The sequence below is a fragment of the Ictidomys tridecemlineatus genome, chromosome 2, assembly GCF_052094955.1.
Source record: "Ictidomys tridecemlineatus isolate mIctTri1 chromosome 2, mIctTri1.hap1, whole genome shotgun sequence".
NCBI lineage: Eukaryota > Metazoa > Chordata > Mammalia > Rodentia > Sciuridae > Ictidomys > Ictidomys tridecemlineatus.
The window spans coordinates 33,685,150-33,829,328 of NC_135478.1; the positions used below are offsets into that span (position 1 = coordinate 33,685,150).

A 144,179-nucleotide genomic window follows, 5' to 3' on the forward strand; every position below is an offset into this window, starting at 1 on the left:
TGTGAGTGCCAAATAAACTTTTCCTCCTCTACAGTTGTTCTTGTAAGGTCTTTTGGTCACAACAGTGAAAAAGCTGACTAAAACAGTCTGAGTCCACTCTCCAGATGCTAGTTGAGTAGTGATAGGTCAGCCATACATATCTATATTGCATCTGATCTCAATGTGTCTGATCATTAGGTAGATTTGGAAAGCAATGATGTGGGATAAGATATTCAGGTACCTTCGTTTGAGTTCCTCCAGTAAACACTGAGATAAGGATTTGGGTGCAAAGAGTTTTTATTTGAAAGGTGAAGGAGTAGAGAGTAAGACAAGGGAAAAGAGAGCATAAACGTGCCTGTTACCACGACAGAGGGTGCTTACATGCCAAATTCTCAGTTGTCATCAATTAAGCTTGCCCTTGGAGGATGGCAATGCCCTGGTATCCCCAATTTCCTGCATAAGTGGCAAAATATGCTGTGACGGCTGTACATCCTGGGGCATAGGCATGCAGTCAGATGCATACCAACTGGAATTTGGCTGGTGCACATGGAAATGATAGGAGTGAGGACCAATGTGACTGCCACAAAGCAGTGCACGGATGCCACCCTCACTACCATCCCCAGAGCAACTTTGGAGCTCATTTTTGAGAGATATAAACACATCTTCCCACCCAAGACACTGGTTTGTTTTTGATATAGTGGGATTCAGAGCTGGGCATAGGGGCTGGATGTAAAAAGGACAGATCTCCGCAGCCCCCAAACACCAGGTCCTACTAACCAACTGAGGGAGCTCAGGCTTGCTTTGCTCCTCAGCACCTTGCTTTCCTTTTGTACAGATTAACAGACATCTCTTTCCTTATCCTCTCCAACTTATTATCATGGTCTTCAGATGAGACTTCATAAAATTAAAGAGTAATGCACAAGTAGGAAACCTGACATGGGTGGAGCAAAGGGCCATTGTGGATGGCTTAGATTTGGCTCTACTACTGCACACTAGCTATATGGCCTTGGGCAGGGCTTTAGTTTCATCTGTAAAATGGGAAAAATGGTCATCTGTACTTCGTCAGGAAGGTGAGAATCAGGGAAGGGAGGGGCTTGCAGTGTACAAAGTAAAAGGTGGGATCAGTTGATATAAATTCTTTGTGACTTATACATAGAGATCATGCAGTGCACAGGGGAAGGCAGAAGATCTTGGCCGTGGTAAGTGATGGCCATGTCTGTTTATGTCAGTCTTGTTTGTTCTCACTCCTTTCCTTCAGGTAGCACATTCCCAAGATTTTCTTTGTTCCTCATTTCATATTCTTGTCTTGTCACTGAAGCTGGCTCCTCAGAGAGCCCTGGTAATTGGCAAGGTTGTCTGTGAGGATGAAAGACTCAGAGAGAAGATCCGCACCTTTCAGATATTTTCCTTCACAGGAGAGGTAGACAATCGCAAGGAAGCTGGATTTGTGTGAGTCAACCCCATCCTATCTCCTGTGGGCCATTTTTAAGATCTATTCAACCATCAATGCTATTAGCTCAATGGAGAGCTTGTTAATCCTTAGAACATCTGCCTGATTTCAGATGGCCTTCCATTTTGCCATATCTTCTCTGAAAAAAAAAAAATAACAGAAAAAAAGAAAAGAAAAGAAAGAAAAACGATGAGGTTTTGTTCCCAGCTTCAGAGAGACCCACAATGTAGAGAGACCCACAATGTACTGACTTCAGGCCCTGCTTCTAAGGTCAAATTCAGAGAATTCTGTCATTTACATGCCTGGACACCTACAGAGAAATAAAAGGAATGCATTGATTCTTTTTTTTTTTTTTTAAGTACTGAGCAACATGAAGAACATCTGTCAGTCTCAGAAGAAACAGCTCATGAAGTTGATCAGTTGAGCTGCTCTTAACTGACAAGTGGAAATGTTTTCACTGAGCTTGGGGACAGCCTGAAAAATACAACTACCCAATTTCCTTGGAAATCTAAAACTCGGTCCATCCCTAAACCAAATTACTGGCTTAGGGTACACTTTGTTTTCAGTGTTCCCACTAACTTTTTTCCTGATGCTTTCAGAACTCTGTTACCCATATTACCACAATATATAGGTGACCACACACACAAACACACACACATACACACACAAGTGTGTGTTTGTGTGTGTGTGCGTATTTCTTAAGTGATTCACATCAGCCTCTGATTCTTTCAATGTTGAAGAAGTCCAGCCACAAAAATGGATGGCTTTCCTTTTAACTGTCACCACTCATGAAACCATGGGACTGTGTGTCCACCTTGTGGTCTCAAACACATAATTTTCCTGAGTTGGAAGGTAAAAGTCATGGATCTCAAAGACTGCCCTAGCCACTCTGAGGTCCATTGGGTGTATTCTAGACCATCCATATTACTAGTGTGGGCAGACCTGGGACAAGGAATTCAAGCCATCCTTTTTTCCTGAATTCCGATTGATTTATGTGGATTTGGGAAAGAATGAGGGAAAGCCGCAACTTACCACAAATGTGTGGTCATCGCACTTGCAACTGGTTTGCTTTCTCCAGGGCAAACCCAGCGGAATGGATGAATCAGTGATGCTACTTAAGGAAGCCAGGCTGACAAGAGCTCACGGGCAGTTCCTCTCCTTATACCAGTAGGGCTGTGCTCACCCACTCATGGTTTATGTTGTTGCTCAAGGAAACAAATATGGATCCCTGTCTTGGAAGTTGCTCAGTTTCCCCATCCTGTTCCTGGGAAGCCAGGTTATACATAGCACTGGATGAGTTATTTTTTTCTGGGTGTGGGGTGAGGGAGACATTTGTAAAGCAAACAGATCTCCCTTATCATTCCTTGGCAATTTCCTTGGAAATTCCTTGCCTTTCCAGTCCTCAGAGAAACTAGCTGACGGCCTGTGACGTTTTCATGATGTATATTATTACATTACTCTGTTTCTTTGATGATGGGGAAACAATTTTTAGGAGAGGCAACTCGTCCTTTAAGGGACATTGTATGAGTAACGTGGAGACATAGGCGATAATCACCAAGACTGCAAGGGTTTTGATTTCAACAGCTGTAAAATAAGTGGATGAGGTCATACCTAGGCATCTTCTAGCCCTGACACTCTGAAAGTTCCCTTATCTTCAGGAACCTGAACATTTCATTAAGCAGAATTTTCCATTCCCCAATTGCCAGAGAGATGAGAGACCTTACTATATGAATTGAAAATTTTGATCCAATAAGGAAAACTTACCCACATCCCAGACTGCCTTATTCTCGCTGATGTCAGAACAAGAATTAGTGTAAAAAAAAATCAAGGGGAGGACATAAAAAAGAACAACGCAAACCCGGCAGGTTTTGTACATTAGCGCATAAGAATTTGCCAAAGTGTTCTTGAAAGTTAAATCTTCCATTACATAACTTTTTTTAAAATCACTTTCTTAATAATGTTCCAGTTGAGTTAGCATGTTTTATGATTTTTCCTTGCTTCAGAGATAAGAACATTCTCAAAGATTAGACTAAAATTCCCAGGTATTTTTGAATTTTAAACATGGAGGTTAAGAGAATAATGCCCGGGGAGAAATTTGAGGAAGACACTGTTATTTATATTTTGGAGGCAATGTGGTATGTGCCTCAGATAATGAGATGATGGTTAATTGAAAAAAAACCTTCCACTTCTAAAATAGCTCACCATAAATATGAACATCTGTAAGAGTTTGGAAAATCAAGAAGCAAGCTGGGTACAAGGCTGCAGCCTGCAGTTTGGGTGTTTTCTGTACATACGTTAAGTCTCAATAAGTCCTTTCCACTTACCTTTGGCCTAGTGGGGTAGAACATCCCTTCAAATTGGCAGAAAGATCATTTCCATTTAGTTCTGGTCACAGAGAGGCCCACCAATCTTTATTTTATTTGTTTTTAATGGCTTATGTGCAATTATAGCAACCTAACTTATCATTTGTTTTTGTAAAGCACCAAGGGCACGGTTAACTGATAATCTACCTGTATTCAGGAAGAGGAATTGTTAACCTATGACACACCTCTCAGCCCTTTCCATGTGAAGAAAAAAACTAAATATGTGAGTATTTAGCTTTCTGGAATCTGAGCAAAGAGATGACTATACTTACAACATGCCTCAGAGATTTTTCCTTTACAAGTATTTTCGCTTGACTAATGCAATTAGCCATTAGGAAAATAAGCTTTTTTTTTTTTTTTTTTTTTTTTTTTAGTAAGATACAGTATTATTTTGAAGGAGCAACTTCTTGGAATGGATTATCTAATTTTCTAATTTGTGAAAGCTATTCTAAAAAGAATACACTCATATACTCAAATACACACAAGAAATTTATATAAATCGTAGAGAACTGTCTGAGGAAAAGCTTGGTTGGTTTTCCTGTTCTTTTGGGGAGGAAATGTGTATTCTATTCAGTTATCTTTCTGAGGTAGTACTTATAGAGATCTATTATAGAGTTGGCCTGCAGGGGGCGTTAAATCTTCAGCAAAACTCTTAATCCACTTAGCAGAAGCAAATAATCCTGCTTTCTTCTCACTGGGATGCAGGAGTTCTAGGACCCATATCCTGACTTTCCCATCTCAACCTTTTAGATTAGACCTAACACTTTTTAGTATGCTTAATCTGGGTGTGAGAACAACGGCCCCGGAGTGTGTGTCCTGAGCCTAATATTGCTCTGAGTCACCTTGCTCTGAGAGTCTCCCTAAAGGTCTTGGATTGTCTTACCCCTCTAGTAAGCCTTTAAATAGAGTATTGCTACAGATCAAAACCCTAGGGCTTCCTCGAGGTAGAAATGTGATTTTTGGAGCTCAGAGATAACTTTATATGAGTTGGAGAAAGCTGCATGTCTCAAAATGGCAGAGGATCCTTCTTTCCTACGCAAACCTTATAAAGCATGATTCGTGCTGCTATTTTTAAAGGAAACTATCAAGTAGGAATGAGCAAACCCAAGAGTCTGAGGAACTAGCAAAGTTATGTAGTAAAGTCTATGACTATAAGTTAATATAGTACAGTGGTTCAGAGGTCCATAGATTCTAGAGCTGATTGACCAAATTTCAACATCTGCTTACCTCTGAGCTCTAGAATCCTGAATCATTATCTTAACTTCTGTGTCTTTGATTTCTGACCCGCAAAAGACCATTTCATATATTAATTGTGAGGATTAAGACAATCCAAAAAGTACTTGGTGCACAGTCAGTGTCCCATAGATATTATTTGAAAGCAAATTACTATTATTCCTTAGACTGGACTCAAAATAACTGCCATAAGATTTCAGTTTGTTTCTCATTTCTCTACAGAGGCTCCTTCATCCTAAATACCTCCCTTTTGCTCCTTTTGCAGCTCTTTTTTTTTTTTTGCTTTACATTGTCACCTCATGAGATCCCACCCAAGACTAAAGGATTATCAGTAATGCCATCCTAAAACCAAAAAGAAACCCATAATTCATGATTCCAAGAACCAAATGTGCTTTCTCCTACCTCAGACCCATGATAGGGACTCAATGTCTAGCTGTGGGACAGATGCACAGGTATATATATTTGTTTTTCAAATCTCACAGAACTGTAGAGCTAATGTGGGTGATTTTCTTTTTTACTATATAAATTACACTTCTATAAACCAACTTCAGTAGGAACACAATGAGAAAAACCTAATATTTGGAGACAGAAAGATCTGCTTCTAATTCAAGTTCAAATACTGTCTACCTGAAAAATCATTGAGTCTCGTTCACTTGCTAGTTCTCTTATGTAAATAAGGCAACAGCCACTTTCTCCTCTTTAAGTGAGGGTTTAGAGACGATCATGGTATCAAAATGCCTCATGCCATTGAAGCTATAGGATTATTAAGAATTTCCTCTCTAGCATTGTTATTTCTATATTTCTTACACATTCCTGTCCACCAGAAGGTAATCTCAAGGACAGAATATGTGCCATATCTTTTTCTTATTCATTGTATCTAGTACAGAGTAATTGCACAGCAAGTATTTACATACCTATTTTGAAGGGCAAATGCCAAAAGACATTTCAGCTTAAACACCTGCAGGATGCCATACTTGGATAACCACCTGGGTTTGCTAAAACTCAGTATCTCAAAATCTGATACTCAAGTTGGTCAATAATTCAACTATGTCTCCCTAGTGCACAGTAAGGCTTAATAATACATCCTTCATTGTGATGGTTCTTTAGAATTACAGGGTGGTCTGTTTTTCTTCAAAACAAGTAGAATGACTATACTGGGCTTTTGTTTGTTTTTTTATTTTGGACCAAAAAGTCACTCTGTTTTCCATGGTTCAAAGTTAAGCTTTTATTTGGTTTTAAATTAAAAAAATAAATTTCGTTATTAAATAGTGAGATGGGTCTAACTAATGTTCAGATAGTAGCTTACTCAGGAATATACCACCAGGGGTACAATTAAGGGAATCCATTACCTAAACTAAAATTATTTGTTATGTCATAGTGTTTGTTAAAAGTTCAACAGTGGCATAATTCAAAGAAACTGAAATACAAAGTTTTAGATGTTTACAATGGATGGGAGAATTAAACCACTTATTCTACTGCAATCTCAAACTACTTTCTTTCTCAATGCCAGTCAGTTTGGACATTATACCACAGTGCTAATGTCATCAGGTTCGTCTGCTTTCTTTTGCCTGCTTGGCAGGGATTTCAAGTATTCGAGGTGTCTCCGGGCATCCTCCTGATTTTGCCTCACGTAATACACCACATACGAGATCACCATGGTGAACCAGCCAAACATGGTGACCAGCATGGCATAATCGGTAGTTTTTTTAGGGAGGTTACAAAGGTCAGCATCGTTGGCAGCATTGAGGAATGGTCTTCCGGCGTGTTCGTCCAACACGGAGGTCTTGCAGATCACATTGTGGGCTGTCTCATGATTGGACGCCATGCTCCTCAGAACCTGCTGCAAAGTACAGTCACAGTGCCAGGGGTTGTTGGCGATTCTGGCCCTGGCCTTCAGGTTATTGAAGGCATTTTTATGCACGCTTTGAATCCGATTGTCCGACAAGTCCAGAGTCTGCAAGGTTTCAGCTACTCCTTTGAAGGCGTGCTCATCAATAAACTCGATGCCGTTTTTGGACAGGTTGAGAACTCTCAGTTGATGCAGGTCTTTAAAAATCTCATTGGGGATAGACGTGATCTGATTGGAGTCCAGATACAGTAAGACTGTTTCAGGAGGAAGATCTCTAGGTATTTCCTTGAGATTTGCATTGCTACAGGTGACATTTAAGCCCCCGGAGGAAGAACAAAGACAGCCCTTGGGACACATACTGGCAGAATGGAAGCACAGTATCATAAGAACAAAACTCTGTAGAAGGAGACACATGGAGAGAGAACGGGTTAACCACAGGTCTACCAGATTCATGCTGGAATGTCAGCATAATCACAAGTCCATTCCTCATTGACTCCAACAACTGTGGCAATGGTTCCAGCTCTGTCCACACCTTGATTTCCTCCTTGTGTGGCTCAAAAGGCTGCAGCTAACACGTGCATCTCTTCATTATTCCTGCCCTTGCCTGGGAACCTAAAGGAAAGGGAAGCAGATGCAATTAGTCCTTTTGCAAAGGGAGGAACACTGCAATTAAAAGTGCTCTCAGGCGTCTGGCATTCTACGTGGCCAGGAAGGTTAGTTATGCAGATAATTTCCATTAACGCCACTGGGAATTATCTGTGTAATGGGAATCTCCTGCTCAAATCCCACGAGTTGGGGAGAAGACCGTCAATAAATGACAACATTTTCAAATTCTGTTTCCTTGTGTTCAGCTGGGCAGAATTAGAGCAAACAGTCCCCATTTCTCTGATCCTTACTTCTCTCCTGGACCCCTTCTAAGTTCTACAGCAGTGAAATTGAATCATGTCTTTCGACCTTCCTATAGTAACAGATGCATTAATGCAATTTAGCCCTTAATCTGGGCAGCCATGAGAAATAATACCAATATTTCACAGTTAATGGCCAGAGTCAGGAATAGGTGTCATGGCTTTTGAATAGATGCCCAATTTGGAATATTGTCTCTAAAGAAATTAATTCTTGAATTAAGAAATGAATAAATGCCTTCTAACCCTCACAACAAAATATCCTTGGGGGTAGCCAAACAGGAACTTTCAGAAGAGTTGCTTCCCTTGTGACCTTCTGAGATTATATTATACCTACAAGGATGCTTCTAACTGAATTTCCAAACGATTCTCTTTCTGTCTTCTAAACAACATATCCCCTCCCCAAGGGATCTTCAAATATGACACATACCTACAAAACTTTTTAGTAAAGAAGAGAATTAAGAAATACTAGCCTCTAAAACTTGTCCAGCAGGCTAATTTTTCTTTCCATATTAGCACTAGAAAGAGCCATAGAAATTGCAAAATTAATATAAGCAATACTATCAAGTTTAATTAAAGCAACAAGCAGAGATAAGTATACAAAGTTAACCTTCAAAGCTACCCTCTGATAAAGAGAGGACAGACATAGCTTTGGGACCAGTTAACCAAGACTAGTGGATAGAAATAATATGACTTGCCCAAGGTCAAACAGCTTGTAGGTGTAGAGATAGAACTGCAGCCAAAGTTTTGTTCTGACTCATTAATCTCACTACTCTTTCCACTACCCCCACAGCTCTCTTCCAATCCCATCTGCTCTGTGATGGTACTCAGGATCCAGCAAGCATTGCTTTTTTTTTTTTGTGATTTCTGATTCAATTATGTTGTAGCTTAATCCTATACTCTGTGGATCTTGCTCCAAGTTGAGAATCCCATGGGGCTCTGTTGAGGAGACCCTCTGCATGGTAGAGAAAAATCTATGCATGCTTTCAGAAGTTTCTCTTCCAGGATCTGAGAAATAAGGAAAAAGCATTCACTCCTCTTACAGTAGTGAGCATCAAAAGTCTATCTGCATAAGCAACAAATGACTTTCTGCAAACTTATCCTTTATAAAGATCCCAGATGGATAAATACAGAGGGAAATGACTCCAAATGTTACCAAACTTGCAGAAGAGATGATTAATGTGAGCTGAAAACATAATGAACTGGGTTGTTAATCATGGAAAAATGAGATTAACAGCAGCCAAATGGAGTGGATGTGCTTTTGGAATCCTGTATCACTTAAATGCCAGAAAGTGCGAAAGAAGGACCCCTAGGCTGGCTAAGCCATCCATCAACAGCTCCTATCATTTGCAGTGAAGCGTCCCTCCCTTCCATATTTTCCTCCCAAACTGCATTGCATGACATTTGGGAACTCTCGTAATTATCTAGTTGGGAGAGAGGCAAAATAAACAGATATGGAAGGCAGGGCACTCAGAGAAGAAAGAAGAGCAGAAGGACAAGGCAGGGATGCTAGAAGGAAGACTAGAGACAGACACAAGAGAGAGAGTTAATTTGATAGGAAAAAAAAAAAAGGAGGCTGTGTCAACCAAGCAACTTTCATTAATGGAGCGTGAACCTGACTAAAATCTCTACAAAGGTGGGAAACCTCCTCTAGGAGAGAGTTCATCCCCGCCCCCAGCTTTATTTAAAAGAGTTTTTCTGTATAAACGTTTTCTATTTAATTCAGACTAAAAATTCTATGAAGGCAAGGACTTGTTTGTGCCTCAAAAAAAAAATAAGAGTAAACAGGTTCCGATTAGGAAATATACTGGGTTGTGTACCAGCTTGAATCCTTGTTAGCAAGATGCTCTTGGCTAGGTTGTTCAATCTCTCAAAACCTTATTTTCCTTATCTTTTTACAGAGACTTTAAACAGACTAGTTACAAGGTTGGCTAGAGAATTACATAAGATAATCCACACAAAGCACTCAGCACGGTGCCTGATGAAGTAGAAAGAGCTCAGTGCTTGTCAGTTGTGGTCACTTGTATTATTCCTAGATACATGCCTGACACTTACCATAGTGCTTGGCATACTGTAAGGGCTAAATAAATATCTGTCATATGAATGAAGCAATGCAAGTCTATCTGTGCTTTTTCTCCCATATGGTGACTATTTTTGTTATTATTTTAACATAAACAGTGGCTCATCAAATGTCTACCAGTTTTATACGCCAATGTGGTGGACTTTGGAAGCATTAAGTACAGGCACCTGAGAAACAAAGGGAAGAGTAGAGCTCTTTCTCATCAGACTCCTATAGGCTTTGTCATGGTTTCTCCAGAACGATCATGCCAATGGCCACAGTCACAGACAAGAAATGGTTAGGAGACACGTTGAGTTCTTAGGATCAATCCTTCTTGAGATGGAATCTCTCATGCTTCTGGAGGGCCACTTGGACTCTGGATGAAATGTTTGTTAGATGTGCAAATACAGAGAGTCTCTTGCATTAAAAAATGTTAGACTAAAACCAAGTATTTAATTTTCTACAATGTTTGGTAAAAGAAGAATAAAACCTTCTGAGGTTGGCTCAATTGCTGGGACAAGTGCCTGGTGTTCACCCTCTGCCAGGATAAAAATGACAACAGATGAAGGATGTAGCAAGCTGAGTCCTTGGATGTTGTGATGGTCTGAACATTTGTGTCCCCATATTGAAATCCAATTCCTATTGTAAGGGTGTTTGGAAGATGGAGTTTGGGGAGTTGAATAGGTCCTGGGAGTGGAGCTCTCATGAATGGCATTAGTATCCTTATAAGAGAGAGTCCCTAGAGAAATTCCTTTGCTCCTTCTACCATGTGAAGTCACAGAGAAAAGATGGGACATCTTTGAACTGGAATCTGACCCTCACCAGACACCAATCTGGAACCTTGATCTTGGACTTTTCAGGTTTCAGAGCTATGATAAATAAAATTTTTATTGTTTTAATAGCACAACTAGATAAGGGCAGATGTCCAAGAGATAGATAGCAAGGTTAAAAATGTGGGGTTAAGGTCATCCTCACAGCAGGGATGGAACAGCAACTTCCACTCACTCCACAAGGCTGGACAACTAGTTTCCAAGGAGGTCAGCTTGACGCTGCCTTAAGTTGCTAAACAGATCAATAGCAGCTGCTGGAAAAGGAAGACATGAAGAGATGAATCTTACAGACAAAAACGGTGGGTATTCTTCTGGACTGGTTAGCATCTAGCAGAGAACAATGCTAAACAGGAGCTTGGTAACCTCAAACTCCCTCCCACGCTGCTTTGGATCAAGTTTGTACACAAATACCCAAAGCAGCAAACAAGATGTGCTCCTGGGAAGAGCATTGACTTCCGAACTTCAGAATGAGTGAGTAGATATAAGGAAGGCCCTGAGATCACACTGGTGAAGGAAGAAACAGTAACCACAGTCACTGCCTGCCCCCCAAAAGAACAAGACTCACTAAAGAGACCAGCAAAACTACAGTGTCTTTTCTGCCTTCCAGCTCCTTCTCTGCAATTCTCAATTTACTGGACAACCTCCTCCCTACCCACTCATTCCTTTCAAGTGTGTCAACCAGAAGGCCATATCATTCCTAATTAATGCCCAGGTATGGTCTGTGCCCCCAAAGAGGAGCATTTTATTCCCAAACTCGTGCCTTGCTCACATTTTCCTGCACATAGGTGTCTGAGCTACAGCAGTTAATACTGGGATTGGGTGGCAAGCTTCACATATTATCTCCAGAAGGAAAAAGAAGTACACATAGGGGCTGGGGATGTGGCTCAAGCGGTAGCACGCTCGCCTGGCATGAGCAGGACACTGGTTTCGATCCACAGCACCACATAAAAATAAATTAAAAGATGTTGAAAACTAAAATATAAATATTGAAAAAAATTCTCTCTCTCTCTCTCTCTCTCTTTCTCTCTCTCTCTCTCTCTAAGAAATAAAATAAAAAGAAGTGCACTTAGCAGATTCTTCACTTGGTGAGAAGACAGTTCATTCAGTGGCTTACTAACAATTCTGTCTTGTTTTCTACTTTGTTCTTCTCATTATTAAGGAATACTCAGGACCACGTAGGAATTCTAACTGAAAAGTGTTATTAACCCTTCTGAGGCAACAGAGTGCACCAAATTCAGAAAGATATACCAGATACACCAATTCCTTTCAATTACATTCTGTGCAACTCTACTATTAAATGGGAGGACTTGATTAAAAGGCAAAAAAAAAAAATAGCAAAACAGAAACGCCTTTTGACTCACAACACAGAATTCAAACCAGTGGGGGAAAATATATTTAATTATATAAATTTAAACCCTCTGCATGGCAAAAACTGTGAGGTGATCCAAAGTCAAGGGACAGATGATAAAAAAACAACTGATTTTATTTTTTAATAGATCCCCCCCAAAAAAAACAGGATATAGAAATGACAATATATATATATATATTGTCATTTCTATATGTATATATAAAGTTATATATATACATATATATTTATATATATAACTTTGATGATGTAGATAAAACAAACAATATAAAAAGATCCTTGATCTCATTGACAGTAAAATAAGTTTAAGTTAAAGCATCTATTATTATGTTTAAAATTAGGAAGACGATTTAAAGTCCATGAACATGTGAAGAACAAAGCATTCTCAAACACTTGATGAGCAAATAGATTGGTGTACTCTTTTTATGAGCAATTTCTAAATACCAAAAATTTAAAATTTACAAAGAAGCTTAAATATTTAACTTGAATTGATGTAAAGAAGTCCAAATATGATTCCAAAAAGCAGCTGGAAAAAAATGGCATGTATAATTTGTACAGCACATTTGTACAGCATTTTTTTTAAAAAAAATAGTTTTGTAGTTGTAGATGGGCACAATACCTTTATTTTATTTATTTATTTTTACATGGTGCTGAAGATCGAACCCAGTGCCTCACACGTGCTAGACAAGCACTTCACCACTGAGCCACAACTCCAGCCCCTGTATAATTTTTTTTTAAAAAAAAGAATAAGCAAATATAGGTATATGAAATATGATCACATATGTATAGATCATTTCCAAAAGATTATATCAGAAACTTTTAATAATGTCTAGGCTTGGTGGAACAGTCCTTGTAATCCCAGTGGTTTGGGAGGCTGAAGCAGGAGGATCACAAGTTCAAAGCCAGCCTCAGCCATCTTAGTGAGGCCCTAAGCAAATTAGCGAGACCCTGCCTCAAAAATAAAATATAAGAAGGGGATATGGCTTAGTGGTTAAGCACTTCTTTGTTCAATCCCTAGTTACAACCCCCTTTCCCTGAAAAGAAGAAAGAAACATTTAATAATGGTTAATTCTGAGTGAGTAGTGGAATTGTGGTGCTGCTGAGAAGAAAAAGAATGCATACTCTGTAATTCTATATGATCTCAAATTTTTGTAATCAAGGCGTGTTTCATTTTACTTTATGATAAAAATTTAAAAGATGATAACACAAAAGTACCAGAAATCAGCTGGAAAACTAACCCAAATTTAATGCCTCAGAAAGTAAGGATTCAGCATATGAAAGAGCTGGACAGTGGTGTCCCAGGGAGCAAAGGCAATGAGAAGATGATGAATTTTGAAAAGCAGAGCATGTTTCAAGATACTAAATATATAAATGGATGACATATAAAAATAGAAGCTTGACCCACAACCGGCAGCCTTCAGTCCAAGAAGCCAGCCTCAGCCTCTGTGGCAACCAGCCCAAATTAGCCAAGACTTGATCAATAAATGACAGACTCCCTAAATATGGTTGCTGCTTCCGATTTTGGACCAAGCAGAGAGAGCCAAATGTGTACCCCTAGCCAGTGACATAGGATGCTCTGCTTCAGTTAGCTTGCCTTCAGCCTCCCCAGGTGAACAACCCCCAACTGGGGCTTACCTGAAGCTTCCTTTTATTTTACCGAAAAGCTTCCACTGTTCTCTGCCTGCCTTTCAGTCTTTGCCAGATGCAAGGGATAGTGGCTGACTCCTCAGCTTAGAAACTCTCAATAAAGAATATTTTCTCATTTTCATCTGAGCGGTTTTCACTCATCAAAGCTCAAGTTTGAGTATGTGTTATTCTCAAGACAGTATCTCCAAAAGTTAACTATATACCTAGCATAGAAATCATACACAGATTTAAGTATATGATTAGATTTCCTATAAACTAAGTATAGGCTGCATAACGTATTAATCTGTATAATCCTGACCCTTTCCATCCCCAGGGGGAAAAAAAAATCAGGAAAATCGAGTTGGTGTCTAAATAATTCAGGTGAATGAGTTGCACAGGTGATTTCTTCCACTGCTGCTCTTTGGGATGGTGTTACCTCTCCTTCATTCACATCTTGAGCGCTGAGTCTTGCCTTAAATTTTTGCTCTACATTTCCATCAAGGCATACCTGAAAGTAAAATCACAATTTTACTTTCAGCTTCCTACAGTGACCTCCCCACTCTACCTTCAACCACCTGTTCTTCCCTTCTGATTTCCTGGGAAGTTTTCATTTGCATTCTCTCTTCTACCTCTACTTTGCAAAAGCCTTCCCGTTGCCTCATTCGTCACTCAAACGACCATCTTGTTCTTAAAAAGAGAACAAGCCCTCTTTCTGGACTGCCTCTGGCCAGTTTTGCTCTGCTTTCACTGTCCATCATCAGGTTAAATATAGCATTTGATTTTCATTTGATCTACAAGCTCTTAATGGCCTCCTGTTGTTCATAACAACTCCTTTCCAATCAGCTCTCTCTCCATGTTTCCTTGAGTAGACCAGAAACCTGAGCTCAATAAGCACAGATAGTGAAAAAGTGATAAAGAGGGCACCATGTCCCACAAATATGAAATTTATCAGACACCATCCCAGTGGATGATCCCTACCATGTGGACCAGTTTTTCCTGATTCCAAATACAATTATGAAGATGTGGCCCATGTGTCATTTAGGTGATCCATTAAATAACAGCAGCTGCCATCCTTTAGTCAAGGATATGAACTGAGAAGGTATATAGATGCAGGAGGAATACAGCATCCTTTTATTTAAAGGAAATAGAATTTGGTTGCAGATTCAGAATGGTTCGACACAGGGAGCTGCTGAAATCTACAAACTCTCCCTTCTTTAATATCCTTGCCTTTATGATGTCATTTATCATTTTCTTTCTTAAAGACATTAATTTATCTTCTTTATTAATAGACCCTACGGGCTCCAAGGGCAGGGTCAGTATCTTACTCCTTTTTATGTTTTCACATTGCCTATGGTAAGGATTTAACAAACATTTATCAAAATGAATTAGGATCCATTCTCATTTCATTAAAAAAAAAACAGCTGTAATTTACTTGAAATTTGTTACATGCCAGGTATTATAACTTTCCTATGTTCATATATGAATACACAACCAGTGTACTACATCCAACTCCACATCGTGTACAACCACAAATATGGGATCCTAATTGGAATGGGTTGCATTCCAATTATGTATAATATGTCAAAATACACTCTACTGTCATGTATTTCTAAAAACAACAAATTAAAAAAACATAGTTACAAAAAAAATGATGAGCTCATCTAAAACAGGATGGTGAAACTGAAATTTTGGCTAGGTTCCTAGTGAAATGGATGTTAGTGGGGAATTGAGTTATCAAACGGTGCTTGACTGACACATGTTCTGTGAGTCTAACATCTCCTTCCCTACTTTAAATGTAAAAAGGGTCAAGAGGTAACTATCCTGCCACCTCACCAAGAAATGAGTTTATTACATGACCCCCAGAGCTTGGGGGCAGAGTTTCCTAGAAGAAGAACCAGGTCAACCTGTTATGTAACTGGAGGTGGAGTCAGGTTTTGATGGAGTAAGCCTACACCTCCAGAGTCGTCAATAAGGGATGAGAAACAATTTCCTGTGGGTCTCCAATGAACACTAAGGGCAAAGAGTGTCCCAAAGTTGACAGCATCTTGGTTCCTGTCTCACTGTCTCATGCAACTTCTTGGTAGTGCAGAGGGAACCCAGAAACAACAAACACACAACAAAAACAAAAACAGACCCCTGAAAGGTATGTGCTTCGATTTGGAGAAGTGACCATCAAGAATGCAGCCACTATCAGAATCAGGGAGCCATATCAATGGGGCTGTGCCACGAGAGTCTCAGGTGAGAAGCACCAGGCCCAGAGACCATGCAGCCTCCTATCCCATTCTCCCCCATCCCTGAGTGGTTGCACCAAGATATGCTGACCTGGGGGTGGGGTGAGGCAGAGAGGAGAAATCAAGCAGTCCATGGCTCCCCTTTTCCTTTGAGCTTGAAACAAAAAGAGGTGGAGAATAGTTGAATATTATATAATATCTCAGTGTTTTGGTTAATCTTTTGGACTAGCCATTGAAAAGATCATATTTAATTTTTACTTTGATTTAAATTAACTGAGTTTGTGAATTCCAATAATGGTAGGACAGTCTAAGGTAACATACTAGGCACAGAATTACGGGGCTGAATGAACTCCTCATTCGGGAACTAGAGGAGGACGATCAATGGAACAGAAATGACAGAAACAGTGGAAGAAAAAAGTAAAGTGCATCTTATTCCTGTTACATATAGATCACCCTGCAGAGTCCTCACAGCATAAAAGGGAGCCATTAAGGGCTGTGGGCTGTGGCTCAGTGGTGGCACTTGCCTAGCATGTGTGGGGCACTGGGTTTGATTCTCAGCATCACATAAAATAAATAAATAAAATAAAGGTTCATACATCTAAAATAGTATTTTTTTAAAAAAAAGGGCGAAATTCAGACCCTTCATTGTACAGATGAACAAATGAAGGTTTAAGGAGGTTATGTAACCTGTCTATAATAACAGTTGCTAAGTGACAGAACTAAGATCCTCCCTCTCTCCCTCCCTCTCCTTTTTTTCTTTCTTTGATCACATGACGTTGCCCAGATTGGCCTTAATCTTGTGATCTTCCTGCCTTAGCCTCCTGAGTAGCTGGTATTACAGGCATACATCACCACACTTAGCTCAGAAGCAAGATCTGAAGGCCCTTGTCTAATGTGGCACCATACAGCATTGTACAGCTAAACAGTAGTATTTCTTTTTCTTCTTCTCAACTGACTCTACTGACATAAGGAACAAGGACCAAGATGGATTTTATATTGCACATTGTAAAGAAAGATGTGTGGTGTCAAATGAGGGAGGAAGAAAGGCTGAAGAGCATCTAAATCCAAATTTCTAAGATGAGACATTTGCCCTACATTTGTGAACTACTGTAGATGCTTGTGAGGCAGGTTCTTGCCTATGTTCTTATTTGATGGTCTCTAAATAGCCTTGTCAGATACACATGCTGGACAGCATGCATCCTGTACCCTGGAGGAACTCATAGAACAGAGACTCCTCAAAGTCACACAACTGGCTAGCAGAGGACCAGAGCTGAGATCCCAGATGTTCCCCAGAACAGTTCCTGTCCAATATGCATCAGTTTGAACCTCTTTTACTGCTTACTTTTTTTATATGGAGAGTCTGTTAACACAAGTGCTGAGTTTCAAATGCCAAACAAGCTCTCTGTTGACCTCTTCCTATGGCAGTGCTGGGTGCTAAACCCAATGTCCTCCATGGTAGGCAAGCACTCCACCACTGAACCGCATTCCCCAGCCCCGAGACTCTCAAAATGGCACGAAACCCATTTGTTCCAGATCTCAGTCAGTGTTGGCACTCCTTTTCCTCTTTGAAAACAATTTCACAAAATAAATGTTTAAACACCTGATATGCTGGAAAAAGACAGAGGCTTCTGAACACATTGTCTCCTTCCTAAATGATCTGGTGCTCATAGATTTCCAGGGTGGAAATTTCAAAGTTCTTCCTACCCATGAATTCACTGGAAAAACAAACAAATAGATTTTTTAAAATTTACTTTAAAAAAAAAAACAGCATTCATCTCTCTTTGGGTACTGAGCATAGAAGTAAAGATACCATTATGTCTTGGCGAACATCCATAATTATTATGCAACACACTGCAAATTTATAGGGAGATTAAAAGGGAATTGTCCATGGTGGCTTCTTTTGGATTCTCTATTATTATTTCCTAGCATTTTGTCTATGACATTTACAACAATAAGACCTTTGCAAATTTTTAAAATAAATCTATGTAAGTTTAGTCCTGAATACTCAGCATAGTCCAGGATAGCTTGAAAGTTGCCTGTAAAAAAGCCTTAATTTTGGCAGAATTCAGCTAGACTTCTGTGTCGGATGAGTGAGTGTTATCATTGTTTTTAAAAATATTTATCCTGATTAACCCTGAATTTTTCTTTTTATACTAGATACTGTGATAGTAGTTACCAGCTTGGTGGGAAAGTACAAGATTATGTTTCTTTTTAAATTTTTTTTAAAGAGAGAGAGAGAGAGAGAGAGAGAGAGAGAGAGAGAGAGAGAGAATTTATTAATATTTATTTTTTAGTTCTCGGCGGACACAACATCTTTGTTTGTATGTGGTGTTGAGGATCGAACCCGGGCCGCACCCATGCCAGGCGAGCGCGCTACCGCTTGAGCCACATCCCCAGCCCCATAAGGTTATCTTTCAAAACAAAGGTATAGAAACTGGATTTAATCCTCAACTTCTCAAGGAATGAACTTTATTAATTTAGCAAATTACTTACACTTCTATGCTTTGGTGGCCCTCGTATCAACTCAGTACACCAGTAATAAATCAAAACATCAATAATATCTACCTCAGTAGTCTCATGGCTACAAGGATAAACTGACATAAATATATGTGAGAGGTGTTTCAGAAACTTTCAATGGCCAAAGAGGATGCTCTATCATAAATTCTAGCATTTAGTTGTTTGCCTAAACTGTCAGATAATTTTGTTTACGGAACCTCATATTTCTTTTAAACCAAATCAAGTAGGAAATAATTCTCATATCACCTGTGTAGTGTTCACACCAAAACACATATATCTAACTTGAACCTAGTCAACAGGAAAAGGCCAGACTAATCCAGAATTTGAGGCATTTTCAGATAATAGCCTCTTTGAGAAGCTTAAAAGAAAATGAAACAAAGAAAAACAAAAATATAAGACAAAATTAAATGAAAAGATATCTTCAAAACAGACTACAGAATTTGTAGATTAAAGGAAAAAAGATGTCACAACTAAAGGCATGCAAAAGATGAACTAGATTTTAAAAAGATGGTAAAAATGGACAACGTGGGAAGAACTGGGGAAAGTCAAATGTAGACTGTATGTTAAATGTTATTTGATCAAGTTTAAGTTCTTAGCTTATTTTGATATAGAAGGATAGACACAATCCTTATTCTTAGGAGATACATGCTGAAGTATCAGGGGTACATTGTTATAAAACTTTAACTTTCAAAGTGTTTGGCAAACACAAACTCTTGTCTATAACAAAATGGCGATAGAAGTGGAAAACAATTAACAATTGGTTCAGGAAAAACTGATGGATATGTAGTTCACTGTCACATTTTTTTTTTCAACTTGTCTGAAAGTTTTAATTTTTTTCTAAAGAAAATTTGGGGATAGGGAAGCTGCTCTGTCTTATAAAAAGAACTTCCAGAGGAGAAGAAATCCTCTTTATGGTGAAGCAGGAGATCCTTAGGAATCCTAGTTAGCATATGGATGATCCCTTTATAGTTACACAAAATGGAAACCCCAAGTGCAATAAGCAACAATTCTCTGAAATAGCATTCTATGAACTCCAGGAATAAAATAGAAGGACTATACATTGCTATGTGAGACTTTTGCAGGGTGTACGTGGCTTTAATTGGAGAACACAGAGTACAGTGTGGCTGCTTTGCTAATTGTGTAACCTGTCTATCCCAGTTTTCTCATCTGAACTTGGGGTAAAAAACAACTCCCATATCACAAGGGTGTGGTCAGAATTAATTGAGATAACATGCATGAAACATATAATAACTCTTAGTAAGAGTTACTACCACCGTATGTCATACTACTCCATCATCTTCAAGGTCCTTCTCATCACCATCACCATCATCTCACACTGTCTCCTCTCTGCTATGACAATGTGGAGCCCATAGAGGACAGCCACTCCACTTTGCCCCCAGTCTGCTTGTCCTTTTTCCTATGTTTTCTAAATCGTAATTTTATTTTTCACTTATCATTAACTTTTCCATATTGTTCCAAGGAGGAACTGATGGCCCATGTTCAAAGACTTAGTTACAGAAGAATTATGGAATGGTAAAGAAACTATAGCATGTAATGAACAAAAGGATGAGCAGTTGATTCTGACTGTCCCCTAACATTTTGTGGGCACCTCCTATGTACAAGGCATTAGACCAAACACTTTAGAGATGAAGAAAAATTATGCCCAAGATGGTCATATTTTGAGTCTCCCCATACCTGATTCATATGATGAGATTATGGACATTTGGACTATAATGCATTGAGATGTTGGGGTTGTTGGCATGTGTTCATATTAGAGGATGAATATCAATCTTTGGGGGCTAGAGGGTAGACCAAAAAATGGACCCTAAAATATTTGGATCTGGTCTCCAAAACCTATGAAAGTTACTTTTTATGGAAAAGGAAACTTGGTAGATGTGATTAAGTTAGGCATCTTGAGTGATTCTAGATTATCCAGAAAGGCCATAAATGTAATTTTAAGCATCCTTATAAAAGGAAGACAGAGGGAAATGTAACACGAAAGGCAAGAAGGCAACAAAACTAACAAAACTACTAGAGATTGGAGTGATGTGAGTCCAAATCAAGAAATGCTGGAACCACTAGAAACTGAAAATAGCAAGAAATAGATTCTCCTTTACACTGTTTGGAGAAAATGTGGACGTCCAACAAATGGATTTTTGTCCACTGAAACTGATTTCAGATGTCTGCCCTTGAAACTCTCGGAGATGTGTTTTGTTTCAGCTAATTGGGTTGTGGACATTTTTTAAAGCAATAGTGGTAAACTTACACAGTAAATACAGAATAGAACTTGAGTGTTTCTTCCTGACTCCCCTTTCTATGGGTAATTAAGTACCCAACTTAGCTTGAGTTTCCTGGCAGCCAAAGGAAGAAAACAAAAAAGTCAAATGTCAAAACTTGTGTTATCTTGTACAGCAAAAGATGATTAGCTCTTAACAGAGATACACATTTTTCAAGTTTCAGAATTTTTTAAAAGATCCTGGAAAAGGACTATGACACAACATTAATGGACAATGTTTAAATTTTCTTTGGTCTTAGGCATAAAGTGAAGTCATTGATCTGTGGAAGACTCTCTGAGCCCCAGAAAGATAAATTATTATCTATAGATGATGTTCGTTAGAAATGCGGGACAAAATGAGGACGGGATAAAAAGTGTGGTGGCACAGGATGGTTAACAAGTGAGAGGTTTATTTACAAACAAAGTCACTTGTGATAATGAAAAGTAGCCGGGGACAACTGTGCTAGAGCAGCTATTCTAGCAGAAACTGTCCAAGCCCAATAAGAAGCAGGATGGTCTCATAGACAGCATCCTTAAGAATTAGATGAAAGTCTGGCCAAGCTCATAGGCTGTCACCTGAAAAGAATATGTTGATCCCTGACTGAGAATAAAACAGACATCTGTGCCGGACATGTATCAGTGTAAACTCAAAACTTCTGGACGTGGGGCCAAAATTATCAGAGTCTTCAGGAAATGGGGTTAAATATTCTATTTAGGCCTTAGTCTTTTATTAGATATCTAGGTTGCCTCCTACCTTTTGCTACCATAAATAAGGTAGAATTAAAATAATTCCATATATGGTCCCCATTACTCAAAGAACCACTGGATAACATAATGGACAATGACTTCGTGGAGAGTTGGTTACATCATCCAGTTTGTAAAGAACCTGAGTCAAGAGCATCAAGAGTGAACTGCGCAGAGCTGGGCTGTTCCATGGGAAGGCAGCAACTTGGGGAGGCTGAATTGCCCTCTCCTCATTTTGGCCATTGTGGACCCTGGTGCACGATGATGGGGACCATTTTCATTGTCTCAGTCTTTATGCTTCCTGGTTAGAAAAGAGCAGATCAAAAGACAGGGTCCCCCCCCCTTTTTTTTTTTTGGTCAAAACTTTATATTTAAAAAGGCCTTTTTATTTTACAGATACTGCAACATTTTCTTGGCTATAGTCCACTGTTTTTTCCAAGAAGAGTCACTGGGGGAAAATGATCCCTTTATGTATTTTCATTGAAAAACATAGCTAAGCAAAGATATATGTATAAGGTTGCTTTTTCTTTGAGGCATTGTTTGCTAGAGCAAAAAACAAAAAAGAAAGAAAGAAAGAAAAAGAAAAAGGATTTTAAAAACTAGAATAAATCTACTCACCACAAACAGATTGATTAAATAAATATGGTTACATCAATAAAAAGAATGAGGTCATCTACAAGTCCAGATTATAAAAAAAAAAAGTCAATGACATATCACAGGCAAAATTTTTATGTGCAAAACAGAAAGACACACATACACATATACACACAAGAGCTTTAAAATGTTATGGAAGAATTATGAAAAAAAACTGATAAAAATCTTACCTCTAGAAATGGTTCTGGATGTATAGAGGTGAATTTATATTTTTTATCTTACACCATTTTCTACTGTTGTAATGTTTTTTGCCATGAATGCTATCATATAATTAACTAGACAATAAAGGGGATTGGCCAGTGGGCACTGACTGATAACCTAATCTGTTAAGGGCTATAAAATATTTTACAAAGTATCTGAAACATGGTATTTCTTCCTGATCAGCCCCCCTGGACAGTCATTTAAATAAGCTAAATAAAACTACCTTTACTACAATAAAACTCTCAGCTCTGATAGCAGCCGGCGGGGGTCTGTTTCCTTGAGTATAAGTGAGAATAATACCCATTTCATTGGTTTCTGATATGGTTTTGCTAATACCTGTCTCATAGTAGATGCTTGACCAATATTACTGACTCCAATACACTTGCAAAGGGATCAGAACCGAGTTTGGCTTTTCCAGGGGTTGTATAAAAGGCTAGGTATCTGAAGGTTCTACCAAGTAAATATCCTGAAGTCAATGGATATCAATCTGTTAAAGTTTCTGATAATTTGCATTCAAGTATCAACTAACCCAGAATTTCCCAAATAGATGTGGCCCCCTGCCAAAGCCCCTATCCTCATCTCTTTATTTTTACAGTGTAACCATCCACAGAATAAGACATTTGCTAAATTCAAACCTAACTGAGCAGCATCTAAGACTACCTCTACTACTGGCTATATCCCCTCACTTTACCAAAATGCTCCGTAGGAGTATAAAGTGGTGAGTTTTGCAAATGAGAATTCTAATTGCACTTGATCATTATCAAGCTGCATAGTATTAACATGGAGAAATACCCAACACCAATTACTATATGTGTAGGCAAAGATGAAAAAATTAATAATTCACAGCTATCGCTAAGGGTCATTTTTTTTTGTTTAATTAATGTCCCTTGATTAAAACTCCTCATGCCTATAAGTAAATTAAAACAAATGGGCTATTATCATGTTTGAATTTTATCTTTTGCTATTTCTTCATCTTCAGTCACCATTTTTTTGGTGAAAATACTGTTTAAAAATATAATTCTTAAAGGCCCATAAAATCTTACAAATGGCATTTTTAAAAAGAGGTTTGGAGTTAGACATATTTAAATTTATTTACTTTGTTGTTCAACCACTTACTATTTATTGCTAATAATTTGCTACTCATTAGTCTTGTGATTTTTTTTTTTTTGGAAGGGGTGGGTACCTGGGATTGAACTCAGGGGCACTTGACATTGAGCCACATCCCCAGCCCTATTTGTATTTTTCTTATAGACAGGGTCTCACTGAGTTACTCTGCACCTTGCTTTTGCTGAGTCTGGCTTTGAACTCATGATTCTCTGTCTCAGCCTCCCAGGTGGCTGGGATTACAGGCGTGAGCCACCAGGCCTGGCTTAGTTTTATGATTTTTAATGCATGTTACTTAACATTGGATACTATGTTTTCATCTGTAAAATGAGCACATGATGATACCTGTTTCACATGGTTTGGTAGATTGTTTCCACAAATGGCTTTTAGTTGCTCTTCATTCTGTGTTATCCATGCTTTTTTGGCAAAGGGATCCCAAATCATCCCCCATTGAGAGTTGGAGTCTATTTTTCCCACACTTTGAGTCTAGGCTGGCTTGGGATTTGCTTTGACTATACCCTGAGGTTGAAGGGCCCCTGTGCCAGTTCTGATCTCAGGCCCTTCCAACAGACCTTATGTGCTTCTGCTTTTGCCCTTGGAACTCTGTCCAGTCTCCATGTTAACCAGAGCTGGCTAGCCTGCTGAGAGGTCTGAGACAACATCAAAGAAGCCAGCTGTCTCAACTCAGTGCCAACCACACTCCAACACGAGAAAGCCCAGCCCAGATCCCCAGAGCCAACTCTCTAATCTAGCTGAGAAACACACCAATGAATGAGCCCAGCTAAGCCCAGAACCACCATGCTACTCACAGATTTGTGAATAATAATAAATGATACTAAATTTAGGGGTACTTAAAATATAGCCAAAGCTAATTGATGCACATAAATATTTTAACAAATGAATATATATATATATATATATATATTTATTTTCACAAGGTCTGATCGGTATTTAAACACCTGTACAGTAACAATTAATGAAAGAATATGCTTCTGAAGAAAAGCATACTAAGGAACTCATTCAAAAATGTTATAATTGCTCCATGCTGAAGGATATCAGCCATCCCACTGTCATTAGAAACCAAATTACCTAATTCTATCGGCTGACCATCACAGTCAATAATGTTCCAAGTTGTTATGGTAACCTCTGAGTAGCCCAGAAAAACTGATACACAGATGAAAGATATTTATGCAATTATAAGGTCAGATCTGAACAACAAATTTAAATATTGTTTGCTTATATATTCCTGGTATCCAGCACAGTGTGTTATGTGCAGTCAGTGCCCTCTAGCAGTATAGTCTAGTGGTTAGGAGCAAGGACTCAGACTTTAAGCTGTCTGACTCTAAACCTATTCTCCACAGGGAATATTGCTTTCCTCATCCATAAAATGAGCACAACAGTAGTCCTTACTTCTTCTATTCATACGAAGGATAAAGTGTGATTATTTTGGTAAAGGACTTAGAACAAAACCTGGCGCACAGCCAGTGCACAATAAATGTAAGCTAGTGTTCACTTTTGAATAGTTTTTGTTTTAAACATTACTCATGGAGCTGGGCGTGGTGGTGCATGCCAGTAATCCCAGCAGCTTGGGAGGCTGAGGCAGGAGGATGGCGAGTTCAAAGCCAGCCTCAACAATGGTGAGGTGCTAAGCACCTCAGTGAGACCCTGTCTCTGAATAAAATACAAAATAGGGCTGGGGGTGTGGCTCAGTGGGCGAGTGTCCCTGAGTTCAATCCCCAGTACCCACCCCACAAAAAAAATATTACTCATGGAAACAGGACCCATGTGGTCATTCCAAGTGTCTGTGTGTGCGCTTGCTACTTCTCCCCAGCTCTCAGAAGCTATCCTGCAAACACCCAAGACAAACATCAAAGAGCTGACGACAAAGGAAGCAAAGGTTCCAAAGATCCAATGAAGAATTTAAATGTTATGCCTTGGGAATCCTGAGCATCCAGAACTGAAATATATAACATTTTATTAATTCAAGAATCACTGCAAGCACATGGATAGTATGAGGTTCTCATTGCACGTTTCATCTGCAGAGGACTTCCGTGAAATGGAGCCTGCTATCCATTAGCCAGCCTGAAGTGCAGAGCCCCGGGAGATCTGTTCCCCACTTTACTTAGGCCATGTACCCGCCAGCAAGCCTTGTCCAGAACTGTGGCCTCACACAAATTCTCCCTAAATCACCCAAGCCGATGACCTGAGACTGACGCCTGCTTCCTGATTTCAATTAGAGAGGAATAGAGACATCATTTGCACTCGGCTTCTCCTTCCATCCAGTGTTTTTCCTAATCAGGAATTCAAAATCTGGCTACAGAGTCAGTGAAGTGGATAAAAGGCCTGGAGTTGAGACAGATTGCACAGATAATGTATGAAATGGGAAGCCAGGTAGCCAGGAATCAGCTCATAACCAGAACAGCTATTTTGAATCTCATCATGTTTTCTTTCAGAACCACTGCCCATCAAGCCAAGTAACGTTGCTACCCTGCGACCTGTTGGCAGAAACCCAGTGGTGTGCAAAGCATCCCCAACCTTCATACGATTTGCCCCAGATTTAGGGTTTTCATTTTTATTAAGCACCTTAACCTACATTCTAAAGCCACCTTCCCAAGCATCTCATGGGAGATCATACAAGGTCAACATTTTGCTCATTTATGTTATCCAGTGACATATATTGTTCAAAGAAACTGAGGTCCTCCTTACAGGAGAAGACAAAATGTAACACCAACCAAAACAAGGTCAAACATAGAAAGTGCCCGAGTACAATTTAATTCTCACAGTGGGATCACCAGACAGGCTGCCTCCTGTTTACCTAATTATGCCAGTGAATCAACAAGGCAGCTCCTTTTAGATCAATGGCTTGGATTTGATTTAGAAACATCCTTATTGCTCTATTCTCCAATTGTGTTCTTGTTTTATTGTGGGGGGGGGTAGGTACTGGAGATTGAATTCAGGGACACTATTCAACCACAGAGCTACATCCCCAGCCCTATTTTGTATTTTATTCAGAGACAGGGTCTCACTGAGTTGCTTAGTGACTCACTATTGCTGAGGCTGGCTTTGAATTTATGATCTTCCTGCCTCAGCCTCCCAAGCCTCAGGGATTATAGGCATTCACCAAGGTGCCTGGCTCCAGTTGGGTTCTTTATCTTCTCAGATAGTCTGTGTTTTTCCAACCAAGAGAAATCTTCCTTTCACAGGAAAGAAATCCCTCAAAAAAAAAAAAAACAAAAAAACAAACAAACAAACAAAAAAAACGGAAATCAGAACTGAGATTATGGCCTATCTTTTCCATACCGTGCAGCTCAGCTCAACAAATCCCTACTGGGAAATTCATGAACGCGAGTTGGCTTGATTTTCCACTGGGAACCACCCGGAAAAATTAACAGCTACCCAGGGACTTAACTTTTGTCAACAACAAACCAAATAAAACTTTCCAAGCCCATTTAATTGTCTATATGATGCAGTGAGACTTCTTCTATCTCCTTGCTCAGATGTTAACAGGCCAGTTGAAGTAAATCTGAATTGGTATTCTCTATCCTTTCATTTACTCTATCTCAGTGAACCAACTGGCAGGTAAGATAAGTAAAAATGGTAGGAATCCATCCAGGCTAAAAAGCCATGCAAGTTGAGCAGAAGAAAGAGCTGTTTCCAGAATAAGATAGTGTAAATCCTCATCTTGCCTCCTGTTAAAGGCTTGCCTAACTTTTAAAAAGTAGATCGCCATCATATTAACATGCAGTCATAAATTTCCTTTCCCAAAAGACAGAAATTGTGACCAAATAGCTAGTGTATCAAAGCAATTTTTATATATAGCCAGCTCAAACATGTATTCGGTCAAGTGCTAACAACTCCACTGGTGGTTGTTTTTTTGCATTATATAGTCACAGTTTATGAGCATATGAAGAGAACGAGTCTGGCATGGTCTCCCTGATTCTCTGACTTAGTAACACTCTGTCTAGCCAGGAATATAGCTCACCCGAGTGCTCCCTTCTCTTTCTGTTGCCAACTCAGCAATCCCTAAAGTCACATATGGAAGGATTGGACAGAACAGAGCAAAAAGCATCCATGCATCGGTTGGGCCTGTGGACCATCTGAACATCACATCTGTGGGTGTCCCCAGGGTGACCTGTGGGCTGGTGACAGTGTGGGCTCTGGACATGTTTGCTCAATGAAGGGCTGAGTAGCTGAAAACATGCTGGAGTTTCTCACAAACTTAACACTCTGATGAGGAGAGAGCTGGGCTCCTCCTTCCCCAGGGCAGACTTGGCTATCTCTCATCTGTATGCAGTCCGTGTGGAAATGAAGGAGGAGGAGGAGGAGGAGGAGGAGGAGGAGGAGGAGGAGGGAGAGCTACTAATTGTGAGCTTCTCCTCATGCAATTAGATTTCAAATAACACACAGAGCCTCTCTCACTGGAAAAAAATGGAGAAAGCAGCCTCCAGTTCACAAACACTGACATCGGGCCTGATCCTGAGAATGACATCTCTGCTCACCCCAAATCACCCAGAGATGTCCCTGGTCAGCAGGAGGACAGGCTCTGTGAGGAGATGTTCTTGCTTAGCATGTCAGAAAGGGTCCTGGTGGTCTAAGATACACTGCCAGCAAGCCTGTGGCACCGCCTGTCCCCCCTGCCAAAACAAACACACACAGAGTCAAAATGAGAAGGTGAGATATTTATGGGAGGGTGAGGCAGGGAGAGATGGAATCTGTCCTGGTGGATTTTTTCATTTCCATGTGTCAGCATTTCCCCCTGTGCCTCTACTTTGATTCTGGTTAGAAGGAAAGGTATCATTATCCATCCTTATGGAGATGGAGCAGCTGCAAGGACTCCAGTGCTCAGCTTGTGGGACTCCCTGGAGGCCAGGTGAACGCTGGGGCTGCAGACACTGGCCTCTCTCTAGCTGAAGCAGGGGGTGCTCATTCTGTAATGGAGAAACTGAGGCCTGGGTCATGTAAAGAGGTACATTTTTTTTTTCCTTTCTAAGTAGTAGATTTTTGTATGTTTGGAGATCCCAGCGGATCTGTTCACAGCCAGCCAACAATTTTTGACAGCAGAGGCCGTTCTTGCTGGTCTACAGGCAGCCATGGGGGTTGGTAGGACAGTCATTATTCTCTACCGTGCTGGCAAATATTCCCTGGCTACACTGAACTCTTTCCCTTGGCACAAAGAAGCAACATTACTCTTTCAGTGGTCCCTTATTTAAAATGTGTGCCTGCTCCCCTCTGTAGGGAAGCATTCTCTGCTACCAGAAAACAGCAGATGCCACACTGGCTTGAAAGAGCTACTGGGCATATTTTTTAAACACTTATCCCTTTCATATTAATCTGTTATCTTGAAACTTCCATCTTATGTCTTCCCAGGCATGCATCTCCTTCTGAGATGACCAAGATGGTTGCTTCAACAAGATATCTCTAGAGTACCAAAGCAGGAAAGAATCTGAGAAAGAAAAAAAAAAAAAAACTTTCCAGAGGCTACTTATGAAATATCTCCTTGGTTGGTGGCTCCATCCAGCAGCCACTGTGGGATGGCACAAAGCTGTGGGAGGGCGGGGGAGTTAAGGCTAATTTCTGACTATTTAAACCGGCGGATTATCTCAACCCCTGCTTCTCTTCCCTTTCCATCTGCCTCCTTGGGTCTGCTCATTATCACCAGCACCAGGGGGAAGGCAGAGGAAATGAAGGGAGATGAAATTCAAATGAATCGATTGTGCCACTTGTTAGCAGCTCAGCTCACAAGTATACAAGGGAGTGGGGGGAGGCTGCAGCTCTTCTGTGGGTTTCAAGGCTCCATGCTATTCTTGTCCCCATGCTGCCAGGCAATATCGAGTGGGATGTATGGAAATGATCTGTGGGATGAAAGAAGAAAGGGTGGGGAGCTCTCTCCAGCAGTAGCTTTTTTCAAAGAAAAAGGCAAAGGAATCATATGCTCAGCAGCTTGCCACCCGGAGTAGCCCAAATTTTACGAAGCAAACTCAGGTTTGGAAGCATACTATCCCATCTGAAGTCGAGAAGAGGAATGTGAGGCCATATGTAGAGCAATTATAATGCAAAGGACGCAATGATTGTCATAGCAGCAGGAAAAAGAAAATGATGAGGAGGTCTCCTTAAAAGACAGTGCCAAGGACAGCCAAAGCAGAAGGAAGCAGGATCTGCTCTGAAACACCCAAGGATAATGGAAAGCAACAAAAAATGCATTAAGACCTTCAAGTCCATTGTCAGCAACATGGGTGAATGGCAGGGAGAGGATAGATCCCTGGGCTAGGCAGAATTGCCTTCTTCACTCGGAGTTTATGAGATAGGGAGGAGTTGGACTGTAGCTACCAGTTTCCTAATCTGCTCTGTTTGTGTCAGACACTGTGAGGCACCACCCAGTGACCCCTGCATTGAAGGGCTTGACTTAGCTGCTGGAAGTGCTGGTAGCAGAGAGCTTTCAGGTTTCAGCCCCTTTAGGGATCGCCTGTGGGGAGTGCCACTTTGTTTTTAGAAATAGCCCTTATCCCATGACTGATCAGTGGGGGAGGAAAAAGGTCTGGCTATTGCAACCCAATTCAGGGCACATCTGGAGGGTCATTCTAGATCCTGAGCTGCCTGTGGGGTAGGCCAAGGCTCTTGCTGGGTCTCTCTCTCTCTCTAGTCCTTCCCTCCTATCCACAAACATTAAAACCAAGAGTACTCAATAAACCTTTTGCAGATCAAATCAGAGTATTCTGCCCTGGTGTCTCAATAGTTTGTGATCACAACTTTTTTTGCTCACTCTGTTTGGGATATACAAGCTGTTATTTTTTTTTTTTTCCTAAGATGAAGATTTACTTTTGCATGTGAGGTTGGTGCCTACCTTAAGAAGAGAGGCTAAGTAATGCATCAGAGAAGAAATGCAAATCCAGGAGGTGGAGAACACAGGAGAGAAAAAGGTCACGCATGATCCAAATGGAAACTGAATAAAAATACTAGGTTTTAAATTAAATATTAAAAAAGAAGCAGTGTTGAAGTTATCATAAGGAGCCGATCACTAAGATGTAATGGCTACATATTTCTAAAATATTTATGGCACCCAAATTAGGTCCACAAGTGGAAAAGAAGAAAACATCATGTCACTGGAAAAGAGTTAAAGTAAAGGAAATAGACAAGGAGTTTACTTGGGCAACGTAAGGGATATGATCTGGAAATATCCCATACCAGGACTGGGTCTATTAATGAGCAACTTTTTGGCTAACCCTAAGAACATGGTGTTTTCTTTCTGGGGGAACTGTTGGTAATAGAAACATAGAGAATGTGTGTCATCAGATAAAAGGCACAGCAAGACTGGACTAAGACACTGACAGAGCATATTCTGCACAGAGTCCATTACAGAATCACCAAATGGCATTAGAACAGATGCAGCATTTAGACCCCAGGTCTGAGAGGAATAAACTAGGAAAGCACTCAGTGAATGAAGATGCATGAAGCCAAGATCTTTTTGAATTACAGGGAATTTCCATCAATTGAAGTGACTTAGAGAATTAAGGAATAGCCATAAAATAGAACAGCACAAAGCTGGTGTTATATATATGTACATATATATCCATCACCATACTGACCTTGCCCTGGCTCTTTCAAAAAGGAGATAACACCACCTTACGTTTGAATAGTGCTATAGGGTCTTAGGGTTTATCATGCATGTTTCCAGGGGTGGAGTTCTCATTACAGTGCTTCACAGAATTTTCAGCGTCATTTGTTCTGGAAAACGGAGGACTGCCCTTCCCCACTGTTATGATTTGGCTCTACAGTGTCCCCCAAAGGCTCATGTCCCTGGTGCAGCAATATCCAGAGGTGGGGTTTTGTATAGTGACTGGACTATGAGAGCTCCCACCTCACCAATGGATGAGGGAGGTGGAAATGGCGGAATTTGTGGCCTAGCCTGAGGGAGCAGGTAGTGTACCCTGGAAGGGTTTATCTCATCCCTGGTCTCTTCCTCTTTCTCTCTCTCCTTCCCGCCCTCTATGAAATGAACTGCTTTCCTCAGCCCTTCTGCCATGACATTCCCCTTCCTTCAGGGCCAAAGGACTAGAACCAGCTGACCATGGACTGACCATCTGAAACTGAGAGCCAAAATAATTTTTTCTCCTCTAAGTTGATTCTCCCCATATTTTGTACCAGTGACAAAAACCTAACACACCTACTCTTTTTGAAGTTAGGTGTGGCTTCATCATCACTTTGGTTAGCGAATTCTGAGCAGAACTTAAGTGAGTTTTAAGCCTCCCTTTAGACTCACCCCCTCCTCTCAGTTACTTCCTGGGTCAGTGAGTAACTAGGAAAAGCAGATTCCATCACTGACCCATGCTGCACACAGTACATGAATGAGATCTAAACTTTTGTCCTTTAAGACCTCTGAGATTTGGGGCTTATTTGTTATTACTGCACTATGAGCCCATCCTCACTGTTACAGCTTGAGAGTCTTCCACAGATTAAAGAAATGAAGATTCAGAAAAACGTAAGGCCTTATCCATGGTACATCTGATTACTGTAAATGTTCTAATATGTGTGGAAATAGAGTAACAGAGAGGCTCTCCTGGTGAACTTGGGGTTATGGATGCCATGTAAATAATGAGTTCATTGTTAACCTGTTAAATGTTTGCAGAAAGTCGGTGCTATGGTTTAAATATCTATAGCCTCCAAAACCTATGCTGAAATTCAATTGCCATTATAACAGTGTTGTTATGATGTACCTGTGAGATGTGACTAGGCCACAGGGCTTGGCCCTCATGGGTAAAATTAATGTCATTTAAAAGGAAGACTATGGTCCTCTTTTATCTCTTTGCCCTTCTGCCTTCCACCATCTGATGATGTATCTGGAAGACTATCACTAGAAACCAGAACCTTGATTTTGGATTTCTCAGATCCAAGGATTATGAGCAATAAATTTCTGTTTGTTATAAATTGCCCAGATATTGATATAACAGCACAAAATGAAATACTAAGTCCATTTACTTACTACGATAATTAATAAGTGGGCTAAAACAATGGACCAGAATTGTCAGACAAGAGATAGAAAAAAGTAAGCACCACAGATAGCAAATATCCTGTCAAGGTCAGGATCTAATTTTCAGACTAACCTGCCTAATTCTTAATGCTTCTTCATCCTTTAAATGCCACATAGATCAAGACTGACCTGATTTCATGGGAACCAGGGGGACTGACCGGTTCTGTATGATCTGCTTTCACCCTTGGATCAATAGACACCATCACAAAATGCAAAATCTTTATAGAGAGGGCTAGACTGTTCTAAGCTTTGTTTTTTCAAAAGAGGAAAATGGGGAGCTTTCAAGAAATTGTTTAGATGAAAAATTGTTCATCTAAATTGTTATTTAGATGGTAACTTGAGTCAATCGTCTAAATCGGCTGATTCACTAGCAGAAATGGGACAAATCCACAGTAGACGACTCTGACAGAAGGATCCCATGAAAATCTTAACAAGCCCTGTGGTCTCAGGATCAGACTCTATCAGACATCAAGATGCTCAAGAGCAAAGCTCATAGATCTGGCACCAAGATTTGTCTAGCAAAGTGCTATAAAGTGAGAGCACAGGTGTACTCCTGAGAAGTTCTGCAGATATCACAGTAGAAGTGGGCAGCCCAGTTCTGCATAAACAAGCAAGGCTGGGAGAAATGGAAATCTGTAGGTCCACCGCCAAAGCCAGCCAGGATGGAGAGGTGAAGCAGTCCTGCTTTGAGTAAGTACCATTTTAGGAATGGGGTCAGGAATTGGTTTCATTGCTCCAATAGGTTGTACCCTGAGTCCGCCCAGCCACGATGCTTCCATTTCTATACTGCACCAGGACTTTGAAAATAGCTTTCATTTCTGATGCACTCACTATCCCTTACAGATGAACCTCTGATCCCCTTTTTCATTTCCATAGACCTTTCTGGGGCTTCTGCTTGACTTAAACTGATGGGCCCCCAGGAACTATCCTACTCCAGCTGCACGTCAAATCTCGCTTTGGCAACATCTGGAGATCCCAGTTCCTGCTGCCACAGTGTTCCCTACAGATCAGACAAAAGTGGTGTTAAAATGCCATCCTGTAGAGAGCCAGTGTTTACCATGTTTACTATGTTTCCCATATAGCCTCTGATCTCCCTTTCCCTGGTCCTGCCCTTTCTGAACCTCTACTGTTAAACGGTGTCCTGGAAGTCCCAGCCACTAAACATGGCTAGAATACAAAGGACCTCAGAGTTGAGCTGCCTGGGTGGCACTGGTATAAAAATGGAGACGGGATTGTTTTTGTCTGTTATTCTCACACGCTGCAGAATGCCCAAGCAGAGAAACACAGTGTAAATTAGGAAATCTCAGATCTTGCATTGTTTTGAGCAAACACAAGGGAAGAGTGAAACAGGAACTAGAAAGCTAATTGGAGCAGAGGGAAGAAAAACAGCAATCTTCTGACACTTAATGTGCTGGGGCTGAACTTCCACACACACAGTGGGAAGGGGTAGAGGGATCCTGCTGGGACCATGCCACCCACTATGTGAGGACCTTGAAGCTGTGGGGAGGTCTGGTGGGCTTCAAAGTGAACACCAGCCACCTCCAAAGGGAGCTTGTGGTTTGGGGCTAGGGACTATCTTCCTTGTGGCACTTGGCCAGGAAACATATTATATGGTCTCAATGACAGGACGTCCTGGAAGGAAAAGAAAGAGCTTTTCCCACCAGGAACAAAAGCAAAAGGGAAGGTGGTTTCTCAGTAAACCAGGCCACTTGACAAAAAGCAACCAAAGAAGTTTTCTGGTGCAGGTGACAACATGTGTGTGCCCGGGAGTGGGGGTGGTGGAGGGGAGGGGAGGCAAAGGGGCAAGAGGGTAAATGGAGAGTTTGCTGAGGAGACGGAAGCAATAATGACATGCAAGCCACATGTGGAGAAGCTCTCGGTCCTGGGTTCTGTGTAAGGAGAGCAAAAGGAAGATGAAATGCCCGAGTTGCACTAGAGGAGGGGCTGGCTTCAAAGCTCCTGCTAAGTCCTGTCTGAGAAGGGATTAGGGGTTAACGGTTTAACTTGGCTACAGTGTAAAATGGATCCAGTTAACTACCAAATCTGGTAAACACATTGCATATCCTGACTTATTAAATGAATTATTTTGTTTAAACATTCAATTCAAGAGCCTTTACTTATTTCAGAAATTGCTTGTGTTTATATCCAAGGCCCATCAACAGCTGGTGGCTCCTCCCGCACAGTGATGGACTGTAATGATGATGTAGTGATGAGAACAAGGATTGTGATGGGAGTGGCTGACACTTACTTAGCCCTTACTTTGGACACGGTGCTGTCAACACAGCTCATCCTCCATTGTACTTTCAGAGCTACCCTGAAAACTATCAACCGTTGACATCCCCTTTCACAGATGAGAAAATCAAGGTTCAGAGAAGCTTGCTTAAATTCGTTGGAAAAACTTGGATTTTGACCTAGGTTTGCCAACACCAGAGACTGAGCTCCTAAGTATTATGAACAAATGTTTCCTTCTGAGAAGAAATTGTGGGGTTTATGTCTATTCCTCTCTATCATACTGCAAGGAAGAGGGATTTCGTATGTGCTAATATATTTAATAAGTAAATTTAATTTAACCTTAGTTTTCTAATCAATTTCTCTGTTACAACTACAAGTTTTCCCCCACATAATCTGTACCCACAATTATGTTTGTTAATACAGTTTAGTGTGATTCAAAGAGACTGACATGATGCTAACTATGTTTAAACGTGAAAGAACAATAAAAACGTACAAGAAAATGTCAAAGAAAGCAGAAACTGTAATACTCCTCTTAGCAAATAGCAATGACATTCATTCATCAATAAAACACTTATTTGGAACCTACTATATGCCAGGTACTGAATAAGGAGTGGTGGATGCAGAAATAAATGCAACAGAGAGCCCCTGCCTTCATAAAAGAGACTAGACATCAGATAGGAGGGTGGCCCCCACCTGCTCATGTGACAGAGAATTCCTGTTTCTAAATATTAGCAATAATAAATAAGTGAATGAATAAATAAATAAATATTAGTGACAATAAAGGAGAAGGCTTGAGGCTCACTGACCAGCAGTCTTAGTTCTGCAGTATGATGATGGGCAGATGATCCAACTGTTCTGGGCTTCTGTGAACTCATCTACAGAATGAAAGCAAGACTGTGTGCTCTTTCCTGTGTCTTCTTTAGTCTTCACCTGCTATTTATAAGTCAAACACAGAGAGAAGCTACTTTCTTGTTCTGTGAAAAGATGGCACAGGATACCTAATGCTATCTGACACAGTTCTTAATTTATACTGGGAAAGACTTACCACCATTACATCCCAGTGGCTACTCTGCAACTTGGAGCTGTTTAAGAAATTTGCCAACCCTGCTACTAGCACTGGTGATAACACATCACCAGACTGTCAAAGGGATTGTCTTTTTTTCAGTCTTGGTAGAAACAGAGTGAAAAGGATAATAAATAACTCTTTATGAATTGACATCAAAATCCATCAAGGAGCTATCCGAATAAAAAAGCTCTTAGGTCATTTGTCTCTTTAGTAAAGATGACTCGGAAACTGAGACTATGTAACTTTAAGAGGACGTTGGAGGAATCAGGACAAGTGTTTTCTTTTCCTCTTGGAATGTAAAATAAAACCTGGAAAAACCAGGCTTTTGTTTTTTAAAATGAATGCAGTCAGAAAACGCAAATCCCAGAATTCCAAGTAGTCTGGGTTTTGCTGTTTTATGGCTTCTGTGACCTTCAGTAACTGTTAAAATCCTAACAGCATGAAATGCATGCTTAGGAGAGCTAACTCGGGGCAAATCCTTCTTAGCTGCCCTGGGGACAGGTGATTCATGCTGCACTCTCCCCTAGCCAGGCTTTCCTTTCATTGACTCACCTGAGACCCAGAGATGAGGGGAGGAGGTGAGAGGTGGGGGGCTGGGAAGTGCTCTGTGCATGGGGTGGGCTGTGTAGCTCCTCTCCTCCCCTGGCCTGAGGACCAGCAGCATCAGCTTCGCTTCAGTGACTCTTAGAAGTGCAGAATCTCAGGCTCCAGCCCAGCCCTACTGCACTGATTCACATCTTCCTTTGCAGATTGAAGTAAAAAATGCAAATAAGCTCTACAGAGGATAGGGTGGTGGCTGATGGACAAACTGAAGCTTAGAGATTCCACAGTCTCCTTCATATTTGCTTTCCCCACCTCAACCCCTTGCTCCTTCCTTCATTTGCTCAAGTGACAGATATTTTCTTCTGAGCCTTCTGTGTGCTAGGCACTGTTCCCCACATAGCAGTGATCATGACAGCGTGGGTCCCTGCCCTCATAAAGCTCTATATTCTGGTGGAAGAGGGAAGGGGAGACAGGATACAAACATATAAATAAATAAATATCAGAACACAAGAACTGCAAAGTAGAATAGTGGAGGAGATGGAACCTGTGGTGGTGTGAGAATGGTGGTATTTCAGATAAAAGGGTTACTAGGAGCATCTCTGAAGTGGTAATGTGAGCAGAGAAGTGAGAAAAGTGAGCACACACAGTGTATGGAGACAGTGAGGGGAACAGAAGGAACAGCATGTGCCAAGACCTTGAGGACCCTCCACTTTTTTTGAATAAGAGAGGAATATCCATTGTGACTGAAGCACAGTGGGCAGGCACACCGTGGGAAAGACAGGTTTGGAGAGAGATCAGCAGTGGCTAGGTCATAGAGATCCTCCAAGACCATGAGAGAGGGTTGAGATTTTTATTCTAAACATGATGAGAAACTACTGGGTTTTGGTCAAAGAAGTGAAATAAAATTGATATACATGCTGAAAAGACCACTCCAGTTGCCATCACTTTACCTACAGAAGCTCCTACAGTGACAGAATGTCCTACCTTGAGGATTTTGTACCTCCCTGTTCAGACATTTGGATAACTGAATAAATAACCGAATGAACGAGTGAATGAATGGTTCTAGTTGCCCAGGTGACAGCTATACCCAATGCCAATAATACTACGCTACATTCATTGAGCCAGTTTGTCATCAAATGTGTTTGGATTTGTTTCAGTAATAGTGGGCTTGTGGTCAAACGGAGTCCACCCAAATATTATAGGATCTTCTTAGAGTAATTCCAATTTTCACTTCCTTTTTTTTTTTCCCAATAAGAAACAACAGGAAAGGAACATATTTTTCTCATAGGGAAAAAACTCATAATTCTTCCTCACAGAGAGCCTTTATTTCCTCCTTCCTCTCAAAGGCTTTGTAATAACCTTCAACAGAATATGAATTGGGTATTGGATATCCTCCTAACTCATTTTTATGTCTGGTCCTGTGCATCTACGATTTTATGTCCCCCAATGGTGGTACTTTTCGAATTCCTCTTCCAGGGAAAGCTTCCAATGCCAGGATCATGTTTCTCATATGACTTCAGTAGTCCCTGGCTCCAGGTGTGGACACTCCCCAGGGTGCAAAATCTGATTCCTCTGGCATGGACGCGGACCGAGAACTTTACTACCTCTGCCAGATGTTTACAAGCTTCACCAAGAAGGCTCTTAGATTTTTATACATACCTAAAATGACTTAAAAATCCCGATGCGGCTACTTGCCATATTGGCAGCTCACCTTTGGCTATGAATGTGTTACATGCACACAATATGCTTCTTTGGAATTTTGACATTATCATCCCCATATGACCTAAATATCCTTCAAGTGTCTATTGCATTGGCACCAGGGTGTTCCCAGTATCCCCCAACAACTGGCCCACTGGCCACTCTACTTTGACTCATATAGCCCACGCCTTCCTCACATATACCCTGCCACTCTTCCAGACTGGGCCAGGGCTAGGCTGGAAGAGCTTGTCCCTGGCAGCTGGGTCAGCTACATGGTGGGAAAATGCCTGCTTCACAAAATGCCTCTTGTCCAGCCTTGTGACCACTACCCATCGCTGGCCGGACCTCCCTCAGATTCCCACTTATGGGGAAGTTTATGGCAAGAGCACTGTGCATCACATAGCACCACTGTATTCAATGTTAACCCTCATTTCCTCTCCCTGGAGGAAAACATGGCTTCCTTGATGATTAGTGTATTTTTTAACATAAAATATGACTTGCATAGTACTTCATACATATTATTTTTTTTTTGATTACTCAATGTCCTGGTGACGAAGGAGGAACGTTATTTCCATTTTGCAGACGAGGACATTGATGACTTGCCTTTACATCTAGTGAATGACGAAGCCAGAATGAGAATGCATGCTTTCTCTAGGCTGATATCTACCCTTAGACTAGTGCTGTTCCAGTTTGACAGTGACACATCACCTGACTCCTGCTTTATATTGTGATTTTGAAGCACGAACACCTCCATCTTTTACATCCACCCACGGTGTATCTGCAATGAAGCTTGGACTTTCATTTTCCAAACCATGCTGGGGCAGACACGCAAAGTTTAGAGATGAAATAAACCAAGGGCTGATCTAGGGCTGCCACCTTATATTTGCTAACTATTTCCATTATCTCATAAGAGCAGTGACTTGTTTCACCACCAATAATAGGAAAGGACACATCTTAAAATAGCCGCTAGTTTTCCCTCAAGAAACAAACATTAAAACATTTTATATCATCTTCTCTTAGAAATATAAAATCCAAAAATTCGTTCTATTAACTATGATTTTTATGTGATTATTTGGTACAAGTGTGTTATCTTGTCATCTGTGTGTATATCTATATTGCATATATTCAACTACATACACACACATATATTCAACAATGCAAGAAAAAACAAATATTCCAATTATTTTTTTTTAACAATAAAGTTGTCAAACATCCAGTTTCACACACTGTTTGGCAAAAATGGAAACAACACTTGCTGGGGCTTCTTCACACAGCTTGGAATATTCTCAGCAAACTGAAAGAAGTTGAGAATTAATTGTTTCCATGCCACCAGCCTCTTTTCCCACCCTCTCTTTCTCTGGAGCGTCAGGAAGACAGTGGATAGTTGGCAGATTGACTGTCTGCCTGAAGGTAGCAAGCGCTGCAGGAACGGGGATGTGGCTCCTAGAGCTACTGCTAAGACCCAAGGCCAATGGCATAGGACTGACTCACCCTTCTAGTTGGAAGTTATCGGATCAAGGTATCTCAGACACTGACTGTCATGCAGACCTGATTTTAAGAAATCACTGGCTCTGTGTACATGGTATCCATTGTATTTTAGGAAAGTCACAAAATTTTCTACAACTGATACCTGCTTATCTTACAGGTATCTACTTACATGCTGTAGAAGTCAGGTGGTAAGAACCACCCAGGGAAGACAATGCTAAGGTACAATAGAAAACAAAGGCCAAAGACTAGGAAATCTTGGGAGAAGGATTCTTTGTCCTTTCTGCTTGTGCTATCTACCTCCTGCTGTTTCCAATCATTTCAAGTCAAGTCACAGAACATCAGCAAAATAGTCTAATGTAAAAAAAACCACTTTGAATTCGTTTTTTTACTCATGTGTAGAATCTGTTATTTGAGAAATATTCAGGAGAGACATCACCTTGACACCCAGGTGTTTGGCTGGGTGACTCTTCACTGAGAAAGAAAAGATGGTAGAAGGAGGTTGTGGGTTGGAACAGGTAAGGAAAGGGCAAGGCCAAGTTCATTTTAGATATGCTCAGATTTAGTTACTTGTGGAATTTCCAGGTTGTGATGTTTAGAAGGTATTTACAAATCCATTCGGTCATCTAAAAACATTTATTATTTTATGTTTACTGAATGTCAAGCCCTCTGCTAGGTGCTAAGGCTAAAAAAAATAACATGGGCCCTGCTTCCAGGAAGAACTTAAGATTTTTAACAGTAACAATTTGAAGGAACTAATAGAATGTTTTTATTCTTTGAGAAAAGTTGTTTTGAAATATATAATCCATTTGGAAATTTTAAAGAACATCTTTCATTTTTATAAGAAAACAAGATTAGAAGCCAAGTACTAAGTCATTTGCATAATGCCAATATTTTGCTTTATTTTGATCTGGCTAAATTAGCAAAGCTAACGTTTTATTTTAGTTCATTTAATTTCATTTTAATGCTTTTCACATGCCTAAGTACATGTTTTGCTTTTGTCCTATGACAGCATGACCAAAAATATTTGCGGAATATTATAATTAACCTGTTGAATTGGAGATTGCATGACCTCCCACAGACTTCACAAGGCTCTTCTCCAGGAATTAGCTCTGGAAGGTGAAGCAAGTCATCTCCGCTTGTCTGATTGTGCTGCATGATTAATCCCAAACTAACCTCACACCCCTCTCCTGTAAAATGCAGAGAATGCTTGGTTTAAATGACTTCTGTCAGATCATGGGATTGACTTAGTTCCAATCTCACATTTGCCTCCATGGTATTTATTTATCATTTGTTATTTTCATTCTACACTAGGTCAGGGGATGAGATTGGGCCTCCTGGAGCCTGCTTAGTTTTCTAGTGTAGTCCGCATCTCAGGGACCAACTTCAGGAACAATAAACTCTAGAGTAAAGTGGAAAGGGTGAGTATCTCTCACCAATTCCTGTGGCTACCCTGATAAGTGCTCCTAGAGCTGACTGATTTCATTCAGACCTCTGAATGGAGGGGTGGAGGCCATTTGAGGTGGCAGCTGGACCTCCTAGGGATCTCATAGGAGAATGAAGGGTAGCCAAGGAGACCTGTACCAGGAAGCAAGACTGAGGGCGCCAATTTCTACTCCATCCTATGCCAGGGGACTGAACCACTGGAATATTCTCTTCAATTTTACAGACTGAGAATGGGTGTGAAACAGGCAAGCCCTCAATGTAGATATTTGTGTCTACCCTATCTGATTGTAATGTCCTACTTGAAGTCTGTTCCTTAACCTCTCCCAAGCAGCAGAGAAAACCTATTAGAAATAAGTTCTCATTGCTCTATGACTCACCTCTGATGCCATTTTTTCTTCCTATCTACACATCTCCCATATTTTCCTTCTTCAGTCGCTGGGTTTTCATCTCACATAAAGTATCTCTTTTAAAGGCACGGCACTATGATCAGTGGAGCTTGAACTGAAAAACTTAGGATATGAAAAATAAAGTCTGCATAAGCTCAGTTTGGATATTACATGCTCTCTTTCTAAAAGAACATGATTCGTAGAAAAAAATAAAAGCAATCTATGGACACTTTGATTTTTCTTGATTTGACAGTTGTGCAAAAAAAAAAAAGTGATTGCTTTCTACTGCTGCAGACTTTTGCATGGATTACTCAAGAGAATCACTAAGATTCATTTCATACGGCCATGCTGGCATTTGTCAAGGCTATCGTTTGAATCCCTAGATGCTACCGAATGGACTAGGGAACAATGGTTAAACTAGCTGGCCACCAGCCTCCTCATCTCATGTGAGGCCTTGCTAATCTCAAACGGTCATTTTGTACAGCCACTCCAGCAGAGTGCTAAAAATATTACTACTCTCCAAAATGTGGTCCCCACAAAAAAGCATGCTACAGAAATATTTCAGAATAAAGATGTTCCAGAAAGATGTGAATACAGTCTACTAGAAATGTCTTCAAGGGGAAAAGAAACAATAGTGAATTTAAAAATCTTGAGCAGTTACTTAGCTATTCCAATTTAGCAGTAGATTTGGGCCTTAGGTTAAAGTTGTTGATGAACAATAGATAATAAATTTGGGATTTTATGTTTAATAATAGAAATGGTAGTATCCTTAGGCTGAATAAGAGCAGAAACTGAGTATGAACTTCTGGGAGGTGTAGTATGCACCTAATAATCTTTCTCAAAAGGCAGGTGGTTTTCCGAGTGTTGTCACCCACATGAAGTCTACTTTTCTTGATTCACTAAAATTAACTTGAAATTATTGGAGGAAATGTCCATATCTTATATCATAACCAGCTCTTATCAAATAATTAAGAACTAGACTAGCAACTCAGATGAAAATAATAACAAATCAGGCTGGAAACAGTGGGTGGCTTGTTGCAAGCTATTTATCTCCACTTCTCCTACCCCCACCCCCAAATCTATGAGTTCTAGAATATTATATAATTAAATGCTGGATATCGCTTCTTGATGTCTTCTGTTTTGCCTTTTGAAAAATCAAAATTATCTTTTAAATGCATTTCATCTTTCCCCCTAAAAAGGACTCAATTTTAATCTTAAGAATTACATTTTAAAAGACCAATATTGCCTTAGGATATACACCCACCCATATACAAACATGTATGCATATACAAAGTCAATATTTATAATATGTAAAATGTATACATAGACATATTTATATGTACATATTTGATATTTATATATTCAATATTTTTCCTTTTAATTGAAACATGAAGAATGACTGAATTGCTTAACCCAAAGCAGGTGTTTTGGAGGACGAATGCCTACTACGGTTTCAAGTCTGATTCAACTGGTTGAGGCCTGAGCTGCGGGTGAAAAGGAGGTGCACAGAATATCATGGTGTTTGAAATGTGGAAATGTGTTTAAAATGAGCTTAGCAATGAGTCCTTGTTACTTCGTATGTTTTCAATTTTCTATCAGCTTCATCGATCCTGTGTTTAAAATCTGTAACATTTTAATTCTTGTCCTTTCTGGGAGTTTTCCATCAGGGAAGGCCATCAACATCAAATCTGCAAACATAAAAGGAAGTACTCTAGCAGAGAAATCTGAAGGCCTTGAGTGTTGGTCTGGTTAAAATAATTAGCCTTATATTCTGAGCATGTTTCATGTTCTGAGCTTCAATATCATCTGCAAAATGAAGCTAGTCTTGATCACTCTCTATATAAAATTATTTTTGTAAGATACCTAAGAAGGTGATGGTGCCCACGTCTCCCAATGCTGAGCACAGTGTCATGCCACTGGTATAACATGCAGTGGACTTACTTTGAATGAAAGAACTAAAACATCAAAATTCTTCATGATTTCTTCATATGTAATAATAAAGCCCTTAATGGTTCTCGGATTTTTACTAGGTGCCCAATACTCCATGAAATTTCTATGTAGAGTGTTGCTTTTCATTCTCCTGACCTACTAGTGGCATGATTATGATTATCTTTACATTGTGCTTGGGGCAGCTGAGACACGTGGAAGTCAAGTAACTTGCTCAAGGTCACACAGTTCTTAGAACTGGAGATTCCTATCTGGACTCACCATTGTTCTCTATAATGAAGGAAGAAATGACTTTTGCCTTCGGCTTGTTAATAAAACCTTTGATACAGTAATAATTCTTGACAGTTTTTTATAGCACATGAAGTCTTTCATGGGATTCCCAAACAACCTGGGCAGATAGTTTGCTCCACTTTATAGATTTTTAAAAACCCAAGGCTCAAAGAAGAAGAAGAAGAAGAAAGAAATAATTTTCCCAGGGATGCAAGTGGCAGAGTGAATATGATCTCGAGTCCAAAATCATTCTGCAATGAAGGTTGTACTGTATCACTAACCCAGCAAACAGCAGGGGAGGAGGAAGGGGTCAGCACTGAAAACCAAACCTCTCAGTCATTCTGGGAAATACACCATTAAGTGTGCCCCTGTTCTAGGAGACTGCTTCTCTTTGTAACTGAGCATCCACCAGGAGATGTACCTTTCCTAAATCACCCTCTCATCTTTTTCTGTGATGAAAAAAAAAAAAGCAGATTCATTAGCAGCACACGCAGGATAAAAACAAACGGAACAAAGGAGAGAAATGATCAGAATGCGGAGCTTTAACTGAGAGTAAACTCAATCAGGACCAGATAGCATTAGGAGTATCAATTCAAATTACTTAAGAAGAAAAAAGCAAACCAGGACCCGAGAGGAGGAAGCACATTTAGTCAGCTCAAGCAAATGTGATTAAAATGGGAAACTGATGAAATGAATGAGGAGGCTTTGATCTTTCACCTGGGGGGCTGTTCCCCCCAGCCCCAAGGAAGCAAACCAAAATCAAAACAAACCAAATCAAAATAATCTAAAAGGAAATAATCAGCATGGAAGGGTTATCTGTTAGCACATCCCACTGACAGAAAAATCCAAGAAATCCCTTTCACTAGCAACTGAATGACTGTGAGAAGATTCAGCTTTGGAGAGAGAAAGTAATGAAGTGTGAAATAGTTTTATTTTTTATAATGGCAAATAGGAAATCTGTTTTATTTTCCAAGTTTTTGGTTGACTCTCTTCACAAGGACAGACTATATATATAAATAATATAATATTATTATATTTATATATAATATATATTAGATATTTCTTATATATATTCATATATAATACACACACACACACACACACACACACACACACTAAGAGAGTAAATCTTAAACAATAAGAATCAAGCAATTAGTGAATATGGATTCAGCTACCTGACTCTTGGGGTCCTTGAGTGAAAAGGTAATCATCATCAGCAACTTATTTTACAGACACTCATACATTTTGAGAATGCTTTTTGCTTGAGGAATTGAAAATGTCATTTCTTGGGCTGGGGATGTGGCTCAAGCGGTAGCGCACTCGCCTGGCATGTGTGCAGCCAGGGTTTGATCCTCAGCACCACATACAAACAAAGATGTTGTATCCGCCAAAAACTAAAAAATAAATATTAAAAAACTCTCTCTCTCTCTCTCTCTCTCTCTCTCTCTCTCTCTCTTTCTCTCTCTTAAAAAAAAAGAAAATGTCATTTCTTGGATATAGGGAAGGCAGTTCAGGTTTGTTGATTCAACAAGAAGAAGGACCACCCAACAGTGTAGCAGTAGCAGAATACAACAATTACTAATTGGGCATTATGTAAAATTGTGGATGTATAACCGACGTGATTCTGCAATCTGCATTTGGGGTAAAATTGGGAGTTCATAACCCACTTCAATCTAATGTATGAAATATGATACGTCAAGAGCTTTGTAATGTTGTGAACAACCAATAAAAAAAATAAAAAATTAAAAAAAAAAAGAAAAAGCGCTAAAAAGAAAACTCTGAGGGCACTCAAGTGTGATGCGGAAATAGCAGTGACTCCACAAGTCATGCTCTCATCCCATTTTTCTTTCGCCATCACACACACAGGACCCTTTGGAACATCAGCACATTTGCTCTTAACATAAAATAGTTGAACTTACGCAAAGTTCATTGACTGAAGAAAAAAATGGCAGCAAGTGACTCCAAATTCAGTAGGATTTTTGAATGAATTGGCATTCACTGATCCCAAGGAACAGCAACTTTGCACACTTACCCCATGGTTGAACATGGGTGTGATATTAGTTTGTTCTGTCTGTAGATGTGTGATGTGCACGTGGATTTGAGGACATCTGTAAGTAATCCATGGCTCCCCAGGGTTCTTTAGCTGCCACATGGAAAACATTGAAACTTTTCTACTAAAGACTACGTGGTATAAAATAGACTTTCGGAAGTCCTTTCAGACATTATCCTGTAAAACTTTGCAATCTATATGCACTGAAAAGGAGTCAGGGTCATACATTAAAATGGTAACTGTTCATAGCTGCCTATAATAGAGTGATTTATTCACTTTTCTGTGTTTTCCAAATGTTCAACCACATTATTTACTCATTTTGTTGTAAAGACAAACAACAACAAACAAAAGGCTTCAAGGCCACTATGTTAGGAAGACAATAGCAGTCCTCTGTAAACTTAAAATATTCCTAATAGTGGATTCCACGTTTCCTGGGGCCCCATTCCTACAGAGTGACACAGGAAATTATGGAACCTAAATGTGCATTCTAGTACCATGGGACTCCATTAAAGCAAAGTTTCTGGTAAATGACATTAAAGCAGATGCCACTTTATAACCCTCCTTGAAGTCTTTCCATGGATCCCTTAGTGAGCTATAGGGCAATTTCATGGCCTCAAAAGATTCCTGACCCTAGAGGGTTACTAACCCTAGAGGGTTACTAACCTCTCTAGCCTCATGCCCAACCACTTGCTTTAGCAAACTCTTCTGGCTCTGTCGTAGTCTTCACGGCCACTGAGTTTTCAACCTCTCAGAAGAGTCTAGTCATTTCTCAGAGCCCACACTGTGGAACAAATGCTTTACAAATCTCTTATTTATGCTGGGGGAAAACAAAACAAAACAAAAACTTAATACTCTCTGTAACCCCAACATAGATCTCTAAAGAGAGGATGTCCATTTATCTATTTTCAGTATTTAACTGCAACTCAGATATGTCCTCATTGTCTAATTATTTTAAAAATATATGTCTAACATATTATTTGTGAAAAAATTAAGGTTAGGTCCAAAACAATGCTAAGTCAAATAAACATATATAATGCTGCAATGAAATTTTATTTATTTATTTAGTTGCTTTTTTTGTGGTGCTGGGGATTGAACACAGAGCCTTGTGTATGTGAGGCAAGCGCTCTTATATACAAATATAACCAGACATTTAGTAGAATAGAGAATTAGAACTCACAATAAACCTAACGCCCTAAGTCTAGTACATGAGTATCAAGTGGTAGAGAGCCTTAAGAATTCAAGCAGAAGGTAGCATCTTCATTAGATCTCTCAAGGATGAGAGGCCATGCGGTTAGGTATACCAGGATGAAGGGAGGTGTTTTGCTTAAAGTGAACCTTTACTAACAGTGAAAATAATCACAGAGAGAAAATTTAACAGAATTCAAGGAGTTCAGGTATCACTATGGAACAAGTGAATTCTTAGTTTTAACTGTCATCACTGGCAAAAGTGTTTAGTGATCTCTCTCTTTTCAACCCCACTCCTTAACTTTGATGAAGATGCCGTACCTGATGTATTTCTATCAAAATATCTATTTCCACTTCACAAAATACCTGACCAGCATTATTCAAAACTTTCAAAATCATTTAAAAAAAAAAGGAAAGATGGAAAAACTGTCAGGGGACCAGAGTAGACAGGATGTGGAGTTGAGAGAGGACCACAGCTAAATGTCATGTGGATCCTGAATTGGATTTTTGAAGAGTCAAACACATTAGAGGGGGAAACTGGTCATACCTAAATAATATTGGATGGTCAGCTGATGGGAACATGCCCCTGTGCCAGACTGCATATGATAGGAGCAATAGGGGAAAGTGGGTGAGTGTGTTCAGAAACTCTCTGCTCCATCTTTACAGCTGTCCTGCGCATCTTGTTAATTCTAAATGATAAAGTTTATTCTATTGCCAAATATTTGGGAGGATTGGTTGATATGATAATTATAGAGCTCTGGGATTGTGGTAGAAATCCAATAAATGGTAACATAGTTCTTTCCAAAGACACCCTTAACATCCCACCAACTCCCAGAATTTTCTGTTGGGTAAATTCTCTGCCATGTGCTTATGTCACAGCATGGATGGAAAACCCACTGTCTTATAACCGATGTCCATAAACTTGAAGATGGTTATGTTTTCCTCTCAATTTCTTCTCCACCACCAATAATCTATTTGTTTTCAACTTTTCCTCATGGCTACCCCTCTTTCCTCCTTGAAGAATTTTCTCGCTGTAGTCTTCTTAAATTCAACACATTTGACCAAACTGGGGGCCCCAATCATTCTCATATTCCCACAAAGGCATCTCACAGCAAGTTTCTTCAGGAAAAAAGGCCCTCTTTTTCCCACAGATCCCTCTCCCTCCTCCTATCCCTTCCCTGTTTTACATAATGTAGGTACTTGGTGTGTTTCTGTTGATTTTGAATTAAACAAGGAGTGTAGTAAAAGGGCTGTTTCATAATTCTTGAATGATTTATCGCCTTTGCAATCATTCCCGCTTGATGTCAGATTTAATTACAATAATAAACTTTCAACTCTCTTGTATTTATTTCAAAGCGCTAAGTTAGATGGATTTTCCAGTGCATGATCTACTCTGGTGAGCATCAGAGACCTTGGGGAGCTCCAGGAACTTTTTGAAACAACCCATACGAATAATACAGTGAAGGAAATTCTCTTTTGGAAAAGCAAAAGCACACCTAAGGGTTTTCTGGAATCCCCACGATTGCCAAAACTTTCTTCCCTTATTTGCAAAGAATACCTTGTACATCCACAAAATAAATCTTCATCCCAGGTCCTTTTTCCACTCATTTGGCTGATTTTAGTACCTGGCTATTTATTCCTTGTAGTATATTTCTAAGATGCGTTGCCTCAGTTCTCTCTTCTCTACTTGTCAATACTGAAATCTGCTCCTTCCTGCCTAGATAATAGCATTCTGAAGTTTGTTTTGGCAGATTTTAATAAAAGAGAACACATAAAGAAGTCAGCTGGGGATAAAAACATATCCACAAGATGAAGCAGGAAATATTTTTATCAAAATGGAATGAGGAAGATGCGAAGAGAACAAAGATGACAGGAAGAAATAGTGCACATGATTTTCGATCTCCACCAAGTGAAGTCTGACTGAGAAGTTAAATCTGGAGATAATCTTATCCTTCACATTGGAAGGTGGTTAGATTAGAAATGGGACCAGCAGATGCTGTTCATGCTCTACTCACACCTCTTGGGTTGGTCCCTCAGTGATTTCCAAATCTACCAGTCGGGTAAGTTTTCACTCCCAGTGGTTGGCACCCATGTCTTCATTGAAGTATGGCCCTTGGGCAGCCATAAAATGTTTTGCTTAAATCAGTGCTTCTAGAGGTATAAACTGCAGGCCAGCAACAGGGGTATTACCCAAGAACTTAATGGAAATGCAAATTTAATGCCTCCTACTCCACAGCTACTGGATCCTAAACTTTAGGAATGGGGCTGGACAATCTGCATTTTATTAAGTTCCGTAGGTGATTCTGGTATGTGCTTACTTTTGAGACCTTTGGTCCTTCTGACCTGTTTCCAGATCTACATGGAAAGTCACGTGACTGAGAATTTATATTTTGGAGGGAAGGCAACCAGTCATTAAGTCAATGTTGATGGATTTGAAAATCTCAAACCCCAGCTACTTATCCCTGGTATGACAAATCCGAGGTAGCACCTAAACTGTTTCTACAACTCCCTGCAAAACTGAGCCACAGTTATCCTCTGCAGGACTCTCTTGATGGCATGATTTTGCTTGACTCCACCCCTTCCCTTCCCTTCTCTTCCCTGACTCATTTCCCTAGTCCCCTAGCCCTGTTTCATAGAACCACTTCCCAATGAATCAATTTCTCTTGGATCGTCCACTCAGGGTTTACTTCTAGAGACTGAAACCAAAAAAATGCCTCCTTTGGTAAAAACTTCAACTTTATCAGCCATGACCTGATAACCCAGCATAACATCATCAACAGTTACTAAATTCTAGGTTCAACACTAGACACTGGGAATAATAAGAGAAAAAGGGCTTTCTCTGCCCTCAGAGAACGGAGGCCTGTGGCAGTTGTAGTAGGGTGCAGAAACACGAATAGATACTGAGATTCTGCACAGTGGTAGAAGAACATCCTCCCCCAAATTCCCAGAAGAGGCAAGAGGTCCAGCTAACTGCTGAGATGTAGGCTAGATTAGTCAGGATACAAAATGGTAACAAAATAGTCCAGTAAAAACCATAGACCAAAACATGGCAGTAAGGAATGAGGAGAATCCTGAGTCAGGTGGTGTTGATAGGGTGTCAATTTAAATTGGAGAGTGGGAGGTGATTAAGTTGAAACGAAAGGGAAGGTTCTGAAGCACACGACTTGTCTGTCCTTCTCTGCAGCATGGGCTTTACGCAGTGGGTAATGGGCATCTGCTGACAAGTTTTAAAGGAGACAGTTACATATTTGAATGTGCTCTTGGGAAAATCCTCCGGCAACATTATGCTGGGCAATTATATTGGCAGGGAGAGGAAGTCAAAAGCTATGGTGATAGTCCAAACAAGACATGGCAGGGCTGGGTGCAGTGGCACATGCCTATAATCCTAGAAGCTTGAAAGGCTGAGGCAGAAGAATCAAAAGTTCAAAGCCAACCTGAGCAACTTAGCAAAACCCTAATCAACTCAACCAGATCCTGTCTCTAAATAAAATATAAAAAGGGATGGGGATGTGGCTCAATGGTTAAGCACCCCTGGGCTCAATCCGTGGTACCAAAAAGAAAAAAACAAAGACATGGTAGGGCCTGACCCAGAAGGGAATATGGAACTCAGGAAATAGTTAAGAACTCAAAACTGGCAAGATTTTGACTGAACAAATGTAGTATTGAATGACAGGGAGGAACGAGGCAAAGAGAAATCCAGGATTCTGGCTTGAGCTCTGCAATTAGCTTCATAATCATTTTCATTTTGCCAATTCAGAGCGAGGATGAAAACAGGCATGCTGAGAATGGCTCCCCTACCTTGGGAAAGCTAGATACAACTAATATTCTAAATCAGCACAGTCAATGGAAAAGCTCGTCAGTACTGATAGACAGGAGGCAGCTCTGATTAGCACTATTACAGAAATGCCTAATCAACAAAAACACCAGGCACAATTAATACACAGCCCTTTCACCTAAACAAAATTTATTCATGATTACTGTAAATGAAAAGTTTATGAGATTTTTTTTCTAATATTACTTGAGTAATTAATAAAATTCTAAGTTTCAAGAGAATTAGACATAGAGATATGCAAAAATTTGCTAGATGTGCCAACAGTAAAATGAAGATGTATTTGTGTTGGGGTGGAGGAGTGAAAACTTAAGGTAAGCTTTCAAAAACGTAAACTCTAAAATGAATCTCAAAAAATCTGTACATGGACAGAGCCAACGTAATACCACCCCTTGGTTTATAAACATTACCTTTAAATATGCATGTTTCTCAAAGACAGAACTCAATCAAGCCAAAAGCTGGCTGGCTGTAAGGCAGAAGTCTTCAAAATAACTTGGAAGAGGTTTGCATGGCTATCACTGTGCCTGGGAAAGCCTCATGTACAACCCAGCAATCCCTTACCTCTTGAAACTGACACATTGGGAGCAAAAGTGTCAGAGTGGCCAAGCCAGGACAGAAACTCAGTTCCATTCTGACCTATTGCTCCATCTCTTGATTCCTAGAGGGATCCCCTGCGTAGCAGAGATGCACACAACCTCATGTTCCTTCTCTGCTTCTGCCCCATTTGACTTCAAGTTCTTGATACCCCAAGTAAGAAGCAGCAACAGAGAAACAGGCCCGTGTCAGGCTTTCCCAAACGATGAGATGTCAATTGGGTTTATCATCCCTGCATCCATCTCAGAAAAGATGTCCTATCTGCTAGAGAAGCAGGTTGGCTCAGTAAGAGGCAGAGGCAGTGGTAGGAACCCAGCTTCAAAGAAGCCATGCTCCTTTCAAGAAAATTACTTCCAAGTTACAAACTCAAATCTTAGTTTGAAGGAGGGAGAGGTGCACATTCACGCCACATGCCTGTCTGTCATCTATCATCTCTATCTACTGGCATGGACTGCAAACAATCAGAACTAACCATGCTATAACTTCAGCAGGGGGAGGAGTTGGAGGGGCTGAGGCTGCTGGGGAAATTAGGAGTAGAAAGAAGTTAAGGGGTGAATTGGGGCCTTTTACAGGGGATAGAGTGGCAAAAACTATTAATCAGTATTAATAAATTTCAAATTTCAACAACTGCATATCAGATGAATGAGTCCAAGCAAACAAGAATATTTTTTCTTGTATTGAACTGTACAAATTCCGGTATGAGGAACACAAGAGGGGCTTGGCAGAGAGTCTAAGGAGAGTAAATGAATTTAACTGATGATAATGGTTTAGGGGGGAAAAGAGAGAGCCTGCTCGCATTAATAGCTAGAAAAAAAATGACTCAATTATCTAACTCAAGAGAAGGATACAGAGGCCTCTCACTAAAAGGTACAAGATTCGTGTTTTTTTATGGTGAATTTAATAGGACTAATTTTTTGGAGGAGATAAGTGAATGCTGGGGAAATATGTCCAGGAAAATGACATTTCTCAGAATAGCTTTAGGATGTTCCAGCCCCAAGAGGCTTCTAGGAGTTTTCTGAGAGATCAGAACCTGCAATTTTGAGAACACAGTTTCTGTGCAAGTTTTCTGAGTAACTTTTCTTCATTCTAGACCATTCTGGGATTTCCTGAACTTCCAACTTGAAAGGCAAAGAAATGTCAGAAATGAACTTTGGACACTGAACTTGAGCTAGAGAAATTGTAAGTAAATCAAGAAATGCAGTGGGAGAAATCAAAGGCAAGGACATCAACCAAATTCCAACTCTGATGGCTTACAGATTTGGCATATGCCAGCATGGGCGTGACCACTGTCATAAACACTGTAACATTAGTGTGTACAGAGATGTTTGTGGCAACAGCATTTATAACAGCAAAGAATCAGAGAAACATAAATGGTTCATACTACTAAGTGTGTTAGACTAACTACAACATACCCACTGAATGTGCTATTATGCAGCCATTACAGTGATGTTTATAAAGGTCTTGTAATAATGCTTGAAAACATTGTTAAATGTAGTGAAAAGGGAAGATATAAAATCATGTTGTACAACATGATCACAACTAATAACAAAACACCCGAAAATATAACAATCACCAAAGTATCAACTAGGCATAAGGAATGATATTTTGAGTGGCATTTCTTCATCCTTTGATTTATTAGCATTTTTTCCAACTTACTTTAAATAAATACATAGAAACACAAAAAGCTGAAAATAATAGTGGGCTTCGGATGAAGCGTGGGCACTTACAACATGCAGATTTCTGTAGGTAGTAGCTGTGGTCTGAAGAGCGGAATCACCCTGGGTTTATATCAAGAGCCATATGCTGCATTCCTTTAGGCCTTGTGTATGTGTACACACGTGTGTGTGCGGTGAAGGGATTTCAGTCAATGATACACACATCCCTGGGGTCAGCATTAGTATTAACTGATTTGAATGGATGTTTTCAAATTGCCAAGTATCCAAGAATAAATATTAGAGTGCTTATGTCACCACATGGATTAATAGGTGGCTAAAGGATAAAAATTATCTAAACATTAAGCCTTATATTGTCCATTATTACTATTATTATTATTATTATTATTAAGGATTGAACTCAGGAACACTCAACTGCTCAGCCAAATCCCCAGCCATATTTTGTATTTTATCTAGAGACAGGGTCTCACTGAGTTGCTTAGCACCTTGCTTTTGCTGAGGCTGGCTTTGAACTCATGATCCTCCTGTCTCAGCCTCCAGAGCCACTGGGATTACAGGCATGCACCACCAGGCTCAGCATCAATACTGAAAAAAATCAATATTTTTAAAGATATTTGCACACTGTTTTTGCATAATCTCTACCACAACTCCCTCAGATGGGTACTATTATTACCTTCATTGCAAGGACAAAGAAACAGATCTGGGCAAAAGAGGTAACTCACTCAAGGTCATGTAGCTGAGAACTGAAAAGGGCAAGATTTGAACTGAGCACTAGGAATTTAAGGTCTGCATCATTGACCACTAGGCCACATTGTCTGCACCTTTTACATCAAAAATATGCACCTAGATACATCAGAAGCTAGTAGTTCACATAGACTACCTTCCGTTGTCAACAGTTGCTCTAGAGCAATACCACCGAAGGCAAGCAATGCTCTAAAAGATGCAGACTCTCATTAACTACTGGCCACATCAAAACCCTAAACAAACATAATTACAGAAGCCACAGTTAAAGCAAATCATGATGGGATTATCTGATGGTTCTCTTCTTATTCAATCAGCTTTAAAATCTTACCTATTCTCTCTCTCTCTCTCTCTCTCTCTCTCTCTCTCTCTCTCTCTGTCACACACACACACACACACACACACACACACACACACACACAATTTACTCCATCTGGGTTCTGTTTTGAATGTGATATTTTAACAAATTATATCTAACTCTAAAAGATATGTCATGATCTTGGCCTAAAAGGAAGTGAATTCTAATCTGGATTCTATTTTATTTCATGTAGTTAGTTATGGTTGAAAATTTGTTTCCTTTTTCTTTTGAGGCTTTCTGATAGAAAAAAAAAAAGAATTTATCTATGCAACTTCACCACATGCATCGGGAACCTGAGACAATGCAACACAGCAAAACCTATGGTCCTTCCTTATCATAAATCCATATTCTCAGGTGCCCTGACCTCTTGGATGGAACAGGGTAATACAATTAGGTGGGGACTGCTATACTATCTCCTACTAAAATTTGAAAAAAGAAAAACATGTGCAGCTGGAAGACTGATACACTAAAAAGTGAGGGCTTTTGCAGAATGACAAATTTGCTGGGATGAGACAAAGCAACAAGAAAAAGCATGGGCTAAATTTGAGTGCAAAATTCTATGGTGAAATTGCTTCCATCACAAAACACCTAAGAGCTAAATACAGGAGGTGTGGGAGAATCATTTCCACCCAGATGGGCTAACACTTCAGAGAAGAATCCATAGGGAATAATCTTTCAATGTATGAATGAATGAAATCTGCGGATGGATCTTTTATTAGTGTTTAGCCTCTATAGAGCATTCTATTTTTCAGAAAACCTAAACAAAGCAAATCCAAAAATAATCTTTTTGTTTTTAATTTACAGGTCCATGCCAAACTAGCTCTTCCTGAAGAAGTAGCAAAAATACAGAAATAGAGATTAAAGAAACACAAGTTGGATATTTAGATAATACTAGTCAAAGGACCTCACTAGCAATCAAACACACTGTTTCTGTACTTCCATTTAATCCTTGAGTCTTCTTTACATGGTTTATATAATTTCACATGGATTATTTTATTTCAATTTCCTAACCATCCTAACCCTCAGAGGTTGCCAGGGTATTGTTAGGGTCATCTCATAGTTGGTAGAATGACAGAGAAATTAAAGATTTTTGGAGGGGAGAAGAAGAAGGATGTGAACTTAAATCATAATAAGTATGTAAATATGTGAACTTCCTATGTGAGATCAGGAAAAAAACATGGCAGTGAGAATAGACTTGGCAGCCAGGGAGCCCAGATTTAAAAATTGAGCTATGTTGATTTGGGCAATGTACTTAACCTTTTTGTTACTCAGTTTCTTTATCTACAAGGTGGAGACAATAATAGTACCAACTTCATAGGATCATTGTGAGGAGTAAATGAACTGATATTTGCACCAAGCTTGGCAATCAGTAATCACCATGCACATGGCTGTAATTCTTAATATGCAGTCAGATATTCAGAGATTCCGCCTCTTCTCTTTAATAGAAGAATATATTTGCAAAGTTATGTTCCCAATAGTTATAGTTTGACATGCTAAATATTAAAGCTTCCAAGGTACAAAATCATTAGCAAGTTGGCATCTAATCCCAACACAGATCCTTAATTGTCTATGAATCCCCAACCACACCTACCCTTATAGTTAACCATCCCTTTTGTCAGGTAATTTGTTGTAGCTATGCCCACACCACTACTCAGAAGAAATAGGCTATTATTTTCCTTTCACTGTCAGCATAGATGGAATCTTAGATGTGGAGCTGCCTAAATTATGCAAACTCACAAAAAAAAATTAAAGGAGGCACTTTGTAAAAGTACTATGGAAAACATAAAAGATCCTACTGTCCCCTTGATTGCAATTTCTTTCTTTATTATCATAAGTGCAACCTGTTTCTTACTCCTTTCATAGAGTCCACATCATTTGAAAATGTTTAGTATAAAGAATGAGGCCTTGGTAAGATTGGGGCCTGCCTCATCATCTCTTTCCTCCTCCTCAAAGTGTAGTAGCTGGATGAGCAGCATCCCTTAGAAACTGGAGAGAAATTCCAAATCCCTGACGCCATCCTAGATCTCCTGCATTAGAATCTTACATTTTAAGAAGATCTGGGTGATTCCTATGCACATGAAACTTTGAGAAACACAGGGCTGTCTCTCTGTAGCTATTTTATTGACAAATTCTGTTTCATTGGAAGGGACATGTAAAGAATGATACTCTGCAAGTTGTTTAATAGTGGCAAAGTCAAGATCATCAAATTTGATAGTGTTATGGTTAAGATATGGGGTGTCCTCCAAAAGCTCATGTGTGAGATACTGCAAGAAAGTTTAGAGGGTTATGAAAGCCTTACCCTAATTAGTGCATCAGGGGATTAACTGAGTGGTAACTGTAGGCTGGAGGAGGGGGGATACTGAGGAAGTACATTTGTTCTCACTCTCTCTCTGCTGCCTGGTGCCATGTCCTGCACTGCTTTCTTCCACCCCAGTCTTTCACCTTGATGCTCTGCCCTCCTCTCCAGCCCAGAGCAATAGAGTTGGCCATCTCAGACCTCTGAAACCATGAGCTCCCCAAACAAACTTTTCCTCCTCTAATTATTCTTGCCAGGTTTTTTTGGTCACAGCAGTGAAAAGGCTGAATAAAACAGATAGTAATATGATACAATGCAGCCTCCATTCTGGAGCTAATGGTAGCTGGATTCTTTCTGATTTTCTCTCATCACCCTTGCTATTTACTTATTAAAGCTTACAAAGGCAGATGCGGCCTTACCTGCAGCAACCCAGAAAAATAAAAGAGTGAGTCATCCTCATTCCACTATGAGAAGAACAGTGTATGCCTGCCGATTCATAGCTGGGTGAGCCCAGAAATGAATGAAAAGCCCAGGTTAGGCAATCACCCCTCTGTAAAATTGAACTCGGAAGGCAACCTGGAAGGTAATGAGCACTTTGGCTAGAAGTAAGAAGTTTCAAGAGACTCCAACAAGGGTGGGGGGGGGAGAGAGCAAAGGAAAATAACTTAATGAATCACTTTAATTCTGGAACTGCTAAGGCATGAGAGCCGGCATGAGTCTGTTTAAATGACTAACACCATCAATTCAGAATAGTCACTTAGCAAATACAAAAGGTGGAGAGTGATGATCACTTGGGAGAAAACTCACCCCCAAAGAGAGACACAGGAGCTGTTAAAGAGTTAGTCACTATTGCGGTGGCAGTCACTTGCACAATTCTGCCATTGGCCAGAAGGAATATTTTAAAGTTGAACTCCATTCAATTATCAACCAGACACAAACCATACACAGTACCCGGTATGCTAGTAATTCAAACATGGAGTTGGCCAGGCTGTTCCCTCCCAGTTTACAGTCACGATGAGCATTGGGAGTGAGCCTTTCCTTCACTCCTTTAACAAAATGTACTGTTCTTCCTCCAGGAGAGGATGTTTAAACTGGGAGCAACTATCCAGCAATAGACCCTGAAGCACAAGGTCATCACGATACTAAAACTACAACCTGAATCTCTCTTTGACCTTTTGTGGTTTTCAAAGATTTTCTACAGGCTACTGACTTCTTCTATACTTTGGACTCTATTTAAAAAAGAAGCAAAAAAAAAGTGAGGTAAGTGCTTTTATTCCTACATTAACAGAAAACATTTTGCCACAGAGAGAGCTTGAGTGAAGGAGTGATACTAGCACAGCTAGGCAGTGGCAGGAAAAGAATCTGAACTATGATTCCATTTGTCCATTCTCCTATGCCAAGCTCTAAGTTTCTTTATGAAGAATACCTGCATATCACATTTCATTTCCATTTTGATCTTAAATTTCCCTGCAGGTTAAAAAGCAACAGGGACCACTTTATTCTGAAAATCACCTTGTCAAGTGGCTATAGCAATGGGATCATCAGGACTGAAAGCCCTGATTCTTCGGATTTCTGGTCTTGGGGACTTTCTTCTGCTCCCTTGTTATGAGTGCTCTCTGAAATCCATTTCCTCCTCTTCTTGGCTTGACTATCCATCACAAACTTCCTTGCCATTAGGTGCAGCGAAGTGTCTGAATTCTGGCCAATGCAATGGGAATGCAAGGCATGCAAACCTCTTCCGTGGCTCAGACTATAAACTCATCCCATGCATATTCCTCTAAGCTGTTTTGCCTTTTGGCTGACTGAAGAGCAGATAACAATGGCAGCCTTAGAAGCCAAGAACTGAAGATAACTGAGCCACAGTTGGCCTAGTTCTCTGAGTGACTAAATGAAGCAAAGTCACCTTCACTTCCCATTTTGTCACCAATCTCCAACTGCCCTGGACATCAAGAAATGACCTCGTGTTGTGTTGAGTCATCACATGTCTGGGTTAACTTATCATTAGACTCTCTTAGCCATAACAGACAGCCAGCCCTGCATACCAGCTCATCTGGACCTCAGCAGCAGCAGCAGCAGCAACAACAGCAACATGCCTCTTGTTCTGCTTTACGGAGACCGATCAGTTCCATCCCTGCAGGGATTCTTCAGGGCACTCATAAATCATTAAGCCAAAATCATCTGGGAAAGTGAATAACCAGGCACAGTCATTTGGGGGCAGGGTAAAGAAGAAGATGGGGTCAGGCTTTGCAGTCAAACAAACCTCAATTTGATGTCCAACTGTATCGCCTATTAATTGTGCAAAATATGGCCAGTTTCTTAGCCTCTCTGTGTCTTGGTTTGCTCATCTGTAAAATGGACAGATTGTTGAGTTTAATTTACCTTGAGAGCAAACTCCTGGGATTATCAAACCAACAGGAGCTGCCCTTTCAACAAGAAGAAAAAGAGGGGTTGATTAGATCTGAAAGCACCTTCAAAGGTGAGGTACTGTGATTTTTTTCACTGTTTCTTAGCTACATCCCTTGTAGGCAGTTTAGCATTCAAGCTGACATGTGGCAGACTTTGGTAGCATTCTCAGGAGCAATGCTGACAAAATGCCCATCACCCTTGGCAGAGCCCCAAAGAGTCCCTGGACAAAAGCTGGGCACATCTGCCTCTGGGCTATCTCATTTCCGTTCTCTCTTCTCCATCCTTAGGGTGACCATCCTGCTTAGTGCTGCTTTGTCAACATCATTTGAGAATCTCCTTTCAACAAAGGGACCAGGCCTCAAACTCAGAATTGTAGCAGGTGAGAGTCTTTAAGAAATCACTTTGGAGAATACATAGAGAAACACAGAGGGAAAGGAGGAGGGGAGGGTAAGGGAAGTACTGGGAGCGAAATCAGAGGAAATTACATTCCATGCTTCTATGATTATGTCAAAATCAGCCCCAGTATTGTACATAACTATAATGCACTAATAAAAGAAACCTCTTTATTTGATTTTATGGGATTGGGTTCTAAGGTTAAAGTTCTACTGATGAAAAGGTGTACTGGATTTCCACTGAGGAATTTATATAAATATGTGATGGGTAGGTAATATAGGTGGGCTGATAGATAATCTGTTATAGATATATTTAAATTAAAATAAGTAAGTCCATTTCAATAAAGCTATGAGGAAATTCTGCACAAACATCATGGAGATGGCAAGGTAATAACTAAAGTTAGGAAATGCTATTTGAAAGCAATCAGCATCCTACTGTGGTACAGGTTTATATTTATGCCTTCTTCCAGGCACTTTTTTTCTTACTCACTGGCCCTGTGTTCATTAAAAACAAACAAAAGAACTGCAAAAGGGCTGGGTTTGTGGCTCAGCAATAGAGCACTCGCCAAGTGGGGGTGAGGCACTGGGTTCAATCCTCAGCACCACATAAAAATAAATAAATAAAAATGAAGGTATTGAAAATTAAAAACAAACACACAAACGCTTCTTTCTCCAGTGATTACCTTTGCCTAGGAAACTACATATAAGACAGCATCAGCCTGGATTCCAAGCTCCTTTCCAGCACATTCTGATGCCCTCTGATATTCTCTACTGCTGTCTCTCCTGCCTTCAAGCTGTTGCCAGAAAGAACTTTGGTCTGGTCCACTCTGTGCTTTTCCATCTCCGTTTGGCTTCTGCTATTCTCTCTGGGTAGAGCATCTTCCGTCTTTCCTGCCACACAGATCTTTGCTATTACTCTTTCCTCTGAAGTACTCCTAGAGCACATAGGAATTTCTCCTTAGTATTTGTGGTACCATGCCTTATTTCATAGCCGTGTGTAAGAACCACCTGGGAATTTTTTTAAAACTACTGATGCCTTATCCCTAGCTTGGAATTTCTAGCTTTCTGTATGTACTGTGAAGCCTGGGACTTGGATGCTTCTCAGAACTCACTAGAAGAGTCTAGTGTGCAGCAATGTTTGAGAACCACTCACTGCCACGGACACTCATGATCTGCTGTAAGCCCTTGCTATTGGACAGTCAGTTTCTCAAGTTTGCTCGACTTGGTATAGATGGAACAGCAGTGGAGAAATATTCAAGCATCTAAATCCATCCTGGTCTTATTCCAGGACGCGAATCTCTGACAGATTTTAAATCAGGATTCTATTACATGATTGTGCAGGTTATTAGAAACAGACCACCAGGAACAGGAAAGCATCACAGCAACTCGGCCAAGCTTTGGACTGCTTCCCCCATCTAGGAAATGTATCGTGCAGGCTATTTTCAGTTGTTAATTAGTCATGGAAAAAAGGAACCATCTGCTGCCACCAGGTATGGACACTAGAAACTTCTCCTCCATATAACCCACTTCACTTCTTTATCAACTTGCCACGGATCAGACAGACAGCTACCTTCCATCCTGCGTCTTTCACTGTGGGTCATGTGAAAAACTTCAGGATACACACATGGGTACGGTCTGTTCTCAAAAACCAAACAGTTCACAGTGAGTTTAAATGGGTACCATTATAATTCATGGTAAAAATCTAATACCCAGCCCTGAGCTGTCATCAGAGACATGATTTAAGCGTCTAAAACACCCAGCATGATCAAGAATTCTGTCTCGGGTTAGACTATCTTACTGATGCTTAAAGGATACCGTCAGCAATCTTCTCTTGAGTTTTTCCCGGTGACAGTTTACATGTTTTGTTCTAGACTCCATCTCTCTCGGTGCCCCTAGAGGCTTCTATCAGTGAGAAATGGCACGCCAGCTTCTCCTAAACCATTATTAACGACAGACTGATTTCTGCAGCGTCTGAACTCACATGTACTTCTTCCTGCCATCTTCATTCCTCCGATTGTAGAAAAGTGACAAAGTCTAGGCTTCTTGGAGAGAGAGTTCACTTATGGGGCCTGGCAGGGAACTGAAAGGCAGGGAGATGCAAGTGATTCTCCTTTCGTCCCTCCTCATTATTATCATCTTCCTCTCCTTCACATTTTTTCCCCTCTCCATACCTATATCTATTCAGGTTTTTCATCTAGTCTTTTAGGTACCTTCATTCCTCATCCTTGGCTCAGCTCTTGATATTTCATTCTTTTTTTTTTTCTTTTTTTTTTTTTTTTAATCCTACGAACTCCACTTCAAGTTTTGAGGCCACCTCTCTTCAAGGGTGAATCTCCCAGGGGCACCATCATCCCTGTCATCTCCTCTTCATCCCAGGCAATGCCAGTTGCTAGTGGCAGTGGAGACAAGGCCTTTCAGATATAGATTTCAGCACATTAAAAGATCTGAGCTTCTGCCATGGTAAAAAAAAAAAAAAAAAAAAAAATTTGCACAGATGTGGTCAAGACCCATACAGGGAAGAATCCAGAAAAAGAAGTGAAAACATTCTTAGCATGAAGAGATTTGGGGAGGCGCTTTGTTTACTTTCCTGAATGCCATTATTACTTTGTTAGTATAATGTTAAACAAAAGAAAATTTGCACTTTTAAAAAAGCTGATTCAAAGTATCTAAAACACATGAAGGCTATTATTATTATTATTATTATTATTATTTTAAAGAAACCTGAAGTGTATTTTGGGAGTAGGTCATCCAAAGAGTGGGAAAGAAAATAGAAACCTTGATAGAAGAATGCTTAGGATCTGGACAGAAGACACAGCCCACCCAGTTAGGCACAGTCGACGGTGGGGACTGGGCTACATCCTTCCCTGAGGATCATGTCCTCTCCATCAGAGATGACACAGTTCTCCCACCCCCTTCAGCCTTGCATTTACTTCCCCAGCTCTTTTGTGCCACTCCTTTGGTTTCTCCCTTCCGCCCCACTTCACAGCTGGGAGGTGACATCTAACACTTCCCAGCAGCATATGCTGGCAGGAGCAGGTGCCAAAGCAGCGGAGACTGCTAGAAAGGAAGTAAATCCCACAAAGGACCAGGCTCTGCCTCACATGCCCCGGCTGTCCTTTCCTCTGGGTCTCAGGGACAGGGCAGCCCCTGTTGATAGTACTAGTGTTATTCTCACATGCATAAACAGCATTTGGGGGGGGGGGTCGCTGCAGAAAGCAAGTGTCCCCTAAGCTGGTTGTAACGGCTCAGCTTTTCTTCCAGGGCACAGGAAGTGCTGTGGGATCACATACTCTGTTCATGCCCTTCACTCCCTTTGCTGTTACCCAGCAAAAACATGATGCAGCCCTTCATAGTTAAGAGCCAGGCTCTGCAGCTACACCTTTGCAAAACCAACCTCTGGTCCTTGATAGTATCAGGACCTGGACAAGTTGTAGTGTGACAATTTGTCATTTTCTTATCTATGGAACGTCTATTCTTAAGAACTCATTGAGATAACACATATTAAAGGATCTAAGTATAGTAAGCTCAATACATGAGTTTTTATTACCAAGTCACCCTCTGTGTTAGGTTTGCAAGCTGAAGTGACAAATAAGAAAGGAGAGACAGTTTTTCATCTGCTCCCAGAGGGCCACATTCTTTAGGTTAGAGGGAAGAAAAGGTACTTCTATAACCCACCGGAAGTTCAGCTTCCTCCTTCCCACTGCAGATGAGCTCCGGACAGAAGACAGGAAATATCTCTTTAGGATAGAATATGATGCATCTCCTCATTCTTTCATTCATGCACTCAAGGAATATTTATTGAGCACTTGACTTATATGCCAATACTGACTTTTGTAGGATCCCAGGAGACAGCTTTGAGAAAGCAGATTTCCTTACCCCATGGAACTTAGAGTCTAGAAAACAAGTATCAAACAGGTACACACTTGCACACACACACACATATATACTTGCTCCTTTTTTATAATGGTTCTGGTGTTGCGAGTTATGTGAAGAAAAGCAAATGAGTTAAAATGATAAAGAATGAGGCAGAGAAAGGGAGGGAATCATTTACACATTTCACATGACTGGTCACAGAAAATCTCTTTCCTAGGGAGATGTTTGGGTAGAGCCTTCTCTGAAGATCTCCCAGAAATGTGTTCTTCCATAAAGCAAAAGCCAATCTAATGCACGGGAATTCCTAATATGCATGACATTCCGGGAAAATCATTTTTTTCACACATCCCTTCTCCATGTGACAACATGATTTACAATCATAGTCATGAAGTGAAACAAGTTTTATTCATATATAAACTGTGCACTCACCGAGCAAAATCATGTTCTTTGGGGTACCTAGATGTTAAGCACAAACAGAAAACCCACAAGACTTAATAGAGAATGACATAACTATTGTAACTCAAGGGTCATTTCTTCAATTTTACAATCACTCTGCCTCCACTGGTTATTTAAAATCAACTTTCAAATGTGGAAACACATGATACCAACATTGGCTGGAGAAGAGAGCTGTACCCACCCGAAGTAAGAGAAGGATCTGGAATTGTTAACATCGAATGAGTTTATAGCTGAGACCCTGCATCCGTAGGCATAACTTGGACCTCTCAGAATTGGCTTCCATGTAGAATATAGTATTTATTAAACAACAATAATGTGCTAATTTTGAGTTTATATATATATATATATATATATATATATATATATATATCCTTGAAAATTAACAGAAACCATTGCTGCAACATATTTTGAGGGAGAAATAGTATTTTATCGCTGACATCCTTTGGAAATGCCAGGGTTGGCTATCATAAAAAGCAGAATACCTCTTAGCTGGTTTTACAATAGTTTGAAGTTTTCTATGTGCTTGCTTCCTGCCTGTATCCAGGATGTGTTTTTCCACTGCCCTGTACTGAGTGTGTCCCCAATTAGGGGAGCTGGTGTCCCCTCCTCATTTCCACATACAGCAGGACCCTTCTTTCAAACACGTTTCACGCTGTCACTCATGGACCCTTCAGACCCTGGAGTATAGTAACCCAGATCCTAGAAGTAAAGCAATGTGACCCAGCTGCTGTAACTCAGGAAAAAATTATTTCACACCCCTAGAAACTGGAGCCTCTTGGCCTTCAGGTTTGTTAGCAAGAGCAGCACCTTGGTTTTGAGAGCAGATAACAGATATTTTCTGAGCACCCATAATATATATGATGACGAGCTAGAGAATGAAGGGGATACACAAAGTACGGGTCTTGAACTGTAAGAGTTTTATAATCAGGGTTGAAAGATAAAACAGAAAGATATACACCGCTTAAACCTAGAAACACAGACAAAGTAAATTCAAGAGATAGAAGATTATCAACAGAGGGATTACTTTCATCAGGGATGACCAATAAAAACTTCTGTCTTGCTTTTGCCCTGGGTCTCCAAAGGATGAAATACCGTGGGCTGAGGAAAGAAGAAGAGGAGGAGAAAGCTCCAAGTGGAGGTGATGTCAGGAGTGTAGGGAAGGCAGAACGTGTTGTGAAGTCAAGCAACATTCTGGGTGATGTTCAACATGAAGATTAAAAACACTAGAAGTAGAATGGACCCAGAAGGTGACCTCACATACCAGATGAAAGAATGGGGCATTTAGGTAGTTGGGAGTCATCGAGTATTTTACACAAGGAGGTGATCAAATTAAAGAGGTATTTTTTTAGGAAGATGAACCTGGTGGTCATCTAAAGGATGAGGTAAGGGGAGAAGACAAAGGAGGAGCAAATGAGGACATAAGCATAAGAAGATAAAGACCTGGATTGAGGAGATTCACCTTCACATATAATAGAAACGTGTGAGATTGGACAAGGGCTCAAATGCCACAAAGTTCAAACTCCCAGTGTGAATTTATTCTTAATATCAGGAATATGGGGCTGGGGATGTGGCTCAAGTGGTAGCACACTCGCCTGGCATGCGTGCGGCCTGGGTTCCATCCTCAGCACCACATACCAACAAAGATGTTGTGTCCGCGGAAAACTAAAAAATAAATATTAAAAAAAATCTCTCTTTAAAAAAAAAATATATCAGGAATATGAAGAGAAGGGTCTGGAAAAAACAGCCACACAACTGGCATCTAGGAAAGTTCTCTTCTGTTTGTTAATGCATTGTTTCATATTAAATATTCTGTACTAAAGATTCCTAAAGAAATAAGACAGACATGGGTAAATAAGACATGGGTAAAGCATTCTCTGTGAATCATGATTTCTCCATAAAAAGCAGTAAAATGGGGCTGGGGTTGTGGCTCTGTGGTGGAGTGCTTGCCTAGCACATGTGAGGCACTGAGTTTGATCCTCAGCACTGCAGAAAAATAAATAAATAAATAAAATAAAAGTATTGTGTCCATCTGCAATTAAAAAAAAAAATAAAGTACCCAACCTCACAAACAAGCAAACAATTCTTTGCACAATGTTCTAAGAGTATTCTTTCCAGCCGTTTGCCTTACCTGGACAGCCTGGTGTTCAGTCAGATGATACAGAATGAAATGACTCTTTTAGGAATTTAAGAACTCGCCTCGATTTCTAGCTCTTTTTCTTGAAAATAGAAGTAGATTTTATCATAGACACATTTAAAAAGCTGTATTTTAGTTCACCCTCTGAGTGTGCTGTACTTCAGGGCCTCATTCTATTGGTGACTTCTGTGCTACTTCATCCACTCTTCTCTTTAAACAGCACTCCCCAGAAAAACCCCTACAGCTCTCTCCAAATCAGAAAAACGCCCTGTTCTTTTTTCATGAGCTGCATTAAGGGAAAAGTACAGGTTTTGAGAGGCAGCCGTTATATTTATGGTCTTTAATGGTTATTTTCAGGCAGAGTTCATGTAGCAAATTTGGAGATGCAATTTGTTCATTCTCCAATTCACTCAAATTAAAAATTAACGCTAACCAGGCACTGTGGTGAACACCTGTAATCACAGCAGCTTGGGAGGCTGAGGCAGGAGGATCGCAAGTTCAAAGCTAGCCTCAACAAACTTAGTGAGGCCCTAAGCAACTTAGCAAGAACCCTGTCTCTAAACAAAATATAATAAGGGCTGGGGACGTGGCTCAGTACTTAAAAGCCCCTGGTTTCAATCCCCGGTACCAAAAGATGATGATGATGATGATGATGATGATGATGGTAATAATAATAATAAATGCTACAGTTAAAATATTATGAATATAGCTTCAAAATTCTTGCTCTGTACGAGCATCTGTGTGAGGCTTCTCTCAGGAGTTTAGCAAACAGACCCCACATTCTAGGCAGGGAAGGCAGGATTTGGGTTCTCTGCGGAGGAGAGAACAGAAAACCTAACTAGATGAAAAACCTTAATACTTCAAGAGATGGGGAAGACATCCATCTATTTGTGTAGCAATTTTTTTCCCAGATTTGAGAATTAGTTTTATTTTCTTGACCTGGAGATTTTAATTTCCACGGAAACAAACAAAAATCTCTTTTCATTTCTTGTAAAAATAAGGGGAGTTGGGGGGGCGGGGGATACAGCCCCATAGCATACCTTATCTACAAGGTATCAGGAAAGGCAGGGTTTCCACCATCCAAAATCAGTGCCGATGGTTGCCTGATTCCGTCTCCATCAGGGTGATTTTCACACTTCTAAAAAAACCCATCTTTCTAAACATCATGAATAATGGATTGAGATTTCTGAAACCCCCTTCATTTCCCTCCACAATTTAAATCAAGCTCTTTCAAAGCCAACATGCTACATATTGATTGAAGTCTGCAAAAGGTTATAAATAGTAAAGGTTGAAAATTTTCCACAAAGGTAAGCAGATGAATAAAAACTACTTAAACTACAGACGGGCAAGGTGTGTTTGTCAGCAGCTCTGTCCTTCATCACCGTGCTATTGTCTTGAAGGGACACAATCAACAGAAATGGGCAGAGATACCCCTGTGCTTGCCTCTGAGCTCAACCCCGCGTGTACTTCCAGCCTCTCCCAAATCAGAGCTATGCTGCCCCTTTCCTAAGGCCAAACTTGGTGCAGAAGCTGTATGTAGCTTCAAATCCAAATGCAGTCTCCCTCTGACACTGGATATTGTTCAAATCCTGTAGGTTCTGTGTGCTCTGTGACACTCAAGCTAATATCTGTAAACTGTGTGCCAAGTAGCAAATTCCAAGCTGGAGGATTTTTTTCCTCTTCCTGCAAATTTCATTTGTAACTCCCACCAATGAGCTGTATCAGGAGACAAGATCATGTGTCAAAACATCAAATCTTTACAGTGATGCATAATACTGTAAAAACAGGAAGAGAATATCTGAGGCTGGAATAGAAAAAAAAAAAAAGAGGGTTTTCATGGACAAGGTGGCCCAAAACTTTAGTAATGTGTTATTTGTATAGTGTTTTATAACATCCACGATACTCTCAGGAACTTTGTGTTATCTGATCCTCAGAACAGCACCCTGAGGCTGTTCCCTTTCTTTTGGAGCTCCAAGTAACTGCCAGATAACCAATATTTATTGAGCAACTAATGTATGCCAGGTGCTGGTAATGGGGGAAAAATCCAACAATGTGCTCTGCAAACAGAAAGAAGGCCAACATGGCTGGAGCTGAGGGAGAGAGCAGCAAGAGATGGGTTGCAGAGGTGGGAAAGGGCTTATCTACTTGAGAGTGGGGAATCAAGACGGAGAAGGAGCAAGTAGGGTTCACATCCACCAGGCAGGTACTACAGCTGGAGGGTAAGTCGTAAGTGCTGGTACTGGAGTCCAACCAACTGTCCTATACCTCTCCATGTGCCCCTCTACTACTCCATGGTCCTCAAACGGCTTTACCATCTCAAGGCCAACCTCAAGAGGTGAAGCCGGCAGAGAAAAAGGAGCGCTGATATTCCAAACCCAACCTTAGATCCTGTTTATCTGATGGACTAATTGATTTTCACATGAGCAGCATATTTTTTTTTATGCCTGAATTTTAAAACATGGAATTTCCCCCAAATACTAGGGAATATTGTCTTTCCTGCCTATCCTTGGTGGCCTCTGGGCTGAAGAATCCATTGTCTGGTTCTACACTCTGGGGTAAACTCATGCATTGCAGATAGAATATAATTATCAAAGGAAGCCGAAAAGGTGACCGGAGAAGAAAAGATAAAACATGCTTAATACCTCTAGGGAATGAATCCAAATGGATCTTGATGGGTATTTGTAAGGAGAATGTAATATCAGTTCTTTCCCATTCTTCTTTAAGAGAATTTGAATACTGTCTTTCTCTCACCGTTTCTACGTGAACTCAAATTGCTTTAGAAACCTGTCGTATTGAATTAGCCAAAGCAGATAGTAATTCAGAGGGGTGCCAGAGTGCCACTGTTGAAAACTGCTGGTTGGAAGGCTTGTTGTGACATTATTCAGGGGCTCTAAACTTGCTTTCAACACAGTGTGTTGCTATGACCAAATGATGGGGTTTCTGTGGGGTTTGGATTAAATATCTCTAAAAGCCCATCACAAAGATGAGAGTATCTGCACTGGGAATGGTGCACACTTAGGGTCAACATCGGAACCATCAATCATAGAAAAGGAAACAAGAGGCCTTGGTTGGCCCCACACTGTGGTCGCTTGGCATGGACCACAACCAGAACAGACCTTGCAATGGAGCTGCAAGAACAATCAGGTCCGGAAGCTCCTTGACCTTGACATGAGGGTGAACACAAATATTGGGGAATAAGGAACAAAGAACGGAGACCTGGAAACCACCACTCTTCCTCCTGATCCTAATGGCTGGTCTCTCCTGGGAAATCTGCTTAGGGTCATCTTTGATCACACTACCCTCATCATTTTTTTTTTAAAGATGTGGTGATATTTGGTCTCTCTACTCATTTAATTACTTGTTCGGCTACTGTCTGTCCCTTACATTCCAGAAGGTAATCTCCATGGGAAATTGAATCTTGGCAGTCTTACCACTAGCCCTAAGGAGCAATTCCTGGAGCACAGTAGGCACTCAATAAATACATATCAAAGGAATCTCAAATTCACAAAAAAACATATATACCATTCCAGGGCCATTCTGTATGTAAGAACATTGTTTGCTTAGCTGTTATAGTAAAGCCTAGGCAGACTAGAATCTGGCAGTCAACATTGAATTGTCAGTTCTGACCAGAGACTGGCTGTATGCCTAACTGGTTCCTTGCAGCAGGAACTTCATCTGTGAAATAGCTAGGAAGCCATTGCAGGTCTTTGCACAATGTAAACTGTCTCCTTAGTAGGATTAAGAAAAATAGTAGCCATCTTCTCAATACCTGTTCCATGGTCTACATAATAAAAATTTTAGGTTTATCTTTGAGCCTTGTCTAATGCAAAAAAACCACATATTTTTCTGCAGCATTTTATTTTGAATTATTCTAAGTCTCTACAGATAGATTGCAATAATTGCAAATGAGCACTAGATTGACCAACTGCTTATTCGTCAACGTTTGCTTACTCTCTTCATGCCTCTCAGTATGCACGTATGTGTCTGCGACTGTGTATGTAAGTAGGCACATTGTATGCACGCATGTGTATGTGTGCATGCACATGTATGTGTGTATGGATCTATATTTGTGTGCATGCATGTGTGTGCATGTATGTGCATTATCTGTGCATGTATGTATACATGGTCATTAAATATGAGTATATGCCTGTATGTATATTTTGGCTAAACTATTCAAATGTTAGTTGTACACTGATGTGCTTCAATCTTAAATACTTCAGTATAGAATCTCCTAAAAGCAAGAATATTATCATGTACTGCAATTATCACACTCATGAAATTTAAAATTGATTACTATACTATTTTCCAATAAACAATTCACTTCTCAACTTTCCTTAAATAACCCAAAATTTGCTTTTTAACTTTTTTTTTTTAATCCAGGTGCCATCAAGTGTCATGTATTGTGTTTCGTTACTGTGTCTCTTCAGTCTCCTTTAATCTAGAAGGGTTCCCACCATGTTTGTTTGTTTTTAACTTTGATGACAGTGATATTTTTGTAAAGTTCAGAGCCAGTTTTTCTGTATGATATTCTTTCATTTTATTTTGCCTAATTGTTCATCCTAATTATATCCAGGTTAAAGTCTAATATTCTAAAGTACCAAACATAACCCATAAGAAGTAGATCTGAAATAACTCAGGCACCCAAAAGGGATTTTTAGGCTGAATCATCAAACCAATGAAGAACAAAAACTCTTCTGGCAGGTATCAAGTATCACTGAGTAAGAGAGTCCCTTTAATTTTTTGAGGGGGAAAGGGGTACCAGTGATCGAACTCAGGAGCACTCGACCACTGAGCCACTTCCCCAGCCTTATTTTGTATTTTATTTAGAGACAGGGTCTCACTGAGTTGCTTAACGCCTTGCTTTTGCTGAGGCTAGTTTTAAACTTGCAATCCTCCTGCCTCAACCTCCTAAGCTACTAGGATTACAGGTTCTTCTCTTTAATTTTTAAAACAAAAGCCTTATCACATGATTTAATCAATGTTGCCAAAATACTATCTTCAAGATTTTTGCTATATCAAGTTTACCTGTATTAATATTTAAGCAATATCTTTCTTAAAGTCAATTTACTTTATCTAAAACTATTATCCTAAAAATATGATCTATATAAATGGTTTTGCTATGCTTGCTCTATTTTTCTAAGACCTACCAAATATATAAACACACAAAAAAATATGTGTACTCTTCTGAGACTACTTTCCACGATGCAGTGGTGTACAGGGGAGATAGTGAGCACAGCAGAGTGTGTCGGGTTTCTCTGGAGGTGGGGGAGGGGTGCAATGCACAGGAGTGTGGGTAGGTGTGCAGACCTCACTGGGACCTCACTGGCAAGGAGAGCCTTCTTAAGGTGTGAGGGGCAAAAGAAGATGCAAGGCTGTCAGGCCAAACTGGGGACAACATCCAAAGCAATGACAAGACCTGCAACTTCCAAGACTCCCAGCGGCTATCTATAGCCGTGGGACATCAGATTGATGACTTTTCCTCATTCATTTCCACATCATTCAAGTGGCAAGGCTGAAAAGAGGCTCAGGAAAGTGCTACTCTGGCAAACTCTGACAGTGATGGAATCCCTGAGTCCTCCAGGAGATCAGTCTTTCTGGCCTGTACAAAATGCATATCAGGTCACAGGATTCCTGACATTTCACACCCTCCACGCTCCGCAGACATGGAGGTAGAGGCCCAGAGATCCTGGATGTGTTGTCAAAGCACACACAGCCAGTGGGACTGGCAAACCAGGAGCTGCATCCATGACTGGTCATTTCACCACTGCATACTGAGGCCTGGACTGATGAAGCCATTTGTATATAAAACCATCTCTATAACTTCACCATGTACATATACAAACACAAAATATATGTGTACCTATATGTCCATATGTGTGTCCATATGGTTTTATAGACGTGTACCAAACCAACACATGCATGGCTGTGTGTATGCATAGATATACATGCATATTAACCCACATGACCAATCTGGCTTCCTAAGTCCCTCCAATGTGTTTTTATAACCACAAATGTGTTAAGTCCCAAGGAGAAGGGCTTTCTGCAAATCTCAACCCTTGTCCCTGTATATATGAACCATACAACCTGGGCCAGCTACACTTGAATGCTTCTAGTAACTCTATCCATACTACCTCCTGCCTATATGTGATCATATCATTAAAAATATGTATAACAAGTAAATATGCTTCTAGGGTTGGACCTCTCAACTCCCTTCCATCCCAGGTCAGTGCCTAGAGGGGCAGAGCCCTGGCTTGACCCAAGGACGGTTGAAGAACACCCCCACACCTATGCCAGTAGCTGGCAACTCTCCATTTCTCCACTGGCCAGGATGTTGTCGGGGATTCCTCCCTCTTCTCCATTCCACATTCTACCGGTTATGAAATTCTTCTATCTTCTTAGCTCTACTCCCATTCATCTTCTTTTCTTGGTGCATGCCTTCATCTGTCTCCACGGAGCTGTTACAAAGTCTCCTTCATGGTATCCCTGCCATGCTGCCTGCCTGCTGGGCCACCACTACACCATACCAGTGGCTCAAAGGGTGAATGAGGGCAGGTCTCTAAGACCCTTTCAGGAGATGCCTGAGGATGAGGCTGTTTCCATAATGCTCCTGAGACACAATTTGCCTATTCTAAGCCTATTTTCTTGCAAGCATGTAGAGGAGTTTGCCCAAAGCCTTGGACACATGGACTAGCAAAAGAGAATGCAGAAGCAGAGGTTAGAGTACACATGTCTTCTGTTATGCCAGATGTGAAAGAGATGTGCAAAAGTGTAGCCACGCTTCCACTAAATTATTTGTTTGAAGATAAAATTATATTTCACAAAAAATATTTTTATTAGATATGAGAATTTTTTACTATTTATTTTTTTAAAAAATACCTTGATATTATTTATTTATTTTTTCACTCCAAGGATTGAACCCAGTGCCTCACACATGCTAGGCAAGTGCTAGGCAAGCGCTCAACCACTAAGCTACAACCCCAGCCCTATTTTTGTTATCTATAATGAATTAATAAACTTTCTTAAAATTTTCAGTTTTAATTTCTAATACAGTTCATATGGATAAATATAATCCACACAAACAAAAACATTTTAGGGATCCTCTGTAATTGTTGAGTGTCTAAAAGATTTCTGACACCAAAAAGGTTGACCACTATTCCTGACATGGTTATCAGGGGGATTTTTAAAGAGAAAACTCATTTTATCAAGGTAACCCTATATTTTAACCCATTGGCACCCAGAAGCTAATGTCCATCATATCTAACAGGGCTCAAGGCCATCCACTGCAACGTGGCCTCTTCCCACCGGCTAACACCTGCCTTCCTACCTACCCCCTCCCACAGTGTGCTCCCTGCTCTACTCACCACCCCAATGCAGGCCTCTTAAGCCAGCTGCAGTGCTGCTGCATCATGTGGACTTAGCTACAGGGACCGTGTTTCCCAGAATTCCATTCCTGTGGGATTCTGGTTGAGAGAAAGCTGCCTGAGATCTGCATTAACTTGAAAGGCACCGTCCCAACAGATGCACATTGTCGTTGATCCACTAGCTTGCTTCACAAGTGAGGGCAGAGGTGGACCCACAGCTCTTGGAATTCCCACCAGTCTCCACCTTTGGTTTCTGAGTCTGTGGGTGCAACTCCAGAGCAAAGCACACCAGTTTCTTCATGTCACCTGAGCTGCTGGAGCACAGCTCCCAGTTTGTGGGTAGAGGTTCTAGGTCGCCTTTGCTCACAGGTTCTAATTTGCTCTGAGCTCTGCTGGCCCAGAGCAACTTCAGGACCACTACCAGCAGGACAAGCAACACCCTCCATAGATCTCTCACTGACTCCCTGTTGGTCCCTACTCAGCAACTTCCCTTCTCCTCCACCTGTGCCTGGCCAGCCCTTTGCATCCTGAGCATCTCCACAACTGTGCAATGTATGATCTGGCAACAAATCCATTATTCCATGTTATTCACAGTGTCTCTGCTTCCCTGTTCACACCTTAATTCATACTAAGTCTCCAGTGTCCTTTCCTGATTGTTTGACAGAGCACCAATTTTTTCTTTCCTGAATCAGAGACCTGTAGCCCCTTTTAAGCTTTTTTATCAACTCACAACCCAATGGGATACGATGCTCACCTTCTTCACCCCCTCACTACAGCAGCATGCCCCTGCAGCCCTCCATCTACAATGCCTGGCTCTCCCTTCTATGACTGCAAGCTCTCTGAGATCAGAGACAGGACCTCATGCTCTCTTTGTATCCCCTGTCCCTTGGTTATATGACCTGAACAAAGAGGCAGCAGAATAAATATGACATTGTGGATTTCTAAATGTCAGAAATGGGGAAAGCATATGAATGAGAAAAAGTAAGATTAAAGAATTCCACATTCCTAGGGTGGGAGTCCACACTAAGCAATTTTTTTTCTTAAGTTTATTAGGCATGAGAATTATTTAGGGAACTTGTTCAAAATGCAGATTCCTAGTACCACATTTTCAGGTATTCTGATTTAGCAGGTTTTGGGTAGGACCTAGAACTCCTTGGTTTAAGAAGAGAGGGTATTCTCATGAAGGGGACCACCGGTACTTAAGAACACGGTGAAAGCTAGGCACGTTAGCACATGCCTGTAATTCCAGTGGCTCAAGTGGTGAGGCAGGAGGATTGCAAGTTCAAAGCCAGCCTCAGCAACTTAGCAAGACCCTAACCAACTTAGCAAGACCCTGTCTTTAAATAAAATATAAAAAAGGGCTGGAGATGTGGCTCAGTGGTTAAGCACCCCTGAGTTCAATCCTTAGTACCAAAAACAAGTGAGAGGAGGGTGGCTTCTGATAAGGTAAGGGTTCTCAAACTGAGCTCTCCTAAACCCCTTAATGCAGATGGTGTGGGGAACAAGGGAGTTGGCAAAAATGCAGTTTTCTGGATTCCACCCACATCTTCAGAATCAGAATCAGATGTGCTTCCAAAATGGTGAACCTCCAGTGGGACACAGCAGGGAAATTCACCACTGTGGTGGAAGTGCTTAGTCATGATAACAGGGATAGGAGCATTAACTTCCTGCCTTCCTTGAGTCATCGAAACTCACCCTCCAACCTTCTGTCAATGAAGCAGAGATCCCATGGTGCCTCCAGATGTACATAATGAGTACTCATAAGGAAAGGCCCTTCTGGGGGATTCTAAGGAGATAGTGAGGTTCTGGAAAAATACTGAATTAACAAAGAAGATTGAAAGAAGTGATTCATGGGGCTGAGGTTGTGGCTCAGTGGTAGAGCGCTCGCCTAGCATGTGTGAGGCCCTGAGTTCGATCCTCAGCACCACATAATGATAAATAAAGATATTGTGTCCAGCTACAACTAAAAAATATTTTTAAAAAAGAAATAATTCTTAGAAAGGACCACCAAAACAGAAGGACAAGCAAGTCCCTAACTGTCCCAGAGAGTTGTAAATGTCCACAAGGAACCCCCTTACCTGATTATTTCCCTGTAAAATTTATACTGCACTGTTCACTAATCACATGTGGATTTTGAGCCCTTGCAATGTGGCTAGAGTAAATGAAAAACTAAATATTCTATTTTATCCAATGGTGATTAATTTAAATTTAGATTGAAAAACTAATACTCAATTCCATTATTGGAAAACATTTAAATATGCTGGGAACAACTTGGATATGTAAACCTGGTCTTTGTCAACTGTAAGTTTTATGAAATCTAAATGTAGGTCAAGTATTTCTGATGAAAATTCAATGTCCAAAATGCAATACGGTATAAGTATAAAACACATACCAGATCTCAAAGACTTAGGGTGAGTAAAACTCAATAAATCTTAATTTGATTACATGCTGCTATAATTTGAGTATGTGGGGATACATATATTATTGAAATTGATTTTACTTTTTTTCTTTTCAGTAGCTTAATGTAGCTACTGGAAAAATGTTTTAATTATATAAGGCTGAGCACTGTATTTCTACTGAATAGGGCTGTTACTACTCAAGACTGTATATAATCTGACTATTAAAATGCTGTTAAAGTATTTGGAAACTATATGAGAGCATTACTTTAAAGGGGGAAGCAAGTGTCCTTCTTTAAAATAATCTCCCCTGTTCCTGGGGACTACGAGCTGACGCCAGAGGTACTGTGATTTTGGAAATGGAGCCCTTTCTGGATCTCATGCTACTCTGCCTCTACCTGCTATGGAGAGTCTTCAAGGTAGCGGACGAGTCCCTTCTGAAAAGAAGCCTTAGGACTTTCAAGTCCCAATCTTGTGTCCACATACCTTGATCCCCCTCTACATTCAATAACCTTACTTTAAATGACGTTCCCAAGCACCAGACCTACCCTCAAAGCAATTTAAGAGTGAAGATTTAGAGTTGGGGGTATAGCTCGACTCAGAGGTAGAGCACTTGCCCAGCATGCGCTCCATCCCCAGCACCACAAAAACTGAAAAATTAAAATTAAATCTTTCTGAGGAGGTTATTCAAAACCTTCTACCACTTATTCTCAAAGATGACCAACCAATGCTGTCTTGATTAAAAGCAATAGCATCTCTCTCCAAAGGGACCAATTATGAAGCTAAGCACAATCTTTAGGTTAAATTCTGGCATGCTTGTTAAAAATAAAATTGAAAACAAAAAAAAAATGACATTCTGTTAGAATCCATCCACAAGTCTCATCTATCTAAGAACTACTTTTCTCCATGTCGCTGGGTGCTGATTCAATTCTTGAGACAGAAATTTTTAATTTGGAGTCCTTAGTTCCTCAATGAGGCTATCACTAGAATGGAGGCAATTATGGAATTGTGTAGAACCTTTTCTGAGTTTCTTCCATGGATCTTCAACTGCAGTTTGACATTTCCTTCAATTTTAAAGACAGGAAACAGACTGCATTATCATTATAAGTTCTGTGGCATCACCGATAAAATGAACTATTTCTTTTTTTCCTATGGAAACGTAGTTCTTCCAGAAATCCTGGAATATCATTTATAAATATCACAATTTTAAAATCAAAACAATTCATTCCTCCTGACCATAGTCCTTATAGTACATAGAGGCAATAATTGGTCAATGCTTCACCTGACGGTCATTCAGCCACAAGGGGCAGAAGATGAATCTTCTACCTTTGTGACCAGATACCCAGATATCTGCAATGCCTTATGGTCTTATCTATCCTTCTTTGTTTTTCATCAATACATGAAAGGAAGTCATTTAAATTAATTGTTAGAGTTTTCAAAACGGACAGTTCAAATGAGAATTTTTAATTCTTCAGGAGTCACCACTGTCTTGTGAAATATGCTATACATCTCGACTACAAGTCTAGCCCAGGCAAGTTCAAAAACAATCTGATGGTAAAGCAAACTACCATTACTTAGGTGTGCTATTTAAGGTAATTTTTTTTTATTATTTGTTGACATATTAGGCAAGGATCTAGGTCATATATAATGCAAGTTCTGCAAAAATCTGTTTTGTGTTGTTTTGTTCTTACAATCCCATCTTTTACATTTAAAAGTAAAACTTAGCCTGAGAAGGTGAGCACAGGTTTCATCAGGCTGCCAAAGGAATCCACAGTAGGAAAAATGCCTAAAATCCCTACTCTCCCTATTCTACAACCAATCCAGGATCCTGAGTATCCATGTATTATTTCTGGACATACCTGCTCTACATGGAATCCACACACAGTGCCCAACCCTGGCCACCCATCATGCTCACACTGCTCACTCCACTCACAATCCAGCAGAGAGAAGACCTCACTACTGCTACTGTCACAAGGAAAAGGTGGAGAAAGGAATATGACTCTTTAAAAGAAGAAATGGTATACAATTTCATCTGAGGAAAAGTCCTAGATGTTCATGGCCACTTGATGGTATTGGAGGTTGGGAAGCAAAGAGCAGGGTTTTTTGTTTGTTTGTTTGTTTGTTTATATTTTTAATCTCTACAAATTACCACTATGTTTCTAGAAACCAGCTGGCTCTTCCACCCTGAATAGGAAGAGTGAATTCATCTTACCTGTTATTACTGAAACTATTCCCTCAGTTACTTGAGTACAATACGAATGTATGTTTAGAAACACAACCGCACCCTCCAGTTAAAAAGGAAGCTCCGTGGGGTGTACTCAGTAAGCCCAGGCTGAGGAGAAGAAAGTGTCACATATTGGACGCCCATATTTCTCAGCACTGTTGCCCAACAGTTAGAAATACCCCTGGCATAAAAGCCATGCTGTTGCTTTTAGAAAAAATTTGTTCTTTTCTTTCTTTCTTTCTTAACCACCAAAAAAATGAGATTCAGCCCACAATTTAATATTGTCAGTGCATACTCTTCATCACCCAACTGGCATGCCAACTGTTACCTAGGCACTTCAGACGCTTCAAACCCCACACCCCCACATTCTGAACTCATTTGCATCCAGATATGAAAAAAAAAAGATCAATAGCATCTTGAGAAAATTGCTTTTCCATTCTCAAGCAGCAAAAGCTATGAAGGAAACACCTCGTGGTGTCTCAGGCATTTCTTAGAGCAAGAAAGAATTCTAAAGCTACCATTTTTTTTTTTTGTCAGAAAAACCTTACCTTTCTATTGTAGTCTGCCCACTGGAGTTTTCAAATTAAAAGGACCTCGGAAGTCCCTGCCAACATCAAGGTTCTAGATTTTTTTTTTTTTTTTTTTATGAAAGAAGGACTTTTCTTTTTTCCTTTACTAAACTCAAGTTAATTAGGCTTTGGCAGGTCCGCGTCCCAACTCAGCATCTCTTTATGGAGAATAATTCAAGAAGACCTTGATGAAATTGCAAATGCTTAGAAACAGTCACTTGCTTGCATGCTGGGCAAATAGGAAAGCATGCTGACTGTATTTATTTTACTATCATTATGTCTCCACGGGGCGAGCCAGTAAGGAAAGTAGAGGCTGTTAACATCTTGATATATGAATGTGTATATATACACATGTATATACATATATACACTTATATGCATAAATACACACACACACACCCAAAATAACTTTCCTTTTTCCTTCATCTCACACTATAATTTCATGATTTCAGGAAAGTCCTTAAACTACCGAAATTAGATATTTTTCACTCCATCCATTAGAGTTCACTTGTTGGTTCAGCAGGTAGTTACTGTGTGACTACTATATACCAGCCGGTAGTGTATACCATATACAGAACATCTCCATCCAAAGAGATGTTTCACAAGCCCAAGTTAAACTGCACTAACTTCCTGACTTTGCCAGCCGGGGGTGCTATAACGAAGGACCCCAGGTTAGGTGCCTTGAATAATGGAAATTTATTTCTCATAATTCTGGAGAAGATGCCAGCAGAGCCGGTATCTGGTATGGACTCTCCTTGGATGACAGACAAGGCCTTCTCACTGTGTCTTCCTGTGGCTTTTCCTTGGTGTGTATGAGAGAGGGAGGAAGAAAGCTCTCAGGTGTCTCTTCTTTAAGAGCACAACCCCATAATGAGGACCCACCTGCATAACTCCATTTCAACCTAATTACCTCCCAAAGGTCCTGTCTTCCTCTTCCTTAATATAAAATGTGCTACTTCATCTATAATGTTAATTGGATAGACCACCTCAGAGGAGTGGGAACTTGGCTCTTTGGGAGCTCAGCTCCTACTGCGGTCCGGGGGACAGGGCCCCCAGACACAGCAAGGGGAAAGAGCTATGGTGACATCAGACATCTCAGTCCTGAGGACCCAAATGGCTCAGCACTTAGAAGTGAGTGGGAAAGACTCTGAGGCTCTGATCAGCTCCCGAAGCAATGGGGTCAAACCCCTGCAGCAAAGCCGGAATCTGTAGCCAAAGTGCCCGTGTGAATCAGGCATCCCTGTTTCAAGGTCTGCCTGTATCTTGGAAACTTCTTCTGATCAAGTTCAATCAGGCAGCACAACAAAACAAATAAAGATCACACCAATCAGACAATGTCGTGGTTCATGGGATGACAATAAGCCCAAAGTTTTCACAAAGCTGGGGCTTACAGAGTGCTTTTAAGCAGACCTAAGGAACCAGGTTGGGCATATCCATCCCTTGTCAGTGTCAAAGCCAACATCCACCAAGCTTATCCCCTCAACCAGAAATAATTTGACTGTTCGAGGGTTTGATCATTTCCTTAAAAGCTTGCATGATCAAAACCAGCCTGGAATGGAAAGGGATCAAAAGAGGGGAAATAACACAAACGCAACAGCAGATTTTGACATAACCCTGAGTAACACTTAGTGCAGCGGCTTCCTTTACAGAGATCCCTCCCTCCATCTCAGGGAATCAATCACAGTACACCACAGAAAGGTGGAGTGCACCTTTTCCCTGTCACCTGAACCCATGAACAATCAATCAACAACTCTTAGCTGGATCTCTGACATACAGACTTCCAAAACAGAATGTCAAGTTCCTTGTGACATTAACAGAATGAAATGGGGGGGGGGGTGGAATACACCTACGATTCTCTTCCCCCATCAACTATTAAAATGAGTGTGGCACGTGAGGACATTCGGGTGTCTTTGGGTAACTTAAACTACACTTGGGGCTGTACTATGTGTCTAGCTCTGCCAGGGGCACGTCCGGTCTCTGGATAATTCTAACCCTTGTCTGATTCATTACAAAAGTGTTGACTTCCATTGTCCAAAATTCTTCTCACAGCAAGACACAGAGGACAAAAATACGACAGACATTTGGCAGAAAATCGAGGCTCCGGGAGCTTAAGGGACTCTCACCTGTATCACACAGTTTAATGGAAGAGCCATTTTCAAAATCAGAAACTTAAATTGCACATCTTAGCCTTTTTAAACAAGCTCTTGGGAACCTAGAACTCCACTCTTCTGTGGGAGGCTGAATATCGCCTGCAGATGTGTTCTGTTTTGTTTTGCTTTTGATTGAATTAGTCCTATCGTTAAACATCAGGAGCTTTCACATAAAATCTGGATTTCTGACTTTTTTTTTTTTTTTTGTAAAACCAAAGCTCAGTTTTCTGGTGCAGGCAACAGAAAATCTGAACTAAAAGAAGTGTACAGCTGACTTCTTGGAGAATCTTGCCATAACCCAAGGCTGATCAAAGATCCCTTCTCTCTCTGGGGTTTCATGCTCAGAGACACAAAACCCTTACATAGGCCATTCATTCTGGTCCCTCTGTGGTGTTGTCTGTGCTTAGGTGATGTCCCTTCTCCCGAGATGTCCCCATTATTTCAGTTTGGTGGGTACATGCAATCATCCCTCTGCAGTCAGTCCAAATGCCCTCAGCTCCATGAAGTCAATTTTGTTAACTCTGCAATAACTAACCAGGCTTTGCTTTGGGCTCAGGAACATATTCTTATACTTCTTTTATGAAACTCTTTTCCTAAGGGCCTTTTTCAGTGCTGAATACACTGTAAGTGATCAATAGTGTTTTGATCAATACTAATGACAATAATTTAAGTAGTTATTTGTCATGTGCCAGGCACTGTTAAAAGCACCTTATACATGTTAATTAATTTAATGCCTTACAACCACCTATTATGATGGAAATTTCACATAGAGAAAAGTGAAGCGTATTAAAGGTTAAGAAATGTTCCCACTTTCAGCTATTAAATGGCAGAAAAAGGAATTAGTCTGGCTACCTCTGGATGAATGGGTAGATCACTAAGCAAGTAGGCAAAAGGGAGAAAGAACAGAGAAAGACCCAAGGAGGGAGGGAGGAAGAACAGGATACAAATAGAGAGGTTGAAAGAGTCTTTCAGTAGGGCGGAGGCAGACGTGCTCAGATATATTTTACAACCAGATTTCAGAGGGGATGTCCTGCCTTGCAATGTCTGTGTGGTAGATACTCCCACCATGGCTGATTTCAAGCCACCAACAGAGAGTTGGAGAGAAAAGTTGTGGACCACTCAATATGGGTCATTCTAACATATCAGGACTTGAAGCAGGTCAAGGAAAAGGACAGATGAAGAGAAAGGGAGCCATCAGGCAAAGAAGGTCTTATGAGACCATTCTGAGGATATAATCCTCCTACATACAACTAGTACTAATCCAGAGAATTTCAGTGGAGAATGGTATATTCACATGGCTCTCATGAGTTGGACACTAGATAACACAGTCAACATTGCAGGAATCCTTCCTCCATCTTCCCTCCATCTTCCCTGCAGGACTATTGCACCAAAGCACGTCCTCAATTGTTTCATCTCTTTCCTAACCTGACCCTTGTGGTCAGCTCTTCTTCCCTTTGCATTCTTCTACTGTCACTCTCTTATTCTAGTGTCCCAGAAGGGCCTCAGGTATCACGAGCCCTCGGAACTATACAGTGTCCTTCTATCACTGTTGGATGTGTGGCATGGAAGGGGCTAAGGTGCCTAAACAAAGGTGTGAGCCTGAACCAGTTTCAACAGGGAAACCACCATGTGCAGTACAGGAAAACAGTGCCAGGCACACCCTTGACGTTGTACACCACAGAGCTGGAGAGGGGTGTTGGAAGCATTTACTTCCCAGCAATGTCTCACTGGGAAAATAGCACCCAGGGCCATTGATACAACCAGCCAGATGCCATGGAGCTGGTGAGAGCCAAAGCTGAAACTAGCACCAGGTTACCTAGTTCCCCCAAGAGGCTGTGTGCACAGGATGTTTTCTGAGATGTTGCCTCCTCCTGCTAAGTAACTTATTTCTTAGGAAAGTTGTTGTTTTTTTGTTTTTTTCTTTTTTTTTAAATTTACTATGCAGGTTTCATTTCATCAGTCACTACAAAAACATGTTAATCTCCGGGAGCAGAGACCTTCTGTCATCTTCCTCCAACACTGGACAATATGAGCCATCTGTTTAGGAAATACTCCACGATCACAGTCCCTTTCCATCCTCAGTTTAAGAATTCTTCAGATCCTGGTCTTTCCCCAAGGGTCTCCATCCACCTGCTTGCACAGAGACTATTTCCGGTCGTTAGGAAGTAGGCAGGGAAAGGAAGTGAACCTTCGGAAACCACAGGGGCAGCTCAGCTGAAAGAAAAAATAGGTCTGAAGGGAATTTGAAACTTTTGGCTTAAGTGCAATATGGGCTGATAATTCTCCCTCCCTTCAGGTGATATTGGCCATGGCAACAGGGAACCTAGCCAAAAAGGGCCATTGGGAGCCAAAATGCAAGCCAATGTTCATGGAGCCAGGATCTGTGAAGCCTAGGCTCCTCCTAGAAGCCTATTCTCAGTTTCTTTCTAAGGCATTCCACCGCGAAGCAGTAAGCCTGATCAGGGACTTTCTTCCCACTTAAGGTCTTCTCCATTTCTCAATGCCCTGATCCCTAGAAAAAAAGGAGAATATACGTTCCTTGGGCCAAAGAGGTGAAAATTGGTTGGGGATAAAAACTGAGAGTGAATTCAGCTTTATCATAGGAGGGCCCTATGATAGCGATGACGAACTTCCCCAGGGCCACCCCGATTTACATCTGCCATCTTGAAGAAAAACTGAGATCTCTTTCATTTTTTCAAAGCATCCCTGTGGTAAGTGGTAAATTATAATCGCCCTAATCTACAGGTCATGGGCACCCATGACATCTCCCAGTAGAATCCAACAGATCCATCCATGAACTTGAATGAAAGCAAGTTACAACTTTATTCATTAAGAGGAAGCACCCATGAGTCTCCGATGAAGTAGCAGAACCAGTGATTTTGTCATTGATATAAACTGGGGATTTCATATCATGATATAGTTGCTACAAGTATCTCACAGAAGTATTTATGTTCAACCTTGTCTTGGAATGACGAAGCCATTCTAGAGCTTGTTGTACATGCATTACACGGCGCATGCGCATTAGTAACAATGGTTTCTTTCATAGCTAGATAAAAACCTATTTTATTAAAATTAGTTTGTTTATAATACTATTTATTTTATTTTAAACATCTTTATGGGGTTCCTATGCTTCATCAAAGGGCACTATGACATAGATGAGAGTAAGAGTCATTGTCCTGGTGACTGAGAAGCTATATTAATGTAAGAAGGGCCATGTGCTCTGGCTGAGGACTTAGCCTGTTCTGAGTTGATCTAGACTATTAGGAATTGTTTAGAACATTCGTTTTATCTGCATACCTCTTCTTTTCCGGTCTTACGAATCTCATCTCTTTCTTTAATCTACTCTTATTTTGATGTCTTTTCCTTTTTATCCTTGGGATAAGATGCACTGGGTCTCTCTATCTCCTAATGACTGGATTCTCCTCCTTTGAGTGACTTCTTTGCCCTGTGGCCAAGTCTCTTGTCTCCTCTTTCTCTCTTACCACCTTCTTCTTCTCTGTTCCTTTTCTGTTGTCTCTCTGGGCTCTCTTGACCTAGCTAGCCATCCTTTACAGGTTCTGTGGCCCAGGCTCTGGGCACTCATAATCTACATTCAACTTTCCTTTCAGTCTTAATGTTTACTTTATTTAAAGGAGGTATTTCTGAGACACCCTTGAAAACACAGGCTGGCTACCCCAATACGTGACACAGTACACCATAACAGAAAGATCAAAGCTTTGTAAACCCAAGCCTAAATATAATTCATGGAAAGGGTGGAAGATAATCCATGAAGGCCAGGTGTCTAGGGAAGATCAGCAGTCTGCACCAGGACTTTCCTCCGAGCACAGATTCCGAGTGTAGCACGTGGAAAGCACACTGATTAGTCATGGCTAACAGGGGAGCCCTCATAAGCAGGCCTGGACCATGACTGTTCCTCCAAATTAGAGATGAGGTTACAGCACGAAGGGGAGAGCCAATGAGAGACCTTGTGATTTCCCTGCTTTAGCTCTGGACAAATACACAGGTGCACTGTGCCTTCAGCTCTGTCCTAGCCAAGGGGACATGATTATTCTGAAAAGGCAATCTCTTCCAATAAGGTACTGAATACTGAAATACTTAAGGTCTATCAATGACCTAAAGAATACAAGGAAGGAAGGAATGGAGAAAAGGGAGAGAAGAAGGAAGGAAGGGAGGAAGGGAAGAAGGAAGGAAGGAGTAGAAAGAAGGAAAGATGAGAGAAGGAGGGAGAGGAAAATAGCAAAAAAAAAAAAGAAAAGAAAAAGAACCCATGACACTGACCTATATTTGGAAGCATGTTACTTGGTTAAATGTTGCTGCATGGTTGAGAATGCCTTCACATAGCTTTTATAATATTTGTCTCCATTCTACTTTTAATAAAAGCCACCAAACACTCTTGAAAAAAAAAAACATCTTAAAGTATAGTGACATTTGCACTGGACAAGTATTAACATAAAAATGTAGCTCAGGGAGCTTAGGATCAAATGAAATCATAAATTTCATAACCTTTCCTAATCTGTTCATTTATCCTCTTAAAGAATAAAATCTGCTTTATGGGGGAAGGTTCTTTTTTCATTGTTTATTCATTTATTTTTAAAGAATTATATTGTTTTTTACTATTTGGAGGAAGACTTATCAGCTCATGAGAAGATTACAAATTTCATTTTCATATGAAAAGCCTGTTTCATATGCTGTATTGAGATTTACTGATTCACTGATATTTTATAAAATATATATTTACTAGTGTCACAGAAGAGCTTCTATCCTGGGCCCAAGCCATTTGTCAAACTTCACCAAAGTTATAATCTACAGAGGAAACGAATACTGTACTGAATTTCTTAGTCTTGTAGATTATTTCAAATCTAAATGTGAATTAAGATATATATTTATTTAACATAATATCCATGTGGGTTAACCTTCTCAGGCCCTACTTTGGCCTTTTTAAAAAAAAATTATTTCCAATTTTTCCTTCAAACTCCACAGAATCTTATCACTTGGTTTCTTTTGTTATTAAAAAATAGTCTAGGTCAGGAAATTAAAAAATTGAAAAAAGGAAAAAAAATAGTCTATCAGATGCTCTAGATCTTAATTATATTTTATTTTAAATGTCTAACTTAAAAATTCTTACACTATGTATTACATAAGCCTATTTATTCAATATGCAGGATGAATTTTTTTTCATTTTTAATTTCCTTTGCCTCTAAGGATGTTGCTTAATAGTAACTGATATTCTAAATGCCAACAAACTTATTTACATGATTGAAAACAAACACATGCTCCAAGAATTATGCCAACAGAAGTGTTATGTGGGCCACTTGACACTACACCCCACATGAGCCACAATAAAAGAGGAAGTGGAGTTGTGGACCCTAAGACTCAAATGAGGTCAGATGAGGCTACAGCTAGCTCCAACACCTCCCCTGGATGATCTAGCAACTGGAAACCAGGATGTCACCCTTATTCAAATAAATTCTCCTTTCTTTGCAACCCCAGAGACCATTTCATAGGCTTTTGTCACAGTAGGTTTCAAAGTTCCATTATTTTTTTTTTAACTGCTATAATCCAACCAAACCAGTGTCTTCACCTCCAAGTTAACCTTTGGGGTAATCTGATTTTCTGTGGTTCTCTCTGAAGAGAGCAGCAGGTGTGGAATGTTTTCCTACTTATGTAAGAACAAGATTCATTTCTCACGACTTTTCTAGAAAGTGAATGCTTCCCTTGAGAAATTGGGGGCTCTGGGATTCCATCAGTCAACCTGGCACAGATGGCCAGCTGAGGTAGCGGAGGTAGAAAGGAAAGGGAGGAGGAGGTACCCCTGGCACACACACACTCACTCACCACGGGCATTTCCGTCACACCAGGGCCCCTCAAGAGCCAAATCTCACCTCCTCTAAGGACACACAGTTACCTCATTCTCACCTCCTCCTCCACACCAGTCATTGCCAAGGGCCGCTATCCTGGTACGTCACAGCATTAGGGATGGAAATCCTATTACAGGTGACACAAAAGCCTCTAAGTTTCCACTGTCTGCCTATAACCCTTGCTGCCCAGATGCAATTCTGAAAAACAGGCTTTCCCCCCTTCTGGCCCTGTTCCCTCCAGCTGACTTTTTCTTGGTTTGTCTCCAAGGGAAGAATAGCAGACAGGACTATGGCTTCAGAGAAAAGACATAGGGTGTTCCTAGAAACCAGAATTCCATCTCACAAGAACCCTTAGAAGTCTACAAAATTTCTAAGTGACTGGTAGAAGTTCCCTCTATGGAAGGGCTCAGTAGGGGAGGAAGTTGCAAAGAAATAGTTCTTCTCTTTCTGAGTCTCGGGTATATCTATTAGGAATTCACTGTTTTACGTCAGAATTATATCAGCTTAAAAGTTAAACTCAAGTGTCAGGAATCCAGGAGAGGTCATACCAATTCATTTCATTGCATCCAAAGGATTTGACCCTCTGATATACTACATTTTCCCTTATTTTCATAAATACCCAGTAGTGAGGCAGGACTGAGCTCTTTAGTCCTGATAGAAAGACTTTGCTAAAACGGTAGGGAATCCGTTTAGTCTTATTTAGAATCATTAAAGGGTTGCATAGTTGGTTACTTTTTGTTGATTTGAAGGCTCATCAATATTTTGATGCAATTCTTTGCAAAAAAAAAAAAAGGCATATTTGTGGTGGCTTCTCCATTACATGGTACTGACTTTTTCCCATTACACTGATTAAAAAAGCATTTGTGGAAAAATGAGCAAAACAGTCTTTTAAAAAAATAGACAAGACTTCTTCCCTAATTAATTTTTAAAATGCTGAAAACCAGAAGGAGTGAACATAATCTATTTACAGATAAACACAGTTTGTTTGTCTAAGAGTCAAAAGACAGTGGCTCTAGCATTAGTAATGCTACTGATACACTGAGTGGCCTGCACAGACTCTTCTCCTTGAGCCTGCATTGGGAGGGATGCTGACTGAGATCCCCTTTAGCTCTAACATTCTGTGATTCAATCTCCAGAAAGGCCCTCATATGCAGAATACAGTTGCTACCTAAAACTGCCTCTGGTTTTTGACCACAAAGCAAATCTCTGTTCACATTTAAATACCCCTCTCCATTTCTCCTTTCATTTAAAAAGGGAATGTCTGCTAAAGATTCAGAAGAGAATCCCAACTCCAGTAGTCAATTACCAAAATCAGCTTTTAGTACTAGCATCCTATCCTACCGTTGTGTACCCCAAGAGACCCTGAGGCAGGTGATGTGCAAGGTCAGTCTCCCCATACTTTAACCACAGGGGCTCACAGGTAAGGACTGGCACTTGTAGTATATATTGGGGTTTGGAGAAAAAGGGAAGGGGCCTCATGCTTTCTTGTGGACAGTCCAAATAGGATGGGAAGAATGGGAAACAGCCAGGGTTCTCTGCCTACAAGAGGAAGCAAACCCACCATTTGCTAGCTAAATGACAGTGAACAAATAATGTAATTTCTCTGTAGCTGGGTTTTCCTAACCATAAAATGGTAAAAATAACCTTCATAGTTTCTGTACCAGTTAAAACCAATACAAGGACATAAAATATCTAGGATAATGCTTGGCACATAGTATAAACTCAATAAATACTAAGCAACATTGATTCTAATTACTACTAGTCTCCCCAGAATAGCTTGACAACCTGAAAAAAAAAAAACCCACCTAGATGTGGAATTGGAGCCTTCCCTTAAATTCCCAAGAGATATATTCTAATCTGTTTTTCTGCAAAGAAAGGAGCCAGAACACAAATCCAGGTAACAAGCACCCAGAAAGAAACAGGCCTTGGGGTGGCAGAAACAAAGTGATGTGGAATGAGGGGTTTAAAAGTCTGGGATCCTACCTCAGGTATCCAGGTAAATCAGAAGAAGCCAACGTTATCACCAGCCAGCCCAGGCCTGTGAGGGTGTGGTCTTTGTGCCCAGGAACTGCATGCACCAGGAGCCTGCGCGGAGGGAATCCCTTTTCCCGCTCCTTCAGGCTCTGGAGCTTGCTACAGAGAGGCAGGGAGCTAGTTGCTCCAGGGGTGCCCTGGAACGCAAATGACCGACACCAACACCGGGATTCCTCCCGGGAGCCCGGATGAGTCGAAATCTCTTCTGGAAGGATCTGACCAAAGGGCCCAGAAAAGGGACTCAGCCTAAATTCTGCTTTCTCTCAGCTGCTACAGGAGAAAAAGCCAAGTCTACAGGGTAAGGTAGAGAAGACTGTGCTCCTAAAAGGTTGCACGTGAGAGTCTGGACAGGGAGAACCTGAAAGTTGCACGCGGCCCCAGATCTGCACAGCCTCCAAAAGCTTTCCTTATAGAATCAGTAGAAACCAGAGACCCGACTCTCTGGCAAAGGCACCGCTTGGAGAGGGGCGTGCACCTCTTGAGGGAGAGAAGGGTTAAGGGAGGTGCTTCCCAGCCTTTACATCCCAGTGTGTTCCCCACCCGGAAAAGAGGGACTTGGGGGGGGGGGAGGAGGCTAAAGAAGATAATGCTGCCTCTTCTTTGCAACAACAGACAAGATCCCCTCCCGCAATTAGTCTTGCACACCAGATTGTTGAAGTGCAAAGAAGAGTCTTGCCTTCCTGAATCCACCAAAGCAACTGAACCAACCAGAGGAATCTACCTGGGGGCTGCGATTTGCGTAGACCCACCTCTGCCCGGGCCTGGAGTCTGGGAATTGGGGCTCCCCTCATCCGATGATCACACCCCTCGCTCTGCGTTTCCCCACACGCCCTCCAGCTCTGCGCTCCGGATCTTCCCAGGGGCAGCACAGGGCTCCCCCACTCCCTTGCTCCGCCCAGGTGCGATTTGTGGAGCAGCCGGGAGAAAGAAGGTGTCTCCCACTGCAGCCTCCGCCCCTGCGCTGTCCTCCAACCGGTTCGGACCCCTGCCTACTTACTAAGCATTGGGGACTCCCACTCCCTACCTCCCGCACACGCAGCTCCAACTAAAGGCCAGGAGTCCCCTTCTCACCCTGGAACTGTGGAGACATCCTGGACGCCCATGTGCTGGCAGGGAAGGTGGGCGTGGGTCTACCAACCCGGCTGCGGAGATGAAGGGGTGTAAAAGCAAGCGGGTGCTGGAGAAGGGAGGAGACTGTGGTCCTCTTAGAGCCTGGAAAAGCATCCCCGGTTCAAGATCTGACCATTCAGTCACCGCCCAAGATGCCATCGCATTCAGATTACAGCGGGGAGGTTTGTTTGTTCCTGGGGAGGGAGATCGCTCCTCCCCAGGAACCCGGCAGTCTGCCTCCCCAAATCCCCCCCCCAGCCCTGGAATTCTAGGCTCTGTTCCACCTCTGCGCACCCCCGCCCCCAGGTATCCAACCCCTCCCCCATCTGTATTTACACACCAGGGTCAGCAGCACCCCCCCTCCAGGACTTAAACGTCTTTCCCCCTCCTCCAATGACCACTCAGGGATAGCCCCTTGCCTACATTACCAGAGCCATTTCATCCCCTTCACCCTTGGGCAGTCCTACTCCCCCCACCGCCTCCAGCTTCCTCCTGCGCCCCCACCAGCAAATTTTTCCTCCCGGAATCACTTACTTCACCCACCCAGATCTGCACTTGCAGTTCCCACGGTGCACAACCAAAAGCCACTCCAAGGATTCTATTACCGAGTTGGGGGTGGCGTGCGCAAGGGAGGACTGACCCCCACTATGGATAGAGCTTCAGCGGTGGCCACAGCCTTCCCCCACGTCCCACCTCCGTCTGCTGCTATCTAGCTTCTATGGGCAAAATAAGCACCGATGGGTCCCAAACCCTCGCTCTGGAGCGGGAGCTGCAGGAATTGAAAAGTCGACTGGCAAGAGCTTACAGAGAGAAATGGGCACATGCATATGACAAGGGGAGCTGGGGGAAGGGCGCACGCGAGAACTAAACGTGCTATTTGCTCCGCGCGGGGTGAGCACCGCACAGAGGTGTGGAGGGTCACACAAAAGTTTGCAGACTATTTGCATGGCAGTCGGCTGCACATGAGTAAGGAGGGTCGACTCCTCATGGCCAGGCGGGTTCTCTCCAAGGGTCTGTGTCAAAGAGTCCAGTGGGGGTTGACGGAAATGGCTCAGAACTGAGGTGATAGTTCTCCTCTACTTGTTCCGGGAGGGACGGCCTAAGCACCCGTGCAGAGAGAGAATCCCGCGCTCTGCGAAAAGCAACAGGCGGCTGCACCTTACCTTGCGCCAGTCCGGGCTTGGGATGGCTGCTCCATCCTCGTGGCGCAGGGAGGAGGCGTTTGGTGTGTATGCCTAGGAGTGTTCTAGCTGCCAGAGCTGCAGTGGCCCGCCACCTCCAACGGCTGCAAGCTGGGCTGCTCACCCCTGACCTGCCCGGCCAGCCGGGCTCGGCTCCCCGGCGACCGCGGCCGCGGCGTTGATGCGCGGTGGCTGGGGCGCGGGACGCAGGCAGTGCGTGGCGCGGCTGGCGTCTTTAGGCGCCGCCACTGAGCGAGGGTGCGGCCCCGGGCGGCCGTTTGGGGCACGACTTGGCTCTCGCTGCTGCGGCGGCCGCTGCAGACCCTGCGCCGGGCTCCAGAGCCCCGCAGGAGGAGGAGACAAAGACGTGAGGGATGCAAAAAGCCACTCGCCCAAATGCAGTCGGCTCAGTCACTAGAGGGGAATCGCCTCCAGACCCTGGCTGGGGATGAGGGAGGAGGGGCGAGGCTGCTAGGGACTAGAAAAGCAGCAGGGAATGAACGTGGCAGAGTTATGCTGTCGCCTCGCCGCCAGCATTGCTCTCTCTGCTAGTTGGGGGGTCCCGAAAGGAAAGAGAAGGTGAGACTTGAGTGTTTGCTGCAGGAGTTGAGAGGAGGTAGGAATAATAGCTCCCTCCGCTGCACTCACCTCTGTCCTCACCTTGCATAGCTCCACTTGCAGGATGCTATGCTATGGCCCCATTCTTTTTCCCGTTTTTTTCTAACTACTGAGACCAAAGCTGAATTAAACTGGAAGAAGAAGCAGAACGAGGCGATGGGTCGATTATCCTCAATGGGGACAAAGCAAATGTTCAATATCAATTCTACAAATTATTTCCTACTGAGTGCCAACTACTGTGCTAGGTTTTTTTTTGGGGGGGGGGTGGCGAGTGGCGGGGAAGAATACGGTAGTCCGCCGCTCTATACACACACACAACTCCGACCTCTGCTGCCCAGGAGATCCCAGGATGAATTTTCTCTGCAGTTACTGAAGTCCAAAGTTTAGGAGTTAAGGTGGGCCTTAATCCCCACCCCCAACCAATCCAGCTTCCCCAAAGGAGGAGGTGTTAGGTTTCAATTTTTCCCTTCCTCTTCCAGGGACAGCTTTGAATGTGCAGCAGAAATGGAATGTATAGCTTCCTTAAGAAGTGTGTGTGTGTGTGTGTGTGTGTGTGTGTGTGTGTGTGAGAGAGAGAGAGAGAGAGAGAGAGAGAGAGAGAGAGAGAGAGAGAGAGAGAAGAATAAGGGAAATTACTGGTTTTAGTAATGTTCTTATTTTATGATTTTAATTATATATCAGATCTGTGCCAGACCCAATTTAGGACAGAGAAATCTGTCTCCCCAGACTCAACAAATACCACCTTCTTTCTAAAACCCTTTCCCACTCACTTCTACCCCCATCCCAGGCAGAATTAATCTTTCTCTCTTATTTTTGCTGTCACAGAATTGCATGTGTCGAGGGCTTGCAGAACCTACATATTGATAGATTTATATTTCTTCACTCACCTTTGAGTTTTCCCTACTTTTTGGTTCCCACTGCAACATACAACAGTGTTCTGTATCTAATGGCTACTCAAGGAATGCTTATCCAGTTGAAGGTCATTTTCTCCTTCAAAAACAGCTAAAATCTGGTGTCTGTAGAATTAAAGGGATGCACGTGATAAAGCCTTTAAGAGTTTCTGAAGGAGAGGACATATCTAAATATATTCATAGCCCCTTTGCTATTTCACGCATTCCTGTTTTCAGTTAATCTTCTCCCCTTGACCATCTGACTTCTATTTGCTGGATTCCCAAAGGCAAAAGAAAACCACACTGTTGAGCAACCGCAGAGAGCAAGAGTTACACACTCAACTGCCAGCACCCAGAGCAAACCCATTCCAGGTGGAGAATGACCAAAAAATCTTTATCATTTTGTGACCTATGTCAAGTATGTTGAAAGTCTGCCAAAGCTTCCTCACTTCCAATGAACCTCTCTTATTCTGGATGCATTTTAGAATAAGCTAAGCAAAGTTTCAATGCTGAGATGTGAAGAGATGTGCTTGGTAGTTTAGGTATATTTTAAGTCATTATTTGTTTTCTTTCTCACTTCCATTACTGAATGGATACACAGATGCCCTATGAAAAAGATTCATGATATAAGATAGGATATTAGACTAAACTATTCTTAAAATCTTTTACAATTTTAAAATACTGTGATTTAAAAAAAAATAAAATACTGTGATTTGAAAGGTTGTGGTGTGAATTTTTATTTTCTACATTTTTGCATTTTCAAAAATGAGATTTTAGGACCCAGATGTAAGTGCATATGGATAGCAGGTATGCAAATTGGTATAATTGTTTTGAAGGGAAATTTGGTATTATTATTGAAATGATAATTTTTTATTTTTATTTTTATTTTTTTTGCATCTCATTGTCCCAGTGACTATACTTCTAAAAATTCCTCTTCAGGAAATATTTAAGGATATACAACAAGATTTATCTGCAAAGATATTTGTTGCTGTGTTGTTTATACAAGTGGAAGATTGAAACTAAATAGGGCAGAATGGTGAAATATTTTATTAATCTATACAATAAAATGTTAATAGGAAATTAAGCTGTTATTTTAGGTAAATAGATGTATATTTAGGTAAATAGATGAATATTGTGAAGTATGATGGGTATCATTTTAGTTGAAAAACTTCAGATGCACAAGTTGACACACAGAATAATAAAAATTATGATTTGGAGTTAACAGATATGGTTTAAAACCAGGCATTTCTATTTGCTGGCTACAGGATCTTTGACTTGAACCTGAGCTACATAAATGGATTGATGGTATTTGTAAAGCACATAGCACCTATTCAAATCTCTACATGGTGATTTTTTCATTGGCAATCATTAAATGTTTGTATGTAAGCTTAAATTATAATATATTTTTTGTTAAAAATATAAAAAGAGGCTTAGCTCTACACTAAATATATTTCAGTTTTAACAGTGATTATCGTTTTTGGTACTAAGATTTTCAAAACATTTTTATAGTAAACATAAAATAAAAATCATATAGTAAAACCTAATGGGATTTGTTTTTAATGCAGTTATATTTTAATTAAATCTTTAAAAAATATTTATAACTATTGATACAGGAAACCTCTACATTGGTGACTTTCTGCTTTTTAAGTTGATTTCATCAACAAGTCATCAAAATGACTAGCTGACTGTTGGTGTCACCCATGCTATAAAAAGGATAAATGACAGGGCATGGAGTTTGTCACCTCTGATATAAACTTAGATTTGTTTTGTAGCAACGAGAAGTCATGCCCAGCTCAGCAAAATATGGTGTTTAATATGAAGAGCTGATTGGTTCTTACCTCTTCCTTGTCTTGACAGCCAATTAAAAGAAATGAAAAAGAAGAAAGGAGGCATCAGAAGCTGCATTTTTAACTTTGGGTTAGTGAACAGGAGAATGAAGCCTGCATTGAAGAGCCATAAGAGTCAGTGACCTTCATATCTATAGCAGGGGCCTCTCTGGGTCAGAGGTGGATCTTTTGTATAAGCTGTCTATGCATTTTAGAAACATTACAGAAATATATAGGAAATATGATTTATTGATTTTTGTTTGCTTGTTTTGGTACTGGGGATTGAACTCAAGGAGCACTTGACCATTGAGCTACATTCCCAGCCTCTTTTGGTATTTTATTTAGGGACAGGGTCCCTGAGTTGCTGAGGCTGGCTTTGAACTTGCCATCCTCCTGCCTCAGCCTCCCAAGCCACTGGATTACCGGGGATTGATGTTTTCTGTTTAACTTCATTTAGAAATAAAAATGCATTGTTATAAAATCAATGTATTCTAGAAAATCTTGCATTAAAGAAAATCCCTTAATTTTTGAATTATATTCTTTCTTTGAAACACCCTACAGAAATAGAAATATAGTCTTCTCACCACCCAGGAATTGAGTTTCTGAATCTGAATGGATGGGGTGCCTGGGGTCCTGCCAACTAATGAGTGAAAGGGATGGAGACATGAAGATGCCATTACCATCAATCCTTTGTGGAAGGTGGTCCAGTTAATAGAAAACCATTCTGAAGCTTCTTGACTTAAGATAACAACAATCATTTTATTCAGCCTGAATCTGGAGTTTGGATAAGGCTCACTGAGGAAGGCTCACCTCTGCCCACTCTGTGTCCCCTGGGAGCCTTTGATTCAGAGTTGAAGCACACACTTCCCAAATGGCTCACTCTGGAGCCTGGCAGGCTGTCCTGGTCATTATTCAGAAGCTCAACAGGAGCTCAGGGACAAGGACCTTGGTTTCTCTCCAGGCAGAGATCTCCATGTGTATCTTCCAGGTTCTCATAGTCTTCCTCATCACATGGTAGTTAGGTTCACAAAGATAGCCCCAGTAGCGACCAGACCTTCCCTGGATAACAAACGGTTTAACAGTGTCAGTCACATGGGTTCATCCATTCTTCATACAATATTACAAAGTTCGATCCAGAACTTACCAGGCAAAGTGAACTACACAATCATTTAAATGCTTTAGGCAAATTGATAGCTTTTTTTCTTTCATTTGTGGGTATAATTTCATTAAGAATTGAAGAACTAGTCAATTCGATAAATAATCACTATTTTCTATATATCTTTTGAAATTTTAGTGATAAGTCCACATAGTGAACACTGAATTCCTTATCATGTTTTTTTTTTAAAAAAACTGTACAATTTAGCCCTCTTCTCAGTCCTATATCAAAACTTCCTACAGCTTTAGCTTATGTCCCTTTAACTCTCAGCTCATAGCCATGCATGGAGTATGTGCTTGATACATACTTATTGAAAAGATGAATAATTCAACACCCCTTGCCTTTCCAAGCCAATCGTTCCATCTCCAAAATGGCAATATTACTTGTGAGCCACTCCACGGGGGAGCTAATTAATTCTCTGAAACTAGAAAATATTTTGAAGTTCCACAGTACTTTAGAAGCACTCAAGAACATTAATATGTGTAATAAAGACATTATTATTACTTCCCTGACACATAAATGGTGAGTAATCCCTTTTTAATGTGTTTGTTTTGAATACACTTGACAAATTTGCAGAGAGCAATGTATTGGGGGCTCAGTTTTACTAATGGACACCTCATGTGGACTGAATACGACATGATCTCTTCTAGCTCTATTGTTTGCTCATTTCTTTAGCTTTTAAAACTGCGACTTATACATGCTTCTTACAAGAACAGTGACCATGACATGAGGATAAGCCTTCTAGGGCTTCTGCATCTTAATAGGTAGTGTGGATATCTACAGGATTTTAGCAGTGCTATAGCACTACTTACGGTCATGTATCTACTAACCTCATGGTCTAATGGAGAACCCCCTTCCAAAGCTGGAACTCTCTGAATCTCTTCCCTAGGAATTTTGTACAAGATAACTGGGAGGATTGGGTTAATCTCACCGGTGGCTAAAGCTGCAAGACATAAATCACAGGAACTCTGAGCTTGTGTATTGTCTGCCATGTGAAGAAAACCACACTGCAGTGTAGGTGATAAAACTGCCACACAGGGATGATGTTAATGACAGTAGTTCCCTGTAAGGTCTGCATCACTGGTACCCACTACTTACAGGTCCAGCCATGTCTCTGGTTTTCTACACCTTTTTATTCATTTTCTTGTTTCCATAAATTTGCCTTTCTGTTTAAAGTAGTTGAAATTTGGTTTCTGACGCTTGGGACCAAAAGATTTCCTTCCGACTAATGCAGCATCGGAGAAAGATTTGAGAAATGCTTCCTAGAAAATGTTTGGTTAAAGATTGGAGAGAGAGCACATGAGGATGCTTTGATAAGAGGCTTTTTTATACCTTTTGAAGTTAAAAGCCCGGTAAACAACATATACGGAATCTTATTTTTCAGACAATAAACGTAGTACCTTAACTGTAAAAACAGGATCCCAGTGTTTGTGATTTCCTAGAATATATGCCTCATAAGAGCAGAGATATGGATCGTTTATCACTATGCTCTGGTAACTAGAATAGAATTTCTGCATTTAGTCGGAGGTCAATACATATCTATTTAGTAAGTTAATGCATTTTTTGTTGTACCTCTTCCTTCCTTTCAGGAGAAATATGAAAAGCAGTTATTTTTTGAAGTTACTCTCTAAACCAGTCACTGTGCTAAAGTGTCATCAAAAATCTCATTTAATTTCTTACCAGACCTGGAAGTGTATGCAGGGAGCAACTAAGGATTGAGAAGACTTGTTGCCATAAGATTAAACAGTTTGTTTAAGGGCACACAGGTTCTAGATGTTGCAGTCAGGATTTAAACTCAGGATCATCTATCTCCAAAATGTGTATTCTCTCTACCAGGCCATAATCACACGATAACGTGTTTTTCTATATGGCAGAAATTTCTTCTGGGTAGTTAGTCGAAAAGGGATAGAGTTGGATTTCATATGTGAGTCTATCTTTGAATATCAGGCATTTAATGAACACAGAATTAGTCCCTTTTTATGGATGAAAGCAGAAGTCGATGGTGCACCTTTCAGTGTTCAGCAGGCAGTATCTATCTGACAGATCTCATTATCAAGATGTAAGCTAATTGCTGAGGATATAGCTTAGTTGGTAGAGTGCTTGCCTTGCATGCACAAGGGCCTGGGTTCAATCCCCAGCAGCAGCACCACCACCACCAAAAAAAAGAAAGATGTAAGCTAACTCCTTTCCTTTGCCATATCTTCTTAATACCTTACTCCTTTGGAATCATTGGCACTCCACAAAGCTCCTTGGTATCACCATTCTCAACCCCCAGGTTCCAAATGCAAGCACTAACTAGATGTCTGATCCCTTGAGGATGACCTAGGAAATGTTGAGTAAAGGAATCGATTGATAAACATCCCCCACACACCCTCCTCCTCTGTTGATAGGACTCTGAGGCATATTCTACACTGTCTCCTGGAGGTCCTCAGTATAACCAAGCCACAAAACTAACTTGCTCAAAAGTGAACCCTTTATTGATTTCCTTCCCATTCTTTCCCCATGTGCCTTACACCTCTATCAGAACTTTCCAAATAAGCTACCTGCGTCCATACGCTTATCCCAAGGATGTGCTTCTGGAATAACTCAAGCTAAGGCATCTGTCTAGCCCATTCGCTCCTGTCAGAAATGATGTATTGGGACATCTCCAGGTCCTTGTAGATCTAAAATTGAGTTTTCCAATAAGTTTTGTAAATAATACATGGTACTTTTTGACCTACATCTATATTAGATACACATGATTCATAGTGGCTAAAAAGTGGAAATAACCCAAATATCCATCCACTGACAGACAAAATATGGGTATATCCATGAAATATTGTTTGGTAATAAAAAGTGTTGACATTAATTCAATATTTTAAAACTGCTAATAGAGAGGATTTTTAATGTTCTCAACCCAAAGAAATGACAAATGTCTGAGATACACTGGTTACACTGATCTGACCCTTACATATTGTACACGTGTATTAAAATGTCATACTTTACTCAAGATTATGCAATTATTATGCATCAATTAAAAATAGAATATATTTTTAAAAGGTGAATAAAGTACTGACATATGCTACAGTGCAGATGAACTTAGAAAACATTGTAGTTGGTGAAAGAAGCCAGTTCCCCAAGATTACATAAGATACTCCTCTATTCATATGGATTCATATGGAATTGCCATAACAGGAGATATACAGAGAAAGTAGATTAGTGGTTGGCTGGGGCTGGGGCTAGGGCTAGGGCTGGGGCTGGGGCTGGGGCTGGGGCTGGGGCTGGGGTAGGGGAGATATGTCAAAGTGTGTGGGCTTTCTTTTTGTGGTGACAAAAATGTTCTAAAATCATCTCAGTTGGTGGTTGCTCATATCTGTGAATATGCTAAAAACCATTGAAATGTATATTTTAAATAGGTGAATTATATAGTATGTGAGTTATCTGTCAATAAAACCATTAAAGTTAGGCCTACATGATGGTGAAAAATGTGAACAATAAGAAAAGCTGAATGAAAGACACACATGAGTGCTATATTATTTTTTCAACTCTTTCCTCATCTTCCTTCTCTCTGGAGAACTAATTAAAATAGGGACCCAGGTGCATAGGACATCCTATTTCTTCCTCAGATCTCCATTATGCTTCCATGTCTGTCTTCCTGCTACATTTTAGACATCAGATTTGGCCAGGCATGGTGTTGTCAGAAATTCAGGAGTGGAAATTAATATTCCTACTACTCGATAAAATGAGTCAACTCAGTTTGCAATTGTAGAGGTTTGCAAGAAAAGAGAAAGGTGGTATCAACAACTGATGCCAAAGTGGCCCTCTGCAGCAACTAATTATTCTTTTTTTTTTTTTTTTGCAATCCATTCTAGCTAGTTTCATGACTATTTGCATATTATGAAAATGGTACCCACCATCAGCCCACATGTCAGCTACAAGTTGATGAAAGCTCACTTTCCGTTCCTCCTTCTGTGGCACTCATGGAAATGAGCACAATATTTCTGTTAGCTGGGTCTGGAGTCAGCTTTGTATCTAATTAGGGGGTTGGTTTTCCTCTTTTGTAGTAAGGTGTTGTTTGAGAAGTTTGACAAGGAAACTTATCCTGACTGTTTCCCATTTCATGGTAAGAATCCAATCATGGGAGGCAAGTCCCCTTGCAGGAGTAGAGCCTGGGGTTTCAGTCTTTGTCTACATTTCAGGGACAAAGGAAGCCACTGATGAGCTATCTGATCCTCTCTGGCTTCAGAGTTTTCTACTATAAATGAGAGGATTGGCCAAAATCACCTCTAAAGTTCCTCATCAGTCTTGACATTCTCCAAGATGCAAGCATTTTCCTGAAGCTTACTGACTCGCAGTTGCCAAACACCAGAGGAGTGCTGATATGTTGTTAGCTAATATTATCTCTCATCTGTTTGCAGCTTCTTGCTGGGAAATCATCACCGGGAGCAGTTCCGTGGTGTTGGGATGTCTGCTCTGAGGAGAGCTGTGGGGAATGCAGGAAGAGGGAGAGATGCAGAAGGTGGACTCCTCCCGTCTGGGGAGTGGATGGTATCACTGTATTAGGATGCTGACACAGAGTCAGAGAAACCAACTGCAGGCTGGTCTCAGTGCCTAGAAGATGAGTATTACATAAGTGCAATTTTACTTGCTGCTGTTAATCTTTGCTGAGGTAATTGCCTTCATTCTATTTTCAGTGTGTTGTTGGCAATGCTGCATGGCCTACTGACAGTTGTTCAATAAAAATAGAGATGGTACCCAAGAGAAAAAGCACAACACTCACATGCGTCCAGTGTTCTGCTTCTATCAGCCACTGTACTCAGTTCCTCAAGAGGGAAGAGGAGAGGCACCTGTGGAGAGTCTTATCAGGCTCAAGACGGTGCTAGGTTAACAGGTTGCTGGGTGTGTCTGGCCTACACTCTACACACAAGGAGCCGTGCAACAATTTCAGCAAAGGGGACCTTTTCAAAATGAAGGCACTTTGAAGTTACAGTATTTGCTTCACATTCCATTTACTTTTAGGTTATAGCCTCCTTATCTTTCATATGCATCAAACAATGGAACCAACTTTACCTGCTAGATATCTTTTAATGGTCCACACCATGCTGTCTTCCGTCCTCTCCTCTCCCCTGCTGCTGCCTTGATTCAATTTCTTGGAAAGCTGGGAATGGAACCACCATTTGACCCAGCTATTCCCCTTCTCGGTCTATTCCCCAAAGACCTAATAAGAGCATGCTACAGGGACACTGCTACATCGATGTTCATAGCAGCACAATTCACGATAGCAAGATTGTGGAACCAACTTAGATGCCCTTCAATAGATGAATGGATAAAAAAAATGTGGCATTTATACACAATGGAGTATTACTCTGCATTAAAAAATGACAAAATCATAGAATTTGGAAGGAAATGGATGGCATTAGAGCAGATTATGCTAAGTGAAGCTAGTCAATCGTTAAAAAACAAATACCAAATGACCCCTTTGATATAAGGGGAGTAAACAAGGAGAGGGTAGGGACGAAGAGCTTGAGAAGAAGATTTACATTAACCAGGGATGAGAGGTGGGAGGGAAAGGGAGTGAGAAGGGAAATCGCATGGAAATGGAAGGCGATCCTCAGGGTTATACAAAATGATATATAAGAGGAAAGGAGGGGTAAGACAAGATAATACAAATGGAAGAAATGATTTACAGTAGAAGGGGTAGAGAGAGAAAAGGGGAGAGGAGGGGAGGGGAGGGGGGATAGTAGAGAATAGGACTGACAGCAGAATACATCAGACACTAGAAAGGCAATATGTCAATCAATGGAAGGGTAACTGATGTGATACAGCAATCTGTATACGGGGTAAAGTTGGGAGTTCATAACCCGCTTGAATCAAACTGTGAAATATGATGTATTAAGAACTGTGTAATGTTTTGAACGACCAACAATAAAAAAATAAAAAATAAAAAAAATAAAATAAAATATTAAACAAACAAAAAAAAAAAACATTATCATTCCTCACCCATGTTCTATAATATACTGCTAAAAGGTCTTGCAATCCCCAGACGTCTCTCTCCAATCCCCTTCCTTTCTCTAGCCAGGAGTGTCTAGCTTCCAAAGTGATTGTGACATTCCTTGCTAGACATTCTTCAGTGGTTCCTGATAAAAATTTAACTTCATTACAGAGTCAGTGAGTATCATTATAATCTAGTCTGCCTATTTTAACAGTTTCATCCCCTGCCCTCTCCCTTCTTTTATGATCCAGCCAAATTTAGATGCTCACCATTCCCTCTGATTGGCTACGTTTTTCTCCTCTGTCTAGAATACTTTCTGGTTTCTCTAACTCACACGGGTGGTTTCTCCTTAATTTTTAGGTATCTCTCACCAGCATCCTCTAGAGTTTGCTTGCTTAACTCTCGAGACAACCTAAAGACCATTTCTTCCTATTCTCAATGTTCCATCTACACATTTCCAATATGGCAGGAATCAAGCTAGCATTGTCAGGCTGAACTCAGTTGCAACTACCTAAAGGCCAAGATGGCGTGTTGGATCTTCCTCTCCTTAGCATTAAACCACAGAAAAACTGCTCAGTAAATGCCAAAGGAAGAGACTGGAAAGAATATTTATGAAGCACATAAGATATGTCAGGCTGCATGCTTGTGATTTTTTTTTACTAAAGCTCTTGCATTTGGGGATGGGAGGAAAGAAGGGAAAATAGATAGTCTATGAGTTGTATCTGGAAGAATAATAGAATAATAAAAGTAATGAGAGGAAGATAAGATGTATTAATAATAAAAATCATGTATATTAAAAAGTCAATAAACCATAAAGTTCTGGAGTATTGAGTAGAATTTAATAAATCATGGAAGAGAAGGAAAACTAAGGGTGATACTAAGGAAATTAGAACTTTGACTCCAAATGCCTCTCATTACTGAAGAGAGAGGAAAGGCCCTGGGATTCTCACTATTAAAGCCACCTGGCATATTTGAGGATGACCCTGATGTTCAGCATCTGGCGTATGGAGTGGATTGGAAAGTGCAGATATCACAAATCAGGGGAAGTCCTGTAGTCACTCTTCATGAGCTGCAGAAACATTAAACAGAATTCTCAAATAGATACTTTATACCTGTATCATTTAGTCATAGGTTATAGCAAAAGTTTTCTCTAATTCTCTTACATATCAAAGATTTTTGACTTTGACGCCTAGTGGGGAGTGTTGGGAGGTGAGGTGGGACAAAGAGCAGACAGGAAATTATAATGGGTCTTGAAGAGTGTCCTGTGGAGTTAGTACTGTATCATGAAGGATATGGAGGCCATTGTAGAATTTGGAACAAGTTATGTCACAGTCACATTTGCCATTCAGAAGTGCTGTTTGTAAAATGGATTGGAGGGAGGAGGATGTCGTGTGAGATAGTCATGTAGGTGAGAAAATTTAGTGCTCTGAATCAAGACAGTGGGAGGGGTAATGGTGAGGCATGGAAAAATAAGAGTGATGTTTTGAAGATAAATAATGCAACTGACTCATGCTATGATAGATTCCATTATCCCGTCCAGGTGCCGAGTTAATGAGGCATTCCTCACCCTTCAAGATTCCCATGACCAGAAGGATCCCAGCTCTACTGTGGCAGACACACTTTGTTGTCCATCCAATAACTGTTGTCTTCCCCAACCTTCTTCCAAGTCTCATCACAGAGGCTGAAAATCTATTTCAGTAGCTGCCCTTGTGGTGAAAGACGGACATCAGACAAGATTATAGTCAATAGAATCTAAAGGGAAGCTTGCTGAGAGGTCTTCTAGTAAAAGCTTTTCTCCCACAAGATGAGTGATTTCCTTCTTCTCCTGGTCACTGCTTTGCCGTATTTATGTGTGATGTCTAGAATCAGTGCAGCCATCTTGAGACCATGAGGGAAAATCCCTGAAGACAAAAGTCAGCTTGAAGATGGAGAAGTGGAAAAACAGAAAAAAGCTTGGGTCTTTACTGATGTCCTTTGAGCTATTAAATCAGCCCTAGCCAGGCATGGTAGTGCATACCTGTAATCCTAGTGGATCGGGAGGCTGAGGCAGGAGAATCACGAGTTCAAAGCCAGCCTCAGCAAAAGTGAGGTGCTAAGCAACCCAGTGAGACCCTGTCTCTAAATAAAATACAAAATAGGGCTTGGGATGTGGCTCAGTGGTACAGTGCCCCTGAGATCAATATTGGTACAAAAAAAAATCACCCTTATAACCATCTACATGAGGACTCTTACAATATAAGATAGTGAAAAACCTTATTTTAAAAGTCCTTTGTTACTCAAAGGGTGGTTAGCCCACCGATAGTATCAAAATCACCAGAAACTTGTTAAAAACTGCAGAATCTTGAACATTATCCCCAAAATACTGAACCAGAATCTGCCCTTTAACCAGGTCTCCAGCACAAATCAAAGCCACTTTTAATTGGGTAATCTTTTGCTGGAAGTTGGAAGCATCCTAATTAATATTCACAATATGCACGGATTCTCTCCTAAATAGAATTTTTACTTTCTTTTGTTATTCAACAATACTTGACCATCCCTCTAACACCAAATGCATTTTATTTCATCATACATAAGTAGTACAGCAGGAATCATCTTGGCCCATGCAACTCTATAAATTCCTTAAGGGTAGGCTCTATCTCCTATTCTTTTTAATATTTACCCTGGCAACTTAGAATGAAGCTCTTTGTAAAAAGTAGGCATTCAAATATTTGTCAAATAAAAAAGTAAAAGAAACGATCATTTCTTGGCCATTCCTTTGGCCAGTGAAAATTTTAGAACCTTCAAGAATTATGCAAAATGACTCCAAAGCATGATCCTCATGGGGGCTATCAATGTATTCTGTTTTCTGATGCAATCACTTTCCCAGGTAGAGCCCTATTCCACAGAGTTCTTCAGAGTCAAGATGTTCAGTGAAACTTGGGCCTTCTCTCTGGTGGACCACATCACTACTCTCTTCCTAGAGCTTAATTTCCTTACTGTCCCTGGAAGAATGAAAGTCATCTTAAGGCTGTCTTTGTCACAGTGACCAGCTTCGGGCCCCTTGGGATCACTCTATACCCATAGGTGGTTCATTGAAAGTAATCGATTCCAGAAATCAATCCACCATTTAGCATCAAGCACTGACCACTGAATAAGACCAGAGAGGAAATCCCTGTCCTCCTAGAATTCAGGAAAAAAAAAAACAAAACGTAACAGGCACATTCCAGCTGACTGTGCCTTCCTTAAAAGACTCTGGCAGTGGCCAAGCTTAGAGAAGCTAGAATGCTAGTATAAATATAGAAAATTGATTTAACTTTTTTTTTTCATTTAATAAAAAGCATCTATAGATTTAATAAAGTAGAAACCCTGCATATAGGTCATCCAAATAGAGGACACACACACACACACACACACACACACACACATCCCATACACAGAGAATAGCTCTTAGTCATCTTATAATACATGCAAAAAGATACAGAAATTGCATTTGACTTTCTACTATATCCATGACTTTGTAAATAAACCTTCACAGGCTTAAATCTGTATGCTGGCCTGCTTCCTCAATCCCTGGCAATGCAACCAACATTGCAGATGTGGGGTAAATAAAGCAAGCTCCAGACCCAAAGGGAAGCTTTAGTCATAATTCCACTCTGATGAGAGATGGGAAGTGACCCCAAATCAGGTCTTAGTGTGTTCAAATAAGAACCATCCTTTTGATCATGAATACCCCCTCCACCTCAAATTTTGGAGCAAATAAGAAAAAGCATGCAATTTAAAAGTGAAAATAGTTTCAAAAAAAATTCTTGAGAGCTATGTGACATAATTCAAAAGAGGTTGCTACTAAATCTGTCTGTTATAACAATTTTCTACGTTTGCATGGGTAGTTCTAATTGGGCAAATACATAGGCATGATGTAGTAAAATAATCCCTAGCAGGGCCTACAACAATTTAATATTGTCAACCAAAAGCCAAACTTTGCTGGACCAAATGCTCCACAAGCAAGGCTCACACACACACAAAAACACATATGGAAAGCTGTGGCTATATTATCCCCAACTGTCCTTTGAAAGATAGGAAATTTCAGAAGAGATTTCAGAATCTAAGAAGGCCTAATAGCAAATTTTGCCTATTTGAATTATGTTTCACGTTAAGAAAATCAGTCATTTAATTGGTAGGACATTTTTTTTTATTCCCAGAAAAAAAAAAAACACTAACTTTTACGATAAAAAACATAGAGGAAGAAATGAAGTCCCCAGAGGCTTCAATGGCTCGCCAAAACTCACTCTTTGACAGGTAAAACCAAGGCCACAGATTCATGGCTGCTTTTGCTTAGAGCAGTGATTCCCCACTGCCATCTATTCTGCCACCAGGTAACATTATACAACGTCTAGAGACCATGTTTGTTGTTAGAACAAGGTTGAAGGTAAGGGTACTGGTAAATATCCCACAATGTAGCCCCAAAATGTGGTGCCATAATTAAGAAACCCAGAAACTGAAGCTATTTTCAAAGGTAAGGGCATTTACACACACACACACACACACACACACACACACACACACACGAATGCGAAGATGAACAGAAGAGACTTTTTAAGACTTGCTCATATACAATCAAGAACTTTATAGCAACAGCGAGCCTCAGAGATTTCTCTGACTCTAATCTTTCACTCTTACTTCACTTCCCCACGTCAGCACATCCTTCCTGCTCTACTTCAAACTATGTCTCCAAACCAACCGCTTAGAACCATGTCCCCTGATACCTGTTAGCCTAGGCCATAATTATCTTTAGCATGGACCATTGCATTAGCATCCTAAATGGTTTTTATCTTCTTCAACTCTCTCCCCATTCAGTGTATTTTCTACTCAGCAACCACAAGGACCTGATGATATAATTTTGATCATGTCACTTTCTTGTTGTAAAGCTTCATCATCCACTGGGACTCATATCATATCCCAATGCAGTAGAAAATGTGTGGGACAAATTTTGGGCTGTCACAACAAATGGGGCAATATAGGCATTTAGTACCTGCAGGCAAAAGAAGAAAATTTTTCTGCAACAAGAGGAACTGTGAAGAACTGCCTTGCCCAAGCTATTTAGCACTTCTGATAGATGCAGAAACTGCTTTTACTCCTCTGCTGTCCACCTGGAACTCTGTGCTCTAGTCATTGATTTGCAATTCCTAGAACCTGCCAATCACGTTTCACTCTCAGAGCTGTGGAACTAGTTGACCCTTCTTCACTAAATATTCTATGTCTTTCTCCTTGACCTCATTCAGGTCTCATTTGCTTTGGCATCTCATTAGGGAAACATGGGTTTACAATCTTAACTAAATTATATATTTACTTCATTTACGAGAGGGATTATTCTGCTATTTCTTTATTTCACTTATCAATATCTGATATCATCATATATAAGTGTATTCTGTTTATTATCTGTCTCCCCATCAGAAGGGGAGCTCTATGAGGGCAGGAACTTCATTTGCTCCTCTTTGTCTGTTTAGTACTAAGAACAGCTCCCAGCACAAAGAAATATGTGAAGGATGAACAAAGGAACATAAACTTTGGCTTAGAAAAAAAAGGCTTTCCAGAAATGTGTGGCCAGAGCAGAGAGAGAGTAATATATTCCCTTCTAACTCGGTGACCATACATTTAAAAAGCCTAACGTTACAAAAATTCCCACATGCACCAAGACCTGCTTGCAAAATTATAGTTAAGAAAAACTCCAAGTAGATATGCCTATGATCTTGGCTACTTGGCTACTCAGAAGTCTGAGGCAAGAGGATGGCAAGTTCACAGCCAGCCTCAGCAACTTTTAGAGGTCTTTTTTTCAAAATAAACAAATAAAAAAGGAGTGGAGATGTGGTTCTGGTGGTAAAGTCTAGGGCAGGGCGGGGATGGGGTGGGGGTGGGGATAGTCCTGATTGTTATTTTAATTATCGGATGAGCTTATCTATCTTTGTGGACTGGGTATGATAAATAAGCCAAGATATTTCTCAAAGTACTTCAGAAACCATGGACAAAAGGGGAACACATTCCATTAGGTCTACTTACCTAAGATATTATTCAAGGATATAAAATTTCATGGACTGTTTCGTGATGACCACGTTAGATGTGAACATTCAATAGGAATGGCGAAGTAAGGAAAATTCCTCCCCATTAACTTTGATGGGAGCTTGGTGTCTGACAAAACTGCCGTTGCCTAGGGGTCTGGTCTCAGGCCAAGGAAACAATTTCTCCTCTCAGGGAAATGTTTCCGTCTGGCGAGACAGACTCCCAACAGTCCTTTGATCAGCAAGCAGAACATGGTGTCATCCCTGTCTAAAATTCTCTGAGCTCTGATTTTCCCCATGCGTCCTTCAGCTCCCTGGCTAAAGAGTGGAGATAAAGCAGAGCAGGGCAAGTGTGGTGATGCAGGAGGAAGCTCTGGCCCATCCTAATGGAGACCCAGAGTCTGCAGTGGGTATTTTCGAGAAAGTGATTTATCAGGGGTTGCTCTTGGCAGAAGGCAGGTATAGAAAGCAGAATCGGATGAGGGAAGAAATCTAAACAAAGATGGAGTCTTAACTGGAGTTTAACTTCAGCCTGAACGCATGGCGGCGAGTTCTGGAACTCCACACATACCACAGAATTGGTTCTCCTGAAGGCAAAGGAGGTCATCTTTTATCAGCCCAGGGTCTTTGACTGTTCAGGAGAATTGGATCTGACCTCCCTGGTGTGGAGTGGAAGGGAGACCTTAGCAACCCACATTTGCTCCAGCTGTGTGAGTCTGCGTGTGTGTGTGTGTGTGTGTGTGTGTGTGTGTGTGTGTGTGTGTGTGTGTGGTGGCTGAGCAGGTGTCCCTCTCCTATGAAAGAGATTTGGATGAAGCACCAACAGCAGCATTTGCCTCATGTCTGCCAGAGTCTCAAAGATTCATAAATCACAGGTACAATTAGCTTTTTGATTTCTTTTTAAACCCCCCCAAACACTCTCTCTAAGTATCACTGCTTGGCACCAGCACCAGTCTTTGTGGCCTTGAGAATCATGTCTGGCATCCTGAGTTTCTTCTAAGGGAATTCTGCTAATGCAGGGCAATGTCCACATGGGTATTTGCAATGCCAAATAACATCTTCTTCTCTCTTTGAAATTCTCCAAGCATTTCACAAAGAGCCATTTGAGCAAGTCTCAGAGAACAATGGATGAGGTAAAGAATAAATGTTAAAACATCCGAGGTAAATATTAAAAAGAGTCCATTTTATTAGCAACTTAGAATAATAATTAAATGAAACCATTTCAGCAAGCCCTCTAGAAATTCTATTTGCATGTATATTCTTTCCATTTATTTTTATTTACGTCTTTTGAAGCAATGTGATACAGCCTCGGGTTTTATCAACCTCAGCACTATACACATTTCAGGCCAGATAATTTGGATCTATCCTGTACAATGTTAAGATAGTTAGTAGAATCCATGGTGTCTACTCAATAAATGGTAGTGGCCTACCCCAGCTCTTCCCCCTTATACTTCCAAATGTTCCTGGAGGGCAAATTACCTCTGGTTGAAAACCACTGAGAGAGCTAAAGGAATCCAGGACAATCTTTGGAATCATAGCAGAGCCATTCACTATTTGTGTGTTTGGAGTAAGCTACGAAGTTATGCTAAGACTTTGTTTACTCATCTGTGAAATGGGAATTCATGGGACCATTCTAATGATTTCAGTAGACAACATTGTATAGAATAGTATCTGACACATTTGTCAGTCTAACTTTTTCTCTTCTTTTCCTTTTGGACTAAAATACTAACAAAAGTGTTTCATACTCTTACAGATAGAAAAGTGAAAACTTGTCTTTTATACAGGTTAGGATACCATACATGGCTTAACGTCAAAGAAATGCTATCGATAGAGAATAAAGTAATTCCTTCTAATTGGAAAATATGTCACTTCCACTTTTTCCTTTCTAATTTTTACTCAATATTGTTTGAGGGAAGTAACTTGGGCATTTAAAATAACTAACATATTCTGAATTCTCAAATACATGTTACATTCTTTGCTGTGTGGGTTATCTCCTGAGTAGATACTACTATTCCCAATTTATAGATGACAAACAGGAGGCAGAGAAAGCTTAAGTAATTTACCCCAAATAGTTGGAAATAGTGGAACTGGAACTTATACCTGTAGTCTATTGGAAAGTGGGAGATCAATGTACGTCAGTATCTACAAAAACAGTTGGTGTTTTGGCAAGAGAAATGCATGACAAGAAGCAAGCACAATGAATGGCCAGTTGTCTCTCAGTCCCTTGAAGGCTGGCTCCATTTCTTGGAGCTCAAGGTGGGGCAGAACATCATGCCAGAAGAGTGTGGTGGAGGACAGCAACTCAGGACATTAACAGGAAGCAGAGAGACAGCCCTACTTAACAATGACAAAACATCAACCCCAAAGGCAGGCTCCCAGTTACCCACCTTCTCCAGCTATACCCTACTCACCTACAGTTACCACTCAGTTAATCCCTATGAGAGGATTCATTCACCTATTGGGTTAAAGCTTTCAAACCCAATCATTTTACCTCCAGACCTTCTTGCATTGTCTCAGACATGAGCTTTGGGAGACACTTCACATTCAAACCATAACACCAAATATAGTTCAAATGAACACACACACATACACACACACACAAAAAAACCCCGTAAATTTACAAAAACTCAAGGAAGTTCTGTTTTTCTCATTATGAATATCTTGATTTTATGAAATAACAAATATTAATTTGTTCAAAAATATTTTCTCCTGTTTGGCTTGTATATTGGGTATACAGTGATGGTAAATCTGAGTTCTTTTCAATCTCCTGAAAATTTCTTGATATTGAATCAATGATTTTTGTTTGTTTGTTTGTTTTTGTCCTGGGGGCACTTAACCTCTGACCCACATCCCTAGACCCTTTTAAAAAATATTTTATTTTAAGACAGTCTCATTAAGTTGCTGAAGCTGGCTTTGAACTCACGATCCTTCTGCCTCAGGTTTCTGAGCAACTGGAATTACAGGAGTACTACCATGCTCCTTCCCAATCAGTGACCTTGACCTTGAAATGAAGGGTTCATGACCTTGAATTGGAAAACTTGCCTTTATTCTCCTAACCTTGGTCAGGCATCCTCATGTTCCTTATTTAGAGAAGGTGCCAGTAGACTTTGTCTGAATAGGCCAGGCAATAAATCTATTTAGGCTTTGTGGGCCATGAGATTTCTATCACAGCTACTCAATTCTGCCACTATAATTCAAAAGCAGTCATGGACAATCTGGTAGATTTGTGTTCCAATACATTGCATTTGTAAAAATAGATGATGGGCAAGATTTGGCCCTTGGGTCACAGTTTTCTGACTTCAGATCAATAGTCTTGTCTTCGGTGTGTTTATTCCACTATCAATTCTCTCTGCTTTCAACCCAACACTTTACCTACAATCAGATGATTTTTCTCCCAAGTAGGTGATGCTTCATTTTTTTGGCTTTAAGATCCAAAAGGCCTGGCTTCCCTAGCAGTGGTTCCCCCATCACATATGCCAAATAAACAATTCTTTATAAAAATGGAAAAACACAATGAGTGCTTCAGTCAGATTTAGAACTTACACACTTAATAAAGATGGATTGTAGTGGAAGGAAGTATTTCTGGAGAATGGTGCCTGGATAAAGTATTTAAGGTCATGAAACTATTCAGTGACAGATCCAAAAATAGAAGCGTGCTCCTGAGCCCTGTTCTGGTCCTCTACCCTGTACCATTTTACCTCTTTTCTCTAATCCTGTTTCCCTTGGTTTGAATAAAACATCATTCTTGTTCACTTTGCATCTCTGAGTTTAGTGTGAAATGGCTCTGATATCTCTGCTCTTTGGAGTAAAGAGGCCTCTTTATCTGGTTGTGGCTAAAAAGAAGGATCAATAATTGAATAACTAAATCCATTTCTTTCTTTATTTCCTTTGGGTGTGTGTGTGTGTGAGAGTGGCTGGAATTGAACCCAGGGCCTTGTGCATGTGAGGCAAGCATTCTACCCACTGAGCTATACCACTGTCTATTTCTTATCTCTTCCTCTCTTGACACATGTACATCATTTGACCTTTTCCTTTGATAATCATCCTTTCCTTCTCACCGTTTCCTTCCCTTGTAGTTTCTGGGTTCCTTTTCCTTTCACAGGACTCCATTCTTGATTTCATTTACTAGCTCTTTTTTCCATGTAAATGCTGGTGTTTCCCAAGGTCCCTGTCCTCAGTGATTTTCATTTTCCACAAGTTCTCTCAGAGAGCACTCATCCATTCCTGTTGCCCTGACATCACTGACCTGCTGAAGATTGCAAAATCTCTATCCTGTTTCTTTTCTGAGGCCCACATTCCTGTTTTCAACTTATGGCAGTCAGTTCTGTTCTAATGTGACTTAGGCATTCCAACATCATGCAGTAAAAACAACAGGAGTTATGGGGAAGATGGAATTAGAGGAAAAATAACCACAAACTCTATCAGTAACTGCAATGGACTGAATGTGTACACCCCAAATTAACAGGTTGAAACCTTAACCCCTAAGGCGATGGTATCTGGAGGCAAGGCTTTGGGGAAGTGATTAGATCATAAAGGCTCTTGTGAGTGGAATTTTTGTCCTTATGAAAGAGACTACAGAGTTATCCCTTACTTCTTCTACCATGAGGTTACACTGAGGAGAAGCCTAGTTATGGTGAAGCAGCACCATGCCAAACACAGGATATTTGCAGATGGCTTGATCTTGGACTGCCCAGCTTATACAACAGGAAGAAACAAATTCTTCTTGAATATAAGCTGCCCTATATACATGATTTTGTTATAGTAACCCAAATGGAGTAAGTCAGAAAACTTTTGACAGGAAAAAAACTAAGAAGCTAATAAAAGAAATATCACAATATTGCACATGTTAAGTGGTAAATAAATACTCAACATTTTTTTGGAGCAGGGGTACCAGGGATTGAACTCAAGGGCACTTGATCACTGAGCCACATCCCCAGCCCTATTTTGCATTTTTTTTTAGGGATAGGATATCGCTGAGTTGCTTAGCACCTTGTTTTTGCTGAGGCTGGCTTTGAACTTGCAATCCTCCTGCCTCAGCCTCATGAGTCTCTAGGATTACAGGCATGCACCATCATGTCCAGCTTACAATTATTATAATAAATATGGCACCTCACCATGAAGAACCTGAGATTCGCTTATAGACATCTGCATGTACTTTGGAATGATTGTATATTGTGTTAAGTTGTAAAGTGATCATATGAAATCAATCAGAAAGTTGTAACATCAGAGGTGCATGGGTGTGATTTCTAATTGTGATATTGGTAGATGTTTCACACATGTATATTATGATTGAGTGCCTGTGTGACTTGGATCAGCTGGGTGTCATTTCCTGCATTCATCTACTATTTCTTGTGCTTAAAAATAACACATAAGCAAATGCAGAATTATTGTTATGCACAAATTATTCTTTAACATATTAAGATCATTGGGTCAAATTCAAGGCTTATTATCCAATGTTAAGAGTAGAACTGATGTCTCCCAGCCTTTCAATGTCATCATATCAAACCATAACATGCCCACTGCTTAGCAGTATCTACATATTTTATCCATAATATGATCTCTGCAAAGTCTTACTTTCTCCCCAAAGTCAATGAATGCCATCAATAGCTGCTCAGGTGCCCCATAGAGAAACCTTGATATGGTCTTCAACTATTTTCGTCATATCATCTAAGTAGTCATCAATTGCTCTTACTGCTGGCTCATAAATGTGTTTCAGATTCCTCCTCTCTTCTCCACTTGGGGAACTGTTCTCATTCAAACTTACCATATTTTTTCCAGGGGATTCATTTTTTTCAACCACTCTGTGTACAATGCTTGTAAGGTGCCAATATGTGCTATTGTCAAAAAACTCATAACATTTTTTAAAGAGAGAGAGAATTTTTTAATATTTATTTTTCAGTTTTCGGTGGACACAACATATTTATTTTATTTGTATGTGGTGCTGAGGATCAAACCCAGTGCCCCATGCATGCCAGGCAAGCACGTTACTGCTTGAGCCACATTCCCAGCCCCATAACAATAATTTTTGAACACAAGTAGGCAGAAGGCTTCGAACATGCCACAGGCTTATGTTCTGTGAAAGCATATCAGGAATGTGAAGCTTTCAGCTATCAATCTCAAGTTCTTCTTTTGCAACCATCCTGTGTATAATGCTCAATAAAGTCAGTGTGGGCTATCATAAGACAGCTTTTAAAAACAGTTCTGAAACAGAAGTATGCAGGAGGTACCTAACCTGGGAAAAGTTTGAATTCATAGAAGGACCATTATGAATGGTAAGCTTTTGAATTACCAGGCTCAGATTCTTTTCAATCACCCTATGAATTGTACTCATAAGGTGCTAGTATGCCTTACTGTGAACAATCTTATAAGAATAGTAGTGAAACAGATGTATCCAGAACATTCCTGAAGTGAGAGAGGCTTGCATTCATAAAAAGAATATTGGGATTGACAATGCTTTCAAATGTCGGGCACATGTCTTACTTTGAATCACACTGTGTACAAAGTGCTCATAGGGTACCAGAATATTCTATTGTAAGAAATCTTACAAGTGCATTTCTGAAATGTAGAAGAAAGTTCTGTTACCTACTTGATTTTTCTATCTCCGTTCCTATTTACCTTTGCCTGATCTTCCACACAACTAAAATAGTGATCTTTCAGGGAGCAAGCTTTCCAGAGCCAAGGCCTAGAACTTAAGTCCTCACCTGGACCACTATCTTTACAATCTTTAGATAACCCCTCAGCTTCCTCGTGGAGAAAATGGGCACAAAAAGAAATCTTGTGTCGTGGATCGTGGTGGGGGGAAAAGGTATAAAGTGTTCAGCACAGTCTCCAGCATGTGTGTGTTGATAAGTGACCGTTACAATCAATATCACTCTCATGGCTGTCAATGCCATCACCATCATTATTGTCATCGTTAAGATTTCTTCATTCTAGAAGAGCTTCCCCCAGCTGAAAAACTGGACTTTTACCCTTTATCTCAGTTCCTTTAATTCACTGTAAGTGACACTTATTGAGTGCCTACTGCATCCAAAGTAGTACCAAGGGAGACACTCAGTTGAATCTAACCTCCAGTCTGAAAAATAGTGTGTATTAATATCTCTACTTTAGAACAGATGGTCATGATGGCTATAAATAAAGCACAAAGGGAGTGTAGGAAAAGAGGTAAATTCCAAGGAAGGATTTTGGAGGCCTTTGGGGATATCCGATCTGACTGGCCCCGAGGAAGGGAAGGGGCTAGAGAGGCAGTTACAAGTTAAGCTGTATTTTGGAATCATCACAAGGGTCGGTGTGTGGCTGGTAATTGGAGAGATTGGGAAATATCAGCATTGTCTGTTGTGGCTGGGATGTGGCATCAGGGAGGACCTGGGATGAAACATGCATTACTGATGGTTTAGGTTGGGGTGAGGGTGTCCAGCCATTGGAGTCCATCCATTCATTTCATCTTCACCTTTAAAGCCCCAGCCCGGGATGACACCTTCACTCATATGGAATATTACAGAGATTACCTGTGGGTGCTCTTTGCTTCTACTTTTTTCCTGATCCCATGGATCAAAAATTTTTTTCCCACATATTGGCCAAAGTATAAGTCACATTATATACTTAAAAATCCCTCAGTTGTCCTCACTTCTCTTTGAATAAAATGCAAACCCCATTCTCTGGCCTGCAGGGCTTTGCGCTATCTTGACTTCACTATCATGCATCTGCATTAACCATATCGCTCATCTCCATCACAAAGGTCCATTTATGTCCCTTGAACAAATAAAAAATTGTCACCACCTCTCAGTTTTTACCCTTGCCATTCCTCTGCCTGGAGTTCTTCCCCCTTTTCCCGGGAGGACTATCACCTCATCATTCAAGTTGCAGCACTAATGTTGGGAAAAACTTTCCCAACAACCAGGAGCGAAATGGACCACTCTGATTAACATCATTTGCATTTTTTATTGCCTGTCTACGTCTCCAGGATGTGAGTTCCCTCTCTGTCTGGTTTACGGTTGTATCTGCAGTGCACAAAATAATGCCTGTGCATAGCAAGTGCTGAGAAGTGCTGATTCAATGGATGCATCACCCTAGGCAGGAACAGGCAGTACAGTTTGGTATAAAAGATTCTCAGTGACAGATTGAGAAATGCAGGCTTGCCCTAGGGTGGTGGGGGTTCTGCAAGTGCACACGTTTTCTCTTCTTTCTCAGGTTCTTCTCCACCTACTTAAATCCCTCTCATTCCTCAAGACTCAGTTTTGGCCTCACTTTATAATGGTGGCTATCCTTGGTGGCTATCATCTGAAGATCTTCTGTCTCCTTAGCATCCTGGGATTTTATTTATATCATTTTTTGGCACTAATCATATACTACAGAGAATCACTAGATATTTGTTTATCTGATGACACTTATCTTCTCAAATAAATTTATGATTCCTTGAAATGCGCTTGTTCTGCAGCACATAAAAAGATGAGGACACTACAGAGTCCCTGCACTCAGGTAGTTCACGGTCAACCTGGGAGAAGCAGATGCATATACAAATGCAATAGTTAAAATGCTCATATTTTAGTATGTATTGAGTCCGTTGAAAACATGAATGAGAGATCAACTGTTTCCACTTCAGTTGGGTAGTGCCAGGAGTGGTTGTACAGATAAGAAACACGTTTGCATTCAGACTGAGCAATGCTTGGGGACAAGTGTCATTCCAGGTGGAGGCATGACATGGGCCAAAGTTCAAAGTGGTATGTGTGCTGATGACTCTTCATGAGTAGCCAATAAACCAGAGTCACTTGTAGCACAAGGTGCAAGAGTAGAAAAGGAGGAGCTAGGAATTATTTTAAAAATATATTTCTGGAAAAGTACCTACAAAGAAGATGGTGTCCTACCTAACTCTTTTAAAAACCATTGTCCCAAGATCATCCTGTGATAAGGAGAACCCAGAGGATGATGACACTGGGCTCACTCTGTGGACTGTACCCCAGTCTGTAGAGCAGCCTCAAGCTAGCAGAGTTGCCTGCTCCGTTTGCTCCCAAGTGTTTGATGCTGTTTCAAAAGAAACAGCCCAACCTGGACGGACTGAGCCCACCAGAAATATGATCCTGGGTTTCATTCAGTGTGACTCAACTTCAAAGCAATCTTGAAAACATGTTTGGCATTAGCCACTGGAGTCTCAGTTCTCTGGGATGCACTTGCCACATGGGTGTGGTTTGCAAATAGCACATGGGAGAAACCAACTAATGACAGGCTGCTATTCCTGAGAGCCTGGAGAGGCTCTTCTCCATCACATAGGTGTCAGGGTAGGGTCGGACTGACATGTGTCTGTTTCACAGATCGGGAAGCAATAGGCTTAGGGCAGTGTTGCCTTAAAGGGGAAGGAGAGGCAAGAAAATGGTTGGTAATGGTCCAAGTGTACTCTCCTTTTCAGAACATGATCAAATTTCTTTTGATACAGCAGGATAGATGCTTAAGAACTGGAAAAATTCATTAACTTCTAATTCTTAATCTAGGAAAAGCAGGGCTTTACCAGTTGGTAACCCAGCACTGAAATATGACAGCAAGAAGTAGGATTAGCCATATTTCTCCCTGACACTGGTGAGATAAAGCTCTGCAACAGCCATCATCCAGTGACTGGCAGGGACTTGGGAGATCAGTGTCACCGCAGAATCCTTGCTATTTTGTGGAAATGAGTGTGCCCTGCCCTGTCCCCAGAGTCCCCTGAAGAGCTCCTGTTGCCCACCGCATGACCTTGATCAAGAATAACACACCTTCTACTGGCTGCCTTCCCTACCCTGCCTCAGTTCCTGTGCCATTTGCCTTCAAATCCCCATCCCACTTTGTTTTTTTTTTTTTTTTTTAGGAAATTGCTTAGCACAGCCGGAGTAGACAGATAGAATCTGATTGTGGAACTTCTAAGAAAAGGTAGAGGGACAGTTTCAGACATTTATTGGAAACCTATTAGGAAGCAGGTTGGCTACCTTTCTTTTGCCCTGTGGCAGGACTAGAGTCACCCCTTCTACCTCCTGTTAGCACACGTCCATGCACACTGAAGCCATTCACCACAAATTCTCCACACTCCCTACCCAAGGCCTGGCTTCTCTGGCCTCAAAAGCATACTCTGCCTGCAAGCTGGACAACTCAGAGCTGAGGTAGAATAAATATTCTTGAAGCAGCTTTCAATCAATGGTAAAGGGGCAACCACTGGGTGAGCTAGTAAGTTCCTCACCTCTTAGAGAGGTAGCTCTCAGCATGCTGTTCCTGTTTCCCCAGAGATACTCAGCAGGATAGAGTCTTCTATGCCCAGAGCAGTGCCCTGTGAGCTGCTCATTTCCTTGGCTCCCTGCTGGTCCCTCCTGACACCCACTCCCAGACAAACTATTTGCATCCAGTTCTTTGTTACAGCATCTGCTTTTGCGAGAGGCTGACACAAGACAGCACATATGTTTTATTTGGTGTTAATAATGAACAACTGAGTCAGATAATCTGACAATGGCCATGCTTATCCAATCTTCTAAGTACTTTGCTCTTATTAACTCACTTAGTTCTCATATCACTGTAATAATTAAGGTTCTTATGCCCATTTACAGGTAAAGAAAGCATAGCAGAAATCATTCACAGTCTTAGTCTTGCCCACGGCTCCATAGTTGCTCAGCGGGCTAAGAGAGGAGTCTGGATTCTAGGTCAGGCGGTATGGCACTAGAATCGACACTGCGAGGAATCAGGACTCAGAAAGTTTAATTTTTAACTCATCAAAGGTTCCCACAGGTAGCAAGGAACAAGGGTAGATCAGAACCCATGTCTGTTTATACTCAGTACATTTTCCCTGCTCTAATTGGCCAACATTTTTCTGGAGGTCCCTGAATGGATTCAGCCTCCTAGTAGGTTTTCTGGAAGAATAAGATTGGCCAGGGGCTGGGATTGTGGCTCAGCGGTAGAGTGCTCACCTAGCATGGGCAGGACCCAGGTTCGATTCTCAGCACCACATTAAAATAAATAAATAAATAAATAAATAAAGGCATTGTGTTGTGTTCATTTACAAAAAAGATTCATTCTCTCTCTCTCTCTCTCTCTCTCTCTCTCTCTCTCTCTCTCTCTCTCTTAAAAAAAAAAATTGGCCATATCTCATGGAGCCCCATCCAGTGGTAGCTTGGCTCACTCTCACCCACAATCCCATGGTGAGAAGGATGTAAACCCTGGTAGAGAATAGTGGGGTCCCTCTCTCCAAGTCACCATATAACCTGAAACCGTCCAATGCTTTTACCTGCATGTTTTCCAGTGTGTGAAACTGCTTAACAAAGAAAACAAAGAAAGTCTAGCTTTATATTTTGGCAGATTCTTGATCTGAGAAATCAACAACAACAAAACTTGTGCCATTGTAGTGATGATTATGAATTTATTGTTGTTGGGGGGTGGCAGGAAAAAAAAAGGTTTGGTCATTAAGAAAACATTAGAGCCTTCGGTTTTTAGAATTCTTTACTGAGCTACCTCTAAGTCACCAGTTGTGTAAGAAGAAAACACCCAAGAGTCACAGCACATTGCACCTGGATGTCTGGTTCAAGCCGGAGCTATGCAACTTCTGAGTTGCACAGATTTAGGAAATTGTGCCACCAGTCACCACAAAATTGTGCCACTCTTCACCACAAAGTGAGGATAGGAATGGAATGGGTTCTGCCAACCCCATGTGAGGATAAAAATGGGGCAAGGCGTAGGAAGTATTTTGTGAATATTAAAATGCTATAACATGTTCATGGCATTGAAACTTTGCAAAGCAGGCTGTGTCCTTTCTCTTAATTCTGCCTACATTAACTAGTGGAATCAATATTTACTGAGTATATGCAGAGTACCAGATACTATTCTAGGTCCTGGGAACACAGAGTAAATAAACAAATAGAATTCTCCACTGAGAGTTCTGGTGTAAACAAATAAGTGTACTCTTCAGTTTGCTAGAGGGTGCTAGATGCTAAGGTGGTGGGAAGAAAGCAAGGAAAAGCAGGGGAATTATTGGATAGAAGAGTTACACTTTAGATAGAATGGCCAGTTGAGGCCTCTCTGAGCAGGTGGTATCTGGATAAACCCTTGAAGAGGTGATCAACTCAAAATAGATTAAAGACTTACACATAAGCCCTGAAGCTGTAAACATGCTGGAGGAGAATATAAGGGCATCTCCTAACATTAGCACTGGCAATGAATTTTTGGCTATAACACCAAGAGCACAGGCAACAAAAGCAAAATAATCAACAAGCGAGATTCCATTGAACTTCACTATTTCTGGGCAGCAAAGGAAACAGTCAGTAAAATGAAAAGGAAGCCTATGGAATGGGAGAAAAATAAACTTGCCAACCAAAGAGGTAAAAGTACAAGGTGATGGACTTGATGAAATCTTTTCTCAGCATATTCATATATCAAAATATCTTGATGAAAACTGCACAGTACTGCCAATGGAAGACACATAGGCCAATGGAACAGAATAGAAGACACAGAGAGAAACCCACCCATCTCTAGTCATCTGGTCCTTGACATAGGTGCCAAGAACATACCTTGGAGAAAAGACAGCTTTTTAAACAAATGGTGCATGAAAAACTAGTTATCTACATTTAGAAGACTCCAACTTATCTCTTCTCTCTCAGCCTGCACAAAATCAACTCAAAATGGATCAAAAATCTTGGAATTAGGCCAGAAACTATGCAACTTCTAGAAGAAAATGCAAGGTCAACACACCACCTTGTAGGCACAGGCAATGACTTTCACATTAGGACCATAAAGCTCAGAAAATAATGCCATGACATTGATTAATAAATATGTTGGCATCAATTTAAAAAACTTCTGCACAGCAAAGGAAAGAATTAAAAATATGAAGAGAGAACTTAAAGAGTGGGAAAAAAATTTTGCTAGCTACTTTTTTTTTTGACAGGGGATTATTATCTAGAATATATAAAGAGCTAAAAAGAACTTTATACCAAAAAAATCAAATTACCCAATAAATAAATAGGCAAACGAGTTAAACAGACAATTCTTAATCGAAGAAAAACAGGTAGCCAACAAATCCATGGAAAAAATGTTCAACATTATTAGCAATTAGGGAAATGCAAGTCAAAACTACACGGAGATTTCATCTCAACACTAGTCAGAATGGCCATCATCAAGAATAGAATCAATAATAAATGCTGGAGAGGATGTTGAGAAAAAGCAACACTTTCGCACTATTGGTGGGTACCGTAAATTAGTACAACCACTGTGGAAATCAGTATATGGAAGCTTCTGAAAAGACTAAACATAGAACCACCACATGATTCGGCTACACCACTTCTTGATTATAATCCTGAAGAATCAAAACCATCTTAATACAGTGATACTTACATATCCATGTTTATAGCAACACAATTCACAGTAGTCAAACTAATGAACAAGCCTAGGTGTCTATCAACAGATGAATGAATAAAGAAACTGCAGTAACTAAACACAATAGAGTTTTATTCTGCTATAAATATGTACAGTGACCCCATTATGATGAAACCTGCCTAAAGTTGGCCAGGGTACACCCCTGCCTAAAGTTGGACCACCTGAGGCGCAATTAGGCTGAGAACATTTGTCACTGCTAAAGCTCTGCATACACTCTATTCTGATTGCAGAGAACAAAAACCAGGTAGGAGTGGATCTCTTAAAAGTCAAAGGGAGCGGAGCCTGGTGGCACAGGTTTGTAATCCTTGTGGCTTGGGAGGTTGAGGCAAGAGGATCATGAGTTCAAAGCCAGCCTCAGCAAAAAGTGAGGCTCTAAAACCCTCAGTAAGACCCTGTCTCTAAATAAAGTATAAATTTTATTCATATTTGGGGATGTGGCTCAGTGGTTGAGTGCCCCTGAGTTTAATCCCCAGTATCAAAAGAAAAAAAAAGTCAAAAGGAGATCACTAGAGGAAAAGGATGAAAGGGTGGAAGGTGGGGAAGGAGGGAGGGAGGAAATATGAGGAGTGATATTGGCCTATTGTGTGCGTGTACAAATGCTTAACAACAAATCCCATCAATATGTACAACTATAAAGCACCAATTAAAAAAAAAACATGGAAAAAAGTCATAGCTCTGGGGAAAAATCATGACGAATACATACAATGTTTGTTTGTTAATAATACCTCAATAAAGCTGGTGGGGGCAGGGAGACTAGAAGAGGCGACAGTGCAGAACACAAAGGAATACCCCAAAATGCGCGAACCACTTTGGTAAGCACTGCCAGTGTCCAGCCCAGCTCTACTGCACCCTCTTGATGAACTTCATGGCTGAAGCCTTTTGCAATAGAAAAAAAAAAGGCTCAGTCCAGGAAAGAGAAAAACTATCTCAGTTGTCCCTGATTCTGAGCATGCTGCTGTAAACTACTTGTGATCTAATAAATTCTCATATCTGGAGCACCAGTTTGAGAAACCTGGGAAAACAGCCCAAAAAGTTTGCATGAAATTGGCAACTTGAGAAAATCATTCTGCAAAGCCAGCAGCCACTGCAGACTCTTGCGTTAATATTAGGGCTGTCATCATGAGGGGACCTTCAGGTGCAGGGGGAGCACGGAGCTGGCCAGTCCTCCCCATGGCTATCTGCACAGGGAGGCTTTGTTTTTTCAGCAAAAGCTGCTTCCTGGTGCTTTAGAGGCACTGTGAGGCACTTAGCAGCATCCCAGCACCAACAGCATCTCCAATAGCTCAGAAGCACTAGGGTGTCGGCAATGACCCCATTAAGATGAAACCTGCCTAAAGTTGGCCAGGGTACATCTGGACCACCTGGGGTGCAATTAGAGAATCTTTGTCACTGCTAAAGCTCTGCATACTCTGCATTCTGAATGCAGAGAACAAAAACCAGGGCATGGAACAGAATTCCCAGGCAATACGTCTGGCCTGAGTTTAACTCAGGAAGTGTCAGGTATAAGTCACTACACGTGATGGAAGGTCACTCTCCTTTTAGCAAAGCAACAGAAGACATTGACGGCGTCTCAGCTGCCCTGGGATGTAGCTTTGTAGTTTAGAGATGAGGTGAGAGGATCCAGGACAGAGCACAAGATTAGGGTTCTGTTCCTACCTATGTCCATCAGGGACCTCAGGAAGGAGGCTAAATGTTCCGGGTTCCAGTGTTCCTGTCTGTGCAGTAGGAGACTATGTCATCATCTCTCATGGGGATTTTTCTGAGGACAAGCCATCCTCAACGATAAAAAGAAGAAGATGCTATTGAAGTCTCTAGAATCAGGACATCTCACCAGGGTTCGGGTTGTCATGCAAATAATTTCAAAGTTCTGCAGATGAGCTGGAAATCTCTCTGTGGGAACTTTTGTGAATGTACAGCCACAGGCTCCCTTCTAGATCACCAGACAGCCAACTTTTTGCCTGCTTCCTGCTCATCTCATCAATACTGCTGATTGGATTATTTTTTTAAAAAAATTAACACAGACACATAAACACATGACAGCTGTATATATTAACGGGGCACCATGTAATATTTGATATATATCTACATTTTGTAATGTTTAAATCAGGTTAAACATATTGATGTCCTCATACATTTGTTATTTGTGGTGAAAACTTTCAAAATCCTTTCTTTTAGCTTTGAAATGTACAATGTATAGCTGTTACCGACAGTCACCACGCTTTGGCAATAGCACCCCAGACCTTCTTGCTCCTTTCTAACTTTAACTTAGTACATTTTGATCAATGTTTCCTCAACCCTCCCCCATTCTGTCATCCCCAGTCTCTGATAACCACCATTCTACTCTTTTTTTGTGTGTTTCAATTAGTTATACATGACAGTAGAATGCATTTTGACACATTGTACACAAATGGAGCGCAACTTCTCCTTCCTCTGGCTGAACATGATGCAGAATCACACTGGTAGAGAATCATACTTGTATATAGGGTAATAATTTCCATCTCATTCCACTGTCCTTCCCATTCCCCCACCCACTCTCGTCCCCTTGCTTCCTTCTGCACAATCCAAAGTTCCTTCATTAGATTGCAAGTATGAGTGAGAAAATGTAGTACTTATCCCCCTGTGCCTGACTTATTGCACTTAACATAATGATCTGCAGTTCCATTCATGTTGTTGCAATTGACAAGATTTCATTCTTTTTTATGGCTGAATAGTATTCCATTACGTACACATACCATATTTTCTTTGTTCATTCATCAGTTGATAGACACTAAGGTTATTTTCATTTCTTGGCTACTGTGAATCTGAATGGTGCTGCAATGAACAGAGTGCAGATGTCTCTTCAACATTCTGATTTCACTTCCCTTGGATGTATGCCCAGCAGTAGAATTGCTGGATCCTATAGTAGATCTAGTTTTAATTTTTTGAAGAATCTCCTTACTATTTTCCATAATAGTTGTACTTTGCTCCTTGGATTCTTTAAGTGTGTTTTCTCTACCACTTTAACTAGAATGAGCTAATCACTAAATGAAGATAAAAGAGATTTTTTTAAAAAAAAATGTTTAAATTTGTTATGGGTGTTTCTGTAAATTATTTGTTTTTTAAATTTTCTTATTTGTAGATGGACACAATACCTTTATTTTATTTATGTATTTTTAAATAAATAAATGTTGCTGATAATTGAATCCAGTGCCTTGCATGTGCTAGGCAAGCACTCTACCACTGAGCTACAACTCCAGCTCTCTGCAGATTAATTTTGCATTAATAAGCACTAAACGAGGTGGCAGCCCCAGTACTAAGTGTTCACATGCATTTTTCTCTATCTTAATCATATTTCTGTAAGATAGTTCTTATAGCATAAAGTCGCTATTATTAGGTTTGGAGCTATAAAGAACATACAGAGGTCACACAACTAAAAAGTGGCAATGCCACCTCCAGCCTGTTTGATTTCAATTCCCTGCATTAACCATAAAGTGGTATTAGCTAGCCAGTGATGCATAAAAAATTATCCTAAAATTTAGTAGCTAAAATAACAAAGAGTGATGGCTTCACTCAGCTTCTGAAGGCTCAGGAATCCAAGCACATCTTAGCTAAATGGTTCAAGATGGTTCATGATGGGGCTGGGGTTGTGGCTCAGCAGTAGAATGCATGCCTAGAACTTGAGAGGCTCTGGTTTCAAATCTCAGCACCACATATAAATAAATAAATAATAAATAAATAAATGTATCATATCCAACTACAACTAAAAAATATTTCACACACAAAAAAAGATGGTTCATGTCGAGGGTCTCTCTTCAAGTTGCAGCAAAATGTTATCCAGGACCATAGGCAGCTTTACTGAGCTAGAAGCTCCCTGCCTACTTACTTGATTGCTATTAGGGAGCTTCAGCTCCTCAACCCCTCGGCCTGCCCTTAGGGCTACTCTCAGTGAGACCACCGGCTTCACCAGAGTGAACTATCTGAGAAAGAGAGAGTGGAGGAGGGCAAGACCAAGATAGAAGTCACAAGAGGAGTTTATATATAACCTAACCTTGGATGCCCCTTGGCATCATTTCTGCCCTATGTCTTGGTCAGAGAGACCCACCTTAGTGTAATATGGGAGAAAATGTACAAGGATGTGAATATCGGTGGAGGAGGGGGACAGACACCTTTGAGGTTGGCTACAATTTTCTACTGGAGTTTATGTTTGGAAAGGACCAAGTTTATTACTTGGAAAGGACCTAACAGATTCCAGGTCTCCTCACCAGCTGCGTATCAGCACTCTGAACATAGAGGTCGGCTTCTCTGTAACATGGACTATGTAAGAGAGAAAAGAGGCCTACATAAGTGATTTTTTTGCATCCTTCACAGTACCTTGAATAACTTGGGTTGCATGTGGTAAGTCGAGGATAGCTACCTCTCAGGACCCATGCTTTCTGTCTCTGCCATTTTTTTTTTTTTTTTTTGGTGAGAAGAGAGAGAGGAAAAGCATTTGCAGACTCCCTGAACACAGATTCACCAACAGATTTATTATTATTCTTTTCTCACAACATGGCAGGGCATTATCTAGTTTGGGAACGGAGAAAACCCAATGGGGAGAGGAAAAAAGAGAAATGACCCATAAATGTTGGAATTATTCCACAGCACCAACGAATATTAAACTCCTGCTCCTCCTCACGTAGATCCGTAACCACGATGCTAACTTGTGGCTTTTGAAAAGAGCAGCTGGAGTCTAGAGTGTTTTCAGACAGTAGAGTGTCATCTCCATGTTTAAATATGAACAAGCCACAGAGGAGAAGCCCGTGGGGCTAATGCATTAGACAAGACTCCGGGCACAGAAGAGGCAGGGGCAAACTTTACCGAGGGTTCCTGAAAAGCTGGTTTAAATTCATTCACTCCTTCAACTCGCAGATAGGGAACCTTCTTTAAGAAAGAGTTACTAAGCCTTGGGGGAGGGATATAAAAATATTACAAAGCAGAGGCCCTGCATTCCAGAAAAGAGAGAATAGATCGATTTCCATAGATTTAACAGACTGATAGAGCCTCAATGATTTACTCATTCATTCAACATTGCTGGGTCAGGCCTCGTGCTGGGCATGGGCATGGTAAAGACAAGGAAAGCATTGCCCATTCTCCAGAGACCACAGTCAGTGAGTGGAGAGTGGGGTCAGGATTGAGGCAAAGCAAGATTGACATGAAAGAAAGAAGGATAAGTCTACAGCAGCCTTATGCTGGGCAGAAAAATGGCAAGTTGATGCCCATGCTTGCTCCCCTTTTTATGATCTATTTCTCCCCTTTGAGAGGCCCAGAGCTGGAACCCATTAGGGAAACCGAGGCTGCCAAAAGAGAGTGACATATGTCCAAGGAACGGTTCTGCAAAGTATGGGGTGGGACAACTTACTTGTTGCTAAAGACGTAGAACTAATTGGCCTAGTGTTTTGTCTGCATTGGGGCGTCAGGCTAGATATGTGTTATTATTCCATGTCATTTAACTCTAAATCAGCTTTCGGGGGGAAGCTATTATGATCACCATTTTAAGATGAGTAAAGAAACATTCAAAGCAATTATTAAGTTCCTGGGTGTTATTGTTCGTATTTGGAGGAACTGGGTTTGGAGCCTCGATCAATATGACTCTAAGGCATGTGCTCATGACTCCTCTGATATGGGCTGCCAAAGCTACGGAGTCATGGTATTTCAGAGTATGAACTTGGCCCAGAGAGAGATGGTACTTGAATTGAGCATTAAACATAGAAAGGGACTTTCGATATAGAAAAGATCAGTCAGGACATTCTAGATTAAGAAATACTAATGGTTGGGCTGGGGTTGTGGCTCAGTGGTAGAGTGCTTGCCTAGCATGTGTGGGGTACTGGGTTCAATTCTCAGCACCATGTATAAATTAAGAAAAATAAAAGTCCATTGACAACCAAAAATATATTTAAAAAAAAGAAAGAAAGAAATACTAAAGGTTTTGCAGGCTTGACAGTCATGAACCTCCTAGAAAATGTGGAAGGGTTTGGTGAGGTCAAACCATGGGGAGGAGGTAGGAGACACAGCTGGATCTGGGCAAGTTCAAGGCTGGTTGTCTATTTCCTCAACCAAGTGGAAACACAAACCTCCCTTAGGGGTGGGGTCTGGGAGTTGAGGGAGTAGCTCCAGGTGCTAGGATGACAATCAGCGACATTATATCTTCACGAGGCTTGTGCCCATGGGTACTGTTCAGTTTCTGCATCACCATCTGAAGATGGTGGCACAGAGCCCAGCCCTTGGGACTCTAGACACTGCTAGTGCCCAGCACTCTGGACTGGGCTTCATAGTGGGAAACAATCAGCAGAGAGAAACCACGTAGGTTTCTGAACCTTGGCCACCAGCCCAATGCATCTCAGAGCATGAGGGGTACCATGCCATGCCACGGGGGGAGTCTCCTCTGCCTCCTTGTGACAGCACTGATGATCCCTCAGCAATAGCCATCTGGACACAGCCTTCACACAGCAGCCAATGTCTTGCTGAGCTGTTTTTCAAAAAGTTATTAAGTCCAGCATTTTTTTGTTAATGATCTTATTCTTTTCCCATACCATCCTAGAAATAATTCCCGATCAGCTGGCATATCATTTTTAGAAATAATGTAATTTCAAAGCAACAAAACCCTGAATTCTTCCTTATGGGAACAGGTATGGTATTAGTGAAAAGAAAAAAAAAATCATTGATTTTTGGAACCAGCACTTCAGAGTCAAGCTCCGACTCTCGGAGTGAAGTAGTTGTGTGATCTGGAACAGAATGCTTAGCCTCTCTGAGCTTCAGTTCCCTTAACTATAAAATAGGGCTAAGAAAGCATACCTTACTTTATAAGGAAAGGCCAGCTATCCCAGGGTGGTTATGTGCAGAAATGAGATAACAGGAATGAAACTCTCGCTGCTATGGTGCAGTGGACATTTAGGCTGCATGAGAGATAATGAAGTCATTTTGGAATATGAGGGAAATGGAATCGTTTTTACTAGCACACTCCCCAAGCTGTCCTGTAGCAATGCTCCTCGAACTGTTTTCCCAGCCTGTGCTGTTACGTACCCACAAGTACAACAGTCGTTTTCTCTCAGGGATGAGAATAGTGTACAGAGATTCTGACATCACTGCCTGGCAGGCAGAAGGGAGAACTTCAGGCACTGCTGGCTCCTGCTTCAGGCAAGGTCTCTGATCACTTGTACATCCCTCTGTGAGCTGGCAATCATTTGAGATGGTGACACCCAGGTACATTTATTTGCATTTAAGTGTGCCTTGAACGAACAGGACAGATCTGAAAGTATCTCTCCCACTGGTTCCCTCCACTGGCTTGGTCAGCTGCTATACATTGGTAGTTCTGTGGCCTTGAGAAAGTTATTGAATCTCTGTGTGTCAGTGCTCTTAAATCTGGGATAATAAAGGGATCTCTTCCGTAGGACTATTATTGTGAAGATTACTTCGAAAGTCTATATGAGGAAAGCGGCACATAATAAGCACTCAATAAACATCAGCTACCATTAGCATTGGGATTACTGCACTAGATTGCAATCATGCCTCTGCTTGAGACTCAATTCTATCCTACTGAATGTTGCACAGAGATAATGGGGAGTGGGAGATAAGCCTGGGTATGAATTCAGCTTGATAGGACCCCAGCCATCTTGAGGTGTAGCTGCCATGACTGCCCGAGAGAAACCCTCACTGATTTTTCCTGAACAGTTTCCCAGTAAACTACAAATAGACAAAACCTTTATAGAGCGGTATGTTGAGCTTTGCAATGGGTCTCTAACTCCAGGGATGTGCTGAGTTTGATACTGCCTTAAGATAAACCAAGTATATTCCAGTTAGGATAAAGTCACTTTTGTTCTAACCCACAAATATGTTCCTCTTGGGACCTAAATGATAGGTCTCAACTAGCCTTGCTGCTGCCAAGGGCCATATTTTCATCAATAAATCTCCCAATAAATGGTACTCTGTGCAATTCTAGATCTGTCTGCTCTTGTTCTTCAATCCCATGGCATGTTGGAGCTGATTCTCACACAGTAGGACCAGGTTGCCTGGCACATGCTAGATTAAGAAGAAATGAACCCAGGAAGACCAGCTTTCACAGTCTATAGATACAGGAATCAGGCATGTCAGGAGAACTTGGAGGAATAGAAAACTGAGTTAAAGTGAAAAGAACTCAGAGCCATTGCCAGGTGAGGAGGAGGCAGGAGTCTAGTTCTGGCACAGTGATAAGAAAGAGGACAAGGCAGTCACTGATGTGGCTGGAGAGGGAGGTGGGAACAGCTGCTGAAGGTCTTGAATGACAGCTGAGGTAGCTTGGGGTACAACTCTTGGGGTGAGAACGTTCCAAACTTCAATCAGTATCAACTTCACAATTTTGGCCAAAACTGAGTAACGAGATATCTCTTACTTCATTTCTTGCCATCTTTTTTTTAAATTGACTCACCTTTTTTCTTAATCTAATATCCTTACTTTATAAGGAAACTCTTATTATTGTACATAAATATAAGTTAATGAAAACAAAGTTAAAAACAAATTATATCATTAAATCCTTGGTGTCTGCTTTGCCTGTTATAACCCCTGAACTGAGCCTACTGTTTCTCAGCTAAAAAGGGAAATGAAGAGGTTTCTCATGAGTGTGATGGTTATAAAGCACACCTGCAGCTCACTCTTAGAAGGATGGAGAGACATGGGACAGGAAGCAGTTATAGGACATGACGGGAAGTGGTGCTGTCATTGTGAGCCTTAGCAGCATCCTCAGAATACTTCTGAGCTCTAAGATGGGAGGTCAATAGATGTGTCAAAGTTTCTTTTCCCCTCATTATAAATATGTCAATTTCCTCAGGGTTTCCAGGGGCCAGTGTCCCACTATTAGAGAAACCCTGTTGGGGGTGATGGAAGGATCTTTGAAAAGCCCCAGGGAAGGAGATTTATACTTTAAGAATATCTTTCTAGCTATCATGTGGGGAGTGAATGTATGGGGAGACCCATTGCAGGGAGATGAGAGGAAGCTGCTGAAGCGCAGGTGAAAGGTGGCGAAGGTCTGACTGAAGAGAAGTTCTGTCACGTGGGGAGGAAAGAAGCCGTGATAGAATATTCCTGGAATATGGGTTGTTCTTGGTGATTGTGCAAAGAAGGAATGTAAGAGCCGTCCAAGGTCCACGTGGGTGAGTGGAAAGAGGAATTCCTCAAGTGAAGAAACTACTTTTCTTTTCTCTATGTATCTAGTCACAGTCTCCTAGGCTCCTAGGCTCCATAGGCTTCTTCTATTTCTTCTTTAATTAATCAATAAACTAATTAATTAATTAATTAATTAATGTGGTGCTGAGGATTGAACCCAGTGCCTCACATGTGCTAAGCAAGAGCTCTACCACTGAGCCCCATCCCCAGCTCCAATTTATTTATTTATTTAAACTAAGTATATGTGGCAGCAGAATGCATTTTGATTCATTGTACACAGATACAGCACAACTTTTCATTTCTCTGGTTGTACATGATGTAGCATCACACCATAGGTGTCCATCTCATTCTGCTTCTTTCCAAGTTGCTCAGACCTCCAGGGTGGCCAAGTCAGACCTGGGAAACAGGCTACACTCTAGACCCACTAAAGTCAAGGTAGGTGGCGGGTAGAAGACAGATCACTACACACAGACTCACTCTCTCTCTCTCTCTCTCTCTCTCTCTCTCTCTCTCTCTCTCTCTCTCTATCTCTCTCTCTCCCTCCCTCCCTCCCTCTCCCTCTCCCCCCACATAATCGCTATATACAGTTGAAAACTTTTCAAAAGGAAAGACAAACACAGGGAAACAAGACCTTCAAAATTTGCCCAGGAATCCAGATGGAGCTGCATGGAGTTCAATGCCCAGGACCTTCTTCTTCTTCTTCTTTTTTTTTTTTTTTTTAACTTAGTAGCTAAGTGAATGTGGGGAATTAAGAGCAGGTATTTGCATCTCACATCATCCCTTTGTACTGCTGGAAAAACTAGTTCCCTGACCCCAGGTGGTCCTGCTTCACTATTCAGAGAGACAGCCTTTAATTGTTGTAGTAGAATTGCTACATCCTGGGAATCGTTCTACCTGTTTTATTTTCACTGATCCAGTTGACAATTACAGCAGAAAGTGGTTAATGAACTAGCTTACTATGGTCTAAATGTCTATGAACAGGTTAACGACAAACTCCACCATCAAATAAATCCAAAGGAATGAATCAGGTGTGGAGTTGCAGATCCTTGGGGCTTCATTTCAAAGTGGAAAGCACATCTTTTCAGTCCTGTGAGGCTACCCTAGAGCAAGAGGCACCAAGGCTCGAAGGCTCCATGGACTTGGGGAGAGTGGCCTATAAAGGACATGCCACCATGTGACAGGGCTGTGTCCTTTCAAGTTCAGTCGATAGTGAGCTTCTCAAACAAATGCTTTCTTTTATTTCTAAGAAGGAGCACATCTGTTTCAAAGCAAAAACTCATTTCTAGATTCTTCAAATCGAAAACACACTGAGATGGCAAGAATGCATAAAGGCTCTTTGTGGAAGATCACAATGTTTCCATGTAACTTTGTGCTGACATTTCAGATAGAAATTCAAACACACTGGAATAAAAAATATGAAAGGGAATGTAGAAGAAAATGATGGTCCTTCCAGGAATTCTAGAAAAACCAAGGAGTTTTTTTTTTTTCTCAAAACAATTGAGAAAGTAGAAGTTTCTTTTCCCCTCATTATAAATATGTCAATTTCCTTTAACTAGATGTCATTTGAATTTGTCCTTGTTGACAAATTTCTACCTGAACCTCCCCTGCTTGTTGATTCAATGTTGAACTTTAACTGCTTGAAAAGATTGAAGAGGATGTTTTTAATTAGACTTAAAATACTTCTGAGCTCTAAGATGGGAGGTCAATAGATGTGTCAAGTTGTGGGCATTCAGAATCCTTAAAGACCACGTGGACCAACAGGTCTGTTTCGTTTAACCTTTGGCAAGAGAGCAGATTACACATATAATTGCATTACAGTCTTCCAGGTGGAAAGGTCAAAATGGATGTAGAACATAACCCTCAATGTTTTGCTAGCCTAGAAGCACCTTCTTTGACTCAGCAGTTGGTTTATTCATGCAAATCACAGAAAGACAACTATGACAGAAAAGGAATGTGACCATGCATCACCACATCCTGCTATATTCAGAACAGGTGCATGAAGAACAATGGCTTTGAACTTTGGTTGCTCATCAGGATTCCCTGGAGAGCTTATAAACATTGCCTGGGTCTCCCAACCTGAGCTATCAGAACAATATAACAATGGTTGTTCGGGGCCAGCCATCAGTATCTCCCAAGTGTAACCCCCTCCACTAAAACCCTGATGAGCAATCTGAGCTGAAGATCACTGACTTGGAATTCAAACTTAACCTCTAGTGTTGAGAGCTTGTTTCTAAGGTCACAGTCAAGCTATACTTAATACATTTTAAAGGTGCAACTTGTAAAAATGAACCCTGATGTGGTATTTAATTTGTTTTCCTCTTTGCAGATACAAGATGAATTTTTCTCCTCTTCTCCAGTTAGGAGAACAGACCTGGAGTGAGCAAGGATGGGGTTTGGATTGAGTGGAATGAAAAGGCAAGATGTCCCCCTTACTGTCCTTGATGGGACCAGTAAGTTTTCATCTACTCTCCAGGCTACACCAGCACCATCTGATGGAAGCCACTGGGATATGAGCAGAGACTGTGGCGATAACTCACTAGATACAGAGTCACCTGGACTTTTTGCCTTTGGCTTGGGCAACCAACCATGTGCTTTCTGTCTGGGAAGTGGGTCACAGGTGCCTCTCCCACAAGCCCTAAGGAAATGCTTCAGCTAGGTTACCCAGGATACTGGCTTTGTTTATTCCTGCCTGCAATTTGCACTCTTAAAAAAAAAAAAATCAGGTTTTAACCATTAATGAACACTGAAATGTTTCTTCTTGTGCTTAACACTTTACTAGGCACTTTTGATGAACATCAAAAAGGAACTAAATCCTGTCTTTAGAGAGCATCTATTTTATGCATCTGTGTAAAATATAAAAACAAACAAACAAACATTGAGTTGAAAGATCAGAGAGGTGTCTGGGACATTGAACGTTGAATAAAACTAAAAGTTCACAAGCAAAATAAAGAGAATAAACTTGGACAAAGATGTGAAAATATTAAGAAGGGTCTTGAGAATCCAGTGGAGAAAATTACACTTCATGCAGGGATTTATTGGAGAATTTGTTGCAGAAGAATGCCCTGATCTAAGAAGCAACAGTGACAATAGGGGACAAGAAAGGGCTGAGTGGATGGAAGGAAGGTCTTGGTGCAATTCAGGCAGATGTGATGGCCTTGATGTGGCAAAGGGATCCCACTTTGAGCAGGAAAGATGATGGGCATTAGCCTTGGGGAATGAAGAACAAAGAGGAATGAGTCAATGTAAGATTTTTAGGATAAAATGAATGTAATGGACATAGGCAGGGTCGTTGCTTTTGAGATGTGTTGAGTTAAAGCCCTACTACGACATCTAAATAATAATAATAATAATAAATCCCCAGCTGGCAACTATAGATAAGAGGCTGGAGTCTGAATAAAAGATGCTATCTTGAGTTTTAGATTAAGAAAGATCCACAAGGAAAGTGGTTTGAAGCGACGGAATGATGGATTCTCCAAGACCGAGAACCTAAGGAAGACAAAGCTGCTTAGAGTCTGGGGAGCAGCCTTAAGAGAAGAAACCATCCATGAGTTCTGCATGCACGAGAGAGATGGGCTTGCCGTTATCTGTACGTGTTAATAACTCCTGTGTAGCTTCAGTGAGATTGAAATCTCAGACTTTTGCCCAAAGCAACTCCATCTTATATATGCTGCCAATTCAAAAATCTTCTCCCCAGAATGAAATTTCTTTTGTACATTTCTCTTTGCTGGCCAATTAACTGTCACAGGAAGTTTTGTCAAAGGGAAAATGTCTACCAAAAGGGGAGAGTTAGTTACCTTTAAAACCATGACCTTTCATTTTTCATATTTTATTCATATTTTTAGTAGATAAGGTTAAACTCCTTGCTTTTCAAACTGTAATGCTGATTCATTGTATTCACTGAAAAAAAACTTAACAATATTAGACAACATAACCATTTTTTTTTCGGCAGTACCGGGGATTAACCCAGTAGTAACATGGAGCTACATTCCTAACCCCCACCTTTTAAAAATTGTTTTAAATTTTGAAGCAGGGTCTTTCTAGATTGTAGAGGAGGCTGGGCTCAAATTTCCCATCTTCCTTCCTCCGCTTCTATAGTAGCTGGGATTATAGATGTTACCATTGTATGCAGTTATTTTCAATTAACTAATTATTATTTTTCTCCAATCGCCAATCAGTTCTAACTGCATATTATTCCAGACTAGGAAATATAGAACAATTTAGGAGTGCTTAGCAGAGAATCTATATGCAATACAATTCCACAGGAAATTATAGAAAATAGTCATTAACTCCCCCTGAGACCCCGAGGAAGGTAATTAAAACTGAGCTGCACCAATTTTACCTCATCTATAAAATGGTCCTAACCAGAGCCGACTGACTCACCTAACAGGTTTTTCTAAGACTAAAACTAAAAATCATATGAAAGAACTTTCTGAGACTTGGAGGCACAGACAAGGAAGTCACCACGGCTGGAAGTGTCATGGTCACCTCTATTAAGGGTAGTGCAAGAGAGACAGAGAGGACTTGGGGATCAGATTACCAAGCCACTAAGAGATGCTGAATGTGGATGTGACCACTGAGATTGTCTTAGCATGAGAATTCTCCAAAGGGAGACTAAAGCAAAGGTTTATGCTCATGTTGTTTATTTGGGAAGCATTGTGAGGAGGTATGGAAGGAATGAGGGAGAGAAGGGTTGAAAAGAGAGCAGGCAGTAGAGGCCCAAGCCTCCAGGGATCCTCTGAAGGACTCTAGGGGACACTTCTCCGAACTGCCCGCTGAGAGGATGAGGAAGTCAGGATGTTAGGTGCCAACTCCCATCCCACATTGGAAAGTTTATTCCTGGAGCCTCAACATTATTCTGGAGACTACCAGGCCATGCACATTCCCTCTAGCTAGAGAGCACTTTCAGACAGTGGCAGGAAGCCATGGTGTGTCCAGGAATTTTGCTGGTGATCTCCAGAGATGGCCAAGCGCATATAGGAGGGGCACAGAGCATCTGTTTTAGACCCAAACACACTTGGATTTTTGAATCCGATGTCTTCTTCCCATAAATTACACTGCTCAGCGTATCACCCAGCTTTCCTAGCTTCAGTTTCTCCAGCGACAAATTGGGAACAACAATAGCTACCTTGCAGAACATTAAATAAATGATTATGCTTTCTCTCAGTGGTGTACACACTAGCCAATTTATTTAAAAAATATTCAATGACCTGAGAAAAGACTCATGCTATAAAGTTAATTGAATAAAAATGGTCACATTTATTGCAGCTTAAGTCCAACTTTGTGATATATATATATATATATATATATATATATATATATATATATATATATATATATTGTTCCAATTACGTATATAGTTTATACGCAATTGGGACAAAATAGACTAAGAGATTAAGGGGCAATTAATTCTGGGTGGTAACATAATAGATGATTTCTTTCCTATTACATTTTTCTTCATTTCCCAACTTTTCTATGAAGAACACATATTACACTACAATCAGAAAAAGGCAAATTTTATGTATCCAAATTTTGTGAGGGTAACAGATAATTATACAAAAAGGGATTTATTATGCTGCCTTACACAGAACTTGTGCTTCATGTGTGTGGTAGTCAGCTTTCTGTCACCATAACAAAATAGTTGAGAAAAACAACTTAGAGGAGGAAAGATTTATTTTGGCTTATGGCTTCAGAGATTTCAGTCCATGGTCAGCTGATTTCATTGTTCTAGTCCTGAGGAGAGGTAGAACATCATGGCAAAGCTGCTTAGCTCGTAGTAGCTGGGAAGCAAAGAGAGAGAGAGAGAGAGGACAAGATATAGTTCTAAAGAGCATGCCCCCGAAGGAGTCATCCCTTCAACTAGGTCCCACTTCCTACAGTTTCCACCACCTGCCAAAAGCCCATTCAAATGATGAATCCATTAGTGGATTAATCCACTGACAAGGTCAGAGCCTTCATGATCCAACCGTTTCCTGAAAGCCTTACCTCTAATTACTGTTGTATTGAGACCAAGCCTTCAACACATGAGCCTTTGGGGGACATTCCAGATCCAAATGGTAACATTGTGTGATTATTTAAAAAACAGAAAATTCAACTAATAACAATAAAGAAATGAGTGCTTACTATACATCAGGCTTTGTACAAAGCGTTTTACATTCATTTTCTTTTAATTCTCATACCAGTTGTTTTAGTCAGCTTTTTTGCTACTGCGACTGAAAGACCCGACCAGAACAATGGCAGAGGAGAAAATGTTTATTCTGAGGTCTCTCGGTTTCAGAGGTCTTAGTTCATAGAAAGCTGGCTCCATTCCTCAGAGCTCAAGGAGAGGCAGGATATCATGGTGGAAGAGTGTGGGAGAGGGAAGGAGCTCACATGATGATGAAGAAGCAGAGGGAGAGGTCTCCACATGCCAGATGCAAGTATATACCCCAAAGCCATTCCCCCAGTGAACAACTTCCTCTAGCCACACCCTGCCTGTTTCCAGTTATCACTCAATTAATCCGATTAGTTATCAGTTCATTGATCGGATTAAGGCTATGACCCAATTATTTCTCCTCCAAACCTTCTTGCATTGCCTAACACGTGAGCCTTTGGGAAACACCACACATCTAAACCATCACCTAAACACCAGTCTTCTGTAGTAGGTACTGGTCTTACCACTTCTTCAGAGATTCAGAAAACTGAAGATTATGATGAAAACTGAAGCTTATTAAAAATTATTTTCCTCCATTTTAAAATGCCTCAGAATGGCTTTGGTCTTTCTCAATGAATCATTCAGAATAAAATTCAATCCTTAAACAGAAGAGGAACTTAGAGATTGAACATAATTTTGATAACTGCTACTTTAGCAGAACAAGGTTAAAATTAAATTTCATGCCAGAGAGTAACCCCTTGGTCACGTGAGTCCATGATCAAGTTGTGTGGTGGACGTCAAATGGACCCAGGAAGCTTTCAGCTTGGCCTGCAAGGTGAGATTTCTGTGCATCTCTGGACTTCATTTCTCTTTCCCAACAACAAAGGAAAGCGGAAGACGGCCTGCAAAGACCTCATCTTGGAGACCTGAGAATGGAAGAGAAGGCTGATTCCTAGATCTCTGTCACAGGCCACGTAACAAAAACCTACCAGGCCATGCCCACTATGAGACCAGCATGGGAAATAAAGGAATGTTCATATTGGACAGATCGGTGTTACTTCCTTTTATTTAGTTGACAGGAAATTTGAGGCCCTTCTTGTGTTGCTTTGGTATTGTTGTTGGATGGCTGTGTTCTCTTAAAGCATTTAGAACATCATTAAAATAGTTTAAATAGCCATAGTGCGTCATGCTCCCCCCAAACCTCTCTGTTCTCCTCTTAGTGAATTTCATTACAAGAAAATCAAAGAGAAAAGCTCTGATATTGTCACCGTAAAAATAAATGGGGAAGGGGGTGCGAGGAGGGACAGAGGTGACAGTGCTGCATTGGTTAGAATAGCAGCGAGGCCATTCATATTTTCAGCTTAAATCTTTTCAAATGACAAAGGCTCTGGCTGCTATTTGTCGAAGGTGGAGGCTTTGGAAATAAATAGATAACACCAAGTCTATTTATTTTCATGGCACCTCTCTGACTCCGTTTCTTCTTGGCAGGCAGGGATCTCAGAAGGGAAGGAGAACAATAACTTTGGTTATTGCAGTTTTTGAATTGAGGTGCCAAGGAAGCTTGTAAGGCCTTTGAACACGCACTACCTTGGATTTAATGGAGACTCCCCTGTGGCTGGGCAAAAGGCCTTGTGTCCCAGATAGAGAACAAATGCCAGCTTCTGGGTGCCAGGAAACCTGGAACTTCTTTCCATTAGTGGGTTTGTATCCATAAATGTGATTCCTTACAGTGTTAAGAACACTTAGAGTTAAAATGGCATGTCATATTGGCTTGAATATTATTCTTGGCTCTATTTTGTGACACTTTATCTTTGATTTGACCTATATTTCCCCTTCACTTTTTCTCATTTATATCTTCTTGTAGAATTTTATGCATTATCATAAGCTACTTTGGTTCGGGGAAGGCAGTGAAGTATAAAAATGTTCAGAAACATCATTTGTAGGCAATAGTGAGAGATTCACTTGGTACTTGGAAAGAGGGAGTGAAAACACTTTGTCCTTCATGGTTGAAAATAGAGAGAGTCCACATCATAGAAGAAAAAGACCGTGTCCCAAAGGTTATGATCACAGATTGGTTGTTTCATGCAGGAAAGGAATATTTAACTTAAGCAGGGTAACTTGGCCCCCCACAATAGACTCACAAATGCCAGCCTGAGAGTCCACCATTGCTACAGAGAGAATCCCTACATGTAGCGGGTGGAAGAATTGGGAGCATCAGTAACAGAGGGTTCTATTGTGAGGCAGGGAAAGTTTGTCAGCCCTTACCATGGCCTGGCTAAGTTGACTCCACAAATACTCATTTTCTTTTGTCTGAAATTAATGCCACCCAACATGTTGTGATTGTTCATTGGGCACCTGGATGGGAGCACTAGGTACAGAAAGGCAAAGCAAAGAGATTCCTTAAACAAGCCCTACCTTAGTGTATGACATGGCTCCTGGAATTTCCAACATCAGTAATGCCTAGTTAAGAGAGGTTTAACACTAGCACACTGATCATGCCAGTGAACTGAGACTGTCTAGGTTTTGTTTTGCCCCAGACTAAACGTATCTATTTGTCTAGGAAATGATCTGTGAGCCTTCGAGGTGGCCAGGCAGCAGCCTCCCCTTGGTTATCACCGTGGCTTGGAGTTTGTCTCTGATTGGGCTCCCACAGAATCCTGAGATAATGATATGACTATTAGTAAGTTCATTTACGTGAAGCATCCAAAGAGAAGAGGAGAGGTGAGTCAGGGGAAGGGAAGAACACAATGTGGCCAAACGAGGCTCAATCCTGCTGGGAAATCATTTTGAATTGCCAGAGTTGTTGTTTTGGTGAGCATTGTCATTGCTGGGACCAAAAGTCCTGACGAGATCTTAGAGGAGAAAAACATTTATTTTGGGATCATGGTTTCAGAGATTCAGCCCACAGTCAGCTGGCTCCATATCTGGACCCAGGATGATTCAGAACAAGATGGCAGAAGGGGATGGCAGAGGAAAGCAGCTCAGAACATGGCGACAAGGAAGGAGAGAGAGAGAGAGAGAGAGAGAGAGAGAGAGAGAGAGAGAGAGAGAGAGAGAGAGAGAGAGAGAGAGCTCTGTTCACCAGGGGCAAAATATAAACCCACTGATTAGGGCTACAGGGTACCTGGATGGGAGCACTAGGTACAGAAAGGCAAAGCATTTGCCTTTCTGTCAATCTAACCATTTCATCTCTGAACCTTCTCGCATTGTCTCACACGTGAGCTTTTGGGGATACCTCATATCCAAATCATAAAGGTTGCCCCATATGAAAACTGGAGTATTTATCCTTCTTCAGATCCCTCAGTGACTGGGGATTGACCCTGGGACATTAACTCCCTAATGTGCATAGGACAACCATAGGTTTTTTGGACAAAGAAAGTCCTCTGCCCTAGAGCTGCAGATGCTGGTGGCAGAAAGACCTTAGTGCATAGAAAACTGTGAGAACTGACAAAATGGGGGTGGGTCATCAGCAGTGTCCATGAATAGCATCAATAGGTGAGGCTGCATTTTATATTTCCTGCATCTTTCTACTTAGGCTGCCTTTCATTTACTGTATTCCTTGATTTTGATTCTGAATTGCATAGTAAACTTCATGAGGGCACTAAAGGTGAAACTTTGTAGAGTACTATGCAGGAAAAAAAGCATTGAGACTATGATCATGAGAAATAACACAATTTTATCAAACCTCCTTTGTCAACATGTTGGTAAGAATTGTTTTCATCTGGAATTATATTGTGGAATCATGGTAACCAGAGCTCTGGGTTTCTAATGATGTTAGTATGTAATAACGTTAATACATCATTAGATGTAGGAGGAAGATTAATTCAATCGAAGCTCAGTTAATTTCCTAAGAGCAATACATGATTATATACACCTCCAGAGAAGTTGCCTTTCTAACAGCCAATCTGCCTTTTCCAGGATTGATCCTAGGATGTGGGAGCAAAGTTTCATGAGTACCATCTTCCCTGGATGATCCTGCCCCTTTGACCATAATGAATAAACATCTGATATGGGTTGTGACCATCAGAGTTACTCTCTGAAAAATTTGAATTTTGGAATGAAGAAATACAGAGCAAGAATGATGGAACCTGTGTAATTTTAAGATGGAAAAACTTTGGAAGAAGGGTTCATATGTGCTTCTGGGATCGAAGTCCTGAATCCCAATGTCACTGAATACTTAACACTGCAAGAAAGAGTGGACTTTCACAGTTGCCTGGTTTGCAATTCTCTCCCAATATCTTCTTTCTCACAGGGCACAGCTTGATTATTCAGGATCTGTCCTGTGTAAAAGATGACCCCACCCTTATTAGAAGAGGACACTGGTAAGACCAACACAATCAGTTCACCTGATTTCCCTGTCACAGTGATGGGTTTATGTAACCCAGAGCAGATCATTTCCTGGGTCACAGAGATTGGTTAAGTGTTGGGCACATGACTCAATTCAGACCAAAACGATATAAAGAGATACTTTTTTTGTTTTGAGAGAAAATGTAGGGGAATCATTCTAGTTTTCAAAAAGAAAATATAATGTTAGAATCTGTAAACAAGTCTGGATGGCACCTGGCAAAATGCCAGAGGGAGTGGTTTGTGAAGTAATGCCAGCGAGCCATTAAGTGTGGAGATTCCTTATTGGTTGACTGCTGTATCTAGTTTATGTTAATTAGAAAAGCTGTGTGTAATGTATATATACCCCTCCTGTCCTACAATAGATGGCTCCCACTCCTGCTGTATCAATGTACACAAGTTGTTCGTCACACCCCGCCCCCCCCCCAGTTATTTTGCTGCAGCCGGACTGCGGCAATATAATAAGCTATGATTTCTCCTCTCAGGAGTAATGTTTTCCAGGAGTGAAGACTGGAAATGTGGCAGCCATTTTTCCACCATAAGAGAAGGCAACTTGAGGATGGAACATATGGAGGACAGAGACAAAATGAAACCCTATCCTTTATGTCATCACAAATCATTAAGACATTCCCTGTGACAGTGTATTTCTAATTATCTGAGTTAATAAATCTCTTTTATTAAGTCCATTGAGTTGAATTTGGCATTCCTTGTGCCTGTAAACTTCTAGTTTGTCTTGGGTCAGATTTTTCCAGAATCAAACACAGAGATAAGGTGCAAATATTTTCTTTGAAGAAGAATCCTCGGAGAGACAAGGGAATGTGGAAAGCAGGAATGGGAAGAGAAAGAAGCTAACAGAGGCATTGTATCAGATGAAGAGTTTCAGACTTATTCTAAAAGGGACCCTTTAGTAAATTATATATAATTTGTCTTTCACCCAAAGAGTGAGTTTATATTTCATACCATCAGTCACTGGGTAAAAAACTTTCCCAAGAGGATATACAATTCTAGGCACTTACAGCTTTCTGTGCATGCAGGTAAATTAGCTCTCATAGTCTAAGGGAGGTCTTCCAAAGACAGTTGTAGGTGCAGGCAGTCAGAAGCAAAAGCAAACAGAAATCTGGGATGAATGTATAGAGAAGCTATAAGGAATGAGGGTCAGAAGAGATTTGAGTGAGATATAACCATAGTATCAGCTACACAGACTCATTATCCTTCAAATAAAGCTGCCTTGGTTCCTTTTGTTGGCTGGTTACTGGAAGAGCCTTTAGTTAACATAGATAGTTAAACTGAAAGCACAGAATCATGGTGATGAGCATGGTGCTTTTGACAAAGTTTAGGAAATATATATGTGTCGTGACTATAATAGCTACTCAACACTAAAGAATCCTCCCAAGCATGGTGTCCTAGCCTGACTCCAAGATGGCCCATGATAACTATCCCCTTCTACTATGTGTGGCTTTGTAGATTCCTCTCCAGCCCTGAATTCCTCTCCAGGCCTATCAAATAATAGATTGCAGACATGGTGGAGTTTAACTTATGAGGTTAGACCACAAAAATCATTGTAGTTCAACCTTGTTCTCTGGGACCAACCACTTTTGGGAAAGCCAGATGTTCTGTTATGAAGAATTTATGCAATGGTAATAAAGTGGTCCACATGGTGAGAAACTGGGGCCTCCTGCCAATAGCCATAACTCACATTCATGTGAGTCAAGCCTTCATCTGATGATAGCTTTAGCTGGCATTTTGACTGCAAACTCTAGTGAGAAACTCCAAGCCAAATAGCTTAGCTATGCCTCTTTTAAATTCCTGACCCGAAGAAATGATGAGAAATAATGAATATTATTTCTGTTTTGAGCTGCTAATTGGTAATAATCTTTTTAATGCTGTGTTAGATAATGAATATCCATGATAAACCACCAACATGTTCCATATCTATTTTTATCTATCTATCGATCTCCAAAGCAGAAACATATTTTCCAAAGAAAAAAATACATGTCCTTATTTCATTCATTCATTAGATCATCCATTTATTACTCATCATTTGTCAAAGGTACTAGAAGCACAGATATGCTAACTGCTAGAGATACAGATATTGTTCTAGCCCTTCTAGGTGCTCCATTCATAGTCTGCAGATTTCTAAAAATCCTTAGGTTTGCCTCAGGCTTATCTTCTACTGATATTAATATCCATAGAAGATTCCATCTGATCCAAAATCCCACTATAATTATGTATCCAAAAGAAATAAAAATCTGCTTTCCATGTTCATTGAAATGTTGCTCATAATATCCAAGATATGAAATAAAGCAAGTCGTCTATCAGTGGATGAATGGATAAAGAAAATGTGGTATATACAGACAATGGAATATTATTATCCTTGAAAAATATGGAGATGCTGCCATTTGTTAGAACATGGATGAGACTGTAAGACATTATAAATAAAATAAGCCAGACCCAGAAAGACAAATACTGCGGAATCTAATTTATGGACTCTAAAAAAGTCAAATTCATAGACACAGAGAGCAGAATGGTACTTACCAAAGGTTATTGGGGACGGAATTTGGGGAAAGAAAGAAAATGCAAAGCTAGTTGGGAAAGCTATTTGTCCATTTCACTAAAAGCCCAACCAAAAAAGAAAAAAAATGTTGAAAGCAGACTCTCTATCCAAATGCACATTAAAAACATCATTTTGTCAAGAACCAGTAGATTTGTCTTAAAACTGATGCCCCCCATTGACCTAATGGTGCCAGGAAAAAGTCATGGCCACATAGTCAGTGCTGTATGTTATTTGGACAAGACCATTCCATTTTTGTTTTATATGTGTTCTCAGAAACAATAAATTCCTAGAGGACAAGGAAAATTTTGTGCAGTGCTCAAGATGCTGTGTTCAGTGTCTACTCTGCACAGATAGACACTTGATGCCTTTTATTTGGGTGAGGATGATGATCATAGCCAGCAGAGCCAGTACAATATTGTGAAAACTCCAGAGTATGATCAGATCTGAGAATTTGGAAGCTCTGATATTAATTCTCCTAGACTCATTTGTCCTCTCTGAACACAGGGCCATAAAAAAAAAAAATTATCCAGTCTCCTTCTCACAAGTTACTTTAATCCTTTCATTTCCCACTTCTGGGAAATAATAAAATGATTAATGCTAAAATTAAGCTCAATTATCCTATGATTTTATATCCAAAAATGTATCTGTTTTGGATGATACAAATGTAAAGATGCATGGTTTTAGGTAGTAGTGTATAATTTGATAGGTGCCACTTACGACAGTTTTCTGTCTTTCTTTTCTTTTCTTTTCTTTTTTTTTTTTTTTTTTTGGTTCTGGGGATTAACTCAGCGGCACTCAACCACTCAGCCACATTCCCATCCTTGTTTTATATTTTTTTAGAGACAGGGTCTCACCGAGTTGCTTAGCACCTTACTTTTGCCAAGGCTGGCTTTGAACTGACAATCCTCCTGTCTCAGCCTTCCAAACTGCTGCAATTACAGTCACGCATCACCACGTCCAGTTAGGATAGTTTTCTATCTTTTTTTTTTTTAATATTTATTTTTTAGGTGTAGATGGACACAACACAATGCCTTTATTTATTTATTTATTTCTTATGTGGTGCTGAGGATCGAACCTGGTTCCTGCCGGCAATTGGTGAGCACTCTACCGATGAGCCACAATCCCAGCCCCAGTTTTCTATCTTTCTATGCTATCTTTTTATGGATCATTTTTATAGCCTCTAAAGGTACACGTGACACGTACTAACAGAAATATTTATAAACTTCGGTAAGTTTTGACATAAATATACACCTGGGAAATCAGCATCCTCACTACTATAATGAACACGTGGTTCACACGTCACAACCTCTTTGGTAATTCTTCTCTTCTAAAAACCCCATCTGCCTGTTCCAGGCAATTACTGATTTACTTTCTATCACTATAGTTTGCATTTTCTGGAATTTTATATAACTAGAATCATAAGCTATGCATTCCTGTGGCCTGAGTCCTTTCATTAAGCATAATTATTTTGTTTGTTTGTTTGGTTTTTGTTCTGTTGCATGTGGGCAATAGTTTGCTTCTTTCTTTGTCTTGCTGGGCTGTGCTCCATTATAGGGATGTAAATCATTTTGTTTACTCTTTCTTCTGTGATAGACATTTAGCTTATCCTCAGTGTTTTACTTAACTACAAATAAAACTGCTATGACCATTTGCATACAGAGTCTTTATAGAAACATATACTATTGATTCTCTTGGGTAAAATCCTGGTAGAGAAAAGGTTGGGTCCTCTAGTGAGTTTATCATTTCAAGAAATTGCCAACTGTTCTCCAAAGTGCTTGGACCA

At 40.7% G+C, this 144,179-nt stretch overlaps 1 protein-coding gene and 1 non-coding gene across 25 annotated transcripts; one reads left to right on the forward strand and one right to left on the reverse strand.

Annotated features, from left to right (window-relative positions):
* Nucleotides 1-6,225: 6,225 nt before the first annotated feature.
* On the reverse strand, nucleotides 6,226-90,722 carry Lrrc3b (leucine rich repeat containing 3B). 24 transcript variants are annotated; one of them, XM_078038273.1, is made up of 5 exons: nucleotides 89,132-89,355; nucleotides 88,010-88,159; nucleotides 14,094-14,165; nucleotides 8,250-8,294; nucleotides 6,226-7,486 (listed from the first exon to the last, which is right to left on the reverse strand). In XM_078038273.1, exon 5 carries the CDS (start codon nucleotides 7,325-7,327, stop codon nucleotides 6,548-6,550), a length of 780 nt encoding a protein of 259 aa, XP_077894399.1. In that variant the 5' UTR covers nucleotides 7,328-7,486; nucleotides 8,250-8,294; nucleotides 14,094-14,165; nucleotides 88,010-88,159; nucleotides 89,132-89,355; the 3' UTR covers nucleotides 6,226-6,547. The 24 variants fall into 24 exon arrangements, with proteins under 24 accessions (XP_077894399.1, XP_077894396.1, XP_077894401.1 ...); XM_078038270.1 differs by having other exon boundaries at nucleotides 88,010-88,275; XM_078038275.1 differs by lacking the exon at nucleotides 89,132-89,355 and adding an exon at nucleotides 88,810-89,106.
* Nucleotides 90,723-96,911: 6,189 nt separating this feature from the next.
* Nucleotides 96,912-96,987, forward strand: Trnaa-ugc (transfer RNA alanine (anticodon UGC)). The gene has a single exon. It is a non-coding gene; the product is annotated as a tRNA-Ala (tRNA).
* Nucleotides 96,988-144,179: the final 47,192 nt, after the last annotated feature.

What these genes read in the sequence shown, in the direction of transcription:
- Lrrc3b (XM_005317279.4), bottom strand. Translation starts at nt 7,327, where the DNA reads ATGAATCTGGTAGACCTGTGGTTAACCCGTTCTCTCTCCATGTGTCTC.